The sequence below is a fragment of the Oncorhynchus gorbuscha genome, linkage group LG24, assembly GCF_021184085.1.
Source record: "Oncorhynchus gorbuscha isolate QuinsamMale2020 ecotype Even-year linkage group LG24, OgorEven_v1.0, whole genome shotgun sequence".
Taxonomy (NCBI): domain Eukaryota; kingdom Metazoa; phylum Chordata; class Actinopteri; order Salmoniformes; family Salmonidae; genus Oncorhynchus; species Oncorhynchus gorbuscha.
The window spans coordinates 10377441-10495532 of NC_060196.1; the positions used below are offsets into that span (position 1 = coordinate 10377441).

A 118092-nucleotide genomic window follows, 5' to 3' on the forward strand; every position below is an offset into this window, starting at 1 on the left:
CAGCCCCTTTACCTTCAGTGCAGCAAACTCTCTCCAGAAGTTCAGTGAGGATCTCTGAATGATCCAATGTTGACCTAAATGACTAATGATGATAAATACAATCCACCTGTGTGTAATCAAGTCTCCGTATAAATGCACCTGCACTGTGAGTCTCAGAGTTCTGTTAAAAGCGCATGAAGAACAAGGAACACACCAGGCAGGTCCGAGATACTGTTGTGAAGAAGTTTAAAGCCGGATTTGGATACAAAAAGATTTCCCAAGCTCTAAACATCCCAAGGAGCACTGTGCAAGCGATAATATTGAAATGAAAGGAGTATCAGACCACTGCAAATCTACCAAGACCTGGCCGTCCCTCTAAACTTTCAGCTCATACAAGGAGAAGACTGATCAGAGATGCAGCCAAGAGGCCCATGATCACTCTGGATGAACTGCAGAGATCTACAGCTGAGGTGGGACACTGTCCATAGGACAACAATCAGTAGTATATTGCACAAATCTGGCCTTTATGGAAGAGTGGCAAGAAGAAAGCCATTTCTTAAAGATATCCATAAAAAGTGTCGTTTAAAGTTTGCCACAAACCACCTGGGTGACACACCAAACATGTGGAAGAAGGTGCTCTGGTCAGATGAAACCAAAATTGAACTTTTTGGCAACAATGCAAAACGTTATGTTTGGCGTAAAAGCAACACAGCTCATCACCCTGAACACACCATCCCCACTGTCAAACATGGTGGTGGCAGCATCATGGTTTGGGCCTGCTTTTCTTCAGCAGGGACAGGGAAGATGGTTAAAATTGATGGGAAGATTGATGGAGCAAAATACAGGACCATTCTGGAAGAACCTGATGGAGTCTGCAAAAGACCTGAGACTGGGACGGAGATTTGTCTTCCAACAAGACAATGATCCAAAACATAAAGCAAAATCTACAATGGAATGGTTAAAAAATAAACATATCCAGGTGTTAGAATGGCCAAGTCAACGTCCAGACCTGAATCCAATCGAGAATCTGTGGAAAGAACTGAAAACTGCTGTTCACAAATGCTCTCCATCCAACCTCACTGAGCTCGAGCTGTTTTGCAAGGAGGAATGGGAAAAAATTTCAGTCTCTCGATGTGCAAAACTGATAGAGACATACCCCAAGCGACTTACAGCTGTAATCGCAGCAAAAGTTGGCACTACAAAGTATTAACTTAAGGGGGCTGAATAATTTTGCACGCCCAATTTTTCAGTTTTTGATTTGTTAAAAAAGTTTGAAATATCCAATAAATGTCGTTCCACTTCATGATTGTGTCCCACATGTTGTTGATTCTTCACAAAAAAATACAGTTTTATATCTTTGTTTGGAGCCTGAAATGTGGCAAAAGGTCGCAAAGTTCAAGGGGGGCGAATACTTTCGCAAGGCACTGTAACTCAGGTTAATGTAGCCTTCCTAACAAAATACATGAGGTTTGTAACTTGGTCAACATAAATAATAGTCCTATTTTGTCTCAGATCGAAACACATTTAGATGCATCTGTAAATGATGGGCAAATTAACATTCATTGATATAGTCTACTGAGAAGAGACAGGAATGGGAATGGTGGAGGTGTAGCACTGTACATTCAGAATCATATACCTTTTAAGAGGAGGGATGACCTTAATGTATGTCAAGTAGAGGCACTATGGGCTCAAGTACATGTGCCTCACCAGGCAGCCATATTGGAAGGATGTGTATATAGACCTCCTAGCTCTAAGGTATCCTATCTGGATGACTTATGCACTGGGTTTGACCAGGCCACAAATAGCAACAGAGATGTATTTATCTTGGGTGATTTTAATATAAATTGGAAGGATCATAATAATTCTAATAGAACTAAATTGATGAGATATGCCTAGAACTGTGGTATGTAACAAATGGTTAATGATACTACTAGATCATCAACTAAGTTGGGTCATCGTTCAGACACATGCATTAATCTGATCTTCTGTAATATACCATTGCAATGCTTAAAAGCCAGATCAATGCCAGTGGGCTGGACAGACCATAATATTGTGACCATAACCATGAACACCAAGGTTCCAAAGAAACCCCCTAGGATTGTGGTCCAATATAAATTTTCAAACATTTCCTCGTGGGCTATTTCAAAATGATTTGGCTGCTGTACCCTGGGTTCTGATTTATCTAGAGGATTATTTAAATCACCCTACAGAATGTTTTATTGATTTGCTCACTGAGGTAATGGACCATCATGCCCCAGTAAGAAAGAGTTCAGTTGGGGCATGTCCATCTCAATGGAATGATGAACTGGGTGAGGCTTTTTCTCAAAGAAATAAGGTCTTAGCAGCCAAATCAGAACTAGACATTGATTAACAGAATTATAGAACATTACGTAATTATGCAGTTAAATTGAATAGTAAGAAAAAAACGTTATTTTACAAAAATGCTTTTATTGATTGTAAAAATGGTTCTAAAAAGGTATGGAATAACAAAACCAGCTGATGTTGCCAATCATTTTGCAGATTTGTTTACAAAGAAAATGAATTTACTGAGCAATAATGTGGACATACATTCTTCCAAACAAGCTATTGTCCAATGGATTGATGATCATATTATGAGCAACAAGACCTGCTCTTTTAGTCTACAAATGGTGTCAGTAGAGGAGGTGTTAAACCTATTGAAGTCATTACCCGATGGTAAATCAACAGGTTATGATCTTATGGACAATTGTTTTTACTTCGCTATGCTGCTCCCCAGATTGCAGCTCCACTGAAATATATATTTAATTGGTCACTGGAAAAGGGGATGTTTGCAAATGTATAGAAGCATGCGCAACTGTCCTATTCCGAAAGACAGCAAAGAACCCATTACTCCTGCCATTAGGACCAATTAGTCTACTCCCTATACTCAGTGAGATATTGGAGGGTATTGTGAGTAGACAAATATGGGAGTACATAAAAAAAAAGAATGATCTGATTACAGCCAATCAGCATGCTTATCACAAAAACCATTCCACTACCACTGCATTGGTTGACATGACTGACCAGTGGCTCAACGCTGTAGATAATGGCAGGTTTGTGGGTGTACTATTTTTAGATTTTAGTGCAGCATTTGATTTAGCGGATCATTAAATAATTGACCAAATTAATGCATTATGGTTTTAAGAAGGTAGCATTGAATTGGGTAGTCATATCTGACAGGAAACAGTCCATCTATATCAATTGTTCATTTTCTTCCCCTCATGCTTTAAACTGTGGAATACCGCAGGGCAGTTGCCTTGGGCCACTTCTTTATTTAATATATACCAACAACCTTCCTTATGCCTTATCTGTAATGCAAGCTACGATATTTGCAGATGATACTACAATTTATACAGCAAGACAATCGGTTCAACAGGTACAGCAAGCTTTACAAGGAGATTTGGAGAATATCAGAGAGTGGGTTTGCCGGAACAAACTTGTTTTAAACACCAAGTTATCCAAGTTATGTTGGTCTGTTCCACTAAGAAAAGGCCAACACAGCATGGGATACAATTAAGTATGGGGGGAGTACAAATTGAAGAAGTGGCAGAAACCAAACTACTGGGAGTGCAGCTAGACAACTGCTTATCATGGTCGCCTCAACTCATCTATGTAAAAAAAAAAATCTAAACAGCATGCATGATCAGAAGGATAGCTAAATATTTACCAGGAAAGATTCTTAAGCAAATAACAAGCATTAATTGAGAGTCAGGTGAACTACTGTTCTGTGGTCTGGGGAAATGCATCAAAATGAAATTAAGAGGCTGCAGATTGCATAGAACAAAGCAGCAAGGATTGTTTTCAGGTGGGGTTATGGTTCTATTGTAGTCATGAGCAATGCTCTTGGTTGGTCAATCAATCAACAAGATAATAAAAATAAATGTGCATAATTTATTTAATAATATACACTATTTAAACCGTGCAAAAACTCTATTCACAACGGTATTCAGTTTGTAAGAGACAGACATTCAGTAAATACTAGGAATAGATTGTCCACCCTCTATGTGTTATCCAGACAGAAAAGAGAAATAGGCAGAAGAACATTTCAATTTAGAGCAATAAAGAAATTGAAAATTTAACTGAGCAAACCAGAAACCTCTCAATATATACAATTAAACAATACTTTAAAACCATTTAAATATAATAGAAATGTTGCATTGGACTAAAGTAGAGGAAGAATCAATATATTTTAGACTGAGTATTTATCGGGTAAATATGTTAGTGTATTATGTCGGTTTGTAACAGTGTTTAAATGTGAAAAAATGTTCGTATTCTAAATGGGATTTTAATGTGTAAGGACTCTTGGAAGATTAGTCCAAATGAGGACTAAAAGAGATCAGAGGAACTCTGGAGCTCGGTCAGAGTGACCATCGAGTTCTTGGTCACCTCCCTGACAAAGGCCCTTCTCCCCGGATTGCTCAGTTTGGCCGGGCGGCCAGCTCTAGGAAGAGGCTTGATGGTTCCAAACTCCTTCCATTTTAGAAAATGTTTTGGTACCCTTCCCCAGATCTGTGCCTCGACACAATCCTGTCTGAGCTCTACGGACAATTCCTTTGACCTCATGGCATGGTTTTTGCTCTGACATGCACTGTCAACTGTGGGACCTTATATAGACAGGTGTGTGCCTTTCTAAATCATGTCTAATCAATTGAATTTACCATAGGTGGACTCCAATCAAGTTGTAGAAACATCTCAAGGACGATCAATGGAAACAGGATGCAGCTGAGCTCAATTTCGAATCTCATAGCAAAGGGTCTGAGTACTTATGTAAATAAAGTATCTGTTCTTTATTTTTAATAAATTAGCAAACATTTCTAAAAACCTGTTTTTGCTTTGTCATTATGGGGTAGTGTATAGATTGAAGAGATAAAAATAAGACTAACATCACAAAAGGGAAAGTGTTTGAATACTTTCCGAATATATAGTGTACCTAATAATATGGAGCCATTGGAGTGAATTATAAAAAATGTCCATGTGTTGATATAAGAATTAAGTATAATGTTTAGGTTCGACTGAGATAAGGGGCACTCAGTCCCCCGCATTGATTCAAAATGTCAGTCACCAACAGAGTCAGTTTTGTATTTCATTTCAACATGGGCCATATACTCAAACATAAAGTACAGTACTTATTTTATGCAAAACGATACGTGACAAGTAGAATAACTTCATTACCTTTTCCTTAAATCTGGTAGACTCGCTTTGATCAAATACATTTTAGAAGACATTGGAAAAGGTTCAACATCACATCACACATATTTATGACAAGTAAACATGAATTAAGGCACTATCATTATTTCACTATAAAATACCAATACCAACCTAAAGGGACAAGGTTGTCATATCATCATACTCATTCTTACTCAGTTCACCTCACCCAGTTCCTTATAAATCCACAACCAAAATAATTAACTACAAACAAACTAGCTAGTACTACATTACATGTTAATACTCTATACATGGGCCGTGTGCATTTTCTGCTGGTGTATCCTGAGGTAGCTCCTCTCTGAGAACCTCTTCCCGCAGTGTGTACAAGCAAATGGCCCCTCTCCCGCGTGGATCTTCAGGTGTATCTTCAAGCGGTGCTGGTGGGAGAACCGTTTCTGACACTGCGGGCACGGGTATGGTTTCTCCCCTGTGTGGACTCTCTGGTGCCTCTTCAGGCTAGACAAATGGGAGAAGCTGTCCCGGCACAAGTGGCAGCTGAAAGGTTTCTCCCCCCGTGTGCATCCTCTGGTGGATCTTCACCTGATTGGGGAAACTGAAGGCTTTCCCACAGAACGAACACATGAAGCGCTTCTCTTTGGCGATGCCACCTTTACTGATTCCGTCTCTACTACTGTCACGTGTCAATGGGCTTGTGTAGCCATTTAGTGTTGAGGCACTGGCATTGTCTGAGGTCTGGTTTAACATTAGAGGAGTGTGAGGAGGATGAAGGCCAGGAAGTGTCTGTGTTGTCACAGGGTCCATGTTCCAGTTGATAGATCCTACAGAAGGCAGGCTGAAGGCAGCACCTGTTAGGGTGTTAACCTGAGGCGTCATCAGTCTCTCTGAATAAGAACTATAGGAGCAGGACGGAGCATCGCTAGCCGAGTCGGTGTCTGTTCTCTCTAGCCGCATACGGTCATCCCTCTGCCCCTGCAGACCAAATCTACGCCTTGCCCTGGACTCAGCCAGACTGTTGTCATGGAGACTAAATTCAGATGTTTTGTGTTCGACTGTCTGTTTCTGTTTCTGGTTAACAATGTTGTTCCCCAGCCCAGAGTTGAGGACTCTGTCCCATCCACTGACCTCCACTATGTCACCTCTGGTCCTGGCCTGCTCAGTGATGTTGTCCCCTGGGCCCTTGGCTGCACCAGTCTGGGTCTGGGAATCCAAGATGGCTTCCCAGTCTCCTCTGTTAGCCTCCAGCCAACCACCTGCAGGAAGAGGATAGAAAATAGACAGAAAAAAAGTCATAAAAATCTACATATGGAGATTTTTTTGTCAATTAACTGGTCAAGTTCCTACATTATAACGTGTGTGTTTTTTTGTAAACATAAGTTGCCTTGATTTAATTTGATGAATGAAGAGAAATAAGAACAAATAGCCAGGCACATCACTATTCCCATTGAAGATCTATTACTGTATGAAATAGTGACGTGCATTCAGGGTAGGCAGTGCCTTGTCATCTTCCCAAATGTGTAGTGATCTGGTACAAAATGCCCAAGTAGGCCAGGGAGAAAGGCGGCCTCGCTGTGTCCCTTTTTCCCACCCTTCAAACTCAATGCAAGGCATTGACATGACTTGCGCGTCTGTTTTTCTGCCTTATACTGCCAGCTAACGGACGCCAAGAGGCAGGCAGAGAGCTTCGCTGCCTTTCATGTGTCAATATGTCCCATTCATTTTCATTGCACTCAAATAATAAATAATTATTGGAATGAAAAAAGTAATGGGTTAGGCAGGAGTATAGACAGAGCTCGCTCCTGCCTGTGGACGTCACGTCATCTGCCGCCTTTTGGCGGTTATGTTAGTTTTACTGCTAGCTAAAGTAAGCTGATCAGGATGACTAACACTTTGCATCTGAAACAGTTTTCAAAGTTGGATTTTCTTGCGAAACAAGGGATGGAAGATCAATACCTGAGCTTAGGGACCTACATCAAAGGAAGTGACAGAAAATAACAATCTTTTCAATCTTAGTGGCATCAACGGAAAGACTGGCAGCGAAGCTAGCAGCCGACTCTACTGCCTGCTGTTCTCCGCCAGCGACAGCATGTGGACAGAGCTGGTTACTGCGACTTCCAACAACTTGCCTATAGCACTCAACAAGCATGAGAAATCTTTCTCACAGCCAAAGCCAGATACTGTAGCTCTTAAGACATTTGGCAGCTCACAGATAGATCTGGCATTGAATAAACAACAGAAATGGAATAGCAACATGCAAAGTTTTAGAATGGGTGGCCAGTAATAAACTGTTCCTAAACACCTCTAAAACTAAGAGCATTGTATTGGGTACAAACATTCCGTAAGATCTCAACTGAATCGTGTAATGAATGGTGTGGCTGTTGAGCATGTTGAGGAGACTAAATAACTAGTTTTTTTCTTCGATTGTAAACTGCCATTTTTTTCAAAAGTTTGCTAAGAGCTGGCAACAAGCTTATATGTCTGCTGTTAGAACCAGTAAAGGCAGCGTTACCACTCTTGGGTAGCGGAATTACTTTGGCATCCCCACAGGCATGAGGACAAAGATTAAAGATGTAGCTATAGAGTCAGCTAACCATCCTCAGTGGCTTTCCATCTAAGCTGATTGAGAACAAATTTTCCACCTCTGATAGCACTGGAACAGCAGCTACAAGACTTTGATAGTTTCTATGAGCAATTCTAGCTGAAAGGCAATGAACTGGGCCTGGCAGATAGAGGAACTCGTAGTAGAGGGGGCAAATCTACTACAGTATACTGGACAATATCAATGTTCAGCCGAGAGCCAGGGTTGAACACTTTGGTGAACTTAATTTCCTTGGTTTAGTGTTACTCTGTATTTCTCAACTCTCAATTATGAGGTCAACAGCAACTCTTTTACAAAGATATTTGATATGCCTTTGAGATACAGAGCGAGGGACATGTGCATTAGCCGTTGCGAGTGCATAGGCCTCGTCGCTACAACCGCAATGTTTTTTGGGACCTTTAACATCCTTTTAGATTCATACATGGCTACTATGAGTGGGTATTATGTTTAGAGTTAGTGATCTAGCTAATGTGTTCGGTTTCCACATACTCAGGTGGTGAATTAGCCCCAAATAAATTAGTCTATGATATTAAAGCACAGAAAATTGCTATTTATTCTCTATTGAAAAAAATATGACAATTCTGGAGCCCTATCTTACATTTTTTGTTGTTGTACCTTTTCTCCCCAATTTCATGACATCCAATTGGTAATTACAGTCTTATCCCATCGCTGCAACTCCGGTATGGACTCGGAGGCGGCGAATGTCGAGAGCCATGCGTCTTCCGAAACACAACCCTGCCAAGCCACACAGCTTCTTGAACACACTGCTCGCTTAACCCGGAAGCCAGCCGCATTAATGTGTCGGAGGAAACACCCTGCAACTGGCGACAACAATAGCATAAGTATCTATCCAAAATGCATGACAATCACTGATTGCACATTAAAAGATATTTTAACTTATTTGGTGAATACCATCTCAAGTAGTCTATTAGACGTTTTAATAAAGCACTGAATGACTTTCTAAGATGATAGGCCTACTCATTTTTTATATTGCGTGATGCGGCAAAAATAAATGGGTGCAACGAAATTCTGACCTGGTGCAAACATTTGAAAAACCAGGGGGAAATGTTAGTCTGGAGCCCTGCTACAAGGGGAATGTCATCCATATGGAAAAGATTTCATACGGACAGACCTCACCACACGTAATTTGCACAGAGCCTTCAGAAAGTATTCACACCCCTTGACTTTTCCCACATTTTGTTGTGTTACAGCCTGGATTTACAATTGATTCAATTTAGATTTTGTGTAACTGGCCTGCACACGATACCCCATAATGTCAAAGTGGAATTATGTTTTTAGGAATGTTTACAAATTAATTTTAAAAATGAAAAGATGAGTCAATAAGTATTCAACCCCTTTGTTATGGCAAGCCTAAATAAGTTCAGGTATAAAAATGTGCTTAACAAGGCACATAATCAATTGCATGGACTCACTCTGTATGCAATAACTGTGTTTAACATGATTTTTGAATGACTACCTCATTTCTGTACCCCACACATACAGATCATTTTAAGGTCCCTCGGCAAAGCAGTGAATTTCAAACACAGATTCAACCACAAAGACCAGGGAGGTTTTTCAATGCCTCGCAAAGGGCACCTATTGGTAGATGGGTACAATGTTTAAAAAGCAGACATTGAATATCCCTTTGAGCATGGTGAAGTTATTAATTACACTTTGGATGGTTTATCAATACACCCAGTCACACCCAGATACAGGCATCCTTCCAAACTCAGTTGCCGGAGAGGAAACCACTCAGGGATTTCACCATGAGGCCAAATGTGACTTCAAAACAGTTTGAGTTTAATGGCTGTAATAGGAGAAAACTGAGGATGGATCAACATTGTAGTTACTTCACAATACTAACCAAAATTACAGAGCGAAAAGGAGGAACGCTGTACAGAACAGAAAATATTCCAAAACATGCATCCTGTTTGCTATAAGGCACTACAGTAAAACATGCGACAAATAAATGAACTTTATGTCCTGAATACAAAGCGTTATGTTCGGGGCAAGTCGAACACATCACTGAGTACTACTCTTCATATTTCCAAGCATGGTGTTGGCTGCCACTGCATCAAGTTATGGCTATGCTTGTCATCTGCAAGGACTATGGAGTTTTTGGGGGGAGATGAAAATAAACAGAGCTAAGCACAGGCAAAATTCTGGAGGAAAAATCGATTCAATCTGCTTTCCCACAGACACTGGGAGACAAATTTACCTTTCAGCAGGACAATAACCTAAAACACAAGGCCAAATATACACTGGAGTTGCTTACCAAGACGACATTGAATGTTCCTGAGTGGCCTAGTTACAGTTTTAACTTAAATGAGCGTGACAATCTATGGCAAGACTTGAAAATGGCTGTCTAGAAATGATCAACAACCAACTTGACAGAGCTTGAAGAACTGTAAAAATAATAATGTGCAAATATTGTACAATTGAGATGTGCAAAACTTTGAGACTTACTCAGAAAGACTCACAGCTGTAATCAATACCAAAGGTGATTCGAACATGTATTGACTCAGGGGTGTGAATAAATTTGCTAAAATGTCTAAAAACATGTTTTCACTTTATCATTATGGGGTATTGTGTGTAGATTGGTGAGAAAAAAAAAATATTGAATCAATTTTGAATTCAGGCTGCAACACACATGCAATGTGGAATAAGTCAAGGGGTATGAATACTTTCTGAAGGCACTGTATGTAGACTATATGTATTTCTCCCTTACCTTGCTCCCCCATCTTTAGTCCACTCAGCAGATCAATGCTCTCTGGTCCGTCTTCGATTGTCTCCTCTTTGACCAGCAGCAGATCAGGCTTCCCATCGTCCATGTCTACTGACTGTAAGAGATACAGAGTGAGATGATGTTGGATTGAAAGCTGATATGAGCACCCTGCTATGGAGCATCTTTTGATTGGGCAATGAGGGATTGCTATGAGTATTATGCAAGCATGTTAGTTGATGTGATACTATGCAAATGTGTGTTAGTTGATTTGATTATTTGACACACTTTAATGGTTTGATAATTCAAAGACATGGTCCCACACTTAAAACAAAATTAATCAAGACCTGGGCCCGTATCCACAAAGAGGCTGAGTAGAAGTGCTGATCTTGGATCTTTCCATATAATCTTATCTATTATGATCTAAAAGGTTAAACTGATCCTAGATCAGCACTCCTGCTCTGAGAGGCTTTGTGTATACGCACCCTGACCTAATATTATTAAGACAGTAGTTCACAGTGGGCTCACCTTGGTGAGACTGTATGTGGTCCTGTGCTGCTCAGCTGGTTCCTCTGTGGGTTCAGGTGGTGGTGTAGTCTGGTTGTCCTCTATGACCATGGTCCCCTCTGGGTTCTCCAGACCCTCCTCACACCCCTCCTCCTTCACCAGCAGCACCTCTGGATCCTCCTCCTCCTGGAAGAGAGGTAATAAATATTACACACACACTCCCTCAAGTACGTACACACACACAGAGATAATAAACTAGGGCTGGGAATTGCCAGGGACGTCACAATACGATATTATCACGATACTTTGGTGCTATGTATTGCGATATGTAACTGTATTGATTTTTACCCATCACCATAATAAACACACTTTCAACATGGAATGTTTACCCACCCCCAATACGTTTGAGTCCCATACCATTTCACCAAGTAAAATTATTGTACATGCAAATGTACAGTCACCACAAATTATTGGCACCCTTAATAAATATGAGCAAAAACTATTGTACAAAATAATTAGAATACTGAGCTTATTATATCCTCCCAAAATTGGGAAAATTATATTTTATACCAACAAGGATTTTTTTTATTCAAAAAAAGATAAGTTTCAAAATGATTTCAATACTCCAGCACCCTACCCCTGCGAGGATAACGACACAGCCTTTTTCCAAAAATGTTTTATGAGTTGGAGAACACATTGGGAGGCATATTAGATCATTCCGCCATGCATAATCTTTCCAGGTCCTTGATATCCTTTGTCTGTGCTTATGGACTGCCCTCTTCAATTCAAAAACAGGTTTTCAATGAGGTTCAAGTCCATTGCAAAATGTAGATTTTGTGGTCAATTAACTATTTCTATGTGGATTTTGATATGTGCTTGGGGTTAGCTTCAGGCAACCAGGTTTTTGGCTAAAATGTCCTGGTAGTAAAGTGATGTCATTGACCTTAAGATCCCCAGGACCAGTGGAAACAAAATAGTCCCATAACATTAAATATCTTTCTTGGAAGGCTTAATCAAAACCTTCCCAAGAAGGTACCCACTATCAATCGCTATGGAAAGATACCACTCTCGGGCGAGAGCGGGGGAGGATGACCGATGTACAGGACAGACCACTGTTATGACCACTCAAGAAGGACAACCGACAACGGAACAGCTAAACAATTTCTCGGGTCTACAGATGTGTAAAGATTTTCAAAAACGAGAGGGGTTTGAAGATCCATCAGGCAAGGGGTGGCAATCAGAACATCACTAATGCACCAGGGGAGACAGAACAACAGGAAAGGGAAGGCACACAACATACAAGACAATATGTACAAAACAATACAGGAGACACCAGCCTGTGAAATCAATCAATAACAAAGCCATTTTTACATCAGCAGTTATCACAAAGTGCTATACAGATACCCAGCCTATAACCCCAATCAATGCAGAAGCACAGTAGCTAGGAAAAACTGCCTAGGAAGAAACCTAGAGAGGAACTAGGCTTTGAGGGGTAGCCAGTCCTCTTCTGGCTGTGCTGGGTGGAGATAAGAGCACATGATCATTAAGGCCCTATCGGTCTTAAGATGGCCTAATGTGTCAGCAAAGAAGGAATGGGACATGTTCGACCAAGACGTGGTCCAAGTGCTGGAGGTAACACTCGCAGGAGATGTAGGGAAGGATATCTGAGCAATGTCAACTATAATATCGAGAGCATAGGGGCTGACAGCTTTGGAAAAAAAGAGGAAAATCCAAGACGAACATCAAGCCAAGAGAAAACCGATGTCTGAAGAATATAACGACCCTAAGACGCGACCTGCTGAGGCTGAAGGAGGCTTTTCACCAAGTAAGGGAGGGAGTGAAACCAGCACTGAAGGAGATCTGAGACAATCAGAGAGCGTATTAAGATCTTGTGCCGAGGTGAATACCATCGCAGGGACAGAAGGAGGCGGAAGAAGGAGAGGACAGACTTTGCCCTTCCAGTATCAAAACCCCTGGGGGACAAAAGTTCAGGAGAGCTCAAAGCAATAAAGGAAGAGGTGGAGGAGCACATTCGTGGAGTCAACAGCGACCCCAGGCATGAAAATGAGCTGGAAGAGAAAAAAAACTCAAACCAATGATGCCACCATCCCCTTCGAGGTGTTGGAACCCAGCTGGCAGGAGGTTACTTTTTCAAGAAGGCCAGGAGAAGATCAGCACCAAGGCCTAATGGTATTCTGTACAAGGCTGCTGAAAGTGGGATGGAGGAAAAACTCTTGCAGAAAGTTGGCTAGTTGCAGAGGGCTGTTTCATTCCAAAAGAAGTTAACTCCACAAACATCAAGCAATTCCAAACCATCTCACTCCTCAATGTGGAAGGTAAAATCTTCTAAAAGCTGCCTTGAACACACAAGCTTCATCTCAAAGATCAAGGATGCAAAGCGTAACCAAGGAGGCCTGGCTGTCCTGTGGCTAGACCTAACCAATGCCTACAGAACCATACCCCACAATCTGGTGGAAACCACACTCAAGACCATGTACCTGCAAGATTCCAGAAGCTCCTCCAACGCTATTTCGACAACTTCAAGATGCGCTTCACAAGTGGAAAGGCTGGAGGTAGGTATTGTGGTCCGTATTGTGGCCGGGTGCACTCAATCATTTTGTTTTCTGCAGCAATGAACCTCCTGGTTAAATCAGCAGAGAAGCTCAGACAGGGTGCAGTACCGGCAAGCGGCGTCCACCAGGCTCCAATCAGAGCATTCGTGGATGCTCTGAAAATGAAGTCTGTTCCAGAAGGCCGATGGATTTTGGAGGCTCTGGAAGAGCTCATCAAATGGGCCTGAATGAAGTCCAAGTCTGCAAAGTCAAGAAGTCGAATCCTGAAAAAGCAACAATTCAAGATCAGAGAGGAGACCATTCCTAGCATCAGAGAGAAGCCTGTGAAGAACCTGGGCAAGTGGTACAGGGCCAATTTCAATGACAAATATTGTGCGATTTGTTCTTTCAAGCAGACACGTGGATGACATCTCTGGAGAAGAGCGGCCTAACAGGCAAGTTTAAGGCATAGGGCTCCCAACACTGGGTACTTCCTAAACTCCTCTGGCCACTTCTTGTCTATGAAGTAGCTCTTTCAACAGTGGAGGCGCTAAAGAAGAAAATTAACCACTTCCTCAGGAGATGGCTGGCGGTCCCAAGAATCTTCTGCTCCATCAGACTGTACAGCACAGGCAGCAAGCTGTGGCTGCCAATTACATCTGTGGTAGAGGAGTACAAGGCAACAAAAGCACGTCGGGCTATGATGCTGTGGGACAGCTTGGATGAAAGAAAGAAAGTGGTGGAATGTATAGCGGATGTTTTACGGGCTCCTGACCAATTCTGCTATTTGGTGTGATTTTTTGCACTGATAAAAAAAATTATGTTTTACATAATGTTTTCGCCATCAGATTCTTTGATTTATTCACCCTGGACCAGGCTCTAATCCCCAACACTGGGAAGAGAAAGTGACCGCAATATAGAGGCCAACGTGCAGGCACCCTGATGAAACTACGGTAGCGAATAAATAAACTGCCTCTACCCTCTGTTCTATTGGTGAATGTACAATCACTATCAACGGGACATGAAGAACTGTAATATCCTATGTTTCTCGTAAACTTGGCTGAATAAGGAAATGGATAATATACATCTAGCTGGTTTGTCTATGCATCGGCAGGACAGAACGGCAGCTCAAGGGGGGTGGTGTGTTTCCTTATTAACACAGCTGGTGCACAATTTCTAATATTAAGGAAGTCTCAAGGTTCTGCCCGCCTGAGTTAGAATACCTTATGATAAGCTGTAGATCCTGCTATTTACCAAGACAGTTGTCTATTCACCACCACAAACAGATGCAACCACTACGGCTGCAATCAACGAGCTGTATAGGCCATAAGAAAACAAGAACATTTTCATCCAGAGGCAGCACTCCTAGTGGCCGGTGATTTTACTGCAGGAAAACTGAAATCTGTCTTACCTCATTTCTACCAGCATGTCACCAGTGCAAGTACAGGCACACACAAAAAAAACTCTAGATCACTTTTACTCCACACACAGAGACGCTTACAAAGCTCTCCCTCGCCTCTCCATTTGGCAAATCTGACTAACTATCCTCCTGAATCCTGCCTACAAGCAAAAACTCAAACAGGAAGTACCAGTGGATACTAAGCTACAGGACTGTTTTGCTAGCACAGACTGGAATATGTTCTGGGACACTAACCAAGACGCTTATAAGAAATCCTGCTATGCCCGTCGAACCATCAAAAAGGCAAAGGGCTTTTTCAAATCCTACTACATTGGCTCTGACACTGATCGGATGTAGCAGGGCTTGCAAACTATCACAAATTACAAAGGGAAACCCAGCCGTGAACTGCAGAGTGACACAAGCCTACTACATTTACATTTAAGTCATTTAGCAGACGCTCTTATCCAGAGCGACTTACTAATTGGTAACCTACCAGATGAGCTAAATGCCTTCTTTGCTTGCTTTGAGGAAAGCAGCACTGAACCATGCATAAGAGCACCAGCCGTTCCGGACGACTGTGATCATGCTCTCCGTAACAGATGCGAGTAAGACCTTTAAACAGGTTGTTACGTTCCCCAGCAAGTAAACCAAATAATTTTGCTCAAACAGAAGGGGGAACTAACAAAGAGTCACTGACCACAACCAAAACGAAACAGGTGGGATTATAGGAGGGGTTCTGAAAGACACTCATGGGGGTGTCCACTGTCAAGTTGACTAGCAACAACAACTGTAACCTGAAAGAAACCCACCATGAGAGTCCACAAACTTTGGCCAAAATGAATACCGATGACACGACGTGGTAGGACTGATCACCGACAATGATCAGACAGCATAAAGGGAGTTCAGAGACCTGGCAGTCTGGTGCTTTATCTTGGCCAGGTCGCAGTTGCAAATGAGAACTTGTTCTCAACTAGCCTACCTGGTTAAATAAAGGTGAAATAAATAAATAAATAAAAAGGACAACAACCTCCCCCTCAACGTCAGCAAGGCAAAGGTGCTGATCGTGGACTACAGGAAACGGAGGGCCGAGGACGCACCCATTCACATCAATGGGGGCGTGCCATACCAAGCTGCATCACAGCTTGGTATGGCAATTGCTTGGCATCTGATCGCAAGGCGCTACAGAGGGTATTGCGTACGGCCCAGTACATCACTGGGGCCGAGCTCCCTGTCATCCAGGACCTCTATACCAGGCTGTCAGAGGAAGGCCAGACATTTTTTAAAGGATTTCAGCCACCCAAGTCATAGACTGTTCTGTCTGCTACTGCACAGCAAGTGGTATCAATGCACCAAGTCTGGAACCAAAGCTCCTACCCCCAAGCAATAAGACTGCTAAATAGTTAGTTAAATGGTTAACCAAATAGCTACCTTGGACTATCTGCATTGACCTTTTTTTGCACCTGACATACGCTACTGTTACTGCTTACTATCTGTCACTTTATACCTAGTTATATGTACATATCTACCTTAATTACCTTGTATCCCTGCACATCAACTCGGTACTGGTACCCCTTGTATATATAGACAAGTTATCATTACTCGTTGTGTATCTATTATTACGCATTTGAACTTTTCTATTATTTCTCAATTTTCTTTCCCTCTGGATTGTTGGTAAGGTTCCGTACGTAAGCATAGTCCACACCTATTGTTTACAAAGCATGTGACAAATAACATTTGATTTGAGAGGTCTGAACGGAGGTTAGAGATCGAGGTCAGAACGGGTCACAAGTGGTCAGTCAGCAGAGCGCTCATAGAGCTGGAGGAACGGCTGCAACATGCTGACATTGTTTGGTCGGTAAACCAAGACAGGCTGGATCTGGGATGCAGAACCCCATCAAGTTGGAAGAAAGCAGAGTGCTGAGGCATGGTGCAGAGGGAGGTCACAATGGCTGAGGAAGAAAGCAGGCATGTCAGAGCTGTAGCCATGAAAAAACAAGGCAGCTGGACAGGCCGAGAGAGCGTGCGAGACAGGGCACTCACCTGGCAACACATCTGGAACATGAAAGGGCAGCAGATGAAGTTTCTGGCTTGCTCTGTGTACAATGTTTTGCCCACACCAACAAACCTCCAGACGTGGGGTCGAGCCCCACTGAGGTGTCCTGGCATATAGTGTAGTCTGTAGTTTAAATCAAATCAAATGTATTTATATAGCCCTTCGTACATCAGCTGATATCTCAAAGTGCTGTACAGAAACCCAGCCTAAAACCGCAAACAGCAAACAATGCAGGTGTAAAAGCACGGTGATGCAGGTGTAAAAGTTTAGACTGATGTTTATAGTGTAGTCTGTATTTTCTTTTTGCCTGGTATGTACATACTGTATGTGGATTGTGTCATTTCTGTGTCTATATAGTGCCTTCAGAAAGTATTCACACTCCCTTAACTTTGTTCAAAAGATTTTGAATTACAGACTGAATTTAAAATGTATTAAAATGTAGATGTTTTTGTCACTGGCCTACACACAATACCCCATAATGTCAAAGTGGAATTTTGTTTTTCAATAATTGTACAAATTAATTAAAAATTAAAAGCTGAAATGTCTTTAGTCAATAATTATTCAACCCCTTTGTTATGGCAAGCCTAAATAAGTTCAGGAGTAAAAATTTGCTGAACAAGTCACATACGTAGAATGTATGCACACATGACTGTAAGTCGCTTTGGATAAAAGCGTCCTCTAAATGGCATATATTATTATTATTATTATATTAATAGTGTTTAACATGATTTTTGAATGACTACCTCATCTATGTACCCCACACATCTGTACGGTCCCTCAGTCGAGTAGTGAATTTCAAACACAGATTCAACCACAAAGGCCAAGGAGATTTTCAAATGCCTCACAAAGGTCACTTATTCGTAGATTAGTAAAAAATAAAAATAAAAGGCAGACATTGAATATCCCTTTGGGAATTTTGAAGTTATTAATTACACTTTGGATGGTGTATCAATACACCAAGTCATTACAAAGATAAAGGCATCCTTCCAAACTTAGTTGCCACAGAGGAAGGAAACAGCTCAGGGATTTCAACATGAGGCCAATGGTGACTTTAAAACAATCAAGGACACATGGTAAACAAATGGCGAAAATGAGGACGTACGAAGGGAAAGCAAAGGCCAAAATTCAGCACTATTTAGTGGACAGCGCCGCTACATATGTTTACATTTTAGTCATTTAGCAGACACTCTGGGACTTACAGGAGCAATTAGGGTTAAGTGCCTTTCTCAAGGGCACATCAACAGAGCCTTGTCTGGCTCAGGGATTCAAACCAGCAACCTTTCTGTTACTTGGCCCAACGCTCTAACCACTAGGCTACCTTAAATGGTTTAAATCATGACAAAGAGGTGGGGGTGTTAGTTTCATTTGGAAGCTTTTATTTTAATATTTACTACTGTAAAACATATTTACTATTACATTTTAAACTAACAGAAGAATGGTTAAATGAGCATTATTTAGAGACCCCCTCAAATGCACAGTGAAAGTTACACCCCGGACTAAAAGACAGATGAGAGTATTTTCATTGCATTCTCTTTACAGCAATAGGCATTTGCTTTCCAAACATTTTTTCCCCCGCATTTATTTTATATTGCGATATGCCGGGCCTCTCTACTTTTCACCGACAGTCGCAACTCAACAATCATCTACTTAGTATTTGCTGTGAGAGCTGCCCAAATTGCTCACGCTGCCTTTCCTCCTGACTGTAGGCAATAAGATTTAAAACATCTACAACTAATATTTTTGAAAGAAGCTAATGATCCTCTGTGGCCAAATCATGCTTTAGCTGCCTATTTTTAATTATTTTATTGATGTATTTCTGTATAGACAGGAGTAGGGTAATTATATAATTTAATAAAATTTACTTTAATACTGTAATTTAAAGCTTTGCCTAGCCTTCTGGACGCGCAACCTATGTGTAAGGAGGTAACATGATATCTATGATAAGGGAATTACTAGTTATTTCACGGGCTCTGGCAGAGAAGTAGCCTATGTGAGCGCTTTAATAGTAGTCTAAACAAACAGTTAAAGTATCCTTCACCAATAAATGAATGAACATCCGAGATAATAGGCGGGTTTATGCTGTGAACATGCTTTTATTAGCCTACCAGAATTGCCTACAAAAAAGGTTTGTGATAGGCCTTCAATGAAAAAGGTTATAGTTCACAATAACAGGGGAAAAAATACATTTAGTCACCAAAATAAAATGAAGAGATCGTAAACTTTCATGATGAAAATTTGTTTAATCGTTGAAGTGTTGGCTAATGGTTTACTAAAACATAAGGAAGTTATCTGATTTTCAATAGCACCGATGACAAATACCTATTAATTTGATGGATGATATGCGAGAACCTTGCTTAATGGATGGATTTGTTGAACGGGTTGCAAAATAAATCCTCCCATTGCAGGGATCAACTTCCCGTGGCATGCAGTTTTATAGCCTCATACAGTCGAGGCAGTTTATTATTGTTATTATAATAAACTATTATTACCTTACTATTCAGCTATTTCAAATACTTCAAGGTATAGTCAACCACCTAGTATGAGAGAAGAAAAATTCTTACTTGCACACAAATTATTTGGACAATAATATTGAGTGGAGTCGTTTTTATTAGCGGGAAGACGTTTAACAAAATGTTTAACTGTGTCTTTGGTAAACAAAAGTGTAACATTACATAGCGGCATATATATAAATCAGGGCATTTGAAGCTGAACAGAGATCTTCACGCCTTCTGCCAAACCAGGTCTGATATCGCAAGGAAGATTCGTCCTGTCCTTTTGGGGATTTAGATAATCAAACACTATTTTAGTGACTGCAGATTACCGGTGTGGAGTTGTTTTTACGCACCAATAATCTGTGTTCTATTCACCATTGTGCATGCCCTTGGTGACAGTCTGTTCATTACAGCTAAAAGCGGTTATGTGGGGTTTGTAGTGAGTCTCATATAGAATGTCTGATCAATCAGTTGCCTGAGTACATCAGTCTTATAGACAGTGTAGTCGTGTACAGTTACAGCGCTTACCATTTTTTTTTTTTTTTTTTATCAGCTCAATTATGCTCTGCTCCTTGCTCGCCCACATACATGATCTGCCATTCAAAAGCAGCCATGCTTTAGGCCATCAAATAACTTGTCAATCATATCAATTAATAGAAACAGTGAATGAATGGTTGAAGCAACCATTACATGGTCTGACAAACTGCATAACAATTTAAGCGACTTCATATCTCCTTGAAACAACTTAGTATCTCATTTGAATGACTTAGCATCTCTTTTATGTGACTTTAAGTCATTCAAACATGATACTAAGTCATTAGAACGAGACACTAAGTTGTTTGAACAAAAGACTAAGTCATTCAAATGAGAATTCCAAGAATCATTTTTTTTTCTTTTTTTCCACCTTGGTTTTCAGGGCTTCCATAATTCCTGTACATGCAAATGTATTTGACGAAATAAACGTGATTCTGATTCGGAGTGCCTTGAAGGAGGAAGGAGTAGCGATTGTGGTGACTGGAAGGTGAGCCGGCAGCAATGACCCCATCATATTGGGTTTAAAGTGCTGGGGGTGTATGCAGAATAGGGTAAGATCAGATGTAATATATACTAAAGAGAGTCTCAATGAAAGTCTTAGAATTAAAAGTCCCATTTTGTGTACATTTTTTCCCCAGTTTATCACATTATCATGCCGATTGAGATGTGTCTGTGTGGTTTTCATATGGTGTGTTTAAAACTTCTTTGTTAAAATAATAAAGTAGTTCAATGTAAGTAATGAAATAGACATTTGTGAACATCATATTGCCTACAGAGTAAAACACAATATGTAACAGACTTTTTAGGCTTCTATATGCCTTATAAATCACACAATGCCTGGATGCAATATTCTACGCAGGAACATTCTACACTGAAATCTGTTACTCTCGTTATTCCTAATGCATCTCTGGATATTTGTATGCTGACAACAATGAAAATTCATCTTTCTCTTTAAAATGTTCTCTCTTCCTATTTTTTCTCTTTAAATTGTATCTAAACATCAAAAGCTACAGAGTGGAGTGGTTACTTTGTATGTTACAGAGTGGAATGTTTTTTCTGCTGGTGTATCCTAAGGTAGTTACTCTCTGAATGGCCTCTCTCCCGTGTGGACATTCAGGTGCATCTTCAGATGGTGCTTTTGGGAGAACCTCTTCTCACACTGGGGGCAGCTGAAGGGTTTCTCCCCTGTGTGGACCCTCTGGTGCCTCTTCAGGTTGCCGCACTGGGCAAAGCGCATATGACACTGGGTACAGCTGAAAGATTTCACCCCTGTGTGGACCCTCTTGTGGATTTCCGCCTTCTGGGGGCAGCTGAAGCCTTTGTTACAGAACATGCAGAGGAACCGTTTCTCTTTACTATTGCCTGATGTGGCTCCCCCTACCTGAACCTGGGCTCTAGCACTGTCGTTTGAGTTCAATACCTGATCAAAAAGGACACCGCTGTGTGAATCGGAATGCCTCATCGACATGGACACTGGGTTGCGATTTCTGACCGCCTGTAAAGGGGAGTGGGTCACGACATTTGGATTTGTCTCTAAGCTTTCCCGGTAATCTAAGAAATATCTGCCTTGTGAGTGTTGTTCTCCTAAGTGAGTCTTGTCTACATTCCATGTCAGAGGAGCATCGCCCTCCACTTTCACAGTCACCTCATCTATAACCTCCCCTTGCTTATCTAGGCAACCTTCAGAGTGTACACTACTACTGTACCGGTTCCAGTCCCCTCTAGACAGATCAGTTTGTCTCTCTAAACCCATCTCTGTAGGGTAAGAAGAAGACAGATCATTGCCAGTCTGTAACGAGTCATCTGAGTCCCGATAGGAAGGAACCTTCCTCAAACTCGGAATACGGTAAAGTAAATACTCTGAGCCGGGAGCAGTAGAACAGCCCAGCCTTTCCTGCCCCAGTCTCTCTCGATCTGACCTGTTATCAGATACTGTGTGTAAGAGCCTTTGTGTTACAGTTAAAGTCTCCATGTCTGTCTCTGACTTGAGGACGGCGTTCAGCGTTCCACTGACCTCCGTGATGCTGCGTCCGATCCTGGTCTGGGCCGCTGCAGCGGTGGCGAGATCCTCAGTGACTACAGGGTGCGCCACTCCAGCCATGGCTCCAGTCTGGATGTCTCTGCTGTGCTGTGGGTCCACCTCTCCTTCAGACCTCTCCAGCTTGACCCCAGGACCTGCAGCCTCTGCATCTGCAGACTAAAACAAGAAGAGAGGAGGTGATTATCGGTACATGAGTTGAATTGGATAACAATAACATAGGAAAGTCTCACAAGCTCCACTATGGCAGATAAATGAGGATGTAAATGTAAGCAAATTAATAGCTGAAGGGAGCCTTTCTGAAATAAACTGGCCACATTTGATGTACTGTAATGTTGATGTAATACCATTACACTACCTCTATCACAATAATGTGCTGGGTTGAGGTTCCACTCCCCTCATCAACAGTGATTGGTTGGTCATCTCTCCATGTGTTGTGTCCCGCTGGCTTCACAAGGCCCCTGTGGCCTCCAGTGAGGGGCCCTTCACCTGAGAGTGTGATTGGGGATGGTTAAGTTATATTGTACACTATTGGCACTGTCTACAATTGGCAAGGATGTAAGGTAACACTTCTCATCATTTCTTGATATACTATTTATTGTTCCATGCATCACATTATTTTAGTTGAGTATGAACATAGGGAATTTGGATAGAATGTGATAGTTCCTTTGTGCAAGAAGTTGTTCTTAACTGGCCTGCCTGGTAAAATAAAGAACACATATATTGTGCAAGATAGCTAAGTAATCAGGGGAAGTATTGTTGCATCCTGCAGCTACCCTGGATTTATAAGCGTGGCCACTTGAGCATGCTTTTAGGGCAGTCAATTTCCGTGGGACTACAGGTCAGAAGGCTGATGGTTTACTATTTCTACATTGTCGAATAATAGTGAAGACATCAAAACTATGAAATAACACATATGGAATCATGTTGTAACCAAAAAAAGTGTTAAACAAATCTAAATATATTTTAGATTCTTCAAAGTAGCCACCCTTTGCCTTGATGGCCGCTTTGCACACTCTTGGCATTCTCTCAACCAGCTTCATGAGTTAGTTACCTGAAATCCATTTCAATTAACAGGTGTGCCTTGTTAAAAGTTAATTTCTTCAAGTGCAGTCACAAAAACCATCAAACGCTATGATGAATCTGGCTCTCATAGGACCTCCACAGGAAGGGAAGACCCAGAGTTACCTCTGCTGCAGAGGATAAGTTCATAGAGTTACCAGCCTCAGAAATTGCAGCCAAAATAAATGCTTCACAGAGTTCAAGTAACAGACACATCTCAACATCAACTGTTCAGAGGAGACTGCGTGAATCAGGCCTTCATGGTTGAATTGCTGCAAACAAATCACTACTAAAGGACATCAATAAGAAGAAGAGACTTGCTTGGGCCAAGAAACACGAGCAATGGACATTAGACCGGTGGAAATCTGTCCTTTGGTCTGATGAGTCCAAATTTTAGATTTTTGGTTCCAAATGTCACGTCTTTGTGAGACGCAGAGTAGGTGAACGGATTATCTCTGCATGTGTGGTTCCCACTGTGAAGCATGGAGGAGGAAGTGTGATGGTGCTTTGCTGTTGACACTGTCAGTGATTTATTTAGAATTCAAGGCACACTTAACCAGTATGGCTACCACAGCATTCTGCAGCGATATGCCATCCCATCTCGTTTATGCTTTGTGGGACTATCATTTGTCTTTCACCAGGACAATGACCCAACACACCTCCAGACTGTGTAAGGGCTATTTGACCAAGGACAGTGATGGAGTGCTGCATCAGATGACCTGGCCTCCACAATCACCTGATCTCAACCCAATTGAGATGGTTTGGAATTAATTGGACCGCAGAGTGAAGGAAAAGCAGCCAACAAGTGCTCAGCATATATGGGAACACTTTCAAGACTTTTGGAAAAGCATTCCAGGTGAAGCTGGTTGAGAGAATACCAAGTGTGTGCAAAGCTGTCAAAGGCAAAGGGTGGCTACTTTAACAATTTTTTGGTTACTACATGATTCCATGTGTTATTTCATAGTTTGATGTCTTCACTATTATTCTACAATGTAAAAAAAGAGTAAAAACCCTTGAATGAGTAGGTTTGTCCAAACTTTTGACTGGCACTGTACATGACACCACACCCTCGCATTGCCCACGCCGCAGACACTGACAGTTCAGATTAAGGAAGACATCCCATATAATAACCAGCAGGACCCAGGTGTCATGTCATCAATGCACAGCATCAAGCCCCATGCCCTTCATGGATACCTTCCATGACAGGGCGGATTAAACCACACAGAGCAGTGGGGGTGGCAGAGAGAAACACGGAGATTGAAGGTGTGTGTCTGTGTATCATGGCAAAGTTCAGTCATTTCACGCGGTCTATATTAAAACCAGTTAAATGTAACTCAAAGTACTCCAAAATGTATTCTACATAATCCCCAAAAGTAAGTATTTATCATGAGAGGGCCATCAACAATAACTAGCAATGCTGCATACTCCTAGAAAGGTATACTGTGAGGGAGTTGTGTGGCAGACCCTGGTTTAAAAGAGCAGATATCTACTCTGCCACTTGATCTTGTTTTTGTTTTTAGCACTATCGATTTCTGCGGGGGTTGAGGGTTCGAGCTCTCTGCCTTTTTCTATACAATTACTATCCAAAAACTGACCAATACCCAATTCTGGGTACACATCTTAACACATGCGCAGATGTGAAAGGGGCGACACTCCACAGCCTAATGCAAAATGTACCTCTTGCCATTCCTCTGTATCGGTCGAGGATCTTGACACTACTGGGACGACTGGCGAGGACGCGCTCTCGTATTGTCCTCTCTGCGCGCTCCCGTGCCATCTTCAATTCCAATTGTTGTAGTTTCCTCCGCAATCCCCTGTTTTCTTTCTGGCTTTGAGTTATTTCCAAACGAAACACTGCATAGTCGTCGTCTACGAGTTTACAGATCTCTGCCACGGCTGTATTCGCTAGCATCTCCATGATGGAGGCAATTTGAGTGTGAAAAATCATACAGTCAGCCATTGTTGTTAGCGAACGTTAGCAGCTAGCTAGATAACATCATCAACCAAGTTCCGTCTCCAACGCGAATTAAAGACTACCTGGGGTAAGTATGTGCAGCGCGGTTACATGTGTCATATTTTGAGTTCAACAGTGCCAATAAACGTCTAAATAACAAAAACGCTAACGTGGAACTTGTTCTTGGTCACTACACTTCCTTTCACTAAGCCTGGTTACGTTAACTTCGCACTAAAGAGAAGGCTTCTTATTGGTTGGCGTCATAGCTAAAATGCTGAGGTTAAATGGAAAAGGAATAGGAATTCGCGCTGTTAGTTTAATTACGGTACTGCTTATAACATTATACATAAACTCTCCTATTCATGAATACTATCTTCCAAGCTCAGACTAATTTAGCAAGAATAGAATAATTACTTTTTTCCATCCTCCGTAAGGTAAATATTACACTGTCCTTGTTCTAGCCTAGATTTACGGGCTCTAAAAACAGGTATTCAGACAAGCCCGTTTTAAATGAAAAGTTAAATGGTTTATGAGGGGTATCTGACCAAGACACTATACATGATATGTAGAGCCCTATAAAAACGGACGTAATCACAGATTCCAGACTTTCAAACGTAATTCACCAATATTTAAAAAAAATGTATCATATTAATCACAAGACATGAAAAAAAGGCATCAGTGATTTGTATTTTCCTGCAACTTCCTGAAACAGGAATGCCCGTGTGTGTGCCTAGGTATACACTTTGTGTAGCCGTTAGCAATGATGCTAATGATAACCTTCTAATAGAGATGGAAAGCCTTAACCAAAAACCTTCTCATTTAAATGTTAACAACAATGTAGCCTATACCAACCTGGCTTGATTATTTGCATCAATCCAGTGGCCATTTGTTTAGAAAACTCTTCAATCGCATGAGCACTACAGAAACATCACAACCAAAAGATAGTCTCTTGCTGATGCACACTTGCATTAAAAGGGTAACTCCACCCCAAACATCTAAATATCTAATATTTTCCCCAAACCTCAGGTGGGCTTATCAAATGTTGTTTTTCTATTTTTTAAAAAAAAGTGATTTTGAGAGAGAACCTGAAAAGGACACCTGGAGAAATTAAACTGAGAAAATGATTTTATTGGATTAGATATGTCAGCTACAGAATGGTTCCCAGATAGGCCCTGTGCACATCTCAAGCCACACGGCTCCTATTTTGCCCTGTTGTGGACACTCCTATGTCTGATAAGGTTCATCAGGAAGGTGAAGCTCTTGTAACAGTTTGCACTTGAAGAGCCTCTCCCTAACACTTTTCCCTAACAAAACGCTTCCCACACGTGGGGCAGGTGTATGGCTTGTCGGCGTCCGTCCTAATCCTCGGCCTCCCACGTCGTGACCCAATGTCACCAGAGGAAGTAGAAGCAGGAGCCACCACCCTCAGGTTAGTTTTTGAGGGGGGGGGGGGGTTTAAGGGTTAGGGTTACCAGCCTTCACCTCTCTGTGAAGGCTGAAGCCCAGGGTGACCTGCTCTGTTCATCATGGATACTATGGTGTTTATCATAGGAACAGGAGGGTCTATCTCTATCAGCCCCAGGCCCTGCTCCATCCCTGCACTGAGACTGTGAAGAGAAGGGTCTGGGCTGTAGACTGGATCCCTGACTGGAGCCTCTGTCTCTCTGATGACCACCAGGACTGAGGTGTTCAGTCCACCCGTCCACTGGTTGTGTTCTGTGTCGTGGTGGAGTCTCTGTCCTTCGCGGTCGGGTCCTGGTTCCAACTCGCGAAGGAAGAGCGATGGCTCCTGATCCAGTGTCCTGATCGGGGGCCAGGGTTTGTGACCAGCTGCTTCAGAGGTCCAGTCTCTCCCGCCAGCAACACCGGATATCAGCAGGTCCTCATGGACTGCAGACACAAATTTAACAGAAAATCATAAAGTTTTATATAAGAAACTCTTTGCTGTACACACACAAACATGACATTATAAAATGTTAACCAGTCAAGCCTCTAACACTGTGATTCAAGTACAGTACAATATGGAGGCATTGGAGTTTATTATATTTAAAAAATGTACATGTGTTGATTCAAAAATGAAGTATAATGTTTTGGTTTCACTGAGATAAGGACAACGCAGTCCCTGCAACGATACAAAAATAACCAAGTCAGAACAGTCAATGTTGTATTTAATTTCAACAAAATGGTCATACAGTCACATAGTGAAGTACAGAACTTTAATTGTACAAACAACATGTGACAAGTAGAATAACTTTTACCTTTTCTTTTACCTTTTCTGAAAAGCTGGTACTCTCGCTTTGAAAAAATACATTTTGAATACTTTGGAAAAGGTTCAGCATTGCATTACACTGCTTCAATACTACATGTCAAGTAAACAAAGTAAGGCACTCATTTCCTCAATATAAATGACTAGCATCAAACAACTGGACAAGGTTGTCACTTCATCAGTGAAGCATTTTTACAGACACCATCCATCACCATATCATCTACTCTGCCTCATCATACTCATTCTTTCCTCAGTTCACAGCATCCAGTTTCCCACTACATCCAAAACAAACAGAATTAACATCAAAATAACTAATACTACATTACATGACACTACACATGGGCCGTGTGCATTTTCTGCTGGTGTATCCTGAGGTAGCTCCTCTCTGAAAACATCTTCTCACAGCGAGTACAGACAAACGGGCTCTTTCGTGTGGATCTTCAGGTGCATCTTCAGCTAGTGCGAGAACCTCTTCTCATGGAGCTCTAGGATTTCTCACTTGTGTGGACTCTCTGGTGCCTCTTCAGGTTGGATGAGTGTGAAAAACTGGACTTGCACAGGTGGCAGCCAAATGGCTTCTCCCCTGTGTGAACCCTCTGGTGCCTCTTCAGAATGGACAAGTGGGAAAAACAGGCCCAGCACAGGTGGCAGCTGAATGGTTTCTCTCCTGTGTGCATCCTCTGGTGGATCTCCACCTGTTTGGGGAAACTGAAGGCTTTCCCACAGAATGAACATGGGAAGCATTTCTCTTTGCCACCAGATCTACTAATAACGTTACAACTACTGTCATTTGTCAATGGGCTGGTGCTGCCATTTAGTTTTGAGGCACTGGCATTGTCTGAGGTCTGGTTTAACATTAGGAGAGTGTGAGGAGGATGAAGGCCAGGGAGTGTCTGTGTTGTCACAGGGTCCATGTGTTAAAGGAATTTGATTTCTATATGTTTATTAACCAATTCAATTAATACACTCAGCCCATTTCTAAGAATTTGTAAGATACTTATTTGCATAAAATGGACAGAGACCAGTCTCAAAATCAATCAATAGCGTTATTCTCGAGAGTACTGATCACGGTACAATTTACAACAGGTTATAAACTAAAAATGACGTCATAGGTTTTAAACGGTCCCTCCTCCACTCCGATACAATGGCAGTATAGTTCACAAGCCTTCCCACATCGTCCACCACCTGTTTGATAATTTACTACCAGCCCAAGGTCTCTCCTCTCCCTGTGTAGATAAGATGTTCCATAAGGAACACAGCATTCTAGCCAGTCTGACGATACCTTCCATTAGTTTCTACCAAGGAACGGACTGTCTTTGTTCTAATTGATTGATTATAATTACACACATTATATTCATTATTATGATTATAATAAGATTCATACATCCATACAGTAACATAATCGTATTCTGTTTAGTCATACATAATTTACATACATAATTTAGTCATTATTGATAAAAATCCCTTAACACCATGTTCCAGTTGATAGATCCTATAGAAGGCAGGCTGAAGGCAGCACCTGTTAGGAGGTTAACCTGAGGCATCATCAGTCTCTGAATCACAACTATAGGAGCAGGACGGAGCATCGCTAGCCGAGTCAGTGTCTGTTCTCTCCAGCCGCATACTGACACCTCCCCGTTCCCGCAGACCAAATCTATGCCTCGCCCTGGTCTCAGCCAGTCTATTGTCATGGAGATTAAGCCTGGTTGTTGTTTTGTGTTCCACTGTCTGTTTCTGGTTGTGGTTAACAGTGTTGTTCCCCAGCCCAGAGTTGAGGATACTGTCCCATCCACTGACCTCCTCTATGTTGTCTCTGTTCCTGACCTGCTCAGTGATGTTGTCCCCTGGGCCCTTGGCTGCACCCGTCTGAAAATCCAAGATGGCTGCCTAGTCTCCTCTGTTAGCCTCCAGCCAACCACCTGCAGGGGTGGATGGCTGGAGGAGGTTACAAAGTAGACTTCACAAACATGGTAGAGAACTCTACATATGTATTTATTAGGGATGCCAATTAGCTGCTGCTCTTCCTGGGGTTCAAACACATTAAGGCACTTACATCACACATAAAACAAAAGCTTAAACAGTACATCATATAACATTATTACACCGCTACATACAGTGGGGCAAAAAAGTATTTAGTCAGCCACCAATTGTGCAAGTTCTCCCACTTAAAAGGATGAGAGAGGCCTGTCATTTTCTTCATAGGTACACTTGAACTATGACAGACAAAATGAGAAAATAAATCCAGAAAATCACATTGTAGGATTTTAAATGAATTTATTTGCAAATTATGGTGGAAAAATAAGTATTTGGTCACCTACAAACAAGCAAGATTTCTGGCTCTCACAGACCTGTAACTTCTTCTTTAAGAGGCTCCTCTGTCTTCCACTTGTTACCTGTATTAATGGCACCTGTTTGAACTTGTTATCAGTGTAAAAGACACCTGTCCACAACCTCAAACAGTCACACTCCAAACTCCACTATGGCCAAGACCAAAGACCTGTCAAAGGACACCAGAAACAAAATTGTAGACCTGCACCAGGCTGGGAAGACTGAATCTGCAATAGGTAAGCAGCTTGGTTTGAATAAATCAACAGTGGGAGCAATTATTAGGAAATGGAAGACATACAAGACCACTGATAATCTCCCTCGATCTGGGCTCCACGCAATATCTCACCCCGTGGGGTCAAAATGATCACACGGTGAGCACAAATCCCAGAACCACACAGGGGGGACCTAGTGAATGACCTGCAGCGAGCTGGGACCAAAGTAAAAAAGCCTACCATCAGTAACACACTACGCCGCCAGGGACTCAAATACTGCAGTGTCAGACGTGTCCCCCTGCTTAAGCCAGTACATGTCCAGGCCCTTCTGAAGTTTGCTAGAGAGCATTTGGATGATCCAGAAGAAGATTGGGAGAATGTCATATGGTCAGATGAAACCAAAATATAACTTTTTGGTAAAAACTCAACTCGTCGTGTTTGGAGGACAAATAATGCTGAGTTGCACCCAAAGAACACCATACCTACTGTGAAGCATGGGGGTGGAAACATCATGCTTTGGGGCTGTTTTTCTGCAAAGGGACCAGGACGACTGATCCGTGTAAAGGAAAGAATGAATGGGGCCATGTGTCGTGAGATTTTGAGTGAAAACCTCCTTCCATCAGCAAGGGCATTGAAGATTAAATGTGGCTGGGTCTTTCAGCATGACAATGATCCCAAACACACCGCCCAGGCAACGAAGGAGTGGCTTCGTAAGAAGCATTTCAAGGTCCTGGAGTGGCCTAGTCAGTCTCCAGATCTCAACCCCATAGAAAATCTTTGGAGGGAGTTGAAAGTCTGTGTTGCCCAACGATAGCCCCAAAACATCACTGCTCTAGAGGAGATCTGCACAGAGGAATGGGCCAAAATACCAGCAACAGTGTGTGAAAACCTTGTGAAGACATGCAGAAAATGTTTGATCTCTGTCATTGCCAACAAAGGGTATATAACAAAGTATTGAGATAAACTTTTGTTATTGACCAAATACTTATTTTCCACAATAGTTTGCAAATAAATTCATTAAAATCCTACAATGTGATTTTCTGGATTTGTTTTCTCATTTTGTCTTTCATAGTTGAAGTGTGCCGCATCCAGTTTCCCACTACATACAGATGGAGCCCTTGGAAAGATGATACCCCAAATTATTATTTTCAGATATAAAGACAACACTGTATCAACAAAAACGGATTGCAACTTGCAAAACATAAGGGAAGAAAATTATAGATGGGAGGCGCAACAATTTCCAACTTTGTTCGACATTTGAAGCTGCACGGTAATTCGTGGCTAATATTGCCGTCGGCTATATATTTTATTACTTTACTAGTGTATCATGTAGGCTAGCGTAAAGTTAAATCAATGAGCCTCCACACAGTCAGTCAGTGCAGGAACGTGATCATTGCACTCAAGATTGAGCTACAACTGGCTAGGCAGTTTGAAGCCTAAATCCTGGTTGACGTTCCTAAAACAAGGTTGGGCGATTGTGTACAAGCCAACATCGCCCGATTGCGCCCCTCGATAGTCGATCACAATTGGGGGGGGGGGGTCTCATGGCTATCCATGTATTTCCATGGAAATGTAACATTTTTGGGAAATAAATAAATATAGATATTTTTAAAAGCATTCATGATTTGCGTAAATGTAATATACTAATACTCTAATACTGTTAAATCTGAAATTTAACCGTTTTTAAAATCACTACAAAACGTATTGTATGACCTCATACAACAGGCCCAACCTTTGGAACTTATCCAAAGCTACTATATTGTGATCGCTACATCCGATGGATTTGGATAAAGCACATTTCAGCAGCATTAGTAAAGATGTGATCAATATATGCTGATGATTTACAGTTTGAAGCTTTTTCTTGAGTGGGCAGCTTGATGAAAGCTAGTCAATATAGAAAGGACCAGAAAATATACCTCCCTGTTGATATCACATACATTATAAAGCATTTCACACACATTGACTGTTAGCTTTCCACAATGGGTGAGGCAGATTAACCTATTTTAATTTTTTACCTTTATTTAACTAGGCAAGTCAGTCAATAACAAATTATTTTTTTAAATATATTTTTTTGAATTTTAATTGGATACCCCAATTTCATGGTATCCAATTGTTAGTAGCTTCTATCTTGCCTCATCCCTACAACTCCCGTACGGGCTCGGGAGAGATGAAGGTTGAAAGTCACGCGTCCTCCGATTCACAACCCAACCAAGCCGCACTGCTTCTTAACACAGCTGGCATGCAACCCATTGTTTGGGTGTTGGTGGGATTATGTGCTGTGTGGTGGTGGAGTCTCTGTCCCCTGTGGTTCGGTCCTGGTTCCGACTCGGGAAGGAAGAACGATGGCTCCTGATCCAGGGCCATGGCTTATGACCAGCCACCTCAGAGGTCCACTCTCTCCCGCTTACAAGACTGGATATCAAGTCCTCATGGCCTGCAGACTGTAAACACAAATTGTACAGAAGCTCATATACACTGAGTACTAATTGACAGACTGACCAGGTGAATCCAGGTGAAAGCTATGATCCCTTATTAATGTCACTTGTTAAATCAGTGTAGATAAAGGGGAGGAGACAGGTTAAAGAAGGATTTTTAAGCCTTGAGACAATTGAGACATGGATTGTGCATGTGTGCCATTTAGAGGGTGAATGGGCAAGACAAAATATTTGAGTTCCTTTGAATTGGGTATGGTAGTAGATGCCAGACGCACCGGTTTGTGTCAAGAACTGCAACACTACTGGGTTTTTCATGTTTAACAGTTTCCCGTGTGTATCAAGAATGGTCCACCACCCAAAGGCCATCCAGCCAATTTGACATAACTGTGGGAAGCATTGGAGGCATTGGAGTCAACATGGGCCAACAGGGAAAGTCTTAGAATGAAAGTCCTTTTTTCTGTTTATTAAACAAACACGTTTTAAATACACCATATGAAAACCACACATACACATCTCAATTACAAATCTGCAGTAACTTAATGAACTGCATAAATGTTAAAAGTGTTTATTGATGGCCCCCCGAGTGGCTCAGTGGTCCAAGGCACTGCATCACAGTGCTAGCTGTGCCACAAGAGATCCTGATTCGAGTCCAGGCTCTGTCGCAGCCGGCCACAACCGGGAGATCCATGGGGTGGCACACAATTGGCTCAGCATCACCCGGGTTAGGGGAGGGTTTGGCCGGCAGGGATGTTCTTGACCCATCGCGCTCTAGCAACTCCTGTGGCGGGCCGGGCCCAATGCACGCTGACATGGTCGCCAGGTGTACCGTGTTTTCTCCGACACATTGGTGTGGCTGGCTTCTGGGTTAAGCGGCATTGTGTCAAGAAGCGGCTCGGCTGGGTTGTGTTTCGGAGAACGCATGTGACTCGACCTCGTCCGTACAGGAGTTGCAGCAATGGGACAAGACCAGGAAATTGGGGAGAAAAAGTGGTCAGAAAATAAATAATAAAAGTTGTTGAATGGAAGTAATGAAATTTGTGAACAAGAGTGTCTTTAGTGTAGGCTAAATTATGTTAAGACTTTTTAGGCGCATTTATCCCAAAATGCTCTTTGATGTTGTGGAAATTGATCTACGTCATCTCGCTGAGTCTATCTTTAGGGCAGGGTTTGATCTAAACTTCAGAAGCCATTGAATGGAATGGTTACTTTCTATGTTATAGAGTGAAATCCTGAGGAAGCTCCTCTGAAAACCTCTTCCGACAGTGCTTACAGACGAACGGCCTCTATTCCGTGTGGACCTTCAAGTGCCTCTTCAGATGGTGCTGGTGGGAGAACCTCTTCTCACACTGGGGGCAGCTGTAGGGTTTCTCCCCTGTGTGGACCCTCTGGTGCCTCTTCAGGCTGCCAGCCTCAGCGAAGCGCATGTGACATTGGGTACAGCTGAAAGGTTTCTCCCCTGTGTGGACCCTCTGGTGGATCTCCACCTTCTGGGGGCAGCTGAAGCCTTTGTTGCAGAACATGCAGAGAAACCGTTTCTCTTTACTATTGCCTGATGTGGCTCCCCCTCCCTGAGCCTGGGCTCTAGCCATGTCGTTTGCGTTCAATACCTGATTGAAAAGGACGTGGGTGTGTGAATCAGACGGCCCCATTGACGTGGACACTGGGTCGCAATCCCTGAGAATGTGTACAGGGGAGTGGGTCGCAACATTTGGATTTGTCTCTAAGCTTTCCCTGTAATCTAAGAAATCTCTGCCCTGTGAGTGTCCGTCACCTAGGTGACGATCTGGATTCCATGTGAGAGAAGCGTCGCCCTCCACTTTCACAATTACCTCATCTACAACCAGACATTCCCCTTTCTTATCTAGGCACCCTTCAGAGTATATACTACTGCTGTACCGGTTCCATTCCCCTTTAGATAGATCAGTTTGTGTCTCTAAACCCAAGGGCATGTTGCCAGGGTCCATCTCTGTACTGTAAGAACATGATGGATCATCAATGTCAGTGACTAGTGCGTCACCCTCTCCACGGGAATGAACCGTCCTCTGGATCTGGTGAAATACCGGTAAATACTCTGAGCCGGCTCTGGGCTGCGCTGGGGTGGTGGTGGAGTCCTCCGTTGCTATAGGGGGCGCTCCAGCCGTTCCAGTCTGGATGTTTATGCTATGCTGTAGGTCCTCCTTTCTTTCAGACCTCTCCTGCTTCACCCCAGGACCTGCAGCCTCTGTATCTGCAGACTGACACAATAAGATAGGATGTTATTACCAGAACATGATTATAATTTAATAACAATATCATATGGAAGTCTTACAAGCAAATGTAAGCAAGTGAATAGCTAAGGGGAGCCATTCTGAAATAAACTGCCCACATTTGATTTACAAAGTAACTCATATTTTATGCAACACTATTACACTAACCTCCATCACGATAATGTGCTGGGTTGAGGTTCCATTGCCCTCATCAACAGTGATCGGTTGGTCATCTCTCCATGTATTGTGTCCCGCTGGCTTCACAAAGCTCCTGTGGCCTCCAGTGAGATGTCCTTCACCTGAGAGAGTGATTGGGGGAAAATAGATGGTTAGGTACCGTCAATGCTCAACACTATTGTACACTATTGACAGTTTTGACACTGTCTAGAATTGGCAAGGATGTAAGGTAACACTTCTCATAACTTATTGATATACTATTTATTGATTGTAGAGATCGATCGATTTATGATTTTTCAAAGGCGATACCGATTATTGGTAAAAAGCTATTACAGATTAATCGGCTGATATATATATATATGGGTGGCAACCCTAAGTCTAAATATTGCTGTTACATTGCGCACCCTTCAATGTTATGTCATAATTATGTAAAATTCTGGTAAATGAATTAGTCTTTGTTAGGAAGAAACACAGTTCGCAACGAGCCAGGTGGCCCAAACTGTTGCATATACTCTGACTCTGCTTACACTGAATGCAAGAGAAGTGACACAATTTCCCTAGTTAATATTGCCTGCTAACATGCATTTATTTTTACTAAATATGCAGGTTTAAAAATATATACTTCTGTGTATTGATTTTAAGAAATGAATTGATGTTTATGGTTAGGTACATTCATGCAACGATTGTGCTTTTATCGCGAATGCGCTTTTGTTAAATCATCAGCTGTTTGGCGAAGTTTAAGTAGGCTGTGATTCGATGATGAATTAACCTCTCTTGAGTAGGGGGGCAGTATTTTCACATCCGGATGAAAAGTGTGCCCAAAGTAAACTGCCTGTTACTCAGGATCAGAAGCTAGGATGTGCATATAAGTTTCAAGCTGTTAAAATTCTATCTGTGAGTATAACAGAACTGATATGGCAGACGAAACCCCAAGGACAAACCATCATCAGCCATGTGTAGTTAACTAGTGATTATATGAAGATTGTTTTCTATAAGATCAATTTAATGCTAGCTAGCAACTTACCTTGGCTCCATGCAGCCACAAGGTCCTTTTGACGCTGCACTCCCGTAACCGGTGGTCAGCCTGCCACACAGTTTCCTCGTGGATTGCAATGTAATCGGCCATAATCGGCATCCAGAAAGGCTGATTACCGATTGTTATGAAAACTTGAAATCGGCCCTAATTAATCGTCCATGCCGATTATGTTCCATGTATCACATTGTTTTAATTGAGTATATAATCGGAAATGCAGTAAATCAGGAATCAGGATAGAATATGGTGTCTTTGCCCAAGATGGCTACGTAATCAGGGGAATGATTAGTTACAGATAATGTGATTTAACCCAAACATTTTGGTATCCATTGTACTGGGAGTTACAGGTCTGGCTATACAAAACGTCTGCAGAGATGTTTTAACAAAGCTGGTATTGGCAATACCATCTTCGTTCTCGATTTGTGGAAATAGTGTCATAAAATGTCAGTGTCCAGTGACAGGGGGTCCGTTTGAATTTAGAAAATGTGTCAAATAAAGAATCCATGAAGTACTCCATTAACTAATCCAAGAATGTGTACTCCAACAACTTGTGTATTTCAAATCTTCTCTCCTTGATCGAGACAGGTGGGGGTCCACCCCAAAGTGCTGCATGACAGACACCTGTCTCATCAATGAGAGAAGAATTGAAATAGACAAGATGGTGGCGCACACATTATTGGATTACAAAATGGAGCAAAACATTGATTTATTTTTAATAATGGAGCATTTTCTAATTTCAAACGGAGCCTCTGCCACTGGACACAAACATTTTAGGAGACTCCTGTTTCCACCAGTTGAGAATGAAGATAGTATTGGCAATACCAGGTTAGCTGGAAAATCTCTGGCTATGCTTTGTATAGGCAAACATGTAACTCCCAGTATAATGCCTGCATACCATCATTTTTGTTGTTGCTTAAATCACATCTGGTGTTACAATCTACATCTGAACACATGGGCAGAGGGAAACCTGCGGCAGTATCTTTACTTTACTATTTTTATTTTTGACAACTTGTACTTTTACTTCACTACATTCCTAAATAAGATTGTACTTTTTACTCCATACATTTTCCCTGACCCCCAAAAGTACTCCTTACATTTTCAGTCCTTAGCAGGACAGGAAAATGGTCCAATTCAAGCACTTATCAAGAGAACGTATCTGTTCATCTTACTGCCTCTGATCTGGTGGACTCATTAAACACACATGCTTCGTTTGTAAATTATGTTGGAGTGTGCCACAGGGCTATCTCTACATTAAAATAACAAGACAACGTGCAGTCTGGTTTGCTTAATATAAGGAATTTTAAATTATTTATACTTTTACTTTTTTATACTTTAGTATATTTTGGAAATTATATTTACTTTTGATACTTAAGTATATTTAAAACCAAATACTTTAAGTATTTTACTCAAGTAGTATTGTAACGACCCTGGGTTTATAAGCGCGGAAATCGACTCTGCCGAACGAGCATGCTTTTGCAGCACAGTCGATAGCGCCCCGGACCCCGGGGTCGAGACCTGCTCCCTGCTGTTTCATTACACTAGTGTCAGAAGTGGGATCGGACCTTGCATCCACGACACTGCGTGTGCTTGGCCGGTGAGCGCGTTCCTGTAAGACGTAGAGTCGCAAGCTAGCGCGAGAACGCGCTCTCGAAAGGAGGGAGAAGTGTGACGACCCTGGGTTTATAAGTTACTGGTTGACTTTTAACTTGAGTCATCTTTACTTTTGCTCAAGTATGACAACTGGGTACTTTTTCCACCAGTGAAGCTACTGTACATATGAACGCCTAAGGCCGCGCAGCATTGGCCTTCTGCGAAACGTACCTCTTGCCATTCCTCTGTATCGGTCGAGGATCTTGACACTACTGGGACGACTGGCGGGGACGCGCTCCCTCGTTGTCCTCTCTGCGCGCTCCCGTGACACCTTCAGTTCCAGTAGCTGTAGTTTCCTCCGCAATGCCCTGTTTTCTTTCTGGCTTTGAGTTATTTCCAAACGAAACACTGCATAGTCGTCGTCTACGAGTTTACAGATGTCTGCCACAGCTGCATTTGCTAGCACCTCCATGATGGAGGCTATTTGAGTGTGAAAAACCATACAGTTAGCCATTGTTAGCAGCTCGCTCGTGTTACCTAGTTAACATCTATGAACCAAGTCCTGTCTCCAACACGAATTAAAGACTGCATGGGGGTACGTATGTGATGCTGTGCCGGTAAATACGCGTCTAAATAAAACAATAAAAACGATACGTGGAAATGTTCTTCGGTACTGTTCACTTCACTTCCGTTTACACTGACGAGAAAGGATGTTACATAGAATTAGGAATTAGAATACCGGTACTAGAAAGGACATAAACCTTCTTCTGGGGTCGTTACCACAGCCACAAAGTCATAAGCCCCGCCCATTTCTACAATGTTTTTTATTAAAATGTGATTTTAAACTTAACCACACAGCTAACCTTATGTCTAACCTTTAATTAAAACACCATTTTTGTTTTCATTCATTTTTACAGTATAGCCAATTTTGACTTTGCCTGTGATGGGATAAAGGTCAGTCATTTATGTCAGGGAGTTAGTCACCCATGCTTTGCCAGTGCTGTGATAAAATATTTGTTCAAATAATACATTTTAAGAATGTATCTGCACTGAATGTTTGTTAGCTAACTAGCCAGTCTGTTTTAGAGGAATAATTCTATGAATTTTTCAAATTAACTGCCAACATACCATACACTGGCTGAAATCAGTTGATGATAGAACTTAGACAAGTTGTAAATGCAATAAGTACTGATATACTATCGTATAATAGCACTCACCACTTTCCAAGAAAACACAACTTGAGACATTTATGGTCAGTTTACATATATTTTAGAGGCTACTTATACAGAACATGTTCATAAAACAAATATAAACTGTACTTATAATTATTACAATATTTTAGGTTGACAAGAATTCTATTATACAATTTTTGATATCACATGCCTTACTTTGAATTACCTGTCTAAGTAAAAACAGGATTACGCCCCTACTGCCAATCATTTCAATTAGACTGGTTTGGATTTCTCCCTGACCAACATGGCTGCCATTATCACACCTTTATAGAACTTTTAGGGTTGATGACAAAGCCCCTCTAGTAATTTATTGGGATCTCTATACAATGTTATTGATTGGCATCATTGCTCATATGGGGTCGCGAAAAGAAAATGTTGTAACATGCGCGCGCTGTCTTTTAAATACGGTACTGCTTATTACATATCAAATCTCCTATTCATGATAAATATATTTCAAATGCAGAGCAGACTTGTTTAGAAAGACAAGTGTGTTAACAAGAATAGAGTAGAAAGTAATGTGTTTATTCCATCTACATCACCTCGGTAAGGTAAATATTAAACTGTCCTTGTTCTTGCCCAGGTTTACTGTCTCTAAAAACAGGTATTTACTCAAGCCTGTTTCAAATGACAAGTTAACAAAGGGTTAATGAGGGGTATGTGGTTAATTACACTCCTAAACAGAAGTATACTCTGACCCAGTTTGTATAGACAAGTCAGTCTGGAACAGCAAGTACATGTGCACTTTAGTTCATAATATTTCACCTCAGTCATCACATGGCTTATAGGCCATTTACTGCAAACAGCTTGAGGTCAAGGACTGTAGACTAAAAGGTGCTGTATGGTCTAACCGACATCTGTATTGACTGCACAGCATTCACAGTGATATGGCCTCTGCAGAAGTCAGGGCATTCATACTTCTTGCACTTCGCCAAGCAGCACAGAGCTGTTGTCAAGGAAGTGAGTGTGTGTTTATACTAGACCTCCCACCCTCACCTACCATCAACCAATCATGTCAATGTGGAGCTATATGGAGCCCTCCACATTGTTACACAATTTGAGAGGCCCACGTCGATGTGGTACGGAGCCCAATTTGGCTTCTGCATGCCTCTGGAGGCTCCCCAATTGCGCCACACCATTCATACGTCACCTCCGACCACATTTTCAGACCAAGCATAAATTGGCTCTTATCACAGTGACATGGTGACGTACACTCCCCTATGTACTTATTTGGACAGTGAAGCTAAAACTTCATTTGTCTCTATAGCCTACTCCAACATTTTGGATTTGAGATCAAATGTTTCATATGAGGTAACACAGATTAAGTTGTGCACAATAGAAATGAATGGTATATCATGTATTGTGTCATTTTGGAGTCACTTATATTGTAAGTAAGAATAGTATATGTTTATGAACACTGCTACATTAATGTGGATGCTACCATGATTACAGATAGTCCTGAATGAATCATGAATGATGATGAGTCAGAAATTTACAAAGGCACAAAGATCATACCCCCAAGACATGCAACCTCTTAGCATTACCAATAACAGGGGAGGTTAGCAGTTATTTATTCTATTGAGAGGGGGGGGGGGTGATATTTATGCCTCAAACTTTCTCACACATCCACATTAATGTAGCAGTGTTATTATTATTTTTATTACCTACATTATGTTATTTCAAGTTATCCTTTTGGAGCGCAATATCACGTCATTAAAAAAATAAGGCATCTCTGCCTTATGTTAACTTTGGTTGTGTTTCATTAAAATAATAGACCTTTAAAATGTTTTAGGCAACATTGTATAAAACATTATCAGCAAGTGACTTGATTCCTACTGTGACAGAGCAATTTAAAATTGTTAAACAGGAGCGACAAGTGTGTTGATAATGGTCATTGTAAAAAAATTGAAAAAAAGGTTATGCATGCCAACATATTAGGCGATTAATTAAGAGAAAGTGGTCTTGTCAGGTGAAAATGATATCAAATGTTTACCATGGCAACATTTGATGTACAGTCACATTCACCGTGGTTGTCTAAAGCGTACTATAGAGTTCACAGTTGGCGATGCCTCATTGTGATTGTTGTAAAGGATGGGGAATAACCCATTTCAATTATCATCATCACTATCTTTCTTTTGCGGTCACTCAAACTGACGTAATTATCAGCTGAGAAAATGTTATGAGTTGATTTTACTCCTGGCTCAAGAGTTTGTATGGGCAGTGTCTCTTAGCGCTGCAATCCCGTTAATGGGATTGATATGACAACAGCTAGTGAAAGTGCAGAGCGCCAAATTCAAACAACAGAAATCTCATAATTAAAATTCCTCAAACATACATGTATCTTATACCATTTTAAAGGTAATATTGTTGTTAATCCCACCAATGTGTCCGATTTTAAATAGGCTTTACAGCGAAAGCACCACAAACGATTATGTTAGGTCACTGCCAAGTCACAGAAAAATTCTGCCATTTTTCCAGCCAAAGAGAGGAGTCACAAAAAGCACAAATATGGGTAAAATTAATCACTAACCTTTGATGATCTTCATCAGATGACACTCATAGGACTTCATGTTACACAATACATGTATGTTTTGTTCAATAAAGTGCATATTTATATTTAAAAAACTCCATATACATTGGTGTGTTATATTCACTAGTTCCAAAAACATACAGTAATATTGCAGAGAGCCACATCATTTTACAGAAATACTCATTATAAATGTCGATGAAAATACAAGTGTTAGACATGGAAATATAGATACCCTTCTCCTTAATGCAACCGCTGTGTCAGATTTCAAAAAAGCTTTACGGAAAAAGCAAACCATGCAATAATCTGAGAACGGCGCTCAGAAAACAGAGATATCCGCCATGTTGAAGTCAACAGAAATCAGAAATAACATAAATATTCACTTACCTTTGATGATCTTCATCAGAATGCCCTCCCATGAATCCCAATTCCACATTAAATGTTTGATTTGTTCGATAATGTCCAACATTTATGTCCAAAGAGCTACTTTTGTTAGCACGTTTGGTAAACAAATCCAAAGTCATGAGCGCATTCCCTAGTTGCAGACGAAATGTCAAAAAGTTCCGTTACTGTCCGTAGAAACATGTCAAACGATGTATGGAATCAATCTTTAGGATGTTAACATAAAACTTCCATAATATTCCAACCGGAGAATTCCTTTGTCTTCAGAAAAGCAAAGGAGCGCGAGCTACCTTTCATGTGAAATGCGCGTGACCAGAGCGCGACTGCTGCCAGACCTCTGACTCAATCTCCTCTCATTCAGCCCCCCTTCACAGTAGAATCCTCAAACAAGTTTCTAAAGATGGTTGACATCTAGTGGAAGCCTTAGGAAGTGCAACATAACCAATATCCCACTGTGTATTCAATAGGGGCTGGTTTGAAAATCGACCAACCTCAGATTTCCCACTTCCTATTTGGATTTCTTCTCAGGTTTTTACCGTTCAGATAGTAGTTCAAGTAGTTCAGTGGGCTCACCTCAGTGAGACTGTGTGGTCCTGTGCTGCTCAGCTGGGTCTTCTGCGTTTTCAGGAGCTGTAGTCTGGACATACACTCCCTCCAGTACAGACACACTTTCAACATGGAGTGTTTAACAATCGCAACTACATTTGAGTCCGATACTGTAGTTATAGAATGACTTCATTGTTGTTAAACCCATCATGGTGGACATAAATAAGATGTGGGGAAAATATAAGTCAGCTATGATAAGTCAAAAGTCATCATTAGAGAAACCTGACTAAACTACTTAGAAGTCTACCGTAGCTATTCGTAAGGGTGTGGGTATATTTAGTAAGTATATGGTAATAAAGCACTGTCAGGTGTATACAGATAAGATGTGACTTATACGAAAGAGTCTCAATGAAAGTCTTAGAATGAAAAGTCTCATTTCGTGTTTATTAAACAAAACTTAAATACTCCATATGAAAACCACACATATACAAAAATTAAGCATGAACTTGATAAACTGCATTCATTTTCTCATTAAAAGTGTCTTGGGGAAAAAAGTAAGTAGTTGAATGGAAGTAATGAAATAGGCATTTGTGAACATCATATAGCCAACACAATATGTAATAGATTTGTAGGCTTAAATATGCCAAAGTCTATATGCAACACTCTACCCAGGAATATTCAACACTGAAATATGTTTTTTAATTATTTTTTTAACCTTTATTTAACCAGGCAAGTCAGTTAAGAACACATTCTTATTTTCAATGACGGCATGGGAACAGTGGGTTAACTGCCTGTTCAGGGGCAGAACGACAGATTTGTACCTAGTCAGCTCGGGGGTTTGAACTTACAACCTTCCGGTTACTAGTCCAACGCTCTAACCACTAGGCTACGCTGCTGTCCCAAATATGTGAAATAACTGAAATATGTTACTCTTGTCATTCCAAATGCATCTGTGGAGCTTTTCTGATGAAATACAGGGTTTGATCTAAACGTCAGAAGCTACCGAGTGAAATTGTTACTTTCTATGTTATCAGAGTGGAGTGTTTTTTCTGCTGGTGTATTCTGAGGTAGCTCCTCTCTGAGAACCTCTTCCCACAGTGCGTACAAGTGAACGGCCTCTCTCCCGTGTGGACCTTCAGGTGCATCTTCAGGTGACCAGCCTGGGCGAAGCACATGTGGCACTGGGTACAGCTGTAGGGTTTCTCCCCAGTGTGCACCCTCTGGTGTCTTTTCAGGTTGCCAGCCTGGGTGAAGCGCATGTGACACTGGGCACAGCTGTAGGGTCTCTCCCCTGTGTGGACCCTCTGGTGGATCTCCACCTTCTGGGGGCAGCTGAATCCTTTGTTACAGAACATGCAGGGGAATCGTTTATCTTTACTATTGCCTGATGTAGCTTCCCCTCTCTGAGCCTGGGCTCTAGTCCTGTCGTTTGAGTTCAATACCTGATTGAAAAGGGTGCTGCCATGTGAATCGGAAGGCCCCATTGACGTGAACAATGGGTCGCGATCCTTGAGCGTGTGTAAAGGGACATTTGGATTGGTCTCCAAGCTTTCCCTGTAATCTAAGAAATCTCTGCCCTGTGAGTGTCCATCTCCTTGGTGACTATCTGCATTCCATGTAGGAGGAATGTCACCCTCCACTTTCACAGTCACATCATCTATGGCCATACCCTCCCCTGCCTCATATAGGCACCCTTCAGAGTATACACTTCTACTGCACCGGTTCCAGTCCCGTCTAGACAGATCAGTCTGTGCCTCTAAACCCAAGGGCATGTTGCTAGGGTCCATCTCTGAAATATAAGAACAAGAAGGATCATTACCAGTCTCTGACGCGTCACCTGAGTCCGGATGGGAATGAACCGTCCTCGGGCTCGGGTTTCCATAAAGTACGTACGCTGAAGCAGGAGCAGGAGGACAGCCCAGTCTCCCCAGCCCCATTCTCTCTGGGTCTGACATTTGGTCAGATCCTGTGTGTAAAAGCCTTTGTGTTACAGTTGAAGTCTCTGTGTCTGTCTCTGACTTGAGGATGGCGTTCAGCGTTCCACTGACCTCCGTGATGCTGCATTGGGTCTTGGGCTGCGCTGGGGCGGTGGTGGGTTTGTCCATGGCTACAGGAGGCGCTCCCACTGCTCCAGTTTGGAGGTCTCTGCTGTACAGTGGGTTCTCCTCTCCTTCAGATGTCTCCTGCTTGACCCCAGGACCTGCAGACTGACACAAGAAGAGAGATGGTTATTACTGGTACATGAGTTGAATTGTATAACAATGTCGTACAGAAGTCTCACAAGTCCCCCTATGATGAGAATGTACATGTAAGCAAGTAAATAGCTGAGGGGAGACTTTCTGAAATAAAGGGGCCACAAAGTAACTAATGCTTTATGCAACACTATTACACTAACATCTATCACAATAATGTGCTGGGTTGAGGTTCCACTCCCCTCATCAACAGTGATTGGTTGGTCATCTCTCAATGTATTGTGTCCTGCTGGCTTCACAAAGCTCCTGTGGCCTCCAGTGAGATGTCCTTCACCTGAGAGAGTGATTGGAGGAAAAGAGGCAATTAGTTTAGCTACTATTAGTTTAGCTACTGTCAACACTGTATTGTACACTATTGACCGTTTTTGGTATGTTGTACACTATTGACACTGTCTAGAATTGGCAAGGATGTAAGCTAACACTTTGCATAACTTCTTCATATACTATTTATTGATTGATGTATTATGTTCCATGAATCACATTGTTTTCATTGAGTAAATAATAGGAAATGCAGTAAATCAAGAACATTATATTTTGTCTTTGCGCAAGATAGCTAAGTAATCAGGGCAATTATTGCATACTATCCAACAATTGACCTACCTCTTGCTATTCCTCTGTATCGGTCAAGGATCTTAATACTTGGGCGACAGGCGAGGACGCGCTCTCGCATTGTCCTTTCTGCGCGCTCCCGTGCCACCTTCAGTTCCAATAGTTTCCTCCGCAATGCCCTGTTTTCTTTCTGGCTTTGAGTTATTTCCAAACGAAACACTGCATAGTCGTCGTCTACGAGTTTACAGATCTCTGCCACGGCTGCATTCGCTAGTACCTCCATGATGGAGGCTATTTGAGTGTGAAACACCATACAGTTAGCCATTGTTAGCAGCTAGCATTACCTAGATAACATCTATCAACCAAGTCCTGTCTCCAATGCGAATTAAGTATGTGACGCTATGCAGTTAAATTAGTAATATTTTTAGTTGGGTGTTAATACACGCCTAAATAACAATAGAAACGCTAACGTGGAAATTGTTATTGGACACTTCATTTCCGTAAAGATTATTTACAACTAAATCGTTTTTCTCAGTTGCCTGAATTCCACGTGCGTACACTTATATCAGTACATTTAGAACAGCCTAAATATTACGCAACTTATATTCAATTTAATAAGCCTCACGTAATTCGACACTTCTAAATCGTATCTCACGAGGACCGATTTTGGGCGATGTAAATCCTCTCACTTCGCCTCTTCCTCTCTGCTTCCGTTTACTTCATCTTCCTGTGAGTTTCCTGCAAACTTGACGCAGTGTTGCTGACTTTTACGGGTCGGAGTGCGAATTGCACAATATGTCACAGAAACGAAAGAGGAAAAATAAATCTCACCACTCTAACCCTACACATATGCAACAATATACCAATACTTTAGCCCTACAAGATTCTACTGCAGGCAAACAGCTGATGCCACTACCACACCTATTTTCTGGGATTTATGCTCCATCAGTGCAGATCATTAATAACCATAGCAATAAAAGCAGGTAATCCCACCTTCCTCTCTGGTCTCTCTCTTCAGACCTGCTCACTGGGGGGCTCCCAGTGAAATCACTCACCCTTGGGAAGTGGCTATTTTAGCATGTAATTCTTGGTGGGGCAAACAAAGCAGAACAAAAGTGTGGGATGCATGCCGGCATAGCCACTACACAACACTAAACAATACATTAATTACACTATAACGGTGACAAACAGTGCCCACAAATTGTTAGGGACTACATAAAGCTGTCCCAACAGCAGTCCCAACACCTTACCATTGCTACACCTGGCTTGGTTGATTTAGGTGCAATCTTACTGGCAGCAATAACCTTGCTTGTGAAGCCCTTTTTGTGCACAGCAATGATGACGGCACGTGTTTCTGTTACTGTAATTTAATTATGCCAATGTGCTTTCATCAATTGAAAGCCCTTAATCTATTTTATGAGAATTTGTAAGATTTCTTGTTTGCATAAAATAGACACAGACCAGTCTTTCAATAATAGGTAATAGAATTTATTCTCGGAGCGCGCTCCCATTTAATCACGTGCAGCAGTTTATATACAGATCAAGACGTCATTTCATTGCTTTAACAGAATCCCCTCCTCTCGACCGGGACAAAGGTGAAAAGTTCATTCTAACTTACTAACACACTCCCAGATAACTTTTGACCCCTCAACATTATCGATCACCACTGAACTGACAGTTTTAATTAACAGAAAACCTAGGAATGCACTCATTGCCTTATCTAAAAACCCCAGAGCTAAGTTTCTGTAGGGTCAACTATAGGCTAACGACCTTATCTGTTTTCACAGTCCACAACTCATTCGTTTTATTCCTAGTTGGAATGGTGTTCATTAACTTTTTTATTACTCCTTGTCCGTGTCACACAATCCCTTCTTATGAACTCATATTGTTAATCACTTATAAAACAGAGTATACGTTTACTTAGTTACAATTCTATTTAAAATGGGGATATCGTTTATTCATTTATCCATAATAAATCCAACAGTTTCCTTGCAGGTAACCATGATTGACAGAGGAAGAACAATGATTCCAAGCACCACCCTCCTTTTGAAGCTTCTAGTCTGCTATTCGAACTCAATCAGCATGACAGAGTGATCTCCAGCCCTGTCCTCGTCAACACTCACACCTGTGTTAACAAAATAATCACTGACATGATGTCAGCTGGTCCTTTTGTGGCAGGGCTGAAATGCAGTGGAAATGTTTTTGGGGGATTCAGTTCATTTGCCTGGCAAAAAAGAGACTTTGCAATTAATTGCAATTCACCTGATCACTCTTCATAACATTCCGGAGTATATGCAAATTGCCATCATACAAACTGAGGCAGCACACTTTGAAAATTAATATTTGTGTCATTCTCAAAACTTTTGGCCACGACTGTAGTGGTGAAAAAATGTCAGGGAACCAGTGTGTTTCACGGGGGATGGTTCAGAGGAATGCACAGTGCATGAGTGTGAGGATATCATGTTAGTGTACATGCAGAAGAAGGGTTATGGTGGGCAGGAGAGGTCAGATGAAGTTTTGGGCAAGCTGACGGGGCGGGTACGGAACGTGGTAAAGAGTAAGCCTGCACAGTAACCCAGTTGACTTAAGCTGACATGCCCCTAGCTGATGTTTATTCTATTTTGCCAATGGAAGGGGAGACTCCATTTGACTACTGGATTAGACTGAACAGGGCCATAGAGGTGGCAGAGGACTGTTAGAAGATGGAGAACAAGGAGCTAGACAATCCATCACGTGTTCTGACCCCATATTCATCAAGCACTGTCCAAACCCAGAGCTGTCATTGATATTCATGCGCAAACCATATTCATGGAGGTCCATGGCAGGCTGGAGGAGTACCAGAGGAAGTGCAAGGCTCCACGTCCTTTGCGACTACCCCCACTGGTCACTTCCTGCATCAGTGTGGTAAGTAGGCCAGTGTTGGCTGTTGCAAACTGCCCGGACGCCTTGTTGCAGCTCACAAATGGCTCATCCGAGGTATTGGATCGTGTGATTACGATGCTTGAACGGATCTTGGAGCAGAGGCCACAATAACCTGTAGGCGGCTATGATAACCGTTTCCAGAGGAGGCCCAGGAGAAGGGAGAACCCATCTTTGCAATGCAAAGTGTGTGGAGATGCAAATTACAGCACAATAGATAATTGTTATTCACACCACCTCACCACCTCTGCCTCAGAGGCTCCAAAGAAATGCCATTTCATGAAAAGGTTAGTGCTTTTCTTGGGGCATGTCATCAGTGAAGGAGGTGTGGCCACAGACCCAGAAAAAGTGAAGGCTATTGCAGGGATGACCGAGAAGGATCTCATGGAGGATAACACAGACGTGCTCCTCCTCCGCTCTCTCCACTGGCTTCCAGTTGAAGCTCGCATCCGCTACAAGACCATGGTGCTTGCCTACGGAGCTGTGAGGGGAACGGCACCTCAGTACCTCCAGGCTCTGATCAGGCCCTACACCCAAATAAGGGCACTGCGTTCATCCACCTCTGGCCTGCTCGCCTCCCTACCACTGAGGAAGTACAGTTCCCGCTCAGCCCAGTCAAAACTGTTCGCTGCTCTGGCTCCCCAATGGTGGAACAAACTCCCTCACGACGCCAGGACAGCGGAGTCAATCACCACCTTCCGGAGACACCTGAAACCCCACCTCTTTAAGGAATACCTAGGATAGGATAAAGTAATCCTTCTCACCCCCCCCCCCCTTAAAAGATTTAGATGCACTATTGTAAAATGGCTGTTCCACTGGATGTCATAAGGTGAATGCACCAATTTGTAAGTCGCTCTGGATAAGAGCGTCTGCTAAATGACTTAAATGTAAATGTAATGTAATGTGCTCTTACAGGGAAAGATTTGATTCCTCGGAATGATAGTCTATTACCAGCAGTTCATTGAGGGGTGCTCCACCATCGCTAAGCCGCTACATGCGCTGAAAACTGGGACGAAGGCACCACGCCATGGAAAAGGCCACAAGAAAAGACAAATACATAGGAAACTCGCAGCAGACTGGACTGGTGCAAACAGGCCTTCAGTCAGTTGAAATAAGCTCTCCTCGATCAGGTCATGCAAGCCCACCCTGATTTTAGTAGACCTTTCTTGCTCTCTGTAGATGCATCAAGTAATAGCTTAGGTGCTGTCCTCCAGATGCACCAATTTGTAAGTCGCTCTGGATAAGAGCGTCTGCTAAATGACTTAAATGTAAATGTAATGCCAGGGGATGAGTCTGCAGCCAGACCCATAGCATTTGCTAGAAAATCACTTACAGATGCACCAATTTGTAAGTCGCTCTGGATAAGAGCGTCTGCTAAATGACTTAAATGTAAATGTAATGCCAGGGGATGAGTCTGCAGCCAGACCCATAGCATTTGCTAGAAAATCACTTACTTATGCACAGTCAAAGTATCCTGCCCATAGGTAGGACCTGGGCCGTCTGTGAGAAATGTAGTCATTGGCTAAGGGGCAAGCCTTTTACTGTATGGACAGACAACAACCCATTAATGTACATCCTGTCCAAGCCCAAATTGGATGCCTGTGAACAGAGATGGGTTGCTTAGCTCGCTCCATTCGAGTTTGACATCAAGTACATCCCCGGTCCCAAGAATGTCATTGCTGATGCACTCAGTAGACAGCCATTTGTGCAGCCGAGCGCTCTCCACCGCATCACAAGGGTTCTATACAAGGCCTTGCTGGAAGAAGCTGCGGGAGTACATGCTGAGAAGGTGCAAGATGTGTTCCACTGGTCGAACCACTCATTTGACCTCGAGAACTGCCTCAACTCGCTCAGTTACTGGTGCCATCTGAGATGTCAGACGTGAGAGTGCTATCCCGTGACGACCTGATATCAAAGCAGCCACAGGATGACACACTGGCCAGAGTTGTTTTCTACGTGGACAGGGGCCGGAGACCTTCTGGGAGGGAACGTGGCCATGAACCACTAGAGGCCCTTAGGATTTTGAAGACCTGGGAGAAGCTCACTCTGAAAATGTGTGTACTATATCGCGTTACCAAAAGTTTGCTGTCAAAGAATAAGACGTACCAGTATGTAGTACCCACCTCCATGAGGGCGACAGTCTTGAAGGGTGTCCACGATGAAGTCGGTCATCAGGGATGTTGGGGTTCGTTCTTTGTTCCTTGTCAATCATTGGATCATTGGTGAAATTAGCATTCAGACAATATCTTTAAGGAAATCAATCATTCATTTATTAATGCAATTGCAGACAGAAGTTCACAACAGGAACATAGCACGCATGTTTCCGAGTAAGTTCTGCAAAAGAGTAAAGAGTCCAAGTTATTTTATTAAGCCTGAAGTCCAGCCTTAGTGATGTCACTGCCTACCAAGCCCATGCATACACAACTATACAAACAATAGTTTCAGTGTTATCTAAAGGCTCAGCAGTAAATGTCCACTCCCCAAGTTGATTGATTTATAGTGGAATGTCTGACTATGTCTGTCTCTTCTCTTTCACTCCCCTGCAGGGTTCTTTCTCACAGACATCCTGTTTTGACTGCCATAACTCACACATCTCTCGAACCGTTTCCTTATAAGAGGCAGAGACTAGACAATAACTGTGGAACAATATTCAACTTTATAATGGATATATATTGTTAATCTGTAGTCGAGGACCCTATAAATGTAAAGAGGTACAGGTCTTATAACCCTTCCCCTTCTATTAATACAACATAAGCATAATCAATTATTATAATACATCAAACATTTGGTACAGCCCCTATCATGACCCCAAGATGAACCCAACAGGGGCAACAGCGGACGTTGTACTTGACGAGACAGAGGTTCTCCTGGCATGATCTGGAGTCTGATGTGAGAGAGTAAGTCAAGACCTACAAGAGGTGTTTAGTAGACCCCCGAGCAAGAGGCCAGAGCTCCATTGGAGTACATCATCACGAGTGGGTCTGTGTGGACTTCTGGTCTGCTGAAGACTCCAACAACAAGTCCTTGGGTGTTCTGGTCGTTCCTCGTCGTAACCACTCCGACCAAAGGGCCAACTTTGAAAGTAAATTGATTGCTGAGTTGTTGAGTGCTGCAGCACTCCAGAAGTCGCACACAACTCCCTACTATCCGATGGGGAACGGGGGAGTCGAAAGGTTCAACAGAATGCTGGGAAACATTAGCAGCACCTTACCTACGAGAGTGAAGCACAGGTGGCCCCAGAAACTGAAGTTGTTGACCTTTGCCTACAACTGTACAGTCCATGAAACCACAGGCCATGCCCCTTTCCATGTGATGTTTGGGAGAACCCCACGTCTGCCTGTCTACATGATGTTTGGTACCGTGCTGCAAGACTCAGAGGTTGTAGACTATGACGAGTACATCAAGACCCTGACGAGAGAGCGAGAGCTGAGGGAGGCCATGGAGACGGTACAGGTGTCGGCAACCAAACAGCTGAAGAGGATAATCAGAGGAGCTCCAGTGGAGGTCGGTGATCGGGTGCTGCTGGCAAATAAGGGTGAACGTGGAAAGAGGAAGCTGGCTGATCGTTGGGAGAACAACCTTTATATTGTTACGGAGAAGAATAGTGACATCCACATCTTCAAGATACATAACATGTCAACTAGCCAGGAGAAAACAGTCCACCGTAATCTGATAATGCCTGTAAACTTCTTGCCTCTCCCTGACACTGCCTTGGAGACACCTAATACGGGAGACAGTGAGGAGATGGAGGACTCATCCATGAACAATATAACCGAAATTGACATTGGTGAGAGGACTAGTGTGTGGATATCAGAACAGACCTCCGAGTAAACACAGTCAGAGCCCTCAGATGTGCTGGAAGATGGGCCACTGGCGAGGGACCCTCAGAACTCACCACATTCTGAGGGTGCCACAAGCGTGTCAGAGATAACCTTTGGAGAAGAAATGTCTGAACCCTCTGAAGAAGAAAGGTCTTCTGAAGATGCTGTTGGTAGCAGAAGCTCCAGCAACAGTCACAGAACCCTTGACCTTGACTATCCACCGACTATGTACAGTGACCCACCAATGGTGGTTGTAGTTGACCCCCCAGTATGAAAATGTGATGCAAGGGGTAGGTCACGTTCTGAATACTGTTTTCTATTTTACAATGTGTACAAGTTTGCTGTACATTGCCGATTTAAACACGTATGGGTATAGGGATTGAGGGGCTTTCTGGGCTGTGTTTTGGTATATGATTGCTGTATATAAGTGTTAGCCAGCAGCATACCACCCTGCATACCACTGCTGGCTTGCTTCTAAAGCTAAGCAGAGTTGGTTCTGGTCAGTCCCTGGATGGGAGACCAGATGCTGCTGGAAGTGGTGTTGGAGGGCCAGTAGGAGGCACTCTTTCCTCTGGTTTAAAAAATATCCCAATGCCCCAGGGCTGTGATTGGGGATACTGCCCTGTGTAGGGTGTCGTCTTTCGGATGGGATGTTAAATGGGTGTCCTGACTCTCTGAGGTCATTTAAAGATCCCATGGCACTTATCCTAAGAGTAGGGGTGTTAACCCCGGTGTCCTGGCTAAATTCCCAAGCTGGCCCTCAAACCATCAAGGTCACCTAATAATCCCCAGTTTACAACTAGCTCATTCATCCCCCTCCTCTCCCCTGTAACTATTCCCCAGGTCATTGCTGTAAATGAGAACATGTTCTCAGTCAACTTACCTGGTAAAATAATGGATAAATAAAATAATTGAAAACTGCACTGATGTAATGGTCACATTAACAGAGCTGTTTTCATGCTACATATTTTACCATCAACATCATTAAGCCCTACACAACTAACATGCTGTTTGAGGTAATCATTAAGTAACTGAGGAAGGCCCTTCTATGAACCCAGTCACTACGCTTTAGACAAGACCCTAAAGGAGAAGACATACTTGCTGATAGACTACCAACAGGAAGGTCTCTCACCACTCCCTCTGAAGGTTGAAGCCCAGGATGACCTGCTCTGTTCATAATGGATACTGTGGTGTTTGTATCATAGGAACAGGAGGGTCTATCTCTATCAGCCCCAGGCCCTGCTACATCCCTGCTCTGAGACTGTGAAGAGAAGGGTCTGGGCTGCAGACTGGATCCCTGACTGGAGCCTCTGTCTCTCTGATGACCACCAGGACTGAGGTTGTTCAGTCCACCTGTCCACTGGTTGTGTTCTGTGTGGTGGTGGAGTCTCTGTCCCTCGTGGTTGGGTCCTGGTTCTGACTCGGGAAGGAAGAGCGAAGACTTCTCATCCAGGGTCCTGATCCGGAGCCAGGATTTGTGACCAGCCAACTCCGATGTCCTGTCTCTCCCACCAGTAACACTGGATACCAGCAGGTCTTCATGGACTGTAGACAACAAGACACATTGTACAGAAGAGCATAAAAGGTTTATATAAGAAACGATACATTATGAAATGTAAACCACAGTCAAGCCCATCTAATACTGTGATTCAAGTACAATATAGAGCCATTGGAGTTCATTATAAAAAAAGTCCATATGTGTTGATTCAAGAATTAGGTATAATGTTTCAACTGAGATAATGGAAACTTAGTCCCTGCAGTGATACAAAAATAACCAAGTCAATCAGCAGAGTAAATGTTCTATTTAATTTCAACAAAATAGTCATACAATCACATAACTTTGAAGTACGGTACTTTTATTGCAAAAAAAACTATATAAGTAGAATAACTACTCACTATGGTAACGCTACCTTTTCTGTAAATTTGGTAACCTCGCTTTGATCAAATTAATTTGAGAGTACTTTGGAAAAGGTTCAAGATTACATACATCTTCATGTCATGTAAACATGCATAAAGGCACTATCCTTAACTCACTATAAAACATCAGTATCAACCTAAAGGGACTGTTTGTCACTCTTCATCAGTGAAGCATTTGTACAGACACCATCACACCAACCATCACCATATCATCTACTCTGCCTCATCATACTCATTCTTTCCTCAGTTCACCTCATCCAGTTCCCTACTACATCCAAAACCAACAGAATGAACTACAAACTAACTAGTACTACATTACATGTCAGTATACTCTATACATGGGCCGTGTGCATTTTCTGCTGGTGTATCCTGAGGTAGCTCCTCTCTGAAAACCTCTTCCCGCAGTGCATACAGGTGAACAGCCTCTCTCCCGTGTGGACCTTCAGGTGCATCTTCAGCTGGTAATGGTGGGAGAAACTATTCTGACACTGGGGCAACGTCAGGATTTGTCCCCTGGTGGATCTCCACCTGTTTGGGGAAACTGAAGACTTTCCCACAGAATGAACACGGGAAGCGCTTCTCTTTGCCACCAGATCTACTGATAACGTCACTACTACTGTAATTTGTCAATGGGCTTGTGTAGCTATTTAGTGTTGAGGCACTGGCATTGACTGAGGTCTGGTTGCACATTAGGAGAGTGTGAGGAGGATGAAGGCCAGGGAGTGTCTGTGTTGTCGCAGGATCCATATTCCAGTTGATAGATCCTATAGAAGGCAGACTGAAGGCAGCACCTGTTAGGGGGTTAACCTGAGGCGCCAACAGTCTCTTTGAATCACAACTATAGGAGCAGGACGGAGCATCGCTAGCCGAGTCTGTGTCTGTTCTCTTCAGCCGCATACAGACACCTCCCTGCCCCCAAAGACCAAATCTACGCCTCGCTCTGGTCTCAGCCAGTCTGTTGTCATGGAGACTAAATTCAGTTGTTGTTTGGTGTCTACCGTCTGTTTCTGGTTGTGGTTTAAAGGGTTGTTCCCCAACCCAGAGTTGTGGATGATGTCCCATCTATTGACCTCCACTATTCCGCCTCTGGTCCTGGCCTGCTCGGTCGTCCCCGGGCTCTTGGGTCTGGGAATCCAAGATGGCAGCCCAGTCTCCTCTGTTGGCCTCCAGCCAACCACCGTTACAAAATAGTCTTTACAGGCATTGTAGAGGGAATAAGTTTTAAATCAGTTACCTGGTCAAGTTCATACATTATAATGTGTGTTTTTATATTTTAACATATTGATATAATTTTATGAATTTATAAAATAAACAAAAAAAACAACCAAGTGCATCACTATTGCCATTGAAGATCTATTACTGTATGTAGGCTACATGTATTTCTCCCTTACCTTGCTCCCCCATCTTTGGTCCATCTTCTATTGTCTCCTCTTTGACCAGCAGCAGATCAGGCTTCCCATCCTCCATGTCTACCGACTGTAAGAGAGGATGTTGGATCGATCAAGAAATCTGATATGAGCACCCTGCTATGGAGCATCTTCTGATTGGGCAATGAGGGAGTGCTTTGAGTATTATGCAAACATGCTAGTTATTTTTCTCTCTGCATTGTTGGGAAGGACCCGTAAGTAAGCATTTCACTGTTAGTCTACATCTGTTGTTTACGAAGAGCGTGACAAATACAATTTGATTTGATTACTTGACACTTTAATGATTTGATCATTCAATGGCATGGTCCCACACTTAAGACAAAATTAATCAAGACCTGGATGGACTCACCTCAGTGACACTCTGTGGGTTCAGGAGGAGGTGTAGTCTGGTTGTCCTCCATGACCATGGTCCCCTCAGGGTTCCCCAGACCCTCCCCACACCCCTCTTTCTTCACCAGCAGCACCTCTGGACCCTCTCCTCCTGGAAGAGGGAGGTGATACAGATTACACAGACATACACTACCTCAGGTACGTACACATACATACAGATAATAAACACTCGTTCAACATTGAGTTTTTACCCATCCCCACTACGTCTGAGTCCTACACTGTAGTTACAGAATGACATCATTGTTTTTAAACCCATCATGGTGGACACAAATATAACCTTGTGGGTAAATATAAGTAGGCTATGTTAAGTAACCGTCAGACAAAAGTCTAAAAGTCTTCAAATGTAAAGTCCCATTTTGGCCTCCCGAGTGCCGCAGTGCTAGAGGCGTCACTACAGACCCGGGTTCGATCCCGGGCTGTATCACAACCAGCCGTGATCGGGAGTCCTATAGGGTGGCGGACAATTGGCCCAGCGGCGTCCGGGTTAGAGAAGGATTTGGCCGGGGGGGATTTACTTGGTTCATCGTGCTCTAGCGACTCCTTGTGGCAGGCCGGGCGCTTTCAGGCTGATCTCGGTTGTCAGTTTAACGGTATTTCCTCCGACACATTAGTGCAGCTGGCTTCCGGGTTAAGCGAGCGGGTGTTAAGAAGCGCAGTTTGGCGTGTCATGTTTCGGAGGGTGCATGAATCGACCTTTGCCTCCCGAGCCCGTTGGGGAGCTGCAGCGATGAGACAAGATCAAAATTGGGGAGAAAGATAAATAAAAAGGTCCCATTTTGTGTATATTGGTTATAAAGCGCTGTTGGGTGTATACAGAACAGGGTGAGATCAAATCTGATGTACAGTGAGATCAAAGTATTGGGGCAGTGACAATTCTGTTACGGCTCTGTACTCCAGCACTTTGGATTTGAAATGATGAAATGACAATGAAAGTGCAGAGCGACAGATTTAATTTGAGGGGATTTTCATCCATATCGGGTGAACCGTTTAGAAATTACAGCACTGTTTGTACATAGTCCCCTCATTTTAAGGGACCAGATGTATTGGGACAAATTCACTTGTGTAATTTACCATGATTACAGACAGTACTGAATGAATATTGAATAATGATGAGTGAAAGTTAGACGCATAAAATCATCTGAAACTCAACCAAAACAAACAGCAAATGCATCCAATCATTTTGTAGAGTCACACGCTTGGTGTACTTAATTTACCTTTATTCAACTAGGCAAGTCAGTTAAGAACAAATTCTTATTTTCAATGGTGGCCTAGGGGAACAGTGGGTTAACTACCTGTTCAGGGGCAGAACGACAGAGCTGACGACCTTTTCAGCTCGGGGAATTGAACCTTTCGGTTACTTGTCCAACGCTCTAACCACTAGGCTACCCTGCCGACCCAATCAATGGCGTGCTAGGAGTATGGGACCAAAAACTAAATTTTTGACTACTTTAATACACTTAAGTGAATTTGACCCAATACTTTTGGTCCTTTAAAAAAGGGGGGACTATGTACCAAAAGTGTTGTAATTTCTAAAAGGTTATATCGATGAAAATACATACGCTGAAATAAAAGCTGACAGTCTACATATTAACCTCAGTCATTTTCAAATCCAAAGTGCTGAAGTACTAAACGATTCTCAATGAAAGTGTAAGAATGAAAAGGCCCATTTTGTATTTATTAAATAAACAAGTTTTAAATACACCATATGAAAACCACACATACACTTGTCCAAACTAAAAATCTCCATGAATTTGATAAACCGCATAGATTTGACCATTAAAAGTATCTTGGGAAAGTAGATGAATGGAAGTAATGAGATCATCATATAGCCTACACAGTACAAACACAATATGTAACACACATGTTAGGCTTATATATCACACAATGTCTGGATGAAATATTCTACCCAGGAATATTCTACATTGAAATCTGTTAATCTCTTTATTCCAAATGCATCTGTGGGTCTTTTCTGCTGACAACAATAAAAAATACATCTTTGCTTTAATACAGGGTTTGAGCTAAACGTCAGAAGCTATCGAGTGTAATGGTTACTCTGCTGGTGTAGCTTGAGGTAGCTCCTCTCTGAAAACCTCTTCCTGCAGTGGGTACAGGCGAACGGCCTTTCTCCCGTGTGGACCTTCAGCTGCATTTTCACCTGGTTCTGGTGGGAGAACCTCTTCTCACACTGGGGGCAGCTGTAGGGTTGTGGACCCTATGGTGCCTCTTCAGACTGGATGAGTGGGAAAAGCGCATATGACACTGGGTACAGCTGAAGGGTTTCTCTCCTGTGTGGACCCTCTGGTGCCTCTTCAGGCTGCCAGCCTCAGCGAAACGCATATCACACTGGGTACAGCTGTATGGTTTCTCTCCTGTGTGGACCCTCTGGTGGATCTCCACCTTCTGGGAGCAGCTGAAGCCTTTGTTACAGAACATGCAGAGGAACCGCTTCTCTTTACTATTGTCCGATGTTGCTCCCCCTCCCTGAGCCTGGGCCCTAGTCCTGTCGTTTGAGTTCAGCACCTGATCAAAAAGGACGCAGCCTTGTGAATCAGAAGGTCCCATCAACGCGGACACTGGGTCACGATCCTTGAACACATTTAGATTGGTCTCTAAGCTTTCCCTGTAGTCTAAGAAGTCACTAGTGTTGCCCTGCGACTGTCCTCCTAAATGAGTCTGGTCTTCATTCCATGTCAGAGGAACGTCATCCTCCACTTTCACAGTCACCTCATCTACGACCAGACCCTCCCCTTTCTTATCTAGAGACCCTTCAGAGTATACACTACTACTGTACTGGTTCCAGTCCTCTCTCATTAGATTAGTCTGTGTATCTAAGCCCACAGGCATGTCAGCAGGTATCATCTCTGTCTCTGCTGCATATGAACAGGATGGATCATTGCCAGTCTGTAACGCATCACCTGAGTCCTGATGGGACAGAATCTTCCTCGGGCTCAGGTTCCCATGAAGTAAATTCTCTGAGCGAGGAGCAGGACAGTCCAGTCGGAATAGCCCCGTTAAAGTCTCTGTTTCTGTGTCTGTCTCTGACTTGAGGGCGGCGTTCGGCGTGCCACTGACCTCCATGATGCTGCATCGGGACCTGGGGGGCGCCGGGGTGGTGGTGGGGTTCTCCGTGGCTACAGGGGGCGTTCCAGCTGCTCCAAGCTGGATGTCTCTGCTTTGCCCTGGGTCTCCCTCTCCTTCAGACCTCTCAAGCTTGACCCCAGGACCTGCAGCTTCTGCAGACTGACACAAAAAGAGAGGAGGTTATTACCGTTACATGAGTTACATTGGATAACAATGTCCTAGGGAAGTTTCACAAGCTCCTCTATGGCAGATAAATGAGGATGTACTTGTAAGCAAGTGAATAGCTGAGTGGAGCCTTTCTGAAATAAACTGGCCACATTTAATGTACTGTAATTTTGATGTAATACTATTACACTAACCTCTATCATGATAAAGGTTCCACTCCCCTCATCAACGGTGACTCGTTGGTCATCTCGCCATGTATTGTGTCCCGCTGGTTTCACAGAGATCCTGTGGCCTCCAGTGAGATGTCCTTCCCCTGAGAGAGTGATTGGGGGAAAAGAGGTGGTTAAGTTAGGTACTGCCAATGCTCAAAGCTATATTGTACACTATTGACAGTTTTGACACAGAGTACAGTTACATACACACAATAATACAATAATGTGATTATTGTGGATAGTCAGATTTATGGAAGTTCAAAGAGAACATATAAATAAATGAAATAGCTCCCTCAAGATCATGACTTCTCTTGATCACGACATAAGTTATTTTGTCGAGATCACGAGATAATCAAAAGTACCCCGCATTATCCATTCATTTGCTCAGATGCACAATAACCACTTCATCAAGAAGCCCTGTGGTTGCATTGATTGCAATGCGGGGCATTTAAGCCCTGAACAATGCCTGACGGGTGGCATTTAAGTCCTGAACAATGCCTGACAGGCAACACGGTCTCCCCGGCTGCACCGTCTCCCAGGCTGCATGTCACCCCCAAGACCACAGCCAATAGCATGCAAGGAACAATGCAGCTAACGTTTCTAGCCTTGGGAGCTAGCTAGGGAGCTAGCTAGTTAGCTAGCTACGTAGTCTTGTTAGCAACTCTGGTTGTTAGCTTGCATAACTGATATGTATATAATTATTAGCGGAAATAATGTTTTGTGGATAATATTTACATTTACAGTGGGTGAGCTCCATTCCTGAACGGCTGATCACATTCAAATTCAGCCTCAGAGGCTGATAAGTCAGGATGCTGCCTTGGAGGCGGTTTCATAGGTAAGGCTCCTTGCAGGCAGATTAGCTGTCATAGTGCTTTACGGGCAGATGCATATCTGATCCAAGGGTTGAGCTCTATTTCTGGCAGGCTGATCAGATTACATAACAGCCTCAGAGGCTGATAAATCAGGATACTGCCTTGAAGGCTGTTTGATATGTAAAGCTCCTTGCAGACAGCCTACTAGACAGCATCCTGTCTTATCAGTGTCTGAGGCGGCTAATGAATCTGATCAGCCCGCCAGGAATAGAGCCCACTCAGTCTTGATCATATATATAATGCACTGACTGCTAGTCTGCCTGTAAAAAGCATCAGCAATAAAACTGCATACAAGTTAGAATCCTGACTAATCTGCCTCAGACTGCTATTGAATCTGATCAGCCTGTCAGGAATGGAGCTCACCCACTGTAAATGTAAATATGATCCATAAAACAGGAAGTGTCCCTTACAATTATAAACATCAGTTATGCATGCAAACAACCAGCATATACAGTACCAGTCAAAAGTTGATGCACCTACTCATTCCAGGGTTTTTCTTTATTTGTACTATTTTCTACATTGTAGAATAATATTGAAGACATCAACTATGAAATAAGAAAAGAGAAACGACAGGCCATCATTTCTTTAAGACATGAAGGTGTGTCAATCCGGAAAATATCAAGAACTTTCTTCAAGTGCAGTCACAAAAAGCATCAAGCGCCATCATAAAACTGGTTCTCATGAGGACCGCCACAGGAAAGGAAGACCAAGAGTTACCTCTGCTGCAGAGGATAAATTCATTAGAGTTAACTGCAATTGAGATTGCAGCCCAAATATATACTTCAGAGTTCAAGTAACAGACACATCGCAACGTCGTCTGTTCAGAGGAGACTTTGTGGATCAGGCCTTCATGGGTGAATTGCTGCAAAGAAACCCCTACTCAAGGACACCAATAAGAAGAGACTTGCTAGGGCCAAGAAACACGAGCAATATCTGGATATCTGTCCCTTGGTCTGATGAGTCAAAATCTGAGATTTTGGTTCCAACGGCTGTGTCTTTGTGAGACACAGAGTAGGTGAACGGATCTCGGCATGTGTGGTTCCCACCGTGAAGCATGGAGGAGGTGGTGTGTGCTTTGCTGGTGACACTGTCAGTGATTTATTTATAATTCAAGGCACACTTAACCAGCATGGTTAAGCCAGCATCCCATCTCGTTTGTGCTTAGTGGGACTATATTTTTTTTTTCAACAGGACAATGACCCAACACACCTCCAGGCTGTGTAAGTGTTATTTGAACAAGGAGGAGAGTGATGTAGTGCTGCTTCAGATGACCTGCCCTCCACAATCACCCGACTTCAACCCAAATGAGATGGTTTGGGATGAGTAGGACTGCAGAAGGAAGGCAAAGCAGCCAACAAGTGCTCAGCATATGTAGAAACTCCTTAAAGACTGTTGGAAAAGCATTCCAGGTGAAGCTGGTTGAGAAAATGCCAAGACTATACAAAGCTGTCATCGAGGCAAAGGGTGGCTACTTTGAATTCTAACATATTAAATATATTTGATTTGTTTAACACTTTCTTTGGTTACTACATGATTCCATGTGTTATTTCATAATTTGTCTTAGCTATTATTCTACAATGTAGAAAATAGTAAAAAATTAAGAAAATTAGGAATGAGTATGTGTGTCCAAATGTTTGACTGTTACTGTATAACAAGCTGTCTACCTAGCTAACAAGACTAGACAAGTTACACTGCCTTCAAAGTATTCACACCCCTTGACTTTTCCACATTTTGTTGTTACAGCCTGAATTTGAAATGGATTAAAATGTAGATATTTTTTTTGTCACCGGCCTACACATAATATCCCATAATGTCAAAGTGGAAGTGTTTTTCTGAAATATTTACTCATTAACAAAAATTGAAAAGCTGAAATGTCTTAGGGCCTTAAGTATTCAACACCTTTGTTATGGCAAGCCTAAAAGAGTTCAGGAGTACAATTTTTCTTAACTTCTTATGGCTGGGGGCAGTATTGAGTAGCTTGAATGAATAAGGTGCCCAGAGTAAACTGCCTTCTACTCATGCCCAGTTGCTAATATATGCATATTGTTAGTAGATTTGGATTAAAAACACTCTGAAGTTTCTAAAAGGGTTTGAATGATGTCTGTGAGTATAACAGAACTCATTTGGCAGGCAAAAACCTGAGAAAAAAATCCAACCAGGAAGTGGGAAATCTGAGGTCTGTAGGTTTAACTCATTGCCTATGGAAGATAGAGTGGGGTATTTGTCATATTGCACTTCCTAAGGCTTCCACTAGATGTCAACAGTCTTTAGAACCTTGTTTGGTGCTTCTACTGTGAAGGAGGGGGGAATGAGGGCTCTCAGGGGTCTGCCAGAGTGCCACAAGCTGGTCACGTGCACTCACGTGAGAGTTAGACCTGCGTTCCTTCACATTTCTACAGACAAAGGAATTCTCTGGTCGGAACATTATTGAAGATTTATGTTAAAAACATCCTAAAGAGTGATTATATACTTCATTTGACATGTTTCTACGAACTGTAATATGACTTTGTCTGAACTTTCGCATGGACTTGCCCGCACGTCGAGAGTTTGGATTGTGTACTGAACGCGTGAACAAAAAGGAGGTATTTGGACATCAATGATGGACTTTATGGAACAAATCAAACATTTATTATGGAACTGGGATTCCTGGGAGTGCATTCTGATAAAGATCATCAAAGATAAGTGAATATTTATAATGTTATTCTGACAGCTGTTGACTCCACAACATAGCAGATATCTTTATGGCTTGTTCGGGCTCTGAGCACTGTACTCAGATTGTAGCATGGTGTGCTTTTTCTGTAAAGTTTTTTTGAAATCTGACACAGTGGTTGCATTAAGGAGAAGTTGATCTAAAGTTCCATGCATAACTTGTATTTTCATCAACATTTATGATGAGTATTTCTGTAAATTGACGTGGCTCTCTGCAAAATCACTGGATGTTTTGGAAGCGAAACATTACTGAACGTAACGCGCCAAAAACTGAGATTTTTGGATATAAATATGAACTTTATCGAACAAAACATACATGTATTGTGTAACATGAAGTCCTATGAGTGTCATCTGATGAAGATCATCAAAGGTTAGTGATTCATTTTCTCTCTATTTCTAATTTTTGTGATTCCTCTCTTTGGCTGGAAAATAGCTGTGTTTTTCTGTGTATAGGTGCAGACCTAACAATCGTTTGGTGTGCTTTCGTCGTAAAGCCTTTTTGAAATCGAACACTGTGGTGGGATTAACAACAGGGTTATCTTTAAAATGGTGTAAAATACTTGTATGTCTGAGGAATTTTAATTATGAGATTTCTGTTGTTTTGAATTTGGCGCCCTGCACTTTCACTGGCTGTTGTCATATCGATCCTGTTAACGGGATCGCAGCCATAAGAAGTTTAACAAGTAACAAGTTTTTTAACATGATTTTTCAATGACTACCTCCTCTCTGTACCCCACACATACAGATAATTGTACGGTCCCTCAGTCGAGCAGTGAATTTCAAACACAGATTCAACCACAAAGATCAGAGAGGTTTTCCAATGCATTACAAAGAAGGGCACCTATTGGTAGATCAAATTAAATGAAAAAAGCAGACATTGAATATCCCTTTGAGCATAGTGAAGTTATTAATTACACTTTGGATGATGTATCAATACACCCAGTCACGACAAAGATACAGGTGTCCTTCCTTCCTAGATGCCCCAAGAGCTCTTAGCTCAAGGTAAGGGACATTTAGCTTGCTAACATTCTAACTTATAAACTGATAATAAGCTCCAAACACAAATGAAAGCATGATGTTAGCATGAAATGTACCATCCCTTAGTGTAGCAATCAACAAAAACATATGCGCTGATCCACCGTGGGCTCAGCCATACTGTCAATCTATCATCAATGCGTCCACTCCTATTTATTGTTTCTCGTGATCTCTACAAAGCAACTTTGAGATAAATAAGTTGTGATCGACATAGCGAGGGAATTATTTCTTTCTAAATCCAATCTGGACTACAGTACAGATTAATATAAGAGTTTGATTAAACATTTACATGTTTTGCAAGAACGCTTTCCCTAATAATCCTCTATATATGGACACATCTGATATCAGGCTACATGATGAATGCAGAAAATTGCCAATCAAAATAAAACGTTATACCACAGGACAATGTTCTTTTTGGGAAGGATCTTTGATTCAGAGTTCGGCCATGAAAAGTTTGAAACATGAAAACTACATTCCGTTGTTCAGAACTCACGCCTCCATTACACAGACATTGCCATCGCGTTTTGGGACAGAAGTACATTTACTCCCATTGGAACGCAGCGTTTGCCCTCACAGCATTGCTGTTGCAGAGTGTTCTGTGTGGTGCATACATTGGATATCTTCAACATATGCATCATATTGTATGCATAGACTAGACAGAACTAGTAGGAACAGGTGAATGTCGAACTTTTGTTGCACACATATCCAGGATTCTTTTTGGGATTGCACAATGAATAAGTTTGAAAGCAGAGTTAAGCAAATTGATGCAATGACGTTGTCGGTCAGGCTTCACTTCACTTGCGCAAAAGAGGGACGCTCTCTCGGCTGGTGCTAGCACATGGCAGATCAAATACAAAGCTGAAACGCAGATGTAGGTGTTTATATGCTCTAATAATATAAAAGATTGCTAAAAAAAACTGGTTATTTTAATTGCCGTATGATGAATTCGATTTGGACATTATGCTGATGAAGATAAACAGTGTGTTTACATGATTATTGAATAATCGGCCAACTGCCATAATCAGTTTAATAATATCGAAGTATTACTGTGCATGTCAACGTACTCACTGCCTGGGATTGGCAAGGATGAAACACTACATCACTTTTTGATGTACTATTTATAGATCGATTGGTTATGTTCCATGTGTCATAATGGTAAATGCAGCAAATAATCTGGTTGGAATATGATGGTGTCTTTGCAAAATAGCTAAATAAATCAGTGGAATTATAGCATACTATCCAAAAATGGACCAAGACCCAATTCTGGTTAACACGTCTGAATTCACACATGCGCAGACGGAAAGGGTCGATAGGCCCCGCAGCCTCAGCTTCCTGTAAAATGTACCTCTTGCAATTCCTCTGTATCGGTCGAGGATCTTGACATTACTGGGAAGGACACGCTCCTGTGCCACCTTCAGTTCCAATAGTTGTAGTTTCCTCCGCAATGTCCTGTTTTCTTTCTGGCTTTGAGTTACTTCCAAACGAAGCACTGCATAGTCGTCATCTACGAGTTTACAAATCTCTGCCACGGCTGCATTCGCTAGCACCTCCATAATGGAGGCAATTTGAGTGTGAAACACCATACAGTTAGCCATTGTTAGCAACTATCTAGCGTTACCTAGATAACATATCAACCAAGTCCCATCTCCAACGCGAATTATGGGGTAAGTATGTGATGCTATGCAGTGAAATGGTGTTAACAAACGTCTAAATAATAACACAAAACTCTGACGTGGATAATGTTCTCGGTCAGTTCTCTTCTTTGGTATTACGGCGGTTTGTAAACAATTATTAGAGGTGCATACCGCCACCTACCGTACAGGGTGGTAACCCATAGGAATACAATATAAATTTTAGGAAAGGGGGGGACTACATAGTACAAAAACACAAAAATAGACCCATTAAAAAAATACTTAATGTTCTTTGGCATGCAGATCACTGACAACCGGAAATGGTCAATCCACACACAGTGTGGTGTTGCACCTCTTCAACCTCATGAGGCAGGCCCCTATGATGCACCATTGAGAGCATCCTGTCAGGTTCTATCTCCGCCTGGTATGGCAATTGCACCGTCCGCAACCGCAGGGCTCTCTAGAAGGTGGTGCGGTTAGCCCCTCGCATCACCAGGGGCACACTGCCTGCCCTCCAGAACATCTACAGCACACGGTGTCACAGGAAGGCCAAGAAGAGCATCAAGGACCTCAGCCACCCAAGCCACGGCCTGTTCACCAGCTACCATCTAAACGGTGGAGACAGTACAGATGCATCAAAGCTGGGACCGAGAGACTGAAAAACAGCTTCCATCTCCAGGCCATCCGACTGTTAAATAGTCACCAAAGGGTATGGTTAAATGAAAAAGGTAGTCACACTGTTCTTTGAAATAGGGTAGTGCTTATTACATTACACATCAAAACTCATATGAAAAGTTTATTTAAAGCTGAGAGCAGACTGGTTTAGAAAGAACAGTGTTAGCAAGAATAGAGTAGAAAATAATAGAATGACTTTATTCCATCTACATCACCTCCAGTAAGGTAAATATTAAACTGTCCTTGTTCTAGCCTAGGTTTACTGTCTCTCTAAAAACAGGTATTCACAAGCCTGTTTCAAATGACAAGTTACCAAAGGGTTAATGTGGGGTATGTGGTTGATCGAGACACTTCACATGATAACTATCTCAGACATACCCTGTGTGTATCTCAAGCTACACTGCTACGATTTCTCCCGGTTGTGGACACTCCTATGTCTGGTAAGGCTACACAGGAAGGAGAAGCTCTTGTAACATAGTTTTGCACTTGAAGGGCTTCTCCTTGATGTGAACAGTCTGGTGCTCCCTCAAATAGTTTGCCCTAGCGAAGCGCTTCCCACACGTTGAGCAGGTGTACGGCTTGTCAGTGTCTGTCCTAATGCTCGGCCTCCCATGTTATGACCCAATGACAACAGATGAGGTAGAAACTGGAGTCTTTGAGCTCCGTCCTTGACCTCTAGCCATTGTTTGGGTGTTGTTGGGATTGTGTGCTGTGTTATAGGCTAGGTACCTCTTGTGGTGAACGCCCATCCTGACCCTGTCTGTATTGGTGGGGTAACCATGATGTAACTGAGGAAGGTTAGACCTAGGTCCAGGTCTTCTATTAACCCATTCACCAGGCATTAGATGAGATCCTGGAGAAGACAGACTTCCCATTGGTCTCCCACCACTCTCTGTGAAGGCTGAAGCTTAGGGTCACCTGCTCTGTTCATCATGGATACGGTGGTGTTCATATCATAGGAACATGAGGGTCTATCTCTATGAGCCCTAGGTCCTGCTTCATCCCTGCACTGAGACTGTGAAGAGAAGGGTCTGGGCTGCAGACTGGATCCCTGACTGGAGCTTCTGTCTCTCTGATGACCACCAGGACTGAGGTTGTTCAGTCCACTCGGGAAGGAAGAGTGAAAGGAAGAGTGAAGGCTCCTGATCCGGAGCCAGGGTTTGTGACCAGCCGCTTCAGAGGTTCAGTCTCTACCGCCAGCAACACTAGATATCAGCAGGTCCTCATTGACTGCAAACACTAATTTTACAGAAGACCATATAAAGGTTAATATAAGAAACTCTTTGCTGTACACACAGAAACAAATCACAGTCAAGCCAATCTCAAGCCCATCTCTAACACTGTGATTCAAGTAACTAATAATACGAAGCCATTGGGGTTTCTAAAAAAATGTCCATAACTGTTTATTCAATAATTAAGTATAATGTTTGTTCGGTTGAGATAAGGGAAACTCAGACCCTGCAATGTACAAAAATAACCAAGTCTGTCAGCACAGAGTAAATGTTGTATTTAATTTCAACAAAATGGTCATACACATGCATAGCGAAGTACAGTACTTTTACTGCACAAAACAATACATGAAGAGTTGAATATCTTTTCTCAATATGATAACACTTTACTTTTTCAGTAACCAAGTGGCTGCGTTTCCAGATTTTCTGGAACCCAACTTGCTGTTGCTAAAAATACAGAGATTTCTGCGCATGCGGGGATCTACTAGCCTTCTTTCAGTTGCTGCTCAGTGCGGAGTCATTCTGTGACTCCACTGCCGCTTGTACACAAAACAGTTAGAACAATCAGTTATTTGTCTTTAACAGTCATCTAGCAATGTTCTTCTTTCATCATCATTACAAACAATGGCTAAACAGGAGGCAGACTCCTGGTTATATGGCAGCATGCCTATAAAGATTATAGCATCACATCAAACGCAAATTGTTTTGTCCCAATGCAATGTGTAGACTGTCTTGTCTGAGACTATTGCTACAGCAATATCCAATACACCGGACAGAGAAAGATGTAGCCTTCAAATCTATGCAGCCTACTCAATCACTTTTTATAGCTACTGTTTACAGGCCTCCTGGGCCATATACAGCGTTCCTCATGGAGTTCCCTGAATTCCTATCGGACCTTGAACTTCTCCTGTCCTATTCGGTGTCCTGTGTGAATCTAAGTGTGCGTTCTCTCTTTCTCTCTCAGAGGACCTGAGCTCTAGGACCATGCCCCAGGACTACCTGACATGATGACTCCTTGCTGTCCCCAGACCACCTGGCCGTGCTGCTGCTCCAGTTCTGCCTTATTATTAGTCGACCATGCTGGTCATTTATGAACATTTGAACATCTTGACCATGTTCTGTTATAATCTCCACCCGGCACAGCCAGAAGAGGACTGGCCACCCCACATAGCCCGGTTCCTCTCTAGGTTTCTTCCTAGGTTTTGGCCTTTCTAGAGTTTTTCCTAGCCACCGTGCTTCTACACCTGCATTGCTTGCTGTTTGGGGTTTTAGGCTGGGTTTCTGTACAGCACTTTGAGATATCAGCTGATGTACGAAGGGCTATATAAATAAATTTGATTTGAAACATAATTGGAAAGTTCATTCAAATCGCAGCTGTCCAGACATATGAGGCAAAGACCGGCTAGATTATCATATCGCTCAAATTGGTTTTGGGTCCAGAAGAGGGTGACTAAATAGAGAAACGTGAACATGAGTAAATAACACATGCGCAGAATGTAATTTGGATCCTCAGATTTGAGAAAGACCTTTCCAGAGGGGTTAAGCGGGGATGAAAACTCCATATTCGTAGCCTCTGCCTTCCTGTACATTTGGTACTCTCGCTTTGAAAGCATACTTCGGAAAAGGTTCAACATTACATTGCTCATCTTCATGTCAAGTAAACATGAATTAAGGCACTATCATTTCCGCATTATAACAGGACAAGGTTGTCACCTTTCATCAAAGAATCATTTTTACAGACGCCATCACACCAACCATGCCTCATCATACTCATTCTTTCCTCAGTTCACCTCATCCATTTCCCTACTACATCCATAACCAACAGAATTAACTAAACAAACAAACTATCTAGTACTACATAACATGTTATACTATACATGGGCCATGTGCATTTTCTGCTGGTCTTTCCTGAGATAGCTCCTCTCTGAGAAACTCATTGCGTACAGGTGATTGGCCCCTCTCCCGTGTGGACCTTCAAGTGCATCTTCAGATGGTGCTGGTGGGAGAACCTTTTGTCACACTGGGGGCAGCTATTTGGTTTCTCCCCTGTGTGGACCCTTTGGTGCCTCTTCAAGCTGGACGAGTGGGAGAAACTGACCCGGCACAGGTGGCAGCTGAAAGGTTTCTCCCCTGTGTGGACCCTCTGGTGCCTCTTCAGGTGACAAGCTTCAGCAAAGCGCATCTGACAATGGGTACAGCCAAATGGTTTCTCTCCTGTGTGCATCCTCTTATGGATCTCCACCTGTTTGGGGAAACTGAAGGCTTTCCCACAGAATGAACAAGAGAAGCGCTTATCTTTGCCATTAGATCTGCTGATAGTGTTACTATTGTCATTTGTTAATGGGATTGTATAGCCATTTATTGTTGAGGGACTGACATTGTCTGAAGTCTGGTTTAACATAAGGAGAGGAGGACGAAGGTCAGGCAGTGTCTGTGTTGTTGCAGGGTCCATGTTCCAGTTGATAGATCCTATAGAAGGCAGGCTGAAGGCAGCAACTGTTAGGGGGTTAACCTGAGGCACCATCAGTCTCTCTGAATCACAACTATAGGAGCAGGACGGAGCATAGCAAGCCAAATCTGTGTCTGTTCTCTCCCGCTGCATATGGACACCTCCCCGTCCCTGTAGATCAAATCTACGCCTTGCCCTGGTCTCTGCCAGTCTGTTGTCATGGAGACTTTGTTCGGTCATTGTTCTGTGTTCGACTGTCTGTTTCTGGTTGTGGTTAACAGTGTTGTTCCCCAGCCCAGAGTTGAAGACGCTGTCCCATCCACTAACCTCCACTATGTCACCAGTAATCCTGGCCTGCTCAGTGATATCCTCCCCCAGGCCCTTGGCTGCACCTGTCTGGGTATGGGAATCAAAGATGGCCGCCCAGTCTCCTCTGTTAGCCTCCAGCCAACCACCTGCAGGAAGAGGTTAGAAAATAGACTTTGAGTTGTCGTCAATTACCTGGTCATGTTCATACATTAATGTGTGTTTTTGTATGTAAACATAAGTTGCATAGATTTCATTTAATGAATGAAGAAAATTCCTGTTGAAGATCTATTACTGTATGTAGGCTATATGTATTTCTCCCTTACTTGGCGCCCCCATCTTTAGTCCACTAAGCAGATCAATGCTGTCTGGTCTGTCTTGTATGGTCTCCTTTTTGACTAGCAGTAGACCAGGTTTCCCATCCTCCATGTCTACTGACTGTAAGAGATACAGAGTGAGAGGATGTTGGATCAAGAAATCTGATATGAGCACCCTACTATGGAGCATCTTCTGATTAGGCAATGAGGGATTGCTATGAGTATTATGCAAACGTGTTGGTTGATGTGATACTATGCAAATTATGTGTTAGTTGATTTGATTACGTGACACTTTAATGGTGTGATAATTGAAAGGCATGGTCCCATACTTAAAGCAAAAATATTTAAGACCAGGGCCAGTATCTAGAGTATAAGTGCTGATCAAGGATCAGTTCCCTACCGGTCTATATAGTCTTATTCATTATGATCTAAAAGGCAAAACCGATTCTAGATCAGCATTGCTGCTTTTTGAAAACAGGCCCTGACCTAATACTATTCAGCCAGTAGTTCACAGTGGGCTAACCTCAGTGAGAATGTGTGTGCTCCTGTGCTGCTCAGCTGGTTGCTCTGTGGGTTCAGGAAGAGGTGTAGTCTGGTTGTCCTCTACGACCATGGTCCCCTCAGAGTTCCCCAGACCCTCCTCACACCCCTCCTCCTTCACCAGCAGCACCTCTGGACCCTCCTCCTCCTGGAAGAGAGAGGTGATGCAGATTACACAGACATACACTCCCTCAGGTACGTACACACACAGAGAAACACACTTTCAACATCCCCACTACATTTGAGTCCTATACTGCAGTTATAGAATTACTTCATTATTTTTTAAACCCATCATGTTGTGGGTAAAAAGAAATCAGCTGAAGCTTGGTAAAGATCCATTCAGTCCTGCTAGTTATAGACCTATTGCACTTACATAAAATCTCTGCAAACTAATGGAAAAGTTGATTGTGGGTAGATTGTTGTATTATCTGGAACATAGGGATCTAAGTCCATCTCAAAGTGGATTCAGAAAAATAAGGACTATCCTTCATGTATTGGTTACAATTAGTACTGCAGTGACCAAAGCTTTGGCAATGAAGGAAGTGATGTCTATTGTATTGTATATTTTGACATAGAAAAAGCATTTGATACAATGTGGAGGGAAGGGCTACTGGTTAAATTGAATGTGTGTATAGGTGAGAGAATGTACAACTGGATTATGGATTTGCTTGATCGAACCTTCCAGGTCAGGATCGGTGTTATCAAGAGAATATGAGGTGGAAAATGGAACTCCACAGGGTAGCACCATTAGTCCCACCTTATTCACGTTGATACAGGGTATAGGGGCGGCCTTATATGCAGATAATGGTGCCATTGTAATAGATAAAAGGCAACGAGCTGTTTTAGCAGTAGAGGAATGATCCTTATCATGGGGTTTGAAGTTATCTGTATTCAAATCTTGTTTGCTAACAAAAAGACAAAGGTAGATGTCAGTGTTCGATTATATGGACAATAATTGAAAAGGGTAACAATTTAAGTATTTGGGGCTATGGTTTGATGAAAAGTTTACTTGGAGAGAGACGTCATATTACATGTATTGAGACTAAATGTAAGAAAGTATTCAATCTTATGAGGACAATAGTTGTGCATGACTGGGGGGCAGATAGGCAATCTTTTGGCCCAGAGATTGGGAAAATGGTTGATGAATATGGACTCAGGGACCTTGTTATTGGGCCATCTGTGGCAATAGGAAATGTGCCACTGTGGTTTTATACAAGAACATACAGTATGTTGATCTTAGCCTAATCTCAAACTCAGTCCTCTGGACCCCAAAGAGTGCACATTTTGTTTTTTTGCTGTAGCACTACACTAAGCTTACTGGATGACAAATTGTTTTTAAACAAAACAGAAGAAATCACTTTTTCCTACATAACATAGGTATAGCATATCCCACTATTGTATGGGACACTTAAATGTGCCTTAAGAGGCCATGCAATTCAACAAAAACATTTTAGGTCAAGAGTTCATCTGAAAAAGGAAATAGAGGAACTAACAGTAGAGACAGATAGCTATAAAAACAGTACCATAGAGGCTCAGAGTAAGTTAGAGGAAAAACAAAAATAAATGGAGGTACGTATTCAAGAAAGACCAAGTGTAATATATTATAAAAATAAACTGAACTGGATGGAATATCGGAAAAATGCACCAAATAACATTATCTTACGACATTGAAATGCTACCAAAACTGTTTGATAGAAACTTGTTACAAATAACGTCCTCAATGACTCACCAACAATATTTTAAGAGGAAGCAAAGTACTTCAAGCATATGTTTCCATTTCAGTCTCCTCCATTTCCACTAAAGGAAGTTAATTGTAAGATTTGTTTTCTATTAATAGTACAAAATTAACAGTTATACAGAAAGACTAATGTGAAGGCCTAATTAGAGGAGGAAATTCTTGATGCAATTAAAGTCTCAAGTCTGGGAAAACTCCATGGCTGGATGACTTACCCGTTGAAGTATATCCCCCCCCAAAAATTGATTTACTCCAAGGTCCATTATTAACATGTTTTGACCACTCCTATAAAGACTACCAGAAACTCTACAAGAAGGTCTTATTTGACTATTACTGAAAAAGGAGCCAGATGGGGAATATAAAGATTGAGTCCACCTAAAAAAACTGGAGACACCTTACACTCAAGTGTTTGTGATGAGAAAAGCCTAGCAAATGCATAGCGCATAGAATTAAAAAAGGTATTGTAGGATATGATTCATCCTAATTAGACAGGTGTTTTACATGGACAATTACAATGGAAATAATATACAGTGCATTTGGAATGTATTCAGACCACGACTTTCTCCACATTTTGTTACTTTATAGCCTTTTTCTAAAATGGATTTTTCCCCCTGGTCAATCTACACACAATAACAAAGCAAAAACGGGTTTTTAGAAAAAAAAAAAAAAACGTATCACATTTACATATGTATTCAGACCCTTTTTGCTTTGTTGAATCACCCTTGGCAGTGATTACAGCCTCGATTCTTCCTGGTTATGACACTACAAGCCTTGCCCACCTGTATTTGGGGAGTTTCTCCCATTCTTCTCTGCAGATCCTCTCAAGTTGTCAGGTTGTATGCATCGCTGCACAGCTATTTTCAGGTCTCTCCAGAGAATGATCGGGTTGAAGTCCGGATTCTGGCTGGGCCACCCAAGGACATTCAAAGACTTGTCCCGAAGCCATTCCTGTATGGTCTTGGCTGTGTGCTTAGGGTTGTTGTCCTGTTGGAAGGTGAACCTTCGCCCAAGTCTGGAGCAGGTTTTTTTCATCAAGGATCTCTCTTTACTCTGCTCCATTCATCTCCCCTCAATCCTGACTTGTCTCCCAGTCCCTGCCTCTGAAAAATATGGTGAAGTTGCCATCACCATGCTTCACCGTGGGGATGTGCAAGGTTTCCTCAAGATGTGACGCTTGACATTGAGGCCAAATAGTTCAATCTTGGTTTCATCAGACCAGAGAATCTTGTTTCTCATGGTCCGAGAGTCCTTAGGTGCTTTTTGGCAAACTCTAAGCGGGCTGTCATGTGCCTTTTAATGAGGAGTGGCTTCCGTCTGGCCACTCTACCATAAAGGCCTGATTTGGTGGAGTGCTGCAGAGATCGTTGTCCTTCTGGAAGATTCTCCCATCTCCACAAAGGAACTTTAGAGCTCTGTCAGTGACCATCAGGTTCTTGGTCACCACCCTGACCAAGGCCTTTCTCCCCCGATTGCTCAGTTTTGCCGGGAAGCCAGCTCTAGGAAGAGTCTTGGTGGTTCTAAACTTCTTTCATTTAAGAATAATGGAGACCACTGTGCTCTTGGACCGTCAATGCTGCAGACATTTTTTGGTACCTTTCCCCAGATCTGTGCCTTGACAAAATCCTGTCTCGGAGCTCTACGGACAATTCCTTCGACCTCAGTGCATGTCAGAGCAAAAACCAAGCCATATCAATTGTGGGACCTTATAGAGACAGGTGTGTGCCGTTCCAAATCATGTCCAATCAATTGAATTTACCACGGGTGGACTCCAATCAAGTTGTAGAAACATTAAGGATGATCAATAGAAACAGGATACACCTGATCTCAATTGAGTCTCATAGCAAAGGGTCTGAATACTTATGTAAATAAGGTATCGGTTTTACATTTTTAATATATGTGCAAAAACATCTAAAAACCTGTTTCGCTTTGTCATTATGGGGTATTGTGTGTAGGTTGATGGGGGAAAAAAACAATTTAATCGATTTTAGAATAAGGCTGTAACATAACAAAATGTGAAAAAAAATCAAGGGGTCTGAATACTTTCCAAATGCACTGTAAGACAAGTACTGGAAACAATAGAACACTATGAAAAATCGGGGGAAAAGCCTTTGATAAAGTACGACTGGAATTTATATATAAATGCCTGGACTATTTTAATTTAGGAGAATCTCTTATAAAATGGGTTAAAGCCAGTCAAGTTCTTCCACATCGATCTCAACAAACCCTTTCTGTATGAACCTCGCATTGTGCACGCGGGCATTGTCAGGCTGAAACAGGAAAGAGCCCTCCCCAAATTGTTGCCACAAAGTTGGAAGCAAAGAATCATCTAGAATGTCAATGTATGCTGTGGCGTTAAGATTTCCCTACACTGGAACTAATAGGCCTCGCTGGAACCTTGGTAAACAGCCCCAGAGCATTATTCCTCCTCCTAACTTCACAGTTGGCACTATGCATTGGGGCAAGTAGCGTTCTCCTTGCATCCACCAAACCCAGATTCATCCATCGAACTGTCAGATGGTGAAGTGTGATTCATCACTCCAGAGAACGCGTTTCCACTGCTCCAGAGTCTAATGCCGGCAAGTTTTACACCACGTTATGACACAATAACTGTGAGATCTCTGAAACATGATAACAAAGATGCATTTATTGACCAATTGAGTAAAGTTAACTGGGACCCGGTACTTACATGTCTAGATATGGAATATAAAATGAGAAAAAATAAAATAATGTTTTTATTGTTGTGTGGTTTTGTTATAAATAAACAGGATAGAACTATTTGAACAAATGTTTAAGCATTGTGGATACTTTGCCTCCATGGAAAACTGCTAGAATTAAAGAACTGAACCTTGAATGAATCAGGAAATCATTAAGGCCCGTTAAATGAAGAAATACTTATTTTCAAGAATATAACAGTACCGAAGATGAAGAGGCTCTCAATAGACACACAACCCCAAGGAACAAATCTAGTCAGATGAGGTCAAATTTGTGAAAATAGGAAGTTGTGGTAGTCACTAAACATAGCGACAGGGAAGAATGCAAATTGTAAAAGCATTGGTCTGGAGGTCAATGGGGAAATACAATTTGACAAGGAAGTGGTAGCTGATAGATTCAATACCTTTTTCACAACAGTTGCCACACATTTGGTTGAGAAGCTACCTGATTGTACTGGAGTGTCTGGTTATGGTCAGGTTTGGACACTACAGACGTTTTTGTGAGGACCGATTTGAGAGATGTCTCATGGTCTAACAAACACTGCTGTAGCTCGGCCACCTTCCACCGCAGATACGAAAGGCTGCTATTGGCGGATGCGGTGGATTGCGACGCAGCCCATACACTAAAAATACGATGTCTCTAACTTATACAGATTTTGATGGGGATATTTTTGAATGCTAATTTAATTTCCACGCAGGCATCAACACTAGGGGTCGAGCATTTTAAGCTGCTTGGCTGGCTATCCGTTGGGAACAAAAAGAGTACTATTAATTCAACTTGGTCTGGTCCACAACATTATCCCAGACTCAGCCCCCAGGACCCTATCCAACTAGCCAGATAATAATACTCATTGTTAACATTCTATCTGGTAAGAACACATTTGTATATACTGGCGCTGTTGAATGGAACGAACTACCACAGAAACTCAGCCATACCAATCATAACCACCTTTTTTTTAAATGTCAAAAGCTGGCTAATGAGTAAGTCTTTTTTTTGTCTGTATCTCTGTAATGTGTTGGTATCTGTTATTGTAGACGTGTGTTTTTTCCATATTTTATATTTTTTTAAACGAGCCTATAATGCAAATAAGTCCCAGACTTGATTTTGCAACCCCAGTAACATTGAAAAACATATTTGTACTGTGTGTATAATGTATACATTTTCTTTTACCATCAAAACAATCGGAGTTGAGGATAAGGCAATACATAAAAGACCGTAAATACACAACCGCATACAGTATTTAGCCATGAAGCATGTTCTGATTGGCCTAACCTATTGCGTTACTGCCAGGGTTTGTTATTATAGAGTCTTTAGAATGAAGTCCCATTTTGTTTTTATTAAACATAAGTGTTTAGTGTTAAGTGTTAGATACACCATATGAAAAACACACGTACACGCCTCAACAAAAAAAGTCAGCATGAACTTGATAAACTGCATTCATTTTCTCATAAAAGGTGTCTTGGGAAATTTTGTGAACATAATATAGCCTACACAATACAAACACAATATGTAACAGACTTTTTAGGCTTATATATCACACAATGTCTGGATGCAGTATTCTACCCAGGAATATTCAACATTGAAATCTGTTACTCTGGTTATTCCAAATGCACCTGGGGATCTTTTCTGCTGAAAACAATAAATTCATTTTTGTCTTGAATGCAGGGGTTGATCTAAATGTGAGAAGCTATCGAGCGGAATGGTTACTTTTGATGTTATAGAGTAGAATGTTTTTCTGATGGTGTCTCCTGAGGTAGCTCCTTTCTGAGAACCTCTCGAACGGCCTCTCTCCTGTGTGGACCTTCAAGTGGTCCTGGCGGGAGAACCTCTTCTCACACTGTGGGCAGCTGTAGGATTTCTCCCCTGTGTGGACCCTCTGTTGGATCTCCACCTTCTGGGGGCAGCTGAAGCCTTTGTTACAGAATATGCAGAGGAACTGTTTCTATTTACTATTGCCTGATGTGGCTCTCCCTCCCTGAGCCTGGGCTCTAGACCTGTCGTTTGAGTTCAATACCAGATCGAAAAGGACGCTGCCCTGTAAATCGGAAAACCCCATTGACGTAGACACTGGGTCGCGATCCCTGAACGCATGTAAAGAGGAGTGGGTGGCAATATTTTGATTTGTCTCTAAGCTTCCCCTGTAATCTAATAAATCTCTGCCCTGTGAGTTTCTGTCTCCTAGGTGACTTTCTGCATTCCATGTGGGAGGAACATCGCCCTCCACTTTTACAGTTACCTCATCTACAACAATAATCTCCCCTTTCTTATCTAGGCACCCTTCAAAGTATACACTATTACTGTACGGGTTCCAGTCCCCTCTAGACAGATCAGTCTGGGTCTCTTAACCCAAGGGCATGTGGCCCGGGTCCATCTCTGTAGCGTAAGAACAATAGGGATCATTACCGCCAGTGTTTAATGCATCACTATAGCCATCCTCACAGGTATGGACCATCCTTTGGCTCTGATGAAATACCGGTAAATACTCCAAGCCGGGAGCAGGAGCACAGCCCAGTCTCCCCAAGACCAGTCTCTATGGGTCTGATCAGTGGTCAGATCCTGTGTGTAAGAGCCTGTGTGTTAAAGTGTCTGTCTCTGACTTGAGGACAGTGTTTGGATTTCCACTGACCTCCGTGATGCGGCGTTGGGTCCTGGGAGGTGCTGGGGCGGTGACCTCCGTGGCTACAGAGGGCTCTCCTGCCACTCCAGTCTGGATCTCTCTGCTGTGCCGTGGGTCCACCTCTCCTTCAGACCTCTCCTGCTTGACTCCAGGACCTGCAGCCTCTCCATCTGCAGACTGACACAAGAAGAGAGGAGGTTATTATCAGTACGTGTTGAATTGGATAACAATGTCGTAGGGAATTCTCACAAGCTCCTCTATGGCAGATATATTAGGATGTAAATGTAAGCAAGTGAATAGCTGAGGAGAGCCTTTCTGTTATAAACCATCCACATTTGATTTAAAGTAACTCATTTTTAATGCAACACTATTGCACTAACTTCTATCACGATAACGTGCTGGGTTGAAGTTCCAGTCCCCTCATCAACAGTGATTGGTTGGTCATCTCTCCATGTATTGTGTCCTGCTGGCTTCACAAAGCTCCTGTGGCCTCCAGTGAGATTTCCTTCCCCTGAGAGAGTGATTGGGGGGGAAAGAGGTGGTTAGATTAGCTACAGTTAATGCAACGGTATATTGTACACTATAGACACTGTCTCGAATTGGCAAGGATGTAAGGTAACACTTCTCATAACTTATTGATATACTATTTATAGATTGATGTATTATGTTCCATGCATCACAATAAGTAAATAATTGAATACATAAGAAATGCAGTAAATCAAGAATCTGGTTAGAATTTTGTTGTGGGTCATCTTTTATATGAAGCATAGGTTACAATGAGGCCACAACAAGGAATATTCTGGTTGATGCTGTTTATTACCTTCCTCCAGTAAGATATTCACACTGCTGTGTGAGTTTAGTAGCAACTAGCTAAGGGTATACCGGTTCGTTAGTATGTGTTAGAATGCTTAGCTTTGGCACAAGATAAACAGTGCTTCAATCCCGTTTCGTTAACCATCAAGCAAATGAAGACAATCACCAGACGCATGCCCACTATATATGAAATAACCATGAACAATAGGATTACAGGGGGCGTGCCAACACACGGTGAGCCAATAGGATCTCTATGGTTTGAGTTGCAATGACTGTACAATACCTACACTATGATTTTGGCTCTTCTTTGCACAAGATAGCTAAGTAAATCAGGAGAATTATTGCATACAAAAACTGACCAAGACCCACATCTGGGTGAAACCTCAACATATGTGCAGAGGCGAACGGGTCGACAGGCACTGAGAAGAACCGCGACAGGCCGTGCGGCATCGGCCTGCAAAATGTACCTCTCGCCATTACTCTGTATCTGTCGACGATCTTGACACTACTGGGACGACTGGTGAGGACGCGATCTCGCATTGTCCTCTCTGCGCGCTCCCGTGACACCTTCAGTTCCAATAGCTGTAGTTTCCTCCGCAATACCCTGTTTTCTTTCTGGCTTTGAGTTACTTCTAAACGAAACACTGCATAGTCGTCGTCTACGAGTTTACAGATCTCAGCTACAGCTGTATTCGCTAGCACCTCCATAATGGAGGCTATTTGAGTGTGAAAACCCACACAGTCAGCCATTGTTAGCAGCTAGCTAGTTTTACCTAGATAACATATATCAACCAAGTCTTGTCTCCAACGTGAATTACAGACTACATGGTTTAAGTATGTGTTATTGAACGTATAAATAACAATAAAAAAAAGCTGACGTGTAAATGGTTCTTGGACTTCTTTGTTATCACGGGGTTCCACGTTTTGTTTGTGCATGCCGCCACCTACTGTACGGGAGTGTGTGGTCGACCACGTTATATTTTGTGATACAAAATTAAAAGGGGTACATTTTAATGCACCACCAACTAACATTACACCTATATATTATTTAATGAATAAACACCACTCCATTTCACTACTTTGACCCCAACTGATCCTACAACAGGCCAACGGCCTGGGGAGGACATGACTCATTTAACACCTTGTCTCTTTTACTGTAAAACCTTGTACACCCAAGTACTTCTCTGCAGCTGCCACCACAACAGCTATTTTCTGTGATTTACGTGCCATTACCGTGGCACAGTTGATAACCATGGCAATGAACACTAAGAAGCCAACCTTACCAAAGCACAAATTCATATCACTATGTATTGGCCTACTACTCACACCTGACCCATCATCCACTACTCTCGTCACTGCCTCGGCATATGATACCTTCTGTTCTACTCTGACCCTGACAACTTCAACCGGTCTCTCTTGCACCAGGGACTTCTGATCCCCAACAACATGGGCACCCCCACAGTTGACACCGTTTTTTTTTCACCGATACTACACATTCTATTGTCCTATGCACTCCTACACACTGTTGAAACATGACCATAAGTTTGGCATCTGAAACACCTTAGTGGGTTCGGCACAAAAGCTCTCACGGGACAACTGACATGTCCTAACATGACTTTATCGGGTAAAGACGGCTTCAAACTCAAAAGGACAGACCGTGTCTTCTCAGTTTCACCACGCTCGCCACCGGATATGCGTCGCACCAAACGGCGGGCATCACAGACACAGGGAGTCTTCCATTTCAGTTGCACCACCTCAACGCCACCCCAGTAATCACTCCTTTCAAGTCACAGGTCTTGTCCCGAGGCCTGTGACGTGAAGCACCTGCTCCCTCTGGGCAGAAGACAAACAGAAAATCATCACAAGTCTACTTCGAGCTACCTTCACCAATTTAACAGTACCCAAATCACCCCCCCCCCAGCTTGAGACTACATATGGGTCAGCCAAAAGGCAGGGATCCACTTTCTCCAAAAATGTCACTCCCACTGGGACCGAATCATCCTTCGCATGACCATCGGGGCGAGGTTTGGACTTGGAGGTCTTCATCACACCTGCCACCAGAGGGAACTTCAACTTCACTCTTGTCAGGTTCAATTTCCGAGCCATCAGAAACAGCAGAGTACGGTTTGTACTTGGCAGCATTCTTCCTCAACACACATCTTCCCTACACTAGGCTCTTCTTCCTCCCTGTCCATAACCACATCTTTCCGTTCACCATGCTCATGCCACGCCTTCACCCACTGTATTGTTTGCAGAACCCGCACTGATGGCCTTTCTCCAATACACAACATCTGTTCCTTAGTCCAATTTATTAATCTGGCTATCTCTGGCCTCTCCTGGCTCGCAAAATGTGGGCTTCACTTCTGTTTACAAAGGATCTTACTTACTGGTTTGCATCATAGCTCAAAGGGTGTCGTCGAATGAAAAAGGTATGCACACTGTTCTTTGAAGTGTGCATACTTGAAGTGTCTCCTATTCATGATCACTATCTTTCAAGCTTGGGGCGGCAGGTAGCCTAGTGGTTAGAGTATTGGACAAGTAACCGGAAGGTTGCAAGATCAAATACCTGAGCTGACAAAATAAAAAAATCTGTCCTTCTGCCCCTGAACAAGGCAGTTAATCCACTGTTCCTAGGCTGTCATTGAAAATAAGAATTTGTTCTTAAATTACTTGCCTAGTAAAATAAATAAAAGCTCAGACCAGACTAGTTTAGAAAGAACAGTGTGTTAGCTAGAGTAGAAAATAATATAATTACTTTATTCCAGCTACATCACATCAGAAAGGTAAATATTAATCTGTCCTTGTTCTAACCTAGGTTTACAGTCTTTAAAAAAACAGACAAGCCTGTTTCAAATGACAAGTTAACAAAGGGTTAATGAGGGGTATGTGGTTAATTACCCTCCTGAACAGAAGTTAAAAGGATGTACACTCCCTAGTTTTCAATCTGGAATATCAAGTACAGGTGTACTTTAGTTCATGTTTAATATTTCACCTATCATCACAAGACCTGAAGCCTTCAGGCCATTTACTACAAACAGCTTGAGGTCAAGGACTGTTTGTAAAGATCCCATACCACAGATGATAGATAAGCATTTGAGCCCTGGGGTTTTAATAAGAGAAACAGTTGAGGGACTTGACTTGAGCATGTTTTGGTGATTGTTGCATTGATGAACACAGTGACGTACATCAGTATAAATAAAGCCAACTTTGAGTGTGTGACTGAGAAAGTCAATTACTGAGGGGCAATGTTTGCTACAGCCATTGAGATATTCATAATACACATAATAACAGATATGGGAGATTAAAGTGGATACAGGGGAGGACGAAAAAATATCTTTAGCTACTACATAGTGTCATGGGAGGGCTATAGGGGAAAGGCCACAGTAATAGTTGTTTGTGGACTTGTTCCCCAATGATTGCAAGACCTCAGGTGTACATCTCAGCAGACTTGGCTTGTTATAAAGGTGTTATAAAAAAATATGGTTTATTTTATGAATAGAACATAAGAAAAACCCAATTCAGAGGGTAAATATACTGAACAAAAATATAAACGCAACATGTAAAGTTCTGGTCACATTTTTCATGAGCTGAAATAGAAGATCCCACAAATTTTCTATACGCACAAAAAGCTTATTTCACTCAAATGTTGTACACATATTTGTTTACATCCTGTTAGTGAGCATTTCTTCTTTGCCCAGATAATCTATCCGCCTGAGAGGTGTGGCATATCAAGAAGTTGATTAAACAGAATGATCATTATAAAGGTCCACCTTGAGCTGTTGACAATAAAAGGCCACTCTAAAATGTGCAGTTTTGTCACACAACACAATGACACAGATGTCTCAAGTTTTGAGTGAGCGTGCAATTGGCATGCTGACTGCAGGAATGTCCACCAGAGCTGTTGCCAGATAATTTTTTATGTAACCTTTATTTAACTTGGCAAGTCAGTTAAGAACAAATTCTTATTTACAATGACGGCCTACCCCAGCCAAACCCTAACGACCCTGGGCCAATTGTGCAACGCCCTATGGGACTCCCAATCACGGCCGGTTGTGATACAGCCTGGAATTGAACCAGGGTCTGTAGTGACGTATCCAGCACTGAGATGCAGTGCCTTAGACCGCTGCGCCACTCAGGAGCCCGGATGTTAATTTCTCTATTATAAACTGCCTCTAATGTCGTTTGAAAGATTTTGCCAGTATGTCCAACCGGCCTCACAAGCGCAGATCAGGTGTGACCACACCAGCCCAGGACCTCCACATCCAGCTTCTTCATCAGCGGGATCATCTGAGACCAACCACCCGGACAGCTGATGAAACTGAGGAGTATTTCTGTCTGTAATAAAGCCATTTTGTGTGGAAAAACGAATTCTGATTGGCTGGGGCTGGCTCCCCAGTGGGTGGACCTATGCCCTCCCAGGCCCACCCATGGCTACACCCCTGTCCAGTCATGTGAAATCCATAGATTGGGGCCTAATGAATTTATTTCAATTGACTGATTTCCTTATATGAACTGTAACTTAGTAAAAATGTTGAAATTGTTGCATGTTTATATTTTTGTTCAGTATATGTTCGTATGTAATGTTGGAAATTGCCAGGGACCTCTCGATACGATACCAAAACGATAATTAGGTGCCGAAACTATATGTATTGCGATTCTCACGCTTCTATATGTATTGGGATTCAATACTGTATTGCAATTCGATGTTCCAAACATATTGCTCAACATATGTCTGCTGCATTGGGACAAGAGAGCCATTACAGAACTCGTTTTAATCAGTCATGAACATAAGTGCTGAAAACATCTTGGATCCATCTTGAAAAAGAAGATGGAGAACAAGCTATGAAGGAAAAATACTGGAGTTTCGGTGCAGGTACAGCCGACTAACGCAAAAATAATATTGTGATAGTCAAAACGATACAATATAGTGTAAAACATAATATCCTGATATGTAACTGTATCGATGCCCACCCCCAAACATTAGTAAATAATGTTCAACTTCAATAAAATTACAGTATTTTGGCTATGCCAGAACATCAAACAACAAGTCAGTATCATGTGACAATATGAGCGTACCCAGATGCTCAACTGAGGGACTTAGTAATAATAATTGTAAAAACTCTTACCCCAGTACACTTCACATGATGACTATAATATGTCAGCTAAAGAGAATGGTTATCAACTGGCTTTGCCTCGGGACCCAAATTGAACCAGATTGTCTCAGTCGCGACCCAATATTCGCATCGCGAAAAATAACCATAGCAATTATATGACAATGGAACAACATTCCCACCTCTTTCATTGTCAATAATTACTCACTGGTTTGAGAACACAAAATTAATCAAAATGGCACCGCTAATAGTGCTATATTAAAATACTGTGATTTAAAAAATCTTCAAAGTAATTTATTTTCTGAAAAAATGTAAATTCATTATCATTTCTACACACTTTCTACCTGGTTTAAGTCGTTTAAGTTGAGACTAGTATTTTTGTAAAAATAAAGAAGAAAGATATACAGTATATGTATTATATATATTTACACATATATACAGTTGAAGTCGGAAGTTTACATACACTTAGGTTGGAGTCATTAAAACTCGTTTTTCAACCACTCCACAAATTTCTTGTGAACAAACTATAGTTTTGGCAAGTAGGTTAGGACATCTACTTTGTGCATGACACAGTTGTTTACAGACAGATTATTTCACTTATAATTCACTGTATCACAATTCCAGTGGGTCAGAAGTTTACATAGACCAAGTTGACTGTGCCTTTAAACAACTTGGAAAATTCCAGAAAATTATGGCTTGGCTTTAGAAGCTTCTGATAGGCTAATTTACATACTTTGTGTCATTTGGAGGTCTACCTGTGGATGTATTTCAAGGCCCACCTTCAAACTCAGTTCCTCTTTGCTTGACATCATGGGAAAATCAAAAGAAATCAGCCAAGACCTCAGAAAAAAAATTGGAGACCTCCACAAGTCTGGTTCATCCGTAGGAGCAATTTCCAAAAACCTGAAGGTACCACATTCATCTGATCAAACAATAGTATGCGAGTATAAACACCATGGGACCATGCAGCCGTCATACCGCTCAGGAAGGACACGAGTTCTGTCTCCTAGCGATAAACGTACTTTGTTGCGAAAAGTGCAAATCAATCCCAGAACAACAGCAAAGGACCGTATGAAGATGCTGGAGGAAACAGGTACTACAAATCTATATCCACAGTAAAAGTCCTATATCGACATAACCTGAAAGGTCGCTCAGCAAGGAAGAAGCCGCTGCTCCAAAACCGCCATAAAAAAGCCAGGCTACGGTTTGCAACTGCACAAGGGGACAAAGATTGTACTTTTTGGAGAAATGTCCTCTGGTCTGATGAAACAAAAATAGAACTGTTTGGCCATAATGACCATCGTTATGTTTGGAAGAAAAAGGGGGACGTTTGCAAGCCGAAGAGCACCATCCCAACCGTGAAGCATGGGGGTGGCAGCATCATGTTGTGGGGGTACTTTGCTGCAGGAGGGACTGGTGCACTTCACAAAATAGATGGCATCATGAGGCAGGAAAATTGTGTGTATATATTGAAGCAACATCTCAAGACATTAGTTAGGAAGTTAAAGCTTGGTTGCAAATGGGTCTTCCAAATGGACAATGACCCCAAGCATATTTCCAAAGTTGTGGCAAAATGGCTTAAGGACAACAAAGTCAAGGTATTGGAGTGGCCATCACAAAGCCCTGACCTCAATCCTATAGAAAATGTGTGGTCAGAACTGAAAAAGCGTGTACGAGCAAGAAGGCCTACAAACCTGACTCAGTTACACCAGCTCTGTCAGGAGGAATGGGCCAAAATTCACCCAACTTATTGTGGGAAGCTTGTGGAAGGCTACCCAAAACTTTTGGCCCAGTTAAACAATTTAAAGGCCATGCTACCAAATACTAATTGAGTGCATGTAAACTTCTGACCCACTGGGAATGTGATGAAAGAAATAAAAGCTGAAATAAATCATTCTCTCTACTATTAATCTGACATTTCACATTCTTAAAATAAAGTGGTGATCCTAACTGACCGAAGACAGGGAATTTGTAATATGATTAAATGTCAGGAATTATGAAAAACAGAGTTTATATGTATTTGGCTAAGGTGTATGTAAACTTCCAACTTCAACTGTATATATAAACATTTTTACTTAGACACCCGTCACCCATTCCAAACCTTCCTGCGACCCACCAGTTGAGAATTGCTAAGCTAAATAATGGTTCCCAGATATCCCCTGTGTACATCTCAAGCCACACTGCTACAATTTTTCTATATTGTGGATACTCCTATGTCTGATAAGGCTACTCAGGAAGGAGAAGCTCTTGTAACATTGTTTGCACTTGAAGGGCCTCTCCTTGGTGTGAACGGTCTGGTGCCTCTTCACATAGTTCGCCTCAGTGAAGCGCTTCCCACACGTGGGGCAGGCATACGGCTTGTCGGCGTCCGTCCTAATGCTCGGCCTCCCACGTTGTGTCCCAATAACACCAGAGGAGGTAGAAGCAGGAGCAACCACCCTCAGGTGGTTAGTATTTGAGCTCCCTCCTTGACCTCTAGCCATTGTTTGGGTGTGGTTGGGATTGTGTGCTGTGTTACAGGATAAGTACTTCTTGTGGTGAACGCCCATCCTGACCCTGTCTGTATTGGTGGGGTAACCATGAGGTAACTGAGAAAGGCTAGACCCAGGCCCAGGCTTTCTATGAATCCAGTCACCAGGCATTAGACAAGACCCTGAAGGAGAAAACAGACTTCCTGTTAGACTCCCACCAGGGGTGTCTCCCACCACTCTCTGTGAAGGCTGAAGCCCAGGGTGACCTGCTCTGTTCATCATGGATACTGTGGTGTTTGTATCATAGGAACAGGAGGGTCTATTTTTATCAGCCCCAGGCCCTGCTTCATCCCTGCACTGAGACTGTGAAGAGAAGGGTCTGGGCTGCAGACCGGATCCATGAGTGGAGCCTCTGTCTCTCTGATGACCACCAGGACTGTTGTTCAGTCCACCTGTCCACTGGTTGTGTTCTGTGTGGTGGTGGGGTCTCTGTCCTTCGCGGTTGGGTCCTGGTTCTGACTCGCGAAGGAAGAGCGACGGCTCCTGATCCAGTGTCCTGATCCGGGGCCAGGGTTTGAGACCAGCCGCTTCAGAGGTCCAGTCTCTCCCGCCAGCAACACCAGATATCCGCACGTCCTCATGGACTGCAGACTGTAAATACAAATTGATACATTTTTATGTAAGAAACACCTTGCTGTACACACAGAAACATGACATTATAAAATGCTAACCACAGTCAACTACCTAACCATATGGAAACATTGGAGTTTATTTTTTTAAATAAAATCCCTTTGTTGATTCAAGAATGAAGTATGTTTTGGTTGGGCTGAGATATAGGAAACTCAGTCCCTGCAATGATACAAAAATAACCAAGTCAGTCAGCACAGGTTCAATTTTGTATTTGATTTCAACAAGATGGTCATACACTCCACATGGGACAGTGACGTTTTCAACGGAAATCACAGAAGTTTGGTACTGAAGCAATCTTTCCCATTGAAAGCACTTCAGCCAAGCCTGAATTCAAGCAATAATGACACAGATAGTTAAAAATATATATAACTAGATTATAGCTTCCGTCCAAATGTTGTGAATTATATATATATATTCATGTCAGTCATTAGTCAACTCCGCTACACTTAAGTTACTTCAGACAGTGAATGCTAACGATGGCTAACTATGCTAACTATTCGACCAGCCTGTTTAAATGAGTGTTAGCATGCTAATAGCACACCCTGCACCCGAAAAGATATATTATTAGGGGTATGCAGTGGGTTGATAAAGATAACAACAAAGTATGGGACATTTCAAAAGAAAATCTCAGCTAATGAGAAAACAGTCATAGTATTTAAAGTAAGAGAATTAAAATGTTTTAACAAGACAACCTTGGTTCTAATTTGTATGGGCTCCAATGGCAGATTTTGAGCAATTTTTACATCCATCCCCCAGTAGAGGGGGGATGTGAAGATGCTGGAGGAAACAGATACAAAAGTATCTATATCCACAGTAAAACAAGTCCTATATCGACATAACCTGAAAGGCCGCTCAGCAAGGAAGAAGCCACTGCTCCAAAAACCGCCAGAATTAAGCCAGGCTACGGTTTGCAACTGCACATGGGGACAAAGATTGTACTTTTTGGAGAAATGTCCTCTGGTCTGATGAAACAAAAATAGAACAGTTAGGCCATAATGACCATTGTTATGTTTGGAGGAAAAAAAGGGGGAGGCTTGCAAGCCGAAGAACACAATCCCAAACGTGAAGCACGGGGGTGGCAGCATCATGTTGTGGGGGTGCTTTGCTGCAGGAGGGACTGGTGCACTTCACAAAATAGATGGCATCAAGAGGTGGGAAAATAATGTAGATATATTGAAGCAACACCTCAAGACATCAGTCAGGAAGTTAAAGCTTGGTCGCAAATGGGTCTTCCAAATGGACAATGACCCCAAGCATACTTCCAAAGTTGTGGCAAAATGGCCTAAAGACAACAAAGTCAAGGTATTGGAGTGGCCATCACAAAGCCCTGACCTCAATCCTATAGAAAATTTGTGGGCAGAACTGAAAAAGTGTGTGCGAGCAAGGAGGCCTACAAACCTGACTCAGTTACAATAGCTTTGTCAGGAGGATTGGGCTAAAATTCACCCAACTTATTGTGGGAAGCTTGTGGAAGGTTTCCCGAAACGTTTGACCCAAGTTAAACAATTTAAAGGCCATGCTACCAAATACTAACTGAGTACATGTAAACTTCTGACCCACTGGGAATGTGATGAAAGAAATAAAAGCCTAAATAAATCTTTCTACTATTCACATTCTTAAAATAAAGTGGTGATCCTAACTGACCTAAAACAGATAATTTTTATGAGGATTAAATGCCAGGAATTGCAAAAAACTGAGTTGAAATATATTTGGCTAAGGTGTATGTAAACTTCTTCTCCGCAATGAGTCTGGATCTGAGTACTTCCCCGACCCTTCACCAATGTCAACGTATTCGGGGCCGACTGATTGGTCCAGAAACCGATGGGTTGGGCCAGAGCCAGAACACACATGGGTAAAGCGGTTTGAAAATTCGTCATTGGCTTTGATACTCTAAACCCCAAACTTCAACTAAATCTGGGGAGAAGTCTGTCCATAATAAAGTGCTGCTCTGCCTTCTTAACAACACTATCAATAAGGCAGGTTCTACAGGTTCTAGTTTTGGCGCACAAATATGGAAAATTACAATTGGCTCAGAACCGGGGCAGCACAGCTGGCCCTTAAATGTACACGGAGTGCTAACATTAATAATATGCAAGTCAATCTCTCATGGTTCAAAGTAGAGGAGAGATTGACTTCATCACTTGTTTTGTAAGTACTGTTAAAATGTTGAATGCACCGAGATGTCTGTTGAAAGTACTAGCAAACAGCTCGGACACCCATGCATACCCCACAAGACATGCCACCAGAGGTCTATTCACAGTTCCAAAGTTCAGAACAGACTATGGGAGGACCACAGTACTACATAGAGCCATTACTATATGGAACTCTATTCAACATCAGGTAGCTGATGCAAGCAGTATAATCAGATTTAAAGAACAGATAAATACACCTTATGGAACAGCGGGGACTATGAAGAGACACACACACATAGGAACAGACACAAACATACACATGCTAACACACGCACTCTACACACACGTACACATGGATTTTGTGTTGTAAATAAGATGTCGTGGAGTAGTGGCCTGAGGGCACATACTTAAGGTGTTGTGAAAAGTGCAAATGTAATGTCATGTAATATTTGTATATATAGTAGCTGCCTTAAAGGCAAGGTTCACCCATTTTGAATGTTATATTGTTATTGTGCATCTCTGAGTGATGTTCTATCGATTCCCTGGACCATTTCATGTTTTCATGTGTATCTGAGTTACTGGCGTTCAAGAAGGCAGAAATGTGTCTGGTATGATGTAGCACCGTGTTAAGTCTCTCACTACACTGGAAGTTAATAGGAATATTACTTTAGATCGTGAAAACAACTATCATACATCTCAGATTTCAATACTGGCCAATGTCATAACTCAGGGAGGATGTCTTCTCTCCAATGAGCCTTGGAACATATTTTTGCGATATTCCTACCTCAAGAAATGTGTAATTTAACAGAGGGTCTTGCACATTTTTCCTATTTGTCTGCCTCTTTAGTCCAGGGTGCATTGCATGGTGCCATTGACAAAGATGTTACAGAAAGGAAATAGGAATCCAATGAATGAAGCAACGTATAAAGCCCCACCCAGCAGACTGTCGACCAATCGCATTCATGTTGTCATACTGCGTCACACGGTTTCTAAGCTAATCATCACGCAATCCCTTCTCAAAGTCAGTGTATGTGTCGAGAAACATGCCTATTTTCCTCTAAAGTACATAATGTCACGATTCCAAAGCTATATGATATTACAGATAGCAAGTTAGTTATTTAAAATCTCTGAAAATATTTGTAATGTTGTACTTCTTCTTGACAAACATTGTGCTACTGTTGAGTTTTTGAATTGCTCAGAATGCACCATGCTGGCATGTCCTCAAAAGTATATTTGCTGTTGCCAATGTTAGACTCCACTGTGAGGCACATCAATCTGCAGGTTGAACATGGTGAGATTGATATTGCAGGTTGTTTAGGCGATTTAACAGCTAAATAGCTACGTCACATGCTGATATTATATTTGGTATTATTGTTTGTAGCTATGTTTGCTAGCTTGCTACATAGCTAGCCAGCCAGCCAGCCAATAGAAAGAGCATTGCATTGTGTAGCCGACTTGAGATTCAACAGATTTCCACAACGATACCCTTCATAAATACAAATACTCTGATTGGTTAGAGACGATACAATCGCTGATGACTTTGTTTTGTACAACGCCCCTCATCACCACAAACGACTTCAATGATGGCGGTCTCAGAGTAAAGTGTGAAGCTAAATAAGAAGCGAATTAATTTGGTGTGAGTCATCAGGCTAATCGAAGGCAGGCTAAAGGCAATACCTGTTCGGGGCTTAACCTGTGGCGCCATCAGTCTCTGTGAATCACAACTATAGGAGCATCACTAGCCGTGTCTGTTCTTTTCCACCACATACGGACACCCCGTCCCCGTAGACCAAATCTACACCTCGCCCTAGTCTCAGCCAGTCTGTTGTCATGGAGATGTTGTTTTGTGTTCGACTGTCTGTTTCTGGTTAACAGTGTTGTTCCCCAGCCCAGAGCTGAGGACACTTTCCCATCCACTGACCTCCACTATGTCACCTCCGGTCCTGGCCTGCTCGGTGACGTCGTCCACAGGAACCTTGGCTGCACCGGTCTGGGAATCCAAGATGACCGCCCAGTCTCCTCTGTTAGCTTCGAGCCAACCACCTGCAGGAAGAGGTTATACATGGCAGAAAACTCAACATATGGAGTTTGAGTCAATTACCTGGTCAAGTTCAAACATTATAATGTTTGTTTTAGTAGATAAACACAAGTTGTATTTATTTCATTTTATGCAGGTGCATCTCTATTCATATTGATGTATATATACACATAGTATATATATGTTCTCGATATGTATTTCTCCCTTACCTTCATCCCAGATCTTTAGTCCACTCTCTGGTCTGTTCTCTATTGTCTCCTCTTTGACCAGCTGCAGATCAGGCATCCCATCCTCTTTGTCTACTGACTGTAAGAGATAGAGGGAGAGGATCAAGAAATCTGATATGATTTGATTGGGCAATGAGGGATTGCCATGGATACTATGCAAACATTGTAATTTATTTGATTACTTGGCACTCTTTAAAAGGATAGTTTGGGATTTTGGCAACTAGCTGTGCTAACAAGCTTAGCGCAAAGAATGGAAGTCTTTGTTTACACCTAATCCAGTTTTTGTGCTAAGCAAGTTAGCACTGGCTCGTGAAATTCCCTCTAACTTCCTGGATATTGGACGCAGAGATGAAAAATGGTATCCACCAGTTCATCTGACTTACCCCTTTAATGGTTTGATCATTCAAAGGCATGGTCCCAGACTTAACCTTTTTGGGATAAGGGGCAGCATTTTCACTTTTGGATGAATAGCGTGCCCAGAGTGAACTGCCTCCTACTCTGTCCCAGATGCTAATATATGCATAGTATTATTAGTATTGGATAGAAAACACTCTGAAGTTTCTAAAACTGTTTAAATTAAGTATGTGAGTATAGCATAACTCATATGGCAGGTGACAATTTGAGAAGAATCCAACCAGGAAGTGGGAAATCTGAGGTTTGTAGTTTTTCAAAGCTTGGCCTACCGAATACACAGTGTCTATGGGGTCAAGTTGCACTTCCTAAGGCTTCCAGTAGATGTCAACCGTCTTTAGAAACTTTTTTCAGGCTTCTGCTATAAAGGAGGGGGGAATGGAAGCTGAATGAGTCATGGGTCTGGCAGAGTGTCTCAGGCTCGTGACGTGCGCTCCCGACAGAGTTAGCTCTCGTTCCAGTGCTTTTCTTCAGACATAGGAATTCTCCGGTTGGAACCTTATTGATGATTTATGTTAAAAACATCCTAAAGATTGATTCCATACATCGTTTGACTTGTTTCTACGACCTGTAACGGAACTTTTTGAGATTTTTTCTGGACATAGTGCTCGCGCATCATGAAGACGGATTACTGGGCTGAACACGCTAACAACAAGTGGCTATTTGGACATAAATTATGACATTATGGAACATTATGGAACAAATCAGTCATTTATAGTTGAACTGGGATTCCTGGCAGTCCATTCTGATGAAGATCATCAAAGGTAAGGGAATATTTATAATGTTATTTCTAACTTCTGTTGACTCCAACATGGCGGATATTTCTTTGGCTGGATTGGGCTCTGAGCGCTGTACACAGATGATGCTTTTTCTGTAAAGTTTTTAAAAAATCTGACACAGCGGTTGCATTAACCTCTTGCTCCTACCTGACACGCAGGCGTCCCATCTAGAAATCTGGAAATGCAAATGCGCTACGCTAAATGCTAATAGTACTAGTTAAAACTCAAACGTTCATTAAAATACACATGCAGGGTATTGAATTAAAGCTACACTCGTTGTGAATCCAGGCAACAAGTCAGATTTTTAAAATGCTTTTGGCGAAAGCATGACAAGCTATTATCTGATAGCATGTAACACCCCAAAAGACCCGCAGGGGACGTAAACAAAATAATTAGCATAGTCGTCGCTACACAAACTGCACAAATAAAATATAAAACATTCATTACCTTTGACCATCTTCTTTGTTGGCACTCCTAGATGTCCCATAATCACTATTGGGTCTTTTTTTCGATTAAATCGGTTCATATATAGCCTAGATATCGATCTATGAAGACTGTGTGATAAACTTAAAAAAATAGCGTCTTATAACGTAACGTCATTTTTTTTAATTAAAAAAGTCGACGATAAACTTTCACAAAACACTTCGAAATACTTTTGTAATGCAACTTTAGGTATTAGTAAACGTTAATAAGCGATCAAATTGATCACAAGGCGAAGTATATTCTTTAGCTGTCCGTCTGGAAATAATGTCCGGGTAAATCTCAACCAAAATATCCGGTCGGAGACCGGAAGAACTGCGCTGCCTTGCATCTGTTTGACCAAGAAACAAATAGTAGGCAAATGACAAGACTCTAGACAACGTGTGGAAGCTGTAGGTATTGCAACCTCAGCCCCATTAAATGTGGTTCACCTTTATCAATGGGTTCAAGTGGCGGATGGATATATTTTTCCATTTTCAGTGATCAGATTTTCCTGCACTTTTCAATGAAACGCACGTTCTGTTATAGTCACAGCCGTGATTTAACCAGTTTTATAAACGTCTGAGTGTTTTCTATCCACACATACTAATCATATGCATATACTATATTCCTGGCATGAGCAGCAGGGCGCTGAAATGTTGCGCGATTTTTAACAGAATGTTCGAAAAAGTAGGGGGTAGGAGTAACAGGTTAAGGAGAAGTCTATCTTTAATTCTGTGAATAACACTTGTATCTTTTATCAATGTTTATGATGAGTATTTCTGCAAAATCACCGGATGTTTTGGAATCAAAACATTACTACACGTAATGCGCCAATGCAAACTAAGATTTTTGGATATAAACATTATCGAACAAAACATACATGTATTGTGTAACAGGAAGTCCTATGAGTGTAATCTGATGAAGATCATCAAAGGTTAGTGATTCATTTTATCTATATTTCTGCTTTTTGTGACTCCTATCTTTGGCTGGAAAAATGGCAGTTTTTTTGACTTGGCTATCACCTAACATAATCATATGTTGTGCTTTCGCTGTAAAGCCTTTTTTAAATCGGGCACGATGGGTAGATTAACAAGAAGTTTATCTTTCATTTGCTCTATTGGACTTGTTAATGTGCGAAAGTTACATATTTCAAAAAAATATTTTTGAATTTCGCGAGCTGCCTTTTCAGCGGAATGTTGTCGAGAGGTTCCGCTAGCGGAACGCCTGCCCGAGAAAGGTTAAGACTAAATTAATCAAAACCCGTATCCACAAAGTGTCTTGGTGTAGGAGTGCTGATATAGGATCTGTCCATACAATCATATTTATTATGAACAGTGATCAGCACTCCTACTCTGAGATACCCTGAGTAGAAGTGCTGATTGAGGATCAGGTCTTATTCATTACGATCTAAAAATGCAAAACTGATCCTAGATCAGCACTCCTACTCTGAGAGGCTAATACCTAATACCATTCAGACAGTAGTTCACAGTGAACTCACCTCACTGAGACTGTGTGTGGTCCTGTGCTGCTCAGCTGGGTCCTCTGTGGGTTCAGGAGGTGTAGTCTGGTTGTCCTCCATGACCATGGTCCCCCCAGGGTTCCCCAGACCCTCCTCACACCCCTCCTCCTTCACCAGCAGCACCTCTGGACCCTCCTCCTGGAAGAGAGAGGTGATACAGACTACAGACATATACTCCCTCAGGTACGTACACACAGATAAACACACTTTCAACATGGAGTGTTTACCCATCTCCATTACACTTGAGTCCTATACTGTAGTTACAGAATTACTTAATTGTTGTGGACATAAATATGTTGTTGTGGATAAATAAGTTAGCTATCATAAGTCAAGTCATACAACCCTGACTAGACTATTTTGAAGTGTGTAGTAGGTGTTTGTTAGTGTCTGGGTATGTGTAAGTATATTTAGTAAGTGTATATTGGTTATAAAGCGCTGTTGTGTGTATGAATAGTGTGAGATCAGATCTGATGTGCAGTTCATTCGGACCCCTTGACTTTTTCCACATTGTTATGTTACAGCTTTATTCTAAAATGGATTAAATCATTATTTCCCTTTCATCGATCTACACACAATACATCATAATGACAAAGCAAAAACAGGCTGAGACATTTTTGCACATTTATTAATTAAACATAAACAGATATATTACATTTACATAAGGATTCAGACCCTTTACTCAGTACTTTGTTGAAGCACCTTTAGGCAGTCTCGAGACTTCTTGGGTATGACGCTACAAGCTTGGCACACCTGTATTTGGGGAGTTTCTCCCATTCTTCCCTGCAGATCCTCTCAAGCTCTTTCAGGTTGGATGGGGAGCATCGCTGCACAGCTATTTTCAGGTCTCTCCAGAGATGTTAGATCGGGTTGAAGTCTGGGCTCTGGCTGGACCACTCAAGAACATTCGGAGACTTGTCCTGAAGCAACTCCCGTGTTGTCTTGGCTGTGTGCTTCGGGTCATTGTCCTGTTGGAAGGTGAACCTTGGCCCCAGGATAAGGTCCGGAGCAGGTTTTCATCAAGGATCTCTTATTATTTGGTCCGTTCATCTTTCCCTCGATCCCGATTAGTCTCCCAGTATCTGCCTCTGAAAAACATCCCCACAGCATGATGCTGCCACCACCATGCAACACTGTAGGGATGGTGCCAGGTTTCCGCCAAACTTGACGCTTGGCATTCAGGCCAAGAGTTCAATATTGGTTTCATCAGACCAAAGAATCTTGTTTGATCATTTTATGTGCATTTTGGCAAACTCCAAGCGGGCTGTCAGGTGCCTTTTACTGAGGACTGACTTCCGTCTGGCCACTCTACCATAAAGGAATGATTGGTGGAGCACTGCAGAGATGTTTGTCCTTCAGGGAGGTTCTCCCAGCTTCATAGAGCAACTCTGGAGCTCTGTCAGAGTGACCATCAGGTTCTTGGTCACCTCCCTGACCAAGACCCTTCTCCCTCGATTGCTCAGTTTGGCTGGGCAGCCAGCTCTAGGAAGAGTCTTGGTGGTTCCAAACTTCTTCCATTTAAAATGATGGAGGCCACTGTGTTCTTGGGGACCTTCAATGCTGCAGAAATGTTTTGGTACCCTTCCCCAGATCTGTGCCTCGACACAATCCTGTCTCTGCGCTTTAAGGACAATTCCTTCAACCTCATGACATGGTTTTGCTCTGACATACACTGTCAAATATGGGACCTTATATAGACAGGCGTGTGCCTTTCCAAATCATGTCCAATAAATTTAATTTACCACACGTGGACTCCAAGTTGTAGAACAATCTCAAGGATGATCAATGGAAACAGGATGCACCAGAGCTCAATTTCATGTCGCATAGCAAAAGGTCTGAATACTTATGTAAATGAGGTATTTTTTTCTAAAAACCTGTTTTCGCTTTTTCCTTATGGGGTATTGTGTGTAGATTGAGGGGGAAAAAATAATTGAAACTTTACAGCCTTATTCTAAAATGTAACAAATGTGGAAATAGTCAAGGGGTCTGAATATGTTCTTAAAGCACAGTATATTATAAGGAAATTTCAATGAAAGTCAGAATGAAATGTCCCATTTTGTGTTTATTAAACAAACACGTTTTAAATACACCATATGAAAACCACACATACAAATGTCTCAAATAAAAATTAGCAAAAGAGTCTGAGAAAAAATTAAGTAGTTGAACAGAAGTAATGAAATAGTCATTTGTGAACATCATATAGCCTACACGGTACAAACACAATATGTAACAGACTTTTTCAGCTCACACATTTCCATATATCACACAATGTCTGGATGCAATATTCTACTCAGGAATATTAAACACTGAACTCTGTTACTTTCCTTATTACAAATGCTTCTGTGGGTCTTTTCTGCAGACAACAAAGATTTTTTTTTTCTTTAATGCAGGGTTTGATTCAAACATCAGAAGCTGTGTTATAGAGTGGAATGCTTTTTCTGCTGGTGTATACTGAGGTAGCACCTTTCTGGGAACCTCTACCAGCAGTGCGTTCAGACAAACGGCCTCTCTCCTGTGTGGACCTTCAAGTGCATCTTCAAATGGTGGTGGCGGGAGAACCTCTTCTCACACTGGGGGCAGCTGTAAGGTTTCTCCCCTGTGTGGACCCTCTGATGCCTCTTCAGGTCACCAGCCTGGGTGAACCGCATGTGACACTGGGTACAGCTGTAGGGTTTCTCCCCTGTGTGGACCCTCTGGTGGATCTCCACCTTCTGGGAGCAGCTGAAGCCTTTGTTACAGAACATGCAGAGGAACCGTTTTTCTTTACTACCGCCCGATATTCCTCCCCCTCCCCGAGCCTGGACTCTAGCCCTGTCATTTGAGTTCCATGCCTGATCGAAAAGGACACGGCTGTGTGAATCGGAAGGTGCCAATGACGTAGACACTGGGTCGCGATTCCTGAACACGTGTAAAGGGGAGTGGGTCTCTAAGCTTTCCCTGTAGTCTAAGAAGTCACTGGTGTTGCCCTGTCCTTCCCCTAAGTGAGTATTGTCTACATTCCATGGAAGAGGGGTGTCGCCCTCCACTTTCACCTCATCCACGACTATAACCCCCTCTTTCTTATCTAGGCACCCTTCAGAGTATACACTACTACTATACCGGTTCCATTCCCCTCTAAACATATCAGTCTGTCTCTCTAAACCCAAGGATATGTTGCCAGGGTCCATCTCTGTAGTGTAAGAACAAGACGGATCATCATCAACACCAGTGTCTAACGTGTCACCATCCCCACAGGAATGAACAGACCTCTGGCTCTGGTGAAATACCGGTAAGTACTCTGAGCCGGGAGCAGGAGGACAGCCCAGTGGCCCCTGCCCCAGTCTCTCTGGGTCTGATATTTGTTCAGATCCTGTGTCTAAGAGCCTGTGTGTTACAGTTAAAGTCTTGGTGTCTGTCTCTGAATTGAGGACGGCATCCGGCCTTCCACTGACCTCCATGATGCTGCGTCGGGTCCTGGGCTGGGATGCGGCAGCAGCGGTGGTGGGGTCCTCCGTGGCTTCATAGAGTCCATTCTGGATGTCTCTGCTGTGCCGTGGGTTCTCCTCTCCTTCAGATCTCTCCTGCTTGACACCAGGGCCTGCAGCCTCTGTATCTGCAGACTGACAAAAAGAGGAGGTTATTACCAGTACATGAGTAGAAATGGATAACAATGCTGTAGGGAAGTCTCCCCTATGGCAGATACATTTGGATGCACATGTAAGCAAGTGAATAGCTGAGGGAATCCTTTCTGAAACTTGTCACATTTGATGTACTGTAATTTTAATGGACCACTGTTGCACATACCTCTATTACGATAACGTGCTGGGTTGAGGTTCCACTCCCTTCATCTACAGCTATGGGTTCGTCATTTCTCCATGTATTGTGGCCTGCTGGCTTCACAAAGTTCCTGTGGCTTCCAGTGAGTTGTCCTTCACCTGAGAGAGTGATTGGGTGAAAAGAGAAAGTTAGGTTAGGTGCTGTCAATGTTCAACGCTTTATTGACCATTGTACACTATTGAGTTTTGACGCAGTCCAGAATTGGCAAGGATGTAAGTAACAGTTCTCATAACTTCTTGCAAGATAAAGTAATCACTGGAATTATTGCATACATACTATCCAAACACATGTGATCAGAAGGGAACGAGGCAAAATGTACCTCTTGCCATTCCTCTGTATCGGTCGAGGATCTTGACACTACTGGGACGACTGGCGAGGACGCGCTCTCGTATTGTCTTCTCTGCGCGCTCCCGTGCCACCTTCAGTTCCAGTAGTTGTAATTTCCTCCGCAAACCCCGGTTTTCTTTCTGGCTTTGGGTTATTTCCAAACGAAACACTGCGTAGTCATCGTCTACGAGTTTACAGATCTCTGCCACGGCTGCATTCGCTAGTACCTCCATAATGGAGGCTATTTGAGTATGAAAAACCATACAGTTAGCCATTGTTAGCAGCTAGTTAGCGTCACCAAGATAACATCTATCAACCAAGTCCTGTCTCCAACGCGAATTAAAGACTACTTGGGGTAAGTATGTGATGCTTAGCAGTTAAATTAGTCATATTTTTAGTTCCATTAGGTTAATAAATGTCTAAAAAATAACAATAAAAACGCTAACGTTTACATTGTTCTCGGTCACTGTTTACTTCCTTTTTAGACTGAATAGAAAGGATTTCATTGGTTGGCGTCATGGGGCGTGATTATATGGAACAAGGAGTGTTCTGAGCTGCTCTTTGAAATGCTATTGCTTGCTGCGTTATAAATTCATCAAAATAATTCACAGCCATAGTGTATCCACCACTGAAATATACATAAATACAAATTAACAATCACAACAAGATAGCCTGCAGAGTTCTGTCCTACTATTTGAATTTGAACTTCTACTTTAAAAAATCCACCTCTCTAAAGACAAGTCTCTCACCTTTGCCGCCTGCTATAGACCACCCTCTGCCCCCAGCTGTGCTCTGGACACCATATGTGAACTGATTGCACCCCATCTATCTTCAGAGCTCGTGCTGCTAGGCGACCTAAACTTGAACATGCTTAACACCCCAGCTATCCTACAATCTAAACTTGATGCCCTCAATCTCACACAAATTATCAATGAACCTACCAGGTACCTCCCCAAAGCCTTAAACACGGGCACCCTCATAGATATCATCCTAACCAACTTCCAAATACACCTCTGCTGTCTTCAACCAAGATCTCAGCGATCACTGCCTCATTGCCTGCATCCGTAATGGGTCAGCGGTCAAACGACCTCCACTCATCACTGTAAAACGCTCCCTGAAACACTTCAGCGAGCAGGCCTTTCTAATCGACCTGGCCGGGGTATCCTGGAAGGATATTGATCTCATCCCATCAGTAGAGGATGCCTGGATATTTTTTAAATGCCTTCCTAACCATCTTAAATAAACATGCCCCATTTAAGAAATTTAGAACCAGGAACAGATTTAGACATTTAACATTTACATTTAAGTCATTTAGCAGACGCTCTTATCCAGAGCGACTTACAAATTGGTGCATTCACCTTATGACATCCAGTGGAACAGTCACTTTACAATAGTGCATCTAAATCTTAAAGGGGGGGGGTGAGAGGGATTACTTATCCTATCCTAGGTATTCCTTAAAGAGGTGGGGTTTCAGGTGTCTCCGGAAGGTGGTGATTGTTTGTTCCACCATTGGGGGGCCAGAGCAGCGAACAGTTTTGAGTGGGCTGAGCGGGAGCTGTACTTCCTCAGTGGTAGTGAGGCGAGCAGGCCAGAGGTGGATGAACGCAGTGCCCTTGTTTGGGTGTAGGGCCTGATCAGAGCCTGGAGGTACTGAGGTGCCGTTCCCCTCACAGCTCCGTAGGCAAGCACCATGGTCTTGTAGCGGATACGAGCTTCAACTGGAAGCCAGTGGAGAGAGCGGAGGAGCGGGGTGACGTGAGAGAACTTGGGAAGGTTGAACACCAGACGGGCTGCGGCGTTCTGGATGAGTTGTAGGGGTTTAATGGCACAGGCAGGGAGCCCAGCCAACAGCGAGTTGCAGTAATCCAGATGGGAGATGACAAGTGCCTAGATTAGGACCTGCGCCGCTTCCTGTGTGAGGCAGGGTCGTACTCTGCGGATGTTGTAGAGCATGAACCTACAGGAACGGGCCACCGCCTTGATGTTAGTTGAGAACGACAGGGTGTTGTCCAGGATCACGCCAAGGTTCTTAGCGCTCTGGGAGGAGGACACAATGGAGTTGTCAACCGTGATGGCGAGATCATGGAACGGGCAGTCCTTCCCCGGGAGGAAGAGCAGCTCCGTCTTGCCGAGGTTCAGCTTGAGGTGGTGATCCGTCATCCACACTGATATGTCTGCCAGACATGCAGAGATGCGATTTGCCGCCTGGTCATCAGAAGGGGGAAAGGAGAAGATTAATTGTGTGTCGTCTGCATAGCAATGATAGGAGAGACCATGTGAGGTTATGACAGAGCCAAGTGACTTGGTGTATAGCGAGAATAGGAGAGGGCCTAGAACAGAGCCCTGGGGGACACCAGTGGTGAGAGCGCGTGGTGAGGAGACAGATTCTCGCCACGCCACCTGGTAGGAGCGACCTGTCAGGTAGGACGCAATCCAAGCGTGGGCCGCGCCGGAGATGCCCAACTCGGAGAGGGTGGAGAGGAGGATCTGATGGTCACAGTATCGAAGGCAGCCGATAGATCTAGAAGGATGAGAGCAGAGGAGAGAGAGGTAGCTTTAGCAGTGCGGAGCGCCTCCGTGATACAGAGGAGAGCAGTCTCAGTTGAATGACTAGTCTTGAAACCTGACTGATTTGGATCAAGAAGGTCATTCAGAGAGAGATAGCGGGAGAGCTGGCCAAGGACGGCACGTTCAAGAGTTTTGGAGAGAAAAGAAAGAAGGGATACTGGTCTGTAATTGTTGACATCGGAGGGATCGAGTGTAGGTTTTTTCAGAAGGGGTGCAACTCTCGCTCTCTTGAAGACGGGAGGGACGTAGCCAGCGGTCAGGGATGAGTTGATGAGCGAGGTGAGGTAAGGGAGAAGGTCTCCGGAAATGGTCTGGAGAAGAGAGGAGGGGATAGGGTCAAGCGGGCAGGTTGTTGGGCGGCCGGCCGTCACAAGACGCGAGATTTCATCTGGAGAGAGAGGGGAGAAAGAGGTCAGAGCACAGGGTAGGGCAGTGTGAGCAGAACCAGCAGTGTCGTTTGACTTAGCAAACGAGGATCGGATGTCGTCGACCTTCTTTTCAAAATGGTTGAGATGCAGAGAGGGAGGAGGGGGGGGGGATTCAGGAGGGAGGAGAAGGTGGCAAAGAGCTTCCTAGGGTTAGAGGCAGATGCTTGGAATTTAGAGTGGTAGAAAGTGGCTTTAGCAGCAGAGACAGAGGAGGAAAATGTAGAGAGGAGGGAGTGAAAGGATGCCAGGTCCGCAGGGAGGTGAGTTTTCCTCCATTTCCGCTCGGCTGCCCGGAGCCCTGTTCTGTGAGCTCGCAATGAGTCATCGAGCCACGGAGCGGGAGGGAGGACCGAGCCGGCCTGGAGGATAGGGGACATAGAGAGTCAAAGGATGCAGAGAGGGAGGGAGGAGGGTTGAGGAGGCAGAATCAGGAGATAGGTTGGAGAAGGTTTGAGCAGAGGGAAGAGATGATAGGATGGAAGAGGAGAGAGTAGCGGGGGAGAGAGAGCGAAGGTTGGGACGGCGCGATACCATCCAGTAGGGGCAGTGTGGGAGGTGTTGGATGAGAGCGAGAGGGAAAAGGATACAAGGTAGTGGTCGGAGACTTGGAGGAGTTGCAATGAGGTTAGTGGAAGAACAGCATCTAGTAAAGATGAGGTCGAGCGTATTGCCTGCCTTGTGAGTAGGGGGGAAGGTGAGAGGGTGAGGTCAAAAGAGGAGAGGAGTGGAAAGAAGGAGGCAGAGAGGAATGAGTCAAAGGTAGACGTGGGGAGGTTAAAGTCGCCCAGAACTGTGAGAGGTGAGCCGTCCTCAGGAAAGGAGCTTATCAAGGCATCAAGCTCATTGATGAACTCTCCGAGGGAACCTGGAGGGCGATAAATGATAAGGATGTTAAGCTTGAAAGGGCTGGTAACTGTGACAGCATGGAATTCAAAGGAGGCGATAGACAGATGGGTAAGGGGAGAAAGAGAGAATGACCACTTGGGAGAGATGAGGATCCCGGTGCCACCACCCCGCTGACCAGAAGCTCTCGGGGTGTGCGAGAACACGTGGGCGGACGAAGAGAGAGCAGTAGGAGTAGCAGTGTTGTCTGTGGTGATCCATGTTTCCGTCAGTGCCAAGAAGTCGAGGGACTGGAGGGAGGCATAGGCTGAGATGAACTCTGCCTTGTTGGCCGCAGATCGGCAGTTCCAGAGGCTACCGGAGACCTGGAACTCCACGTGGGTCGTGCGCGCTGGGACCACCAGATTAGGGTGGCCGCGGCCACGCGGTGTGGAGCGTTTGTATGGTCTGTGCAGAGAGGAGAGAACAGGGATAGACAGACACATAGTTGACAGGCTACAGAAGAGGCTACGCTAATGCAAAGGAGATTGGAATGACAAGTGGACTACACGTCTCGAATGTTCAGAAAGTTAAGCTTACGTAGCAAGAATCTTATTGACTAAAATGATTAAAATGATACAGTACTGCTGAAGTAGGCTAGCTGGCAGTGGGTGCGTTGTTGACACTACACTAATCAAGTCCTTCCGTTGAGTGTAATAGTTTCGACAGTGCTGCTATTCGGGGGCTAGCTGGCTAGCTAGCAGTGTTGATTACGTTACGTTGCGTTAAAAGAACGACAATAGCTGGCTAGCTAACCTAGAAAATCGCTCTAGACTACACAATTATCTTTGATACAAAGACTGCTATGTAGCTAGCTATGTAGCTAGCTACGATCAAACAAATCAAACCGTTGTACTGTAATGAAATGGTTCTCCCCAGACCTGACTGCCCTTAACCAACACAAAAACATCCTATGGCGTTCTGCATTAGCATCGAACAGCCCCCGTGATATGCAGCTGTTCAGGGAAGCTAGAAACCATTATACACAGGCAGTTAGAAAAGCCAAGGCTAACTTTTTCAAGCAGAAATTTGCTTCCTGCAACACTAACTCAAAAAAGTTCTGGGACACTGTAAAGTCCATGGAGAATAAGAACACCTCCTCCCAGCTGCCCACTGCACTGAAGATAGGAAACACTGTCACCACTGATAAATCCACCATAATTGAGCATTTCAATAAGCATTTTTCTACGGCTGGCCATGCTTTCCACCTGGCTACTCCTACCCCGGTTAACAGCACTGCACCCCCAACAGCAACTCGCCCATGCCTTCCTCATTTCTCCTTCTCCCAAATCCGTTCAGCTGATGTTCTGATAGAGCTGCAAAATCTGGACCCCTACAAATCAGCCGGGCTAGACAATCTGGACCCTTTATTTCTAAAATGATCTGCTGAAATTGTTGCCACCCCTATTACTAGCCTGTTCAACCTCTCTTTCGTGTCGTCTGAGATTCCCAAAGATTGGAAAGCAGCTGCGGTCATCCCCCTCTTCAAAGGGGGGGGACACTCTTGACCCAAACTGCTACAGACCTATATGTATCCTACCATGCCTTTCTAAGGTCTTCGAAAGCCAAGTCAACAAACAGATTACCGACCATTTCGAATCTCACCATACCTTCTCTGCTATGCAGTCTGGTTTCAGAGCTGGTTTTGGGTGCACCTCAGCCATGCTCAAGGTCCTAAACAATATATTAACCGCCATCGATAAGAAACATTACTGTGCAGCCGTATTCATTGATCTGGCCAAGGCTTTCGACTCTGTCAATCACCACATCCTCATCGGCAGACTCGACAGCCTTGGTTTCTCAAATGATTGCCTCGCCTGGTTCACCAACTACTTCTCTGATAGAGTTCAGTGTGTCAAATTGGAGGGTCTGCTGTCCGGACCTCTGGCAGTCTCTATGGGGGTGCCACAGGGTTCAATTCTTGGACCGACTCTCTTCTCTGTATACATCAATGAGGTCGCTCTTGCTGCTGGTGACTCTCTGATCCACCTCTACGCAGACGACACCATTCTGTATACTTCTGGCCCTTCTTTGGACACTGTGTTAACAACCTTCCAGGCAAGCTTCAATGCCGTACAACTCTCCTTCCGTGGCCTCCAATTGCTCTTAAATACAAGTAAAACTAAATGCATGCTCTTCAACCGATCGTTACCTGCACCTACCCGCCTGTCCAACATCACTACTCTGGACGGCTCTGACTTAGAACACGTGGACAACTACAAATACTTAGGTATCTGGTTAGACTGTAAACTCTCCTTCCAGACCCATATCAAACATCTCCAATCCAAAGTTAAATCTATAATTGGCTTCCTATTTCGCAACAAAGCATCCATCACTCATGCTGCCAAACATACCCTTGTAAAACTGACCATCCTACCAATCCTCGACTTTGGCGATGTCATTTACAAAATAGCCTCCAATAACCTACTCAACAAATTGGATGCAGTCTATCACAGTACAATCCGTTTTGTCACCAAATCCCCATATACTACCCACCATTGCGACCTGTACACTGTACGCTCTCGTTGGCTGGCCCTCGCTTCATACTCGTCACCAAACCCACTGGCTCCATGTCATCTACAAGACCCTGCTAGGTAAAGTCCCCCCTTATCTCAGCTCGCTGGTCACCATAGCATCTCCCACCTGTAGCACACGCTCCAGCAGGTATATCTCTCTAGTCACCCCCAAAACCAATTCATTCTTTGGCCGCCTCTCCTTCCAGTTCTCTGCTGCCAATGACTGGAACGAACTACAAAAATCTCTGAAACTGGAAACACTTATCTCCCTCACTAGCTTTAAGCACCAACTGTCAGAGCAGCTCACAGATTACTGCACCTGTACATAGCCCACCTATAATTTAGCCCAAACAACTACCTCTTTCCCAACTGTATTTAATAAATGTATTTATTTTGCTCCTTTGCACCCCATTATTTTTATCTCTACTTTGCACATTCTTCCATTGCAAAACTACCATTCCAGTGTTTTACTTGCTATATTGTACTTTGCCACCATGGCCTTTTTTGCCTTTACCTCCCTTCTCACCTCATGTGCTCACATTGTATATAGACTTGTTTATACTGTATTATTGACTGTATGTTTGTTTTACTCCATGTGTAACTCTGTGTCGTTGTATCTATCGAACTGCTTTGCTTTATCTTGATCAGGTCGCAATTGTAAATGAGAACTTGTTCTCAACTTGCCTACCTGGTTAAATAAAGGTGAAATAAAATAAATAAAAAACTTTTCATGATCAGTATCCGTGACACTGAGAGTAGACTGTTTAGAAAGAACAGGGTGTTATCTATAATATATATCAATATATACACAGTACCAGTCAAAAGTTTGGACACACCTACTCATTCCAGGTTTTTCTTTATTTTTACTATTTTCTATATTGTAGAATAATAGTGTACACATCAAAACTATGAAATAACACATATGGAATCACATAGTAACCAAAAAAAAGTGTTAAACAAATCAAAATATATTTGATATTTTTCAAAGTGGCCACCCTTTTGCCTTGATGACAGCTTTGCACACTCTTGGCATTCTCTCAACCAGCTTCATGAGGAATGTTTTTCCAACAGCCTTGAAGGAGTTTCCATATATGCTCAGCACTGCTTTTCCTTCACTCTGTGGTCCAACTACTCCCAAACCATCTCAAGTGCAAACTATGTTACAGGAGCTTCTCCTTCTAGAATAACCTTATCAGACATAGGAGTGTCCACAATGGGGAGAAACGTAGCAGTGGGGCTTGAGATGTGCACAGGGGAGATCTGGGAACCATTCTTTAGCTGACATAGTATAGTTATCACGTGAAGTGTCTTGGGGTAAAAAGGGTAATTCACCACATACCCCTCATTAACCACTTGGTAACTTGTCATTTGAAACAGGCTTGTTTAAATATGTTTTTAGAGAGACAGTAAACCTAGCCTAGAACAAGGACATTGAATATTTACCTGACTGACTAGATGGAATAAAGTCATTTTATTATGCTCTAATCTATTCTTGCTAACATGCTGTTCTTTCTAAACAAGTCTGCTCTCTGCTTAAAATATACTGATCATAAGAAATTTGATGTGTAATGTGATAAGCAGTACCATATTTAAAAAAAACAGCTTGCATACTTTTAAAAATTTAACCACATTTAATTTTGAGCCAACCAATAAGATCCTTTATTTTCAGTGTAAACGGAAGTGGCTGGGTCCCAGGTAGTCAAAAGGACTTATTCATGCTCCACGAGGTGAGGCCAAAGGTAAGATTAGAGCAATTATGATAGATGTGTGGTAGAAGAGGTGGGACTCAGAACCTGGCATACAAATGCCGGCCATAGAAAAGGTCGGTGGACCAAGATTCAAATTAGGAAGGAAGACGTGGTGTTTGCGTTTAGGACATTGTACATTGCACTCGTCCTTATATTTGGTTGGCAAGCATGCAAATGGTTGGTGTACAGAGTGTATGGTTGAAGAAACAGTGATGCATGTGTTGATGTAAGTACAGGGCTCTTTTAATTTTCTTAGTAATACGGGATTAGATAGGAGGGTTTATTTTTATGTTTGTTTCTTTCTTTATTTAGTCTATTCATTTAGCTGTGATTCACTACACACTCCAGTACAGAATGTGGCGGAATGTAACTAACGTTTGAGGACCGCCATAATATTATAGAAGAAGAAGTAAACGGAAGTCAACAGTGTTGTTTAGACGTTTAACACCATATAACTCAATATGACTAATTGAACTACACCGCATTACATACATGCCTCAGGTAGTGTTTAATTTGCGTTGGAGACGGTACTTGGTTGATTTATGTTATCTAGGTAACGCTAGCTTGCTGCTTAGCTAACAATGGCTAATTGTATGGTTTTTCACACTCAAATAGCCTCTGTCCTGGAGGTGCTGACAAATGCAGCCATCTGTAAACTCGTAGACGACGACTATGCAGTGTTTCGTTTGGTAATAACTGAAAGCCAGAAAGAAAACAGGGCATTGCGGAGGAAACTACAGCTTCTGAAAGTGGAGTCGATGTCCTGACAAATTGAGGCAGTTCTGAGAGCAAAAGGGGTGCAACTCAATATTAGGAAGGTGTTCCTTATATTTTGTACACTCAATGTACAAGGCATATATAAACCTAAAAAGTCTGTTTCATATTGTGTTTATACTGTGTAGGATATGATCACAAAATTTCCCAAAACACTTTTCATGAGAAAATGAATGCAGTTGATCAAGTTCTTGCAGATGTTTTTTGTTGTGTGGTTTTCATATGGTATATTTAACTTGTTTATGTTTAACCACTTCAACTCGTGGAAATTGGTCAACATGGAATCGGGGCAAAGTGACATTTAACAGAAATTATAAAAAGCATATGCAGCATTACAATGGTAGAAATTGAAAGAGAACACTTTAGAGTTGATGGGGAAATGTTTTGACCAAAGGTGAAAACACAACAGCTCACCTGACAAGACTGAATCCAAACATTACACTGTTGATTATGTGCATTTGGCATTTACTGTACTTTTCATGGCATTTGTCAATAAATCTGAAAATCTCTGTAAACATCATGTGAATATTCATTTCCATTTTGGAGTAGGGGCAAGATAAGTAATAATATAATAATATATGCCATTTAGCAGACGCTTTTATCCAAAGCGACTTACAGTAATGTGTGCATACATTCTACGTATGGGTGGTCCCGGGAATCGAACCCACTACCCTGGCGTTACAAGCGTCATGCTCTACCAACTGTGCCACAGAAGGACCAAATGGTTTGAGTGAGGTCTGACTGGTGTCTAAGTGGCCACACACCTGTCCAAAGTGTGCACTGTTCCTAAGTCATTTCAATGCACTTATGACTCAAGGAAAGAGCCTTCTATAAGGTGTTTTAAAAACATTTTTTTTTAGCTCTGCTAGCCATGCTATTGAGGAACTGAAGCAAGCACACTTGCAGTTTTTTGTTTGGAACACAGCCCTGTGTCCCCACCATCACACAAAATCAAGACCATGGGACTACATTTGAAGTCAGAAGTTTACATACACCTTAGCCAAATACATTTCAACTCAGTTTTTCAACAATTCCTGACATTTAATTCTTGTACAAATTCCCTGTCTTAGGTCTGTTAGGATCACCACTTTATTTTAAGAATGTGAAATGTCAGAATAATAGTAGAGTGATTTATTTCAGCTTTTAGTTATTTCATCACATTCCCAGTGGGTCACCCAATTAGTATTTGGAAGCATTGCCTAAAACAATTTAAACTTGCGTCAAACGTTTCAGGTAGCCTTCCACAAGCTTCCCACAATAAGTTGGATGAATTTTGGCCCATTCCTCCTGACAGAGCTGGTGTAACTGAGTCAGGTTTGTAAGCCTTGCTCGCACACGCTTTTTCAGTTCCGCCCACAAATGTTCAATAGGATTGAGGTCAAGGCTTTGTGATGGCCACTCCAATACCTTGCCTTTGTTGTCCTTAAGCCATTTTGCCACAACTTTGGAAGTATGCTTCTGGTCATTGTCCATTTGGAAGAACCATTTTTGACTAAGCTTTAACTTCCTGACTGATGTCTTGATGTTGCTTCAATACATCCACATAATTTCCCTCATGATGTCATCAGTCCCTCCTGCAGCAAAGCACTCCCACAACATGATGCTGCCATCCCCGTGCTTCACGTTTGGGATGGTGCTCGTTGGCTTGCAAGCCTCCCCATTTTTCCTCCAAACATAATGATGGTCATTATGGCCCAAACAGTTCTATTTTTGTTTCATCAGACCAGAGGACATTTCTCCAAAAAGTACGAACTTTGTCCCCATGTGCAGTTGCAAACCGTAGTCAGGCGTTTTTATGGCCGCTTTGGAGCAGTGGCTTCCTTGCCGAGCGGCCTTTCATGTCGATATAGGACTCGTTTTACTGTGGATATAGATACTTTTGTACCGGTTTCCTCCAGCATCTTCACAAGGTCCTTTGCTGTTGCTCTGAGATTGATTTGCACTTATTGCACCAAGGTACGTTCATCTCTAGAAGACAGACCGCGTCTCCTTCCTGAGCGGTATGACTGCTGTGTGGTCCCATGGTGTTTATACTTGCGCACTATTGTTTGTACAGATGAATGTGGTACCTTCAGTCGTTTGGAAATTTCTCCCAAGGATGAACCAGACTTGTGGAAGTCTACACTTTTTTTCTCCTGATTTTCCCATGATGTCAAGCAAAGAGGCACTGAGTTTGAAGGTAGGCCTTGAAATACATCCACAGGTACACCTCCAATTGACGCAAATGTCAATTAGCCTATCAGAAGCTTCTAAAGCCATGACATAATTTTCTAAGCTGTTTAAAAACAGTCAACTTAGTGTATGTGAACTTCTGACCCACTAGAATTAATCTGTCTGTAAACAATTGTTGGAAAAATTACTTGTCATGCACAAAGTAGATGTCCTAAACCGACTTGCCAAAACTAGTTTGTGAACAATAAATTTGTGGAGTGGTTGAAAAACAAGTTATAATGACTTCAATTTAAGTGTATGTAAACTTCTGACTTCAACTTTATAAGGTTCACACATTTTGGTCAAATGTATTATTCACATAGGTGCTCTTTCACGTGTGATGTGATTTCTTTGAAAAATTATATCTGCGCAAAAACCTTTGAACTTGGTGCTATAAGGTTCTATCTGCAATCCAATCACACAACGATGTGTCGTCAATAAAAAATGATTGTATGTATGATGAATGACACCACAAAACAGTTCTGAGATCTGGTACTTGAAAAATACTCTTATAGGGCCAAGTCCTTGATTAGTCATATCATAGGTTCTGATCCTCTTGGAATTACTTACTTAGGCTTCAGAAGAACGGCCATAATTTAAGCTCTTTACAAATAAATACAGGTGCTTTAGAGCATGTTTAAGGCCCATTAGAGAGGCATTGCTGTTTTTCAATACAATAACCTCCATGGAAGGGGTATTTCACAAAAATGACAAACTTACTAAATGCTATTGATAACTAGCAAGTATTTTATTGACTGGGGGTGTCAGAGACCAAATAACTTAAGTTTACTCATTCAGAGCTAATCTTTAGCTGTTGCTCGTTCTCCATGGGATATTTACATTTATTTGTCACTAGTAAACTATCACTTTAACAAATGTGTGATGAACATGACTTAATATATTTGATGTGATTAGAAAGGAAGGATATTCTCTTACTTTACTCATTAAGTGTCTGCACTTTTCAATTTAAACAATAGTAACATTCTATGCCTGAGAATCTTAGGCTCTGAAATGTCAATCTGGGTTCAGCCATATCTGTGAATGCACCACCCCCCCCAAAAAATTGTTTTTTTGGAAATGTCTCAAGATTTTTATACTCTGCACTTAATGTACTTTTAAAGTGAGGACCGTATTGGTTTATGAAAGAAGAATTCATTACAAAACAGTTCTCAGTTCTGGCATGTGAACTTTGATGCTCACTGTCTCTCAACTATAAGTTGCGCAGATAGAACTTTATACTCCCAAGGACACGAAGTACTGTTGCTGTTTATGTAAACTAAAATGTTTCCATTCTAAATCGCAATCTGGGTCAGGCCTCATTTGACAGCTTAGTCTATTGCCGACGTGACTAGCTAATAAAGTGTTAGGCTTTCAAAAGGCACTTCAGACAAACGGATTGTAATTTTGGTGCACATAGAATGGAGTCGTGAGTGTTACGTGGCTAAGTTTCTTCACAATACGACAAACACAGGCTCATTGTGTTCAGGACAACCCAGGGTATAACGCATGTCATCTTTGTAACAAACATAGCAATAAACGTTGACACTGTAAATTACATGAGTTTTCATATGTGGAAATGTGAAGTGCACATTTGGACTCACAGGTGTGGTTTGTTTGTATGACATCAGTGGTATTTATTATAATCCTCAACGTCTCATCTTTCTGAACACATGAACTCAATTTCCAGCATTCTCCTCACTCAGACAACATCAAATGTGCTAAAGTAACCCAATTAACAGGAGAGATGTTGCGCAGTGCTCAAGTTTATAACGGGATGTCAGTCAAATCCCATACAGTGTTGGGAAGCGGAACTCTGGCGTCATGTATAGCATGTTACTGTACAGCCACAGCATTCCAATTTAGGCGCTTATCAATGACAATCTTGTATTTTCAACCCGTATACGGAATGACGGGCTGAGGGGAAAGGGTTAATAAACACAAAATGGGACTTTTCATTCTAAGATTCAGTGAAACTCGCTTTAGTATACATCACATCTGATCTCACCCTATTCTGCATACACCAGACAGCACTTTATAACCAATATACACTTCCTAAATATACCTACACATACCCACACACAAACACCTACTGTGCACAAGTTGTTTAGTCAGGTTTGTCTGAAGGTTTTTTTTATTTATCATAGCTGACTTGTTTTTACCCAGGTCATATTTATGTTAACCATGATGGGTTTAACAACAATGAAGTCATTCTGTAACTACAGTGGGGATAGGTAAACACACCATGTTGAAAGTCCATCATTATCAAACCATCAATGGTGCATTATGTAAAAAATGTTGGGCGACCCCATCAAATTCACTTAAATGTCAGTTATAGATCTATCATTCTCATTGAAAGCAAGTCTAAGAAGCGGTAGATATGTTCTATGTTCGCTATTTCCATGCGTAGCGTTCTTTCGGTTTTGTACACCAGCTGAAAATACTTTCTGGTTATTTACCAGATATTTCACAGCGGTTTAGATGGTACTCTACACTTAAATAGGGTTGGGCGGTATCCAGATTTTCATATCGTCCTCTCTTACTAGAATGCTAACAAAATTGTCACAATTAAATAGCGAATTTCCATGGAGGCTGCTAGCTAAATATGCTAACAAGCGCAAATAACAAACAAAAAAAATACTTATCGCAACGACGAGCAATCCAGCTCATAAAGTTAAATATATATAGGTAGGAGCTTCCGAATGTAATTTGGTTGAGTTTGGACATTAACAAGCAAATGTGAATGAGATACATTACTTACTGACTTTATTGTCCCCATGGGGAAATTTTGTAAACAACAAAGTTTTGATACATGCAGAACTGGCTCTCAAGTAGCATGTCTACAACTGGAGTCGCTAGGGCAATGGGCCTGCCTGCTCTGAGAAGAGAAATGCAAGGAAATCAAGATACGTGGCATCTGTACAAATAACTAATCGAAATGGCGTTGGCTTCTCAAACATGGCAGAAAGAGGTGATGGGGCATCATATTGTGTTAATGCAGACACTTAGCAAGTTAAACTAGGGGTGGTGCTAATGCATAATTCAGGAAAAACGCAAATATCTTGCTGCGTTTTGTAAATGCTTCTTATTGTAATTTCTGCTCGGCATCAGAGCAATTGTGTACTTCAGTTGCACCTCTCGAATGAGAATTCACGAACCGGCATTCAGCAGACAGTACTCCGAATGATGTGTAGCTTTTTTTCTCAGGTACATTTCTTGGTTTAGCCAGCCTATTTTTCTCTGGTAAAATGCAATATTAACTTTAAGCAAAACATTAGGAAATGTAGCTGCCTACATTCTTTCTATGATAGTCCTAAACATTAGAATGATGGCTATCCGTTTTTGAAAAAAATACTTTGTAAATTCGTTTACTTGTGTGGCTGTCAGCCAAATAGCGTTGCACTTCTGTTGTCATCCGATGAAAATTAAGCTATTTGCTGCCGAATGTGTTGCACTAATATATTGCCTGTGAAGGAAAACTCTAGTTGCACGTCCCCGATCACTCTATTTAAGCAAAAAACGCACTGTTGACTTTCAATATAAAACGCGACCCCTGTCAAAACACAGCTGGACTTACCTGCTCCCGCTTTCTCCTGTTGTGCTATTTACAAACAAACACTCAACTGGGGAACTAGGTAAACTTCGTGTTGGTTTCATGAGCTGAAATAATTTTCCATATGCACAAAAAAATGTATTCTCTCAAATGTGGTGCATACATTTTTGTACATCCCTTTTAGGGGGCATTTTTCCGTTGCCAAGATAATCCATCCACCTGACAGGTGTGGCATACCAAGAAGATGATTAAACGGCATGATCATTACACAGGAGCACCTTGTGCCGGGGACATTAAAAGGCCACTAAAATGTGATTGCAGGAATGTCCATCAAAGCTGTTGCCAGAGAATTGAATGTTAATTTCTCTACTATCAGACTCATTTTAGAAAATTTGGCACTACGTCCAACCGGCCTCACAACTGCAGACCATGTGTAACCATGCCAGCCCAGGACTTCCACATCCAGCTTCTTCACCTGAGGGATCATCTGAGACCAGCCACCTGGACAGCTGATGAAACAGATTTTTTGTGGAGACACTGATGCAAACCCAGTCAAAAACGGTCTCCGAAGAAGCTCATCTGCATGCTCATCGTCCTCGCCAGGGTCTTGACCTGACTGCAGTTCGGTGTCAGAACCAACTTCAGTGGGCAAATGCTCACCTTAGATGGACACTGGCATGCTGAAGAAGAGTGCCCTTCATGCGTGAATCCCGGTTTAAACTGTACTGGGCAGATGGCAGACAGCATCTGGTGATGTGTGGGTGACCAGTTTGCTGATGTCAACATTCTGAACGGAGTGCCTCATGATGGCGATGGGGTTATGCTAAGGGAAAGCATAAGCAACAAACACAATTGCATTTTATCAATGGCAATTTGAATGCACAGAGATGCCGTGAAGAGATCCTGAGGCCCATTGTCGTGCCATTTATCCGCCTCCATCACCTCATGTTTCAGAATGATAATGCACGGCCCCATGTCGCAAGTATCTGTACACAATTCCTGGAAGCTGAACATTTCCCAGTTCTTCCATGGCCCGCATACTCACCAGACATGTCACCCATTGAGCACGTTTGGGATGCTCTGGATTGACAGAGTGTTCCAGTTCCCACCAATATCCAGCAACATTGCATAGCCATTGAAGAAGAGTGGGACAACATTCTACAGGCCACAGTAAACAGCCTGATCAAGTCTATGCGAAGATGTCGTGCTGCACAAGGAAAATGGTCACACCAGATACTGACTGGTTTTCTGATCCATGCCCCTACCTTTTTTAAATGATCTGTGACCAACATATGCATATCTGTATTCCCAGTCATGTGAAATCCATAGATTAGGGCCGACTGAATGTATTTCAATTGACTGATTTCCTTAACTTTAACTCCGTAAAATCTTAGAAATTGTTGCATGTTGCGTTTATTTATTTTTTATGTTTTTGTATAGTATCAAATCAACTAACATGTTTGCATAGTGTCATATCAACTAGCATGTTTGTATATTACTCATATCAATCCCTCATTGCCCAATTGGGGCGGCAGGTAGCCTAGTGGTTAGAGCGTTGGGCCAGTAACCGAAAGGTTGCTAGATCGAATCCCTGAGCTTTTAAAAAAATCAGAAAATGCCACATAGCAGGGTGATCATATCAGATTTCTTGATCCAACATCCTCTCACTCTATCTCTTACAGTCAGTAGACATGGAGGATGGGAAACCTGATCTGCTGCTAGTCAAAAAGGAGCAAAATAAATAAATGCATACAGTAGGGGTAGTTGTTTGGGCTAAATTATAGATGGGCTATGTACAGGTGCAGTAATCTGTGAGCTGCTCTGACAGCTGGTGCTTAAAGCTAGTGAGGGAGATAAGTGTTTCCAGTTTCAGAGATTTTTGTAGATCGTTCCAGTCATTGGTAGCAGAGAACTGGAAGGAGAGGCGGCCAAAGGAGGAATTGGTTTTGGGGGTGACCAGAGAGATATACCTTCTGGAGCAGTGCTACAGGTGGGTGATGCTATGGTGACCAGCGAGCTGAGATAAGGGGGGACTTTACCTAGCAGGGTCTTATAGATGACCTGGAGCCAGTGGGTTTGGCGACGAGTATGAAGCGAGGGCCAGCCAACGAGAGCGTACACGTCGCAGTGGTGGGTAGTATATGGGGCTTTGGTGACAAAACGGATGGCACTGTGATAGACTGCATCCAATTTGTTGAGTAGGGTATTGGAGGCTATTTTGTAGATGACATCGCCAAAGTTGAGGATCGGTAGGATGGTCAGTTTTACGAGGGTATGTTTGGTAGCATGAGTGAAGGATGCTTTGTTGCGAAATAGGAAGCCAATTCTAGATTTAACTTTGGATTGGAGATGTTTGATGTGAGTCTGGAAGGAGAGTTTACAGTCTAACCAGACACCCAGGTATTTGTAGTTGTCCACGTATTCCTAGTCAGATCCGTCCAGAGTAGTGATGCTGGACGGGCGAGCAGTTGCAGGCAGTGATCGATTGAATAGCATGCATTTAGTTTTACTTGCATTTAAGAGCAGTTGGAGGCCACGGAAGGAGAGTTGTATGGCATTGAAGCTTGCCTGGAGGGTTGTTAACACAGTGTCCAAAGAAGCGCCAGAAGTATACAGAATGGTGTCGTCTGCATAGAGGTGGATCAGAGAGTCACCAGCAGCAAGAGCGACATCATTGATGTACACAGAGAAGAGAGTCGGCCCAAGAATTGAACACTGTGACACCCCAGAGACTGCCAGAGGCACGGACAACAGGCCCTCCAATTTGACACACTGAACTCTGTCAGAGAAGTAGTTGGTGAACCAGGCGAGGCAATCATTTGAGAAACCAAGGCTATCGAGTCTGCCGATGAGGATGTGGTGATTGACAGAGTCGAAAGAGTACAAATGTGCTTAACAATTCTCAGAATAAGTTGCATGGACTCACTCTGTGTGCAATGATAGTGTTTAACATTATTTTTAAATGACTACCTCATCTCTGTACCCCATACATACAATTATATTTAAGGTCCTTCAATCGAGCAATGAATTTCAAACACAGATTCAACCACAGAGACCAGGGAGGTTTTCCAATGCATCACAAAGAATGGCACCTATTGGTTTATGGGTACAAAAAAAAGCAGACATTGAATATCTCTTTGAGCATTGTTAAGTTATTAATTACACTTTGGATGATGTATCAATACATCCAGTCACTACAAAGATACAGGCGTCCTTCCTAACTTAGTTGCCAAAGAGGAAGGAAACCACTCAGGGATTTCACCATGGGGCCAATGGTGACTTTGAAATAGTTACAGAGTTTAATGGATGTGATATAAAAAAAGCTGAGGATGGATCAACAACATTGCAGTTACTCCACAATACTAACCTAATTGACAGAGTGAAAAGAAGGAAGCCTAAACATTCCAAAACATACATCCTGTTTGCAAAAAAACTTGATAAAGCAATTAACACTTAGTTTTCCTGGAAAAAAAGTTATATGTTTGGGGCAAATCCAATAAAACACATTACTGAGTACCACTCTATATTTTCAAGCAGAGTTCTGGCGACATCATGTTATGTTAGGTATGCTTGTAATTGTTAAGGAACTGTGAGTTTATCAGGATAAACAAGAAAGGGAATGAAGCTAAGCACAGCCAATGTCCTAGAAAACCTGGCAGAGTAGATGATATGGTTGGTGTGATGGTGTCTAAAAATGCTTCACTGATGAAAGTGACATCCTTGTCCTGCTGTTTGATGCTGGTGTTTTATAATGAGGAAATGATTGTGCTTTAATTCATGTTTACTTGACATAAAGTAGTGAAGATGTGTGTAATGTGATGTTGAGTCTTTTCAAAAACTATTCTAAAATGTTTTGATCAAAGCGAGATTTACAGAAAAAGTCAAGTGTTACCATGCTGAGAAAAGTTATTCTACTTGTCATGTTTTGTACAATAAAAGTACTGTACACCAGGTTACGTGAATGTGTGACCATTTTGTTCAAATTAAATACAAAATTGACTGTGCTGCCTGACTTGGTTATTTTTGTGTCATTGCAGGGACTAAGTGTCCTCTATATCAGTCGAACCAAAACATACTGAATTCTTGAATCAACACATATGGACAGTTTTTATAATAAACTCCAATGGCTCCATATTGTTAGGTACTTGAATCACATTGTTAGAGATGGGCCTTACTGTGGTTAACATTTTATATATGTCATGTTCAGCAAAGACTTAAAAACCTTTATGCTCTTCTGTACAATTTGTTTTTAGGGCAGTGAAAGGATCTCTGAAGTGGCTGATCACAAAACATGGCCCCGGATCAGGGCCCTGGATCAGGAGTCATCAAAAAAGCTAAGCGTCAGTATAGAGACAAAGTGGAGTCGCAATTCAATGGCTGAGACACGAGAGGTATGTGGCAGGGTCTACAGTCAATCACGGACTACAAAAGAAAAACCAGCCCCGTCGCGGACCACGATGTCTTGCTCCCAGACAAACTAAACAACTTCTTAGCATGCTTTGAAGATAATACAGTGCAACTGACATGGCCCGCTACCAAAACCTGCGGGCAATCCTTCACTGCAGCCAACGTGAGTAAAACATTTAAAACAACATCTCCACGCAGCTGATCCTCAACACTGGGTCCCCACAAGTGTGCTTTCTCAGCCCTCTCCTGTAACCCCTGTTCACCCACGACTGCGTGGCCATGCACACCTCCAACTCAATCATCAAGTTTGCAGACAACACTACAGTGGTAGGCTTTATTACCAACAACGACGAGACGGCCGACAGGGAGGAGGTCAGGGCCATCGGAGTGTGGTGTCAGGAAAATAACCTCGCACTCAATGTCAACAAAACAATGGAAATAATTGTGGACTTGAGGGAGCAGCCCCCTATCTACATTGACGGGACAGTAGTGGAGAGGGTGGAAAGTTAAGTTCCTCGACGTACACATCACAGACATTGAAATGGTCCACCCACACAGACAGCGTGGTGAAGAAGGCTGAAGAAATGTGTCT

General features: G+C 42.5%; 6 protein-coding genes, 1 long non-coding RNA gene and 1 pseudogene across 10 annotated transcripts; 1 reads left to right on the plus strand and 7 right to left on the minus strand.

Moving 5' to 3' along the window:
- Positions 1 to 4735: 4735 nt before the first annotated feature.
- On the minus strand, positions 4736 to 25292 carry LOC124012392 (annotated as a pseudogene).
- LOC124012418 lies at positions 24802 to 27415 on the plus strand. Its single transcript, XR_006834719.1, has 3 exons — positions 24802 to 25160; positions 26407 to 26501; positions 26624 to 27415. It is a non-coding gene; the product is annotated as an uncharacterized LOC124012418 (long non-coding RNA).
- A 5788-nt stretch (positions 27416 to 33203) lies between these two features.
- Positions 33204 to 38066, minus strand: LOC124012413 (zinc finger protein 69 homolog). Its single transcript, XM_046326002.1, has 3 exons — positions 37591 to 38066; positions 34728 to 34858; positions 33204 to 34547 (listed from the first exon to the last, which is right to left on the minus strand). Exons 1-3 carry the CDS (start codon positions 37871 to 37873, stop codon positions 33597 to 33599), a joined length of 1365 nt encoding a protein of 454 aa, XP_046181958.1. The 5' UTR covers positions 37874 to 38066; the 3' UTR covers positions 33204 to 33596.
- Positions 38067 to 42486: 4420 nt separating this feature from the next.
- LOC124012403 (zinc finger protein 264-like) lies at positions 42487 to 45619 on the minus strand. 3 transcript variants are annotated; one of them, XM_046325985.1, is made up of 5 exons: positions 44916 to 45601; positions 44459 to 44589; positions 44112 to 44270; positions 43957 to 44029; positions 42487 to 43852 (listed from the first exon to the last, which is right to left on the minus strand). In XM_046325985.1, the coding sequence occupies exons 1-5, from the start codon at positions 45187 to 45189 to the stop codon at positions 43086 to 43088; spliced, it is 1404 nt and encodes a 467-aa protein (XP_046181941.1). In that variant the 5' UTR covers positions 45190 to 45601; the 3' UTR covers positions 42487 to 43085. The 3 variants fall into 3 exon arrangements, with proteins under 3 accessions (XP_046181941.1, XP_046181940.1, XP_046181939.1); XM_046325984.1 differs by having other exon boundaries at positions 42487 to 44270; positions 44916 to 45155; positions 45490 to 45619; XM_046325983.1 differs by having other exon boundaries at positions 42487 to 44270.
- Positions 45620 to 52454: 6835 nt separating this feature from the next.
- On the minus strand, positions 52455 to 58546 carry LOC124012417. Its single transcript, XM_046326005.1, has 4 exons — positions 58411 to 58546; positions 55298 to 55429; positions 54913 to 54997; positions 52455 to 53149 (listed from the first exon to the last, which is right to left on the minus strand). Exons 3-4 carry the CDS (start codon positions 54986 to 54988, stop codon positions 52596 to 52598), a joined length of 630 nt encoding a protein of 209 aa, XP_046181961.1. The 5' UTR covers positions 54989 to 54997; positions 55298 to 55429; positions 58411 to 58546; the 3' UTR covers positions 52455 to 52595.
- Positions 56993 to 65612, minus strand: LOC124012412 (zinc finger protein 16-like). The gene is made up of 3 exons (XM_046326001.1): positions 64758 to 65612; positions 58779 to 58897; positions 56993 to 58578 (listed from the first exon to the last, which is right to left on the minus strand). The coding sequence occupies exons 1-3, from the start codon at positions 65005 to 65007 to the stop codon at positions 57490 to 57492; spliced, it is 1458 nt and encodes a 485-aa protein (XP_046181957.1). The 5' UTR covers positions 65008 to 65612; the 3' UTR covers positions 56993 to 57489.
- A 2563-nt stretch (positions 65613 to 68175) lies between these two features.
- Positions 68176 to 79345, minus strand: LOC124012385. 2 transcript variants are annotated; one of them, XM_046325955.1, is made up of 6 exons: positions 78904 to 79345; positions 78004 to 78134; positions 77633 to 77800; positions 70543 to 70707; positions 70029 to 70140; positions 68176 to 69851 (listed from the first exon to the last, which is right to left on the minus strand). In XM_046325955.1, the coding sequence occupies exons 1-6, from the start codon at positions 79184 to 79186 to the stop codon at positions 68881 to 68883; spliced, it is 1830 nt and encodes a 609-aa protein (XP_046181911.1). In that variant the 5' UTR covers positions 79187 to 79345; the 3' UTR covers positions 68176 to 68880. The 2 variants fall into 2 exon arrangements, with proteins under 2 accessions (XP_046181911.1, XP_046181910.1); XM_046325954.1 differs by having other exon boundaries at positions 78796 to 79345.
- Positions 79346 to 85490: 6145 nt separating this feature from the next.
- On the minus strand, positions 85491 to 99049 carry LOC124012419. Its single transcript, XM_046326007.1, has 7 exons — positions 98409 to 99049; positions 98057 to 98187; positions 97705 to 97872; positions 94256 to 94414; positions 91088 to 91184; positions 90762 to 90883; positions 85491 to 86669 (listed from the first exon to the last, which is right to left on the minus strand). The coding sequence occupies exons 1-7, from the start codon at positions 98689 to 98691 to the stop codon at positions 85731 to 85733; spliced, it is 1899 nt and encodes a 632-aa protein (XP_046181963.1). The 5' UTR covers positions 98692 to 99049; the 3' UTR covers positions 85491 to 85730.
- Between the last annotated feature and the right edge of the window lie 19043 nt (positions 99050 to 118092).

Coding starts and splice junctions, on each gene's coding strand:
- LOC124012413 (XM_046326002.1), bottom strand. CDS start 37,873: ATGGCTAACTGTATGGTTTTTCACACTCAAATAGCCTCCATCATGGAG. Junction 34,859..37,590: donor ATACAGAGGAATGGCAAGAG/GTACGTTTCGCA, acceptor TCACTCTCTCAG/GTGAAGGACATCTCACTGGA. Junction 34,548..34,727: donor AGCACATTATCGTGATGGAG/GTTAGTGTAATA, acceptor TTATTGTGTCAG/TCTGCAGATACAGAGGCTGC.
- LOC124012412 (XM_046326001.1), bottom strand. CDS start 65,007: ATGGCTAACTGTATGGTGTTTCACACTCAAATTGCCTCCATTATGGAG. Junction 58,898..64,757: donor ATACAGAGGAATTGCAAGAG/GTACATTTTACA, acceptor TCACTCTCTCAG/GGGAAGGACATCTCACTGGA. Junction 58,579..58,778: donor GAACCTTTATCATGATAGAG/GTTAGTGTAATA, acceptor TTTTTGTGTCAG/TCTGCAGAAGCTGCAGGTCC.
- LOC124012385 (XM_046325954.1), bottom strand. CDS start 79,186: ATGGCTGACTGTGTGGGTTTTCACACTCAAATAGCCTCCATTATGGAG. Junction 77,801..78,003: donor AGCACGTTATCGTGATAGAA/GTTAGTGCAATA, acceptor TTCTTGTGTCAG/TCTGCAGATGGAGAGGCTGC. Junction 69,852..70,028: donor ACTAAAGATGGGGGCGCCAA/GTAAGGGAGAAA, acceptor CTCTTCCTGCAG/GTGGTTGGCTGGAGGCTAAC.
- LOC124012417 (XM_046326005.1), bottom strand. CDS start 54,988: ATGGAGGATGGGAAGCCTGATCTGCTGCTGGTCAAAGAGGAGACAATA. Junction 53,150..54,912: donor ACCAAAGATGGGGGAGCAAG/GTAAGGGAGAAA, acceptor TGTTGTCTACAG/TCCATGAAGACCTGCTGGTA.
- LOC124012419 (XM_046326007.1), bottom strand. CDS start 98,691: ATGGCTAACTGTATGGTTTTTCATACTCAAATAGCCTCCATTATGGAG. Junction 97,873..98,056: donor AGCACGTTATCGTAATAGAG/GTATGTGCAACA, acceptor TCTTTTTGTCAG/TCTGCAGATACAGAGGCTGC. Junction 90,884..91,087: donor ACTAAAGATCTGGGATGAAG/GTAAGGGAGAAA, acceptor CTCTTCCTGCAG/GTGGTTGGCTCGAAGCTAAC.
- LOC124012403 (XM_046325983.1), bottom strand. CDS start 45,189: ATGGCTAACTGTATGGTGTTTCACACTCAAATAGCCTCCATCATGGAG. Junction 44,590..44,915: donor ATACAGAGGAATAGCAAGAG/GTAGGTCAATTG, acceptor TCACTCTCTCAG/GTGAAGGACATCTCACTGGA. Junction 44,271..44,458: donor AGCACATTATTGTGATAGAT/GTTAGTGTAATA, acceptor TTCTTGTGTCAG/TCTGCAGGTCCTGGGGTCAA.